Consider the following 128,030-nt stretch of genomic DNA (forward strand, 5'->3'; position numbering starts at 1 on the left):
CCTACAGATTTCCATAGTGGTAGGTGCTTTGTTAGAATTTGGTACTTCTTTACTGAAATGTAATTTGAAATTCGTAGTATTATTTGACTCCTAGTAATAACAAAGACATGAGTCATACATTGATTTTATTTTTGCTTTTTGTTTTTTCCCCTTTGTTGATGTTAATTTTTTTTTTTTTTTTTAAGATGTTTGAAGTGGTTTGGATTTAGGAAGCCACCATTACCTTTCAGACTTAATGCTCTTTAAACAGGAAAACATTGGTTTTCAAAGGAATCTTTGTCATTTTAAGACCACCGAATGTGTTGATCATGTTTTCACTTATTTTCAGTGGGAGAAATGCCCCCTGGTGGAAGATTTTAGAAATCTTTTCCTACAGGAGACGATGCAAACCTCTCTTGGGAGAGAGGAGGCCCCTATGGAAAGAGAATTGTTTCTCTTTTAAAAAATAATTTTAATTTTAATTTTTAATTTTTAATTTTTATTTTAAAATTGTATTTTTTTAGGTTCGAGTGTACATGTGCAGGTTTGTTACATAGGTAAACTCATGCCGTGGGTGTTTGTTGTACGGATTATTTCATCACCCAGGTACTAAGCCCCAGTACCCAATAGTTATCTTTTCCGCTTCTCTCCCTCCTCCCACCCTCCGCCCTCCACCCTCAAGTAGACCCCAGTGTCTGTTGTTTCCGTCTTTGTGTAAAAACACTTGTCCTGTGGAAGTCATTTCAATTTTAATGCTGGTATTTTCTACCATTCCTTAGGGTTCAAGAACTCCTGCTCTCATCTATGAGAAGCTGGTCATTGGCATATTGTTAAGTATTTAGTACTTTTCTTTTAAGCATTAAAAATAGTCAAAGTTTTTACATTTTTTATGTTGGTAGAGATTATTTGTCTGAGCTGCCTTCTCTTCACCTTTACAGGTAAGAAGAGCTTTGGTTCTTACAGGTGGCTGCTAACTAGGGAATCACAAAATCAGGAGATTGTCTTTCCAATGAAGTAACCACATACTGATTCCTTCTTGGAGTGGCTGTTTGGTGTCTCCATTAGGGGTTTCTTAAGGCTTTTATTACTCAATTTCCAATATTTGCCTTTTTTTTTTTCCCTAAAGGAATCTTCAAAACAACTGAAAGTAGTATAGGCAAAGACTTCTTGAACAAGTTGCTAAAACTATTAATCATACAAGAAAATAAGCTTGTATGTTAGACAATATTAAACCTACAAACTTTTGCTTATGAAAAGACAGCATTAGGAAAATGAAGAAGCAAGCTACAGCATAGAAGATACTTGCAAAACCTACAACTGATAAGTGACTTGTGTATGTATATAACAACTTCTACAAACTGATAAGACAAAGAGGACAGCCCACTAGAAATATGTGCAAAAGACTTGAAAAGATATTTCATAAAAGGATATGCAGATGGCCAAAAAATAAGAAAAACTGTTCAGCTTAATTAGTCATTAGGGAAATGCACATTAAAAGCACAATGAGAGACATAACACATCAACAAGAATGACTAAAGTGAAGCAAAGCAACCCAGAAGATACCCAGGTGTTGGCAAGGATGTTGAACACCAGAAATCTCATGCGCTTTGGATGAGTTAAACATATGTCTTCTTATGACCCAGACATTCCATTCTATGTGTACAACAAACAGAAATGCATACATATGAACCTCAAAAGACATATGGTATAATGTCCATAGTAACACCATTTGTAATAGCTCCAAATTGGAAACCACCCAAGTTCCCATCAAGAGTGCATGGGTAAGTGAATTGTGGTTTAAATTCATACTGTGGAATACTATACCGTAGTGGAACTAAACAGTCCACAATTATATGTAACAATATGGAATGAATCTCACAAATATAAAGTTATCCTTCAATAAAAAGTAAAAGCAAAACAAGGAAACCAAGGGACAAAAGTAGCTGGGTGAAAACTAGAAGCTGATGCTCAGATGGGAGGTATTCCTGTGGCTTTGTGTTTGTAACAAGATCCTCCACATTCAAGACAGGTTGGCAAGGACTTCCAGTCCTAGTTGGGCCCCCAGCCCACTGAAGGGGCCAACAGGACCACCTGGCCAGCCTCTGAGCTGTGGTTCTGGGGCAAACAGGAGGGGGAAAGCCTTGGCCTGGATAAAATCTAAAAACAAAGACAGGGTCTCCTCACCATCAGAAGTTCTAGTTTTGAGAATTTCTTTGTTTTTAATTAAATTTTAATTACCCAGGCAATATAGAAATATAGTTTCTTGTAAATTTAAAACATACGATGTCTTGGGTTTGCCTTAAAATAATATAGGGCTGGAAAGTGGGTAGGGCCATGGTTGAAACAAGATTGACCATGAATTGATGATTGTTGAAGCTGGGTAGTGGATACCTGGGACCTTGTTATGCTATTCTATTTTTGCATGTGCTTGAAATTTTCCATGATACAAAGTAAACACACAAGCATATAATTACTGCAAAGGCTAATGCCACTATAGATCGCCAAGCCTCAGCTACTAGCGCCTGCTCCTCTCTTCCTCCACTGCCCACTCAGTGGATAACTTGAGTGTTGTCTTGGGAGGAAACAGATGGCACATTCTAACTAGGATAATTTTACTATAAGGACAAGATTGTAAAGTTGTGGGCAGGGGAATCCACAAAGCATAGTGCGGCACTCCAGGGCTTGCTACGGCAGAAAGACTTTCTCACCTTAGGCCCAAAGAACAAGAACCTGGAAGAGGAGAGTGTGGGTACCTTGAAAGGAGCTATAATCTTTGGCTGAGGGAAGCGGCCAGTTTTTGGAGACCTCCTGGTGGGAGGACTGGGAAAATAATTACTTTTGCACCAACCTAATAAGTATTCCAACCTCATTCTCTCCCCTTCCTTTGGTCTCCTGCTGGTGCTGCAAGGCAGCCCACTGATGCAGTTCATATAGAGCCGCCTCCTGGGGCCCGGAGGGTAGAGCGTGGCCCTGCAGGGGCAAGTGGAAGATATCTGATAGAGGGTGGGTCTTGCCAGATGTTTTTCTGTGCATTTACGTATGTGTCTATGAATCCAGAGACAGTATGTGGTTTTCATTGCTTATTTGATATCCATGGGATCATAGAGCATGCTTCATTCACAACTGTGGCTCTTACTCCTCAGTACCCCAGTGTTCTTCCTGTGCCAGTACATCAAGATCAGCCTTGTTCTGTTCTTGTGGCTGTTGCTATTCCACAGTGTGAACATGCTATAATTCATTTTGCCGTTCCCTCTTGGCAGAACTTAAGTTGCTTCCTTCTTGAGAACTTGTTCTCTTCCCTCTGGGAGCTCTCTTGCCATCTTGGGAACATCTGGGAAGGAGGTTGCCATATGCAATATATCGTTTGCTCCCATGGAGTCTCTTGCATGGTTGAAAGCTTTTTTTTTATTGTATATATTCTTTATCTGTCCAAACAGCCCTGATTTTTGGCAGCTGGGACTGGTAGGAAGAGAGTCAGGTGGCGAAGACAATGGGGACTAGATCAGGCATTGGAAGACTTGGGTTTGAGTTTGAGCTTTGCCACATTGTCACTTGTGACCTTGGGCAAGTCCCTTCACCTCTCTGAACCCCAATTTTTCACCTGCAAACTGAAGATGATACTCATGCTTTCTCTGCTTACCTCCCTGGATCCTTGTAAGGGTACCCTGAGACAAAGGATGAGAAAGTGCTTTGTGAAAATCTGCACAGATGCAGATATTCCCTCTACGCTCTGACTTTAAGTCTGGCCAGGAGACGAAGACTTTTTTTTGTTGTTGTTTTTCTTTTTGCATGCTCCCAGCATAATCAAAGAAGTTGTTTGTTTGGTTTTGTTTTTTTGCTCTGAGTCAGAAGCCAGTAACAGTTTCAAAGTGCAAGGCTGCTGCTCCTCTCCTTCAAGCCCCTCTCTGCAGTGATGACAATGGGAGTGTTGCCAGGAAGCATACTGTCTCCCTGCCCCACCACCCCTGTGCCCTGACCCCCAGCTGTGGCCAGGCTCAGTTTCCTCGAGTGACAGGGCTACCCCAGGCTAAGGACAATCTGACTCTGAACTTTTGGGCAATCTTTTCCATGGGGTAATTTGCTATAGGATTGCTCGTTTTTCCTGGAAGACCGAGTGGCTCTTAGGAGTGGATTTTTTTGTCCACACTTAGAAGACCAGCAAATGGTCTTTCCCTCTTCTGTACTCTGGATCAGAGAGGCAGTGTGTGCCAATGTCACCACCCCACAGACAAGATGACCAGCTAGGGAAGGGGTCTGTGTTCCTCACTTCTTCTGAATTCTCAGAACTCACCTTCTCCAAGAAGCTTCCTCTTGTAATGAACCACAGCTGATGTTTCTTGAGCACTTGCTCTCTTCCAGGCATCATGCTAAGTGTTCTCCATGTACCATTTTGTTTAGTCCTCACCATAATCTTATTACTGTCATCTCCATTTTGTAGGTGAGAAAACCTAGGCCCAGAGGGTTTAAGCCACTTGACCGAGGTCACACAGGCAATTAGCCTGTGGTCACAAAGGCAATTAGCATTCAAACCCCAGGCTCTCTCGAGGTGGCCTATGTCCTTGGACACTAAGTTCTATGCCCTCCCGGCTCACCCTGCCCTTCCCGATGTCACTCTGCCCTTGGTTGGGTTTTCTGTGTGATTTGACTCATAATATTTCCTACCCACATGTGCCTTATGCCCTAAAAGATAGTGAATGCATTTTCTGCTCTTTTCTCCCTCCCCAGAGTGACTGGGAAGGAGTTATGTATACAGCAGGAGCTCAGTGAATGCCAATTTCTTGTGAAAATCTCACTGGGGGTGCTGTTGGCAGGCCCAGCATACCAGGAAGGCAGCATTGGCCCTTTATGGAAGTTATCAGGAAGATGAATAAGGCTTGAAACGCGAGCCCCTGGCAGGCTGACTCAGACCCCACAGAGTGGCTGGCCCTGGCCTTTGAAGAGCTGAGAGCTGTTTACATCCTACTAATGGACCTCGCTGGCTGCAAGCAGTCAATGTGGCTGTATAAATACTCCAGCCTGGGGCCATGGAGTGAGTGAGGACATGAATGCGAGGAGAAATCCTCTCCTCAGCCTCATCTCCTCCTCAGTGAGGGATCCCTGGGCAGGAGAATCCATGGGGACAGGAGGACTCTAGTTTAGCAGGAAGCCCCACACGGCAGGCCTGTGCGTGGTAACAGAATGGTGTCGAGTTGATGATGTGGTATGTAGACGTTTCTCCCCACGTGAAGTTCTTTGCATAAATAAATGGTGACCAGCTGTTAGTCTTCCTATTAGCATGAACATCCATCACAGCTTGTTTCAAATCTAAGTCTGGGAGGGAGAAGCTTAGACTCCCATGAAAGGCAAATGTTACAATGGTAATCCAGCCCAGTCTGGCACACATCTGCTTAGAGAAACTCGCAAACTGGAAATGTTGGCTGGGATCTATATGGGGGGTTGGGCATGGGGTCTGATGTTCTCTGTAAGTGTCCCTACCCAGGGAGCTGCATTTTTGTCAGCAGGGAAGACGTGATGAGATCAGGCTCCCACTGGGGCCTGTCAACATGGTGCTGATGGCTGCTGTCCTCTCCAGGGTGCCCTTCCCTATCTCCCACCAGTGACCCTGGCCCACAGCAGACCTTGAGAAGGTACAGGTAGGCTGGGAAGGGAAAGGTCTCCTCCCTTAGGGCTCAGACCCTGGCCTGCATGTTGTGGTCATGGACCACAGGCTGTTTGAGATGCCCTGCTTCAGGGGTAGCTAGTGATAAGGCAGAATGTCACCATCGGTCCTATGGTGAGTTTTCTGGTGCCATTCTCTGTCTGTCCCACTAGTCTCTGAGAGGGAGGCAGGAGCCTGTCCTGCCTGCCCCATCCACAGCTCCCCAACCAGGGAACCCCATCACTCTCTTTATTCATTGTGGATGATGGTAATTATTTTTGATATCTCTCCCTGGGAACTCAGTCATTCACCCACCCATTCTACAAACATTTATTTTGTACCTGTAGTGTACCAGGTACTAGGAATACATGGGTGAGCAGGACAGACATGGCGCCCACTTTACTGGAGCTGTTTCATTAGAGCGGGGAGGATAGTCAGATAAAGCACAAAGAGACTAAAAGACAATGGCAAGTTGTGAAGAGTGCTATTAAACAAATGGGATAGAGGGACCTAGTCTGGATAGAGTGGCTTCTCTTGGGAGGTAACTCTTGAGCTGAGGCCTAAAGACTGGGATGGAACCCAGTAAGTGAGGAGCCATGCAGATGAGGGACTAGCATGTTGCAGAGGCTCTGGGGTAGGGGCAGAGCTTGATTTCCTTGTGGAATTAAAAACCATCAGTGTGGCTAGAGTGTGGTGAGTGAGGGCCAGCTAAGAGCAGCTCCTGGTGGAATTGTAGGCTGTGTGCCAGTCTTGTGGTTGGAGGAGCTTTGCAGGGGCTGATAAGGCCAGCAGGGTTTTATGGAGTATAGGGGTGGGTGTACCCTGAGTGAATCGCTTTATGTGCATTGGTATAAAAGCATTTTTGGGGGGCCTAGTGCTTGCCAGACAGGGTGTTGAGGCAGATTAAATTTAGCTTGAATTTTCTCTTGAAAGCAAAGAGCCCACAGAGGTCTTTAATTTGGGGTGACATGGTGAGGCATGGAGGCAGAGCGGCAGTGGTACTGGTTTCTGTGAGTTCTCTGCAAAATGGTTTCCCAGATACTGACACACTCTTCTCTCTGCCTGTCAGCCTGGGGCCCGGGCTTATATGAGTGCTTGCTGCGGATGTGACCAGTGGTCTGCACACAGTAGGTGCACAGTACACTGGGATTCCATGCAGTGCGAACTAAGGAGACCCTGTCCTTGGGAGGAGGCCTCAGCCCAAATTGCAGATGGGGAAGGGGAAAACAGCACTTCCTCAAGCTATAGAGCATTTGGGTGCTTACTGCTTCCCCTGTCTGCAGATGGAGAAACTGAGACCTGGAGAGAAAGTCACAAAGTTCATGACTAGCTGATAATTGTGTTTTCCATTTTGTGTTAGAAAAGTACTAAAGAAATAGATAGCTCAAATAGCTACTGTTAGTGCTGTTAAGATGCCTGGGCATTCCTAAGAGTACCCAGCAGCTGTGTCCTGGAGGACCCTCTGTGTATCCAGTGCCCTTTATTCCTAAGGAATGAAGTCATCTCTGGTCCGAGAGGCTCTGCACCCTTATATTTTAGGAGGGATGATTTCTATTCTTAGTCGTCTTGCTTTCCCTGCAGAGTGATAGAGTATTTACAGCTATTACCCACACTTGCTTCTGTTTAGCCCTGTAAAGAACATCATCAGCACTTACTTCGCATTAGGATTTGAGCTTTAAATGAAAGACAGCAGGGTGTGGTGGGAAGGCTGTGGCCCCAGCAGTCACATTGCCTGGGTTCTAGCTGTTTAAATTTGGAGAAGTGACTTGACTTTTCTGAGCCTCCTGTCTCCAGGGAGACAGGAGGGGCAGATGGCGATTCTTGCAGTTGTGACTGTAGCTTGCGTGGCAGATGCCAGTTCTTAATCACCTTCCACACACAGCTTAGTGGTTCTCCAACCTACAGTGTATGTGAGAATCACCCAGAGGGCTTGTGAAGCAGGGATTGCTGAGACCCACCCCGAGAAGTTCTGATTGAGTAGGTCTAAGGTGAAAAGTTTGCATTTTTACCAAGTTCCCAGGTGATGCTGCTGGTCCTGAACTACACTTTGTGCAGGGCTGCACACACTCACTGAATTCATCTCAGCAGCCCCTTAGTGTTGTATTGTTATTTTCCCTTTGTGGAGGAGGAAATGAAAACTTAGAGAATTAGGAAACTTGCCCAGGGTCGCACAGCTGCTAGGTGGTGAAGCTAGAATCCCAGTCCAGGTCTGTGCTGTCCAAAGCCATTGCCTTCACCTCTAGCTCTAGCATGGTGCTGCCTGCTGGGATGAGGTGCTCAGTGAAGGCTGGCTGCAGTTCCTTTGCCTCTCTAGACCAACAACGTGCTTGGGCCTTTATCCAAGATTACAGTTGACACCAAATGGTTTTCATTATTGTTTTGTGATAAGGCAGACCAAATAATACTCAGAAAACTTAGATGAGAAAATCCAGGGTTGAAAGGATGGTAATTGGAGAGATGCCGATTCACTGGTCATAGGCCCTCAAGGCTAGAGGTGGTGGCTTCCTCCAGCCTCCATGCAGTGTCCTGCGATGTCCACAGTGTGAGGGGTCTTCCGGCTGGAAGGCTTCCAGTGGTGGGTAGCTCACTCCCCTCTCTGACACTGGGACAAGGAGGAAGGACTTGCTTTTTAAAGTGGAGGTTGGTTTGATGGAGCCAGCCCAGGCCCCCCGAGAGAAGTCACAGCCTTCTGTCTTGCAGTGCCTCTTTCCCCAAGTGGGTGGGGAACCTGGTGGCTCAAAGGGCCAGCCATCAGCACTGTGAGCGCCACAACCCTGCGCAGTCAGTGTGCGCACCATCTCAGGAGGCCTGAGCTCCAGGGCAGCAGCAGGAACCTTCCAGCTGGGCCTGATGGGAAGTGGGGGACTGAGACAAGTGCAGGGCGGGGAGGGCACCTCTGGCCGGGGAACTGGAAGGAGCAGAGAGGCGGGCAGGGGACAGAAACGCAGGCGGCATGCTCACAGTGCATTGTTTGGCCTCTTTCTGTAAACCCTCGCCTCACTCCCTGACCACGTTTTCCCTGTGGAAACTGATTTTCTACTCTGGTCAGACTTTTGGCAGCCTTGAATACCAAGTGTTCTAGAAGGAGGAGCCCCCATCCCCCAGCCTCAGCCTGAGCTTGAGGTTCCTGTGGGGGCATGTTGCCTTCCTTTCTGAATTCTTGGTGCAAACGTTTCTGGAACTTTCCATGTGAGTTCTCTGGAAGCCAGTTTACCACAGAGACTTCAGCCAGGCAACCCCATCTTCAGCCCCCACCGCCACCCCCACTTTTTTTTTTTTTTTTGCTGGCAAGAAGGAGTAAATTTAGGGAGGGCCGTTGTCTGTGTTCCAGCTCCCCCAGCCCTGAGCAGGCCTCACTTAAGCTGGTACCTTCATCTCAGTGAGCTCAGCCCTAAACTCTCTGGGTCTTAGCTGGATTAAGGGCCTAGGTTGTTGCTGAGGAGGAAGGAGGTACCTCTGTAATTGCTGTTTAAATCTGCCTAACAATAGCCACATGTGGAGCCCGATTTGAGGGTTATTAAATATGAGCGCCCTTCTTCCCCCAAACATGCCTTTGTTTGCATAGCTGGGCAACATGGGGAAGGGGAGAGACAAAAAGCTATAGAGTCAAAGGGGGGCTTCAGAGGCCCTGTTTCCAGGAAGCAATGGGTCCTTGGGTAGGTCACATTCTGGGGGGCACCAGAACTTGTCACCCGCCGAGCCCTCTCTGCCTGTAACCTCTGAGGTCCCAGGCAGAGGCAGCTGCTTCCGCGAAACTTGTGGGGGCCTCACCCCAGTGCCTGATCCTGTGTTCGAAGGTCTCATCCCCCTGCAGCAGCCCCCCGCAGTCTTATGGGTGACGCAGAGAGAAGGGTGGGTGCTGTGGAGGGAGCCCTCCAACGTGGCCCCTCTGCAGCAATTTGGGGACAGATGGGCATGTGCTGCTCAGTGTGTCTCTGGTACCCGTGTCCTACAATATGGGTGAGGGGGAAGAAAAGCGCGTTTGGAAGGCCTGCTGTTGGCTCCTGGCTCTTTTCTCGTGGGGTGTAGGGAAGGCCGGGGAGCTCAGTTTCCCTGCTCTGCATCCTGAGACCTGTGAGCAACTTTGAGTTGCACAAACTCATTTGGATCATTGCTCTTTTGGAGACGTGCTGGGCACGTGTGTGTGTGTCTGTGTGACAGAGAACTGGGTCCGGTGAAGTCCTGGAGTGAGCGTGGAGCTGCCTCTCAAGGGGGTGTGATCCCTGGGAGGATGCAGCTAGCTACCTAGGTTCCTGTGTGGCTCTCTTGTTTGGGTGCTGTGCTACTGGCTGCAGCTGTGGGGCCTCCTGATGCGAAGGTCAAGCAGCAGCAGCTGGCTCCAGGGCCCTGGGAGCAGGACAGCAGGTGTCGGCTGTCTCTCCTGGGAGGACTTACCCACTGGCCACCACAGCCACTCTCGGTGAGCCCCAGGGCAGACCCGCTTCCCTTTGGAGGGTCCTCACCTGTCACTCCCCAGACACGGTGGCTTTGTCAACCATGGAGAGTAGAATTAAAATCCTGCAGAAAGTTGTCTTTATAGGTGACAGATTCCTTGATTTTTGCTTTAAAGTATAAATTTATGCTAATTTGTAAGCTAGATTATTAAAGTTAAAATCTAGAAAAAGAACCTAAAGAATAAATGATGAAGACAAGAACCGACAGAGAAATTACATTTGTACCATATGATAGATGAAGAATATACAAGAGTTCTTACAAATCGGTAGAACTTTCTTGTTTGTGATGATGTGGGGGTAGGAACCCTCATGTAATACAGGTGAAAATGGCCACGGCATCTCTGAAAGGTGCTTTGGCAAAATGTATTAGATATATTTAAACTATACACAAAGCTTTATCTTTTGTCTCTTTCTACAAAGATGTGTTTCTTACAGACTCTTCTCCCAGGTTTTTTTCTTTTTGCTGATGAGCAGTTGAATTTTCCTTCTGTGGGATGTGGTTGTGTGTTGTAAGTTTTATTATATTTATAATTTGTATTGAAATGCTGCTACAGATTTTTTCTACCCTGCCCATAGCCCACATTATTAACATTTCTAAGAGTACATTAGTACCAGGCTCTTCTCAAATAGAATTAAATGCTAGAGTAGGGAGGGGGTTGGAGGAGAAGGGAGAGGAAGAAGTGTGGGCTTTGGTATTAGGTAAGGGTTCGAATCCTAGCAGTGTACCTTTCTTCCTGTGTGGTTTTGGGTAAGTTACCTAACCTCTCTGAGCCTTAGTGTTGTATCTTTCATCTGGGACTAGAGTTCACCAAGGGCTATTATTGCGATAATCAAATGAAGGAGCGTGGATGAAGCCCCTGAGCACTGTGCCTGGGAATACTTGGTGAATGGAGCTATTGTTACCGGGTGTATAGAGTTCCTTTGACTATGACTTAGTGGCCTGGGTGCAGGGAGCCTCTCGGTTCAGTTCCTCAGGTCCAGTCCCCTACCTCTTGGCAGCACTGGATTCTGGGCATCCCCAGAGATAGCCATCTGTCTTACCCTGTCTCAGAAACCCCAGGGGAAGGGAAGCCTAGACTCCTGCTTACCCAAGCCTTTCAGCGTGCCACCCTCAGAGCCAGGGACTTCTCCTGAGTGTCTACACTTAAACCCCATTGCCAGATTTGAGGCTTCCTTCCTCTGTTTCCTCAGGGAGAGAAGACAGATTTCCCTCATGCAGGAAGACGTCTGACTCTGTGGCAAGTAGCTCTATCTTGCAATCTCCCTGTGAAATTGCCTCATAAGAAGAGTTAAAAGGAGGAACTAAAGGAGGCTGTGGAGAGAGACATGTGCCCCGTAACATCCTGAAGGACCATAGGGCTGGATATGCCTGCATCTTCCTGTGGGACTCCAGTACTTCGCCGGCCCCTCCATGTCTCCCTCTGCATGGCTGTCTCAAAGGGATCTGAGACAGCCATGGTCATGGCTGCACTCCTGACCCTTTCACCCAGCATAGCACAGTCACCTTGCCCCTCTTCCAGGGTGTCCATCTCAGGGGCCACCTGGGAGGCATCCCTGACATGCCCTCTCTTTAGCCCTCATGTCCAATCCATCCTGAAGCCTTGTCAGTTTTATGTCCGACAGCTCCTTAGTCCCTCCACCTCTGTCCATCATCGCTGCTGCCACCTCGGTCCAGTCACTTTTACCTCTCACCTGGACAGCACATCCTAGCTGGCCACCTGCTATCACCTTGCTCTTACCTTGCTCTTCTGCAGTCCTCTCTCCACTCAACACCCAGAACCATCTGTTCAAAACCCAAGACTGATCATGGCTCTCACTTTCTTAAACCTCCAATGGCTTCCCATTGTTCTTTGAATGAAGACCAGACTGCTTAGCATGACCTATGAGCCCTCGTCTGTTATCACTCTGCCCCTTGCTCTCTGCTGCCCAGGCACTTTTTGCTTTCCTTTCTCAGTTCCTCAAACATGCCATGTTTTCTCCCATCCCAGGGCCTTGACACATGCCCTGGCCTCTTCCCGGACCTCTTTCTGCTCTACCCCTTGTTGTCTGGTTAACTGTCGCTGATCCTTTAGATCTCAACTCCTGCAAAGCCTCCCCTCAGGCTAGGTCAGGTGTCTTTATCAGGAGCTCTTCTGGAACTGAGTTCCTTTCCTTCAGGATCCTTAGGTGCCTTTGCAGTTAGATGTTCATTAGTGTGGCTATCTGATTGATATTTGTCTTGATCTTTGCCTCCCCCTCCACCCCCCCCCACCCCCACCCCCATGCTCTGGGAAAGCAGGAATTGTGTTGGATTTGCTGTCCATTTCACCTATGCCTAGCATAATGCCTGGCACACAGCAGATGCTGCATCTGCACCTGTGCAATGAGCATTGCCCTCTGGGGTTCAACAAGGACCAGAGCTTTTCCAGCCCCCACTTTGGGGATTATCACGGAGCCCATGCCCACTTTCCCTGGCATCCTTTCTGTGGTCAAACATGCCCCCCACCCCCCATGATCTTTGGGGTTGGGTTTGGAGTTTGGAACAGCCATGAGCCAAGGATCTGGTGCTTTATGCAGGGCAGTTGTCAAGTCCCAACTTAATGAGTAGCTCTGAGCTTCTGAATGGCTGGGTGTACTCAGAGCCTTTGTAAATGGGATTATACTCAAATTCTAGAAGGGCTTTTGCTATTTATAAGAACTCTGGGATAAAGAGAAAACAATCCTTTGGTAAAACAAATAATTACCAGCAAATAATTGCCAGCTAATTTGTCCCTTTTGTGACTTCAGTTTATTATAGGTACTAAAAGAGCTTTGCCAGCCACCTATTAGAGAAATGAGTGACGTTTGCTGGCTAAAAAGTCTTTGTGTGAGTAAGCTTAAGGGGTCTGGTGGTAATGATGTCTTATTGGTCAGCTAGCTCTCCCTTCCAAGTCTCTGAAGTGATGTAAAGACCATTAATAAATTGTCACTGTTTACTACCACCCGCTTCCCCCCACCCTGGCCAGGGTATTGGACAGCCAGTTCTTTTTCCACATTCCCCTTCCTCCCTGTTCCAGCTAAATAATACCCTCTGGCAGCCCTAACTTGTCAGTATTGTTGGGTGACAGTGGCAATTTGACTGGCAGGTGGTCTATGGGAAGAGTGGCCTGAGTTTTCCTCCCAGCTTTGTCACTGGCTTGCTATGTGAGCTGGAGTGTCACTTCACCTAGCTGACCTCAGTTTCCCCTACCTGATGCATCTCTTCCAAATGTGTATGGCCTGCTCTAAGATAGTGGATTAAAGTGCTTTGAAAAGTCCAACATAATTCAAATCCAGGGAACCCTGAAGATTGAAATCTACCAGTTGGCACATTGCTAACTTTCCAGTGTTACAACTTTTGAGCACTTGGTCTTCTGCTCCAATGTGACCACCTTGCATAGGTTCACCTTATGTCCCTGGGCTTCAGTTTCTACACCTGTGAAATAAGATGGGCTGATTCTGGGTTGGTGAGTAGGAGAACTAGATGCTGTCATTTTTCTCTTCTCCCACAATTAAGGCAGCCATCGCTAGTGAACTCCAGGGATGCAGTCCTCCTCAGCAGAGCCCCCTGGAGAGCCAGCCAGGGTTGCACCTGGGGCCAAGCTGTTTGCCAGTTGTGGGGAGTAAATCTTCACAAATCATTGGGAGGTGCAGTTGAGAATCAAGGCCCAGTGACGCTAAGTGACTCGCCTGCCACTTGAGGAGTGAGCACCTCTCTGGATGCTGTTGGGGGAGGCAAGACGTGTTGCCCATCTCAAGTGATGGGCAAGTTTGGGACACATGAGAGGGGCCCAACTCAGGGCCAACGTGGGCCCGTTCCTATGTGTGTTTCAGGGGCATCACCTTTCCTCCTGCCCACCTCAAAGGTGGCTTTTGACTTTGTCCTCTAACAGAGGTAGCTGGGTTTGTGTCTTTTGACTTCCTGCCTCCTCTTCTGGGGTGAACAAGGCAGACCCCAAGAAGAATCTTGCCAGTCCCTGCAGGAGCGGATTAGTGGCCATGTCCCTTTCTGGGGTCGGGAACCTGAACCTCTTTCCTGGAACAGGTATTTGGGGCTGGGTGCCCTAGGAAGTGCTGTCTTTTTGAAGTAAGCTGGTTTCTCATATTTCGAGGTGCTCTTCCTCCCAGAGTACCTTAGGCAGAGGGTTATTTGGGTGTGTGGGGGGGTGAGTTATGGGGCAAACGTGCTGCTTCCCTTTGTGCATTAGGAAGTGCAGGTGAGTGGGCTGGAGCTCTCCTGTCCTCCTTCCTGTGTTGGATCCTCTGCTGCGAGGGGTTGCTGGGGGTTGAGTGGGGAAGGATGGGGCCTGAGGAGCTGGGAGGGCAGGGTGATGTGCTGGGCTTGGGCTTCTGAGGGCAGCAGGCCCACCTGAAGCCCCCAGCTGTGTACAGTGGGGCTGGGCTTGGGGGCAGGGGCCTGCCTCCCGGTTCAGGACTCAATGGCTCGAGTTCCCACGAGAGAGGCAAAGGTCTTCTTTTGGTCTCTGTCCCTCTCTCATCCCATTCTCTATTTTATTTACATTTTGCTTAGGACATTTCATGAAGACATTATACAGCCAAATTCCCAATGTGACCTCCAAACATCAAACGTGTACTCCCCAGCCCCTCCCCAGGTGTTTCCCTGGTGGCCACAGGCCCCTGTTTGTGAATTCTGGGCATCTCCAATAGGCACTTTCCTCTGACCTGGTTACACTGTTTAACAAATTCATTTGGGCGTGAGCTCAGAGATGAGGATTGGAGAGGAGAAAGAATTGTCTTTTCTTCTTAACTGTCCCCAGGACGCCCTGAGCAAACTTGGAGGATTCTCACTAATCTAATGCCTGTCAGAAAAGGAATGATAAAACAATTCAGGCTTTAGAAGCCAAATCCCCTTCCTGCACTCATACTATTTCTATATCTCTGCCTTACCGTTTTTCTCCTTTGCAATGAAACCGAGCTGCGGTTTCTCAGTGAGGGTTTCAGTGAATAAGGATTTCATATTTCACTCTTCCATTTTTCATATTTAAATTTGCTTTACTCTCCAGTTTGACTTTCCACTGACCCTTGAAGAATTGGCATATTTCAAGGAGGGGGAAAATATCTCATTATAGGAAATGAGAAAAATGGAGCAGAGTTTTAAAACTTTTAATGACTAAAACACAGTGTTCCCAGTCGGTATTGTATTGGGGTTGAAGTCACTGTTTGGTTACAAGTCTTTTAGGTCTAAACGGGGTTGATGACATCTGTTTAATTTTAGATGTCTGGAATACATTCGGAAAATAATGAAATCCAAATGTATGACCAAATTAGAGAACAATTTTATCTGCGACAAAGAAGTTTTTAAAATAAGAGCAAATATTTCGACCAAACAAAGCTTTAAAAGACCCATCAAATCTTTGTTCATCTCGCCTTGTCTTTTCCCAGTGGGTCTCCATGGTTGAGAGAACATTGATTTTCTTGGTGTGTGCCTCAGACATTATTATGTAATTTTATACCCATTTTCCCATCCTTTCTCTGGGCATGCGTTCTGCTCTGTGCCATCAGCACTGGAGAGACCACGTTCAGGGAACTGAGGACCCTTTATGGGAAAGCTCCTTTGATGAAGCAAAGGGCTCTTGTCACAACACTCGAGGGCCACCTATCACCTGTTTCAAAGTGGCCCAAGCAACCGTGGGAAAAGTCCTGGGAAGATAAAAAAAAAAAAAAAAAAGTGCCAAGGCTTTGCTAATGGGGCATGGTGCTACCCATGGACATCAGGAGAAAGCAGGAGTATTCCCAACTCTTATCGTGGCTGTGTGACCTGGCAGTCCTTGACCCTCTCTGGGCCTCGCTTGCCCAATCTGTATGAAGAGCTCAGGCACTCAGGGATCCTGAGAGGCTGGCAGGGGTTGGCTTCTCTCCAGGAAGATTCTGATGTGGTGCTGAGGCACTGCTATTGGGACGTGCATTAAGCAGTTCCTCCCATACTCCCTGGAAGCCCAGCATCTGGGATCATGTGAGACTCTGGTCACATGGGTCTCCTTTATTGTCCCTACCCCAGGAAGTGCAACAAGGGTAGTGTCAGCAGACAGACATTCTCAGAGTCCACTCCACTCCAGACCAGGTCCAGTGTTCAGCCATATCCTCCATCCTTGGTGGGACTTTCATGTACAGACAGAAAGTGAATTATGGGCAAGGCCTTGCCGGATGCCTTAAAACACTTGGCTACTAGGCAAGGTAATTCCATCCCTCCAGGGTATTTGAGCCTTCTAAATGTTTGTAGACTCTTATCCTGCCCTGTCCCATCCCTCCAGTACTGGCTGAAGCCTTTCCCCGAGAACCAGCCCCTTCTGTGTTGAGGTGCCCCACCCCCACTCAGTGCTGTTTGGTCAGGCTCAGTTGTCCCAGTCAGCTTCCTGAACCACTGTCCCACGGAGAATGTCTGCACATTTCACTTGAGGCTTGGGCTTGTTCGCCAGATGTCCCAGAAGTGGAAAAAGGTATCCTAAGCGCTTGCCCTTGACTAGTGACCACAGATAAGCCTGGAGATGGGGATGATACACTTGTGATGCCCAGGCTATGCCTGGGTAAAGCTTGGTCTTGGCAGGGTCTCTAGCCTGGGCTGACCTCTACAGAAATGAGCGGGCTGAGCGGCTGGCTGCATGAATAGAGGGATGGAAAATGCTAAGGGGTGCCCAGGCCCACCCAGAACTCTGGGCTGGGGTCTGTGTATTTTGTTAGCCCCTTGCCTGTGCCATCTGGCCCCTTCTTGGTGCCCCACCCAGCTGGGGGCGCGTCATTGGCTGTGCTCTAGGAAGGATTGAAGGATCATCTGATTGCTGTGATATTTGGCAGGTATGTTTCAGAACAATCATGGGGGCTTCCAGAGGATCCCGGAGGCCCCGTGGTCAAGGGCCATGGACTCTGTTTTCTCATGGTCAATGGGTTGAGGTTAGCAAGGAGAGGGCAGAGTGGTACATCCAACAACTGGTAGTTGGTGAAGAACTGTGGTTCTGTGGTTCTATGGGAAGCTAGGGTGGAGTTTCATTTAGGCCTGGGAGGTGGTGGGTGGAGATCATGGAGCACTGAGTTGGCAGTCAGCAGACATGGACCTTGCCTCTGAAGCTCCACGTGACCTTGGGTGAGCCAGAAGCCTCGCTGGGCCTCAGTTCACAATCTTTAAGATGTGGAGAGGAATACTAACCTGAGAGGCTTGCAGTGAAGCCCAGATAATAACATGGATTTGAAAACAATGGTAAAGACAGCACATTGTGAAGGAGTTTTAATTTTGTTTTTACCAATAGAGATATAAAAGGGGTAGTAATGATAACAGCCAGTCCATTTCTGTTGCTTTTTTCACCCATTTAGGACAGAGGAGTTGAAAGAACATGGAGTTAGGGGTCAGGCTGTTGGATTTCTCGTTTCTCCTTCATAACTCTTGTGTGGCCATGGGCAAGTTCTGCCTGTCTTTGGTTCTTAGTGTCCCTGCCTATCAAGAGGGAGGGACCAGCAACCCCACCCCCCTTTCTCCCCTGGGCTACTCACATGCCAGTGGGGTGGTGTGAGCAAGCTCTTTTACAGACTGGGAAGCACTTGGGAGTTGCATTGATGGTGTTGGGCTGGCAGTGATGGTGTTGGTTGCTGGGAAGGGTGTTCAGGCCAAGATATCTTGGTGCCAGATTGACTCCAAGGGCCATGCATACCTTGCAGACTGTTCCAAGCTGGATATTTTCCTGTGGCCCAGGTATAACCTGCCAGGCAACGAGGCTGTAGGGTTCAGTCTCTAATTCTTTGGCTGGCAGTCAAGGGCTGGGTCGACGAAAGGTTTGTCAATGTGGCTGTAATTAGAGCTCTTACTTTTTGGATATTAAGTGTAGCTTAATGTTATAACTATGGTACAACTGACCCAGCATCTAGGGCTGGGTCTAGCTACTTGGTAGGCTGAGGACATAAAGATGCACAGTCACATTTACTAAATACATATCAGAAGGAACCCTGGGGCCAGGCTTGGTGTGCTGAGTTTTAACTGGCATTGTCCCTCTGGAAGGGGCCTTCCATCCCATTGTCCAGATCATGTTCCATGGGCTGGGCCTAGGGGATGGTGCCCAGATCTGGCGCTGGCACTCAGGGTGTGTGGGCCATCTGTCTTCTCAGTGCCTTGTGTGTCAAGGGAGGAATCAGTGCCCTGCCTGCCACCCTATGTGGGAGGAGCTTGGGTTCAGCATAAGGGGGTTCCATTATTTGTAATGTCACCTTATCATGAACTGACTCAAGACCCTGTCATTTGACTGAGAAGGAATGCAGGGCAGAGGAGGTATGGCTGTTTGAACCTGTTGGTGGGATTAGCAGAGATAGTGTTGAGTTCTTAGTCTTGAGATCTGTTGGCTCCACTTGGCCCTGGTTCAGGAGGAACATGTGTGGAACCCTTGTTCTCCCCGAGGCCTGCTCCCAGACCCTACAATGGCTCTATAGTATCCACAACATCTCGATTTCATTGAGCAGGTGCTGTGTGCCAGGTCCTCCTTACATGATTATTTCCTTCAAATCATCACAATAACCCAAGAGGAAGGTGCTGTTCCTAGCTCCATTTTCCAGATGAGTAAACTGAGGATCAGAGAATTGAAGAGACTTCTACATAGTCCCCTGGCCATAAATGGGGGAGCCAGAATGTGGGCCCTGCCTGTCTGACTGCAGAGCGGGTATTCCCAAGCTCAAGGCTGCCTGCCTGGCAGTCCCCTGGCTGAGGGGGGAGGTGTGATCCAGGGCCACACGCAGGTCTGAAGGGGTTTTGCCTGGTCAGTGGGAAGGTAGAAGTGGCAGCTGAGGCTGGGAGATCAAAGATGGCCACTAAGATTTCCACTCTCTTCACCCCCAACCCCAAGCCCTCACATTATTCAGAACACTCAATCTTCACCATGTTGAGCCTCGTGGGAAAGACCAGGGTCTTGCGGGAGGTAGGTGGGTTGGGGAGGAGGGATGCAGAGATGGGAGGAAGCAGACGTTCATGCCATGGTGACTGAATGTCAGATCTAAGCCAAGCACTGTGCTAGATGCTGGGGCCATAGCCGTGAGCATGACAGACAAGATCTGTGCCCTCCTGGGGCTTCTATTCTGGTGAGACGCAGACAGCACACACACATATAAACAAACACGAAAATTGTCAGGTGTGAGAAGCATCCTGTAGAGCGTTAAACCTGGGTGATGTGATGGGTGGTCAGGCTGGCTTCCCCAAGGAGTGACATCTCAATGGAGATCTGCATGGCAAGGAGTCAGCTGTGAGACAATCAGGAGAGAGCATTACAAGGAGACAAAGAAGCAAGTGCAAGAGCCCTGGGGGTGGAACAAGCTTGGTGTGTTCAAGGAGAGAATGGACCATGAAATCCAGCTGGGCGTGGAATCCAGAAGGGAGTGGCACATGGTGACATTGATGAGACAGGCAGGGTTCAGATCTTCCAGGGCTGTCCTGGCCAATGTCTGGGAGTTTGGATGTCATCCAAGTACAATGGGGTGGCGATGGCAGTGACACGATTAGATTTGTGTTTAAAAAGACCCCTTTGTTGAATGAACAATGAATTGTAGGGAGCAAAGGTGAAGACAGAGAGGTCATAGGAGGCTATTGTGGAGTCTAGGTGCAAATGATGATGGTGTAGGCTGATGTGGGGCAGTGGGGAGGGAGAGAAGGGATGGATCCAGGTGTGTTTTGGAGGTAGAGTCAGTAGGACTTTGATGGATCGCCACTCTATCCATCCAATTACTCAAGCCAAGAGCTATTCCTGACTTCCCCCTTTCTTTCACCCCAACAGCTGTTTGCTGAGATGGAGGAGAAGAGGAAGTGCAGGTTTGGGGCAGTGGGCAGTGAAGATCAGTCTGATTTGAGAGGCCTATTAGACATGCAAATGCTGATGTCAAGTTGGTTGTGCTGAGTCTGAGAGGAGAGGCAGGGGTTAGAGAAAGACCTGTTGCAACATGTCATGGCAGTGGCACAGGACTAGGTGATGCCTAAAGCCACAGGACTAGATGAAATGGATGGAGAGAGGAGACAAGTGAAGAGGTCTCAGAGGAGTAAGCCCTCAGGCAATGCAGAACTTGGATGTGGAGGAACCAGTAGGGGAGCCTGTGAACGGACAGCCAGGGAGCTGTGCAGTGTTATGGGAGACAGGATAAAGGACATGTTCATGGGAAAGACTGTTGAGAGTTGGCTTGGACCTCAGTGAGAGCCATTTTGGTGGAGTGGTGGAGACGAGGACTGATTCGGGAGGGTGGAGAAGAGATGTCAGATCTACACAGCTCTCAAGGGGTTTTTGCCAAAATAGGAAGCATGGAAATAGGGTGGCAGCTTGAGAGGGATGTGGGGGTCAAGGCAAGGTTTTTTAAGATTAGGGAGAAATCACAGCAAAATTGTAGGCTGATCCAGGGGACAGGGGAAATGTAGTGATCCAAAGAGAGTGGGGACACGGACAGGAGTGATGACTGAGAGGGTGTGGGAGGTGGGTTAGGGCGTGCAAAGTTAGGGGCCAGCTTGAATAGGAACAGGGATGCCGTCTTCAGGCCTGGTCACTGGAGGGAAGGCAGAGAGGAGAGGATTTGGTGGAAGGACCCTAAGGCTCTTAGGGTCTCTGCCTAAATATCTGTCCTCAGACCAGACCTCTCTCCTGATCCTCCTGCCCATCTGCCTCCTGACATCTCTGGCCAGGTGCCTGTGAGCACACATGTCCTTTCCCACCTGTGCAGCTCATTTGACCCACTTCTGCTGTCTTCACTGATTCAGCCCATTCTTCCCCAGCCTGCCTCTTGTACCCTTCCTCCAAGGAGACTTCCTAGGTTACTTCTACCCACAGGGCTTTCTTTCTAGCTGAGGTGCTGGAGCCTGTGGGAGGGAGGCTGCCTTGTCACATCTTTTGTGCTACTGTTATGAAGTTCTCTGCAGCTGGGGAGCATGTTGTGAGTTTGTGGAGTGAGCGAGAAGTTGGGGGCCTGGGCTCTGGAGTCTCACTGACCTTGGTTCAAGTCCGAGGTCCTTACTAGTTGTGTGACCTTTGACAGCTTAAAAAAACAAAAACTTCTCTGAGCCTCAGCTTCCTCGTCTGTAAAGTAGGACAGGATTTATCTCTCTGGCTTTTGGTGGGGGTTTAATGAGATCATGCATATCCATTGGATTGGACACATTAGCTATTGAGTGCTAGCTCAGTACATCTCATGAGTCTCATCATTATCCAATGTTATTCTGTCCCTTCCATTTCTTCAATGGGATCTTAGGGAGTCACGTGAGTTTTCCATGCCTCAGTGTCCTCATGTGAAATATAGGGATAATAATACTCTCCTTAGAGGGCTGCTGAATTTTATGAGTTGAGGTGTGGAAACAGCACGTAGTAGGTGTTTAAGAAACAGCCTGCTGCTGACAATGATGAAAATACTAGTTACTGCTTGCATTCCTGTTTCCCACACAGAACGCTGAACTCCTGGAACTGTGGAGCCACCTCTGCTCTGTGTGGCAAAGGTGACCCCCCCGTCCTCTCTGGTTAGCCTCTTCGCACATTTACTTCTCGCAGTTTCCCACGGACCCATTCATCTCTGGCTGTAAGGTTACAAGGCTTTGGAAATTAATTTTAAAAATCACACTGTCTGACCTTTTAAACTTCATTTCAAATCCCCTTAGCGCCTTAATGACGCTCAGGCTATTTCGGGCCCCTTGGAGAAGTGTGGCTGACAGTGGCTTTTTAATTTACAAGAAAACATAGGAACACACATGGGCCCAAATATGTATCTGTATAATGAAGAATAAAAAGCATAATCCCCTAAGTGGGCTGTGTTAGTGAGCATCAGGTTTAATAGGGGATTAGGAGGTGGAATTAAAGTTGCCCAGGGGGTACACAGGGAGACTTCAAACACCTTTTGGAAAACAAATTAACGTGGTTTTCAAAAACCGTTTTCCAAGGGCGGCAGAGGGTTTTCCTTGGGCTTCCCTGCTTTCTTTTGAAATGTATTTTTAACACTTGTATAAACACTTTGGGCCCGTGACATGGGGCTTCCTGTGCTCCCTTCGTTAGCTGGTGTCTCTGGGAGAAGAATTCGGCTCATTATCTGGGTGTTTTGATCTTCGTGGTCACCGCTGCTGCTGCGCCCGGCCCGGGGCCACCCTTTTTCTTTCCTGTTGCCTAATGGTATGGAACCAGTTGGTTTGTGGCTCAGCCTGCTTCCACATCTTCCTGCCAAGCCTGGCCTCCCAGAGGGGCTCTCAGTTTTCTAGAGAACTGGAGTTCTTGGGCAGGGGCAGTGGTGGCAGCTGGGTGGCTGGGGTCTGGCCCTGTCTTAGGCTCAACTGAGAAATTGGCAAAATCGGCCTTTGTACCCAGCCTCCCCGGCCCCTTCACTTATTTCCCCTTCCCCTCTCTTCAGGTGCATCTGGAGTGGAATGTGAGGCCTCTGTAGGTACTGAGTTCGCCATCCCTGGAGGTGTTCAAGCAATGTCCTGGTGGAGGTTTTAAGGGCCTCTGTGAGCAGCTGTGGACCTGGATGTTCATTAGAGTTTTTTGTAAACCTGAAATTCTGTAATTTACACTTTACAAGTGGAGTCTGAGCAGGACCATGCTGGCCCTTGATAGCAACAAGGATCCCTGTGATAGAAGACACAGTGCTGGGCTCCAAGCAGACCTTCAGGAACCCCTGTTCTACTGTCCTTGCTGGAGACAGAAGAGACACAGGCTTTTCTCTTTGGGAGGCTCCAGGCTTAGGCTCACCTACAGCATTTCCTTTACAGATTTGATCCTGTAGAGACTTGGGACAAAAACTCCAAATTATGTCTATCCAAGTTCCCTTTTAAAGTCCACTTTCTTCCTGTGTAAAAAGGGGGTAATAAATAATAATAGCTAACACCTATTAGGCACTTGTGTGTCAGACACAGCTTGAAGTACTTAATCACTTATTTCATAACTTCTTAGGAAAAGGTACTATTTTTCTCCCCATTTTACAGAGGAGGAAACTGAGGCCCAAGGAGGTCAGCCAACTTGCTGAAGGCTACACAGCAAGTAAGTCGTGAATAATAACATCTGCCAGTTGCTGGGGATCTGCTGAGCTCTTCACAGGAAGGTGGAGGTGCCCCCTTGACCACCCTGGGTTCTGCTGCAGTCCAGCCCTCCTAAGAGGTAGAAATGACATTAGTCCCTTCCAGCCTTGTCCCTCTTCAGCTGCCCAGGGCTGGCAGGAGCCAAGCAGTGAGAGTGGCATTTCCCATCCCAAATACAGCAGAGCTCCTGTGGCCTGGCCAGATTCTGGACCCTTACCTTTGCAAGTAGGCTGTTGGTTGGAGGTGAGCTTTGTGAGGCTGATTCATGCCGAGTTCACATAAGGCCACATGTCCCACATGCTGTATCTCCCTCCTGCCACTGTCAGGCAGGTGCCTGCAGGTGCGTGAGGCCAGAAGGAGGGAGCGCCTCTATCCTAGGAAGGAGTTTTTTCTGTTATTTTCTTGTCTGTCTAGTCCATGGGTAAGGGCATGAGCGGTCCTGGTAGCTTTGTCAGCCCTGTAATCCTGCTTCTCATGAAGCTGCATGTAAATCCTGTCCCCCTCTCTTCGCCCCTGCCCCTCACCTGCCAGCTGTCTGCTCTGCTCTCGCAAGGGACTCTGATCTCATGTCACAGAGCTACAGTCACCAGGGATAGGCTGCCAGGAGGGAATAGGACATTTCTGCTGGGTTCGCAGATCTGGCTTCACAAAGGAGGTGGAATTCAGGCTGAACCTTGAGGCATGAAAGAATTTTTGCTAGTAGAGAAGGGGCTGACGTTGTCTGATCACATCCCTGGAAAGCACTGTGCTGAACTTGCAATAGCTATGCTTCTATTTCATGTTCATGAAGGCCTGTGTCGCTATCTGCCTATTATAGGTGAGGGAACAGAGAGCGCAAGCAACTTGTCCAATGTTCCATAGCTAGATCTGAACCCAGGCTGGAAGCACCCTCATGTTCTCTCCCCTCTGGCAGCAGCGGGGAAGCATGAGCTTCCCAAGGAGGCTTGGGGAGACCTGGTGTGTTGGCTGAACAGCTGGGAGGGAGAGGGTGGGAGAGAGGATAACGGGACTTGAGACTGGGATTGGTGGTGGTGGACGGGGCTAGGGTGATATGTGCCCAGAGCATCAAAGACCTCATTTAGTGGTGTGTTGGTAAGCATTTAACAACCAGCTGCTCTTCAGGAAAAAAAGTAGAAAAGTCTCTGATGTGAGGCATTTGCCAATTTCCATGGTGTAAATATTCCCACCATGGCTGATTTCAAGTTATCAGTGTGATGTCACTGAATACTAGGTTCTTGTGAGCTAGCAGGAGCTGGCTTTGGCACTCCACTGGCCTCATCTCTCAGGTTCTGGTGCTTGCAGTTTATTTGGGAAACAGCAGAGAGGTAACAGGAGGAGAGTTGACATTGTCAAGCCTTTGTTTGAAAATGCAACTCTCAGGGTTATCAAGTCTTGGGAAAAGAGGATGGAGAACATGGCCAATTAGAAGGCCACTGCTGACTCTTGGAAGCAGTAGGGCTTGGGGGCAGGCAGGGGTGGGAAGGGTCCTTGGAAGAGATGGGCCAGATCCCATCATATTCAGTGAAGTGAAAATCTTTCCCTCTGTCCAGGACCTCAGGAATCTCTTGCTCTAAACATGCATTTCTCAGTGAGTCTTCTCAGAGGCAGTGAGACCTCAGCACTCCCTCCTCCTTTCCCCTCTAAGGTCAAGTTGGCCCTAGAGCAATTTTACAGGAGAGTGCTTGGCTTCCTTTTGTGCATCCATCCAGTCCAGTTATTTAAAACCAATGACAATGACATATATTTCCCAAGAAATGACCTGGGAATATTCATTTGGGAAAAAAAAGATTTTCTTGGAAAGAAACCCAGCTGGGGAATTCAGGATAAAAGGCTCATCAGCCTTTGTGCTCAGCTGTGACAGAGGCCTGCTGAGCTTCAGGGACATCTATGGGACTGGAGAGCATGCAGTGGGAGCCTCCTGCCCTGATCCTGTATGGATAAGGGGGCACCAAGGCCAGAGTGTGGCCAGACAGAGATCCGGGCTGGCCCAGAACCAGCAACCCAGGCTTCCTGGGGGAAGATGGTTTTAGCTGGATGTTGGTGTATGGGCAGAAGCTGGAAGGGCAGGGATCTCTGGGGGTCTGAGAGTGGCTTCATGGCTGCCATTTGCCTCTTTGCTCTCAGATCCATTCTTGCCCTTCCCCTGCTTGGCTCTGTATCCCAAGGGCTGGCCTTGCAAACCACAGTTCCCAGGCTTCCTTGAAAACTGACTCTGGCCAAGTTTGGCCAATGAGAGGCACTGACAGAAGATTGGAGGGCAGGGGGAAGAGAGAGGAAAGGGTATGTCTCCTCCAAGCTCTGGCTTTGGTGGTGTCTCTGCAGCAGTTGTGTCTTCTCTGTGTCTCTAGCCATCATTCATCAGCCTCTTTCTGTGGCCTCAGCTCCCCCAGATTGAAGAGGCCCTTAGGTGACCTTAGCTCCTCCTGGGTGGCCCTGGTTTCTGGGCTCTGGAAGCACCTCCTCCTGCTGCTGTTCCTCCAGAGGGCTCTGGTGTTGCTCATCTCTGTTTGCCTCACTGCTCCCTGCTTGTCTTTGTAGCTCTTGCAACTTTGTAACTAGTTCACTGTGTTGATTTATGGGGAATGGGCTCTGGACTTGTTTTCCTGCAGAGATCCTGCTGTCATTCTTGCCTAGCCCCTCCTCCCTCATCCTGCCCTGCTCTGCCTTGCCCAGGATGGAGGCCCGCTGACCTCTAGGCCAGGTCCCCATTCTGTGGCTTCGTGGAAGCCTGTATCTTAGTGGAAAGAAAGGGTGAGGCCAGAGTTCAGTCTTGTGAAGGGAAACACTTGCCCAGGGTTATGCACCAGGCACCAGAGGTCTCAGGTTTGATAGGCCTCCAGGCCCCAGGTGTGGCTGCAGAAGGGTTTGGGTTTAGCAACATGCCTGTGAAGGGGTCCCTGAGATCCTTCCTCAGAACTCCAGGGCTTCCAGGAACAAAGCTGGGAAACCACCAGTCTAGTCTCAGCTTCTATTTTATGCATGTAGAAACTGAGGCCAGAGAGGAACAGGGACTTTCCCAAAGTCAAACTGGCTCTGAGCAGACTGGCAGAGCAGGAACTCAGGCTCCAGTCCTCTAGCCCAGCGCCTTGAGGCTCAGCCTCTGGATTCTCGGTAGCTTTGGGAAGCACAGGGGCATGGGGCAAATAAAGGTGTGTGGTCAGGAGAAGGCACCCAGCCCTGCTGACAGGCCCGCTTGCTGTCAGCAGAGGCCTCAACTGAACTAGTGTTGCCTCGGACCGCCCTCCTCAGGAATCCCTGCATCCAGATGCCTGCTTCGGGGTTGGCAGAGACCCATCCAATGCCCAGGTGCGCCTAGCATCCAGCCTCCAAGTGCAGGGCGTGAGTGTGGAGACGTGCCCTAGATGGGGCTTGAGAGAAAACCCTGAGCCCACTCCAGCAGCACCCTCCAACACCCTTACAGAGAAGGGCCAAGTTGCATAAGAGCTGTGTGGCTGCGGCTGTGTTTGTGATCCTTTGTACAGAACTGAGAGGGCTGCGTGCTCATGGGAGAGGGATGACTCAGCAATGCTGTTGCTAAGGTAGGCCAAGATGGCGAGCCAAGGGGCCAGGGCAGGGGCAGCGTGTGCAGAGCCCTCTGGGAGCATCCCAGTGTGGAGCAGAGAGTGCCCACAATTCCCTCTTCGGGCCAGTGGCCTGCTTGTGTACCCATTGAGTCTTCTCCCACATCATGTTGCCCCTGCCCCAGCTGATAAGCTCTCTTCACAGTTCTGCATGCTCACCAGCTCCAGGCAGCAGCCTTGGGTTTGCACACATTTGAAGTCTTTGGGGCATGGAGGGGTGTTTCAGGCAGAAGGTAAATCTCAGGCAAAGCGAGGATCCAGGATAGTGTGCCAATGGGTATTCCCATTGGAGTGAGAGATGGTATCCCCACAGGAGAAAGTCCCATAAAAGACCTCTAGAAAGGACAAGTCATTACCTAATCACACAAGGCCTTCAGTGACTGGCTTGCCCACGCTTGAGTCTGAAAATCAGGGGCCATTGAAGGTTTTGGAGTAGGTGAGTGCTGGTGCCAGAGATGTGCTCCAGGAAGGTGGAGAGGGAGTGCACAGGGCATGTGAGTGGAGCTAGAGGCCAGGGTAGGCCAGGCAGGGTGGGGCCACGCAGTTACTAACACAGCATGGAAGAGGGCTGGCCCAGGACAGTGGCCACAGAGGGCAGAGTCAGAGGTGGTCAGTCTCTCTCCCTGGGCCTCCAGGGTCAGAGGGAGGTGCTGCTTCCCCACTGCAGGAGGGTGTGGCTCAGGAGCATGGAGTGGCAGTGAAGAATACCTGCAGACTGGCACCATGGGCCCATCAGGCTGAGCCTCAGTCATCTCATCTGCTAATTGGGAATAATATCATATACTTCCTAGGACCGTTGGGAGGGTTGAATGTCTGTAGAAGCCCAAACACAGCTCCCAGTTCCAGCAGGTGCTTAGGAACTACAGGCAGAGGAGGCCCCTGATTCACAGACTAGGTAATGATTCCTCTCAAGGGTCCAAGCCAATACCCAGCCTTTCAAGTCTTCCTCCACATAGTCCTTTCCAAGGCCTCTTCACAACCTTTCTGTGGCCCCATTGGGTCAAGGTGGGTGACTGCCAGGGCCCTTCCCCACCCTCGGGGCACCTTCACCTTACTGTGCCATGACTTCAGTGAGCAGGAACCAGCCTGCCCTTTTTACCCACTGGTTACCGAGGGGTCCAAGTCAGATTTGCCCCACCCATCCCGCCCAGCATCCTGGCTTGGGGAGACAGAGGGGGAGATTTGCTGTGAGGTGGGCAACCTGACCAGACTGCATGCACTTGCCACTTCTATGTCCCCCTCCCTTTAATGATTGTCAGGAAGGGTTCTCAGAGAAAGGCTTTTTAGTGAGGAGATAGGAAAAGAAGGTAGCAGTTAACCAAAATGTGTTTCTGGGAGGAGCCCTGGGTTCTCTTCCATCAAGAGAGGGGCTAGGAGGAGTTTGAGACTGGCCTGGCCAACATGGTGAAACCCTGTCTCTACTAAAAATACAAAAATTAGCCAGGCATGGTGGCACGTGCCTGTCGTCCCAGCCACTCAGGAGGCTGGGGCATGAGAATAGCTTGAACCCGGGAGGTGGAGGTTGCAGTGAGCCAAGATTGTGCCACTGCACTCCAGCCTGGACAACAAAGCAACACTCTGCCTCAAAAAAAAATAAAAAATAAAAAAAAATAAAATGGCAGGGCTAGGGCCAGGCACAGTGGCTCACGCCAGTAATCCCAGCACTTTGGGAGGCTGAGGTGGGCAGGTGGCTTGAGCCCAGGAGTTCAAGACCAGCCTGGGCAACATAGAGAGACCCCCTTCTCTACAAAAAATTAGCTGGACATGGTAGCATGCACCTGTTGTTCCAGCTACTCAGGAGGCTGAGGTGGGAGGATCACTTTATCCCAGGAGGCCGAGGCTGTGGTAAGCTGTGATTGTGATTGTGCCACTGCACTCCAGCCTGCGTAACAGCAAGACCCCGTCTCAAAAAAAAAAAAAAAAAAAAAAAGGCTGGGCTAGGTTGTAGGCGAGCTCGGCTAAACCCCTCTTCTTCTTGAGACCCCAGACTCCTTTCTGGGGTTCTTGAGCTGAAACTAGGGTCCTGCTGGGAGGCATCCTGAGGGCCACTGACAACATGGAAGAGCACAGAAGCGTCCCTGAGGGCAGGTGAGGGGCAGGTGGGCATGGAGCCAGGCCTCAGGTGCCCTTGGCAGGGCGGCTCCGTCCCTGGGAGGTGAGAGCCGCTGCTGCTGGCTGCTGTGCCAGCCCAGGGTCTGTTCCCTGTTGCTGCTGGGTCCCGGCTGGCCTGCCGCCTGCCCACAGCTTGCTTGGGCTGCCAGGCCTTTGTCTTCATGAGTTCCTGGCTTCGCCCCTGATTTGGGTGGTGAATACAGATGACTGACACAGAGCAATGCTTTCTCGACACACAGGGCACTCCCTCCTCCTCTTGGAGACCGGAGAGTGTGTGCCAGGACAGAGGCTGTGCCTGGCGTGCGGGAGAGAGTGAGCCACAGGAGGGTAAGGGCTAGTCCTCAGGCCACATGGAGAGCAGCATGAGCTGTTTTTTCTAGATTCTGTAAGAACTCTTCCTGCTGAGTGAAAACCTCTCTCCTGCTGAGAGAGAAAAGGCTGGGGAGAGTTGTTTCCTCCCTGGACAGTTCCTGCACTGTCCTCAGAAGCTGGGGAGATGGAAGGTGGGAGAAGGAGAGTTGGTTTTGCTTAAGACTGGGGAGCTGAGTCTTAGGAGAATCCACCAAATCCTGTGGTTTTGCTGGGGACCTGCTGGCTGGCAGGAGATTGGACAAGATGACCCCTTAGCCAACTGAACCTGGCGTCTGCCTCCAGGGCAGCTGATCTTGTCACCTCCCCCCCCCCCGCCACGAGGACAGGTGCCAGTTCCGGATGAGCATTTGGGCAGGATGCCGAGGCTGGCGCCATTTGAGAGCATGACCTCTGCCAGCAGCCCCCCAGGTGCGAGGCTCGGGACTTAGAAGTTACCATGAAGCAGAATCATGGCACTCTTGTCCATATTGGCAGGGGAAATAAAACTCAAATTGAAGAGAGTGGATGTAATGTTCTCAAGTGTAAGTTTTTCTTCCATAAATTTTTAATTAAACCTTTGGCACCCATTATGCCTTCATCCCTGGAAAGCTCTGGCAGATGCCAGAATTGTAGAAACATTTTCAACACGTGTGAATCCAGTGAGACGATTCACAGCTCTGCGGGGGCGCAGCTGTGGATTGGAACTTGAACAGTTTGTGGTGGCTTACCAATTGCATTTTCAGGTGGTAAGATTGTGCCTGGTCTGTGTGCTGGAATTTGGCACGTCAGTGCTTTGCTGCACTGCTCAGAAGGACCTGGTGACAAGTGTCCAGGCCCTGGAATAGGTGAAGACATCAGTGGCTTGGAGCCCTGTTTTTCAGTTCTCAAAAGTCTGTGTTTTCATTTTGATAAAAATCTGTTAAAATTCATACAATCTCATCAAGATTATCTGAGAACTCACCTCGTGACTTGGATTTACGGCACCACTGAAGAGACCCTTTACATGTCTTCATAATGGTGTTTGTTTGATTGCTCATGTTTGCACCAAGGGAAGGCTGAACACTGCTGAGGTCCACGGTACAAAGGAAGTTCAGTTTGCTTGCATTTGTTTGGATAAAGTGAAGGTGTAACAAAGCTCATGCCAGTGGGCAGGACGGAGGCCAGGCACCCATTAGCTGGTGGCCAGGGTCACGTTCATATGGCAAACAGATTCTGGCTTACCATGTGGCAACTTGCTAGAGTTCATTGGCAATAAATGTGCTGGGAAATATGTGAGGAAGAGATTGCTGGAATTAGAATTAGGAAGAAATCAACTAAGTGTCTATTTAAGGCAGATTTTAGTAGCACCATAGGCTAATGTGGCTTCAAGTGAACAGGACAGCTTTATAGAGTTATCAGGTAATCCCTCATTAAAACTGATGCCTCAGGGTTGTGTGCAGGGTTTTGGTTTTGTATCAAGGCTGGTTAACCCGAACTTACAAACAAAGCCTTAGAGTTATTAATGCTACTTTGTCTGTTTGCATACATCTGTTTGCAGGCATTCACTCTCTGCGTTGGTATTAATTAAATTGAAATACAGAAACAGAACTGGCCCCAGGCCACATCTTTCTGCTATTAAACCCATTCTTGGCAATTTAACTTCAGCAAAACACATCATCTAATTTTATTGGTAGTTTTGTTTGTATTTTATTTCCAAATTTGCTTTGACTTTTTATGTGTTCAAGGGTGATAAATACAAGGAGTGGATTGCACTAATTTTTGTTTCTATATACATATCCATTCATTTACCCGGGATATTGCCTGAGCTCCTGCTGCGTGACAGGCATGTTCTAGGCAGGGAGGATGCAGCAGTGAGTAAAGATGAAGAAAGCTTTGCCCTCATAGAGTCTACCATCTAGAGGCAGAAATAGCCCCCAAAACAAAAAGAACCCTGAACAAACCAAAACCTCACAAACAAATTAGTAGATATACAACAAAATATTCGGTGGAGATGAAGGAAAAGTTAGCTGGGTAAGAAGATGGAGCAAAAGAGGCATTCCCCTTAGGTGAGGTGGTCTGGGTGGGCCTGTCTGAAGAGGTGATATTTACTCAGAGACCTGTGTGAAACAAGGGAGTGGAGCATACCAGTTGGGGAAGGGGGTTTTAGCTTAGGAAGCAGCAAGTGCAAAGACCCCTGAGACGGGCATGTGATCAGTGCATGTTGTATGTTTCAATTATGTGGAGAATGAAGATTTTATATTCATCAGCACATGGGGGTTTGGGAGCCTGCAGCAAGAGGTGGAGTAGCTAGCCTAGTGTGGGGGCCTAGGAGGACCCCAGATCCAGACAGAGGAGAAGCCTGGGGGGCAGAAGGCTTCCCTCAGACTTGTGAGCTGACAGGTCGGCATAGCACCTTGGCTGAGGGAGGGCAGAGGGAGGAGCCGGGTGGCACCCCTCCCCACCCCTGCGGCCTGTTCCCCCCACAACATGGGCGCATAGAGCGGTGGTTCTCAACCTTGAGCAGAATCACCTAGAGGGCTTGTTAAAACACGGACTGCTGAGCTCCACCCCAAGATTTCTGATTCAGGAGGCCTGGGGTGGGGCATGAGAATGCAGTTCTCCAAGGTTCCCAGATGATGCTGATGTTGCTGGTCCAGGGACCACACCTTGAGAGCACTGATCGAGAGCAAACGCAGACCATGCCGGGATTTGCCAAGAATGACTGTGGAGAGAAAGTGAGGCACAAAGCCTTCACTAAAGGTGCCCCCAGGGGTTTGACTAGGTGTGCAGTGTCCCTTGCTGAACACCAGTGCGTGTATGTGTGACAGGTGTTGCCCGTGCATCTCAGTCCATGGTCACTACTGTCAGGGGCCTCCTCCCAGGGGAGGAGGACCCCTGTGGGAGGGGAACATTGGACAGCTGCTTGTGATGCAAAGGAAAGATATTTTCTTTTGGTAAAAAGTGAAGTGGGAGCCCTTATAAACCCCAATCAGCCCAAAGTTGGAAAGAATAATGTTATTATCATGAAGCTCGGGCTGGATGGAGTTGGGGTGCAGCTCTGGCACAGGGTCCCGGGCAGTCGGCACTTGGTAAATACGGACTGACACTGAGAAGCGGTGGCTCTGATGTTACCACCTAGAGATTGCATTTGTGCCCTGTGAATCTGGGGTCCAGCGGCTCTTATGTCCTGCCCTTTCTTTCTCTCTCTCTCTCTCTCTCTCTCTCTCGTCCTCTGACTCAGCAGGCTTTAGCCTTGTCTCCTAGCTGGGGCATGTGTGAAGTCCTTTGCAAGTGATTGGGGACTCTGGAAACATGAGGTGGTGATATCCAGGGTGAACTCCTGACACATGGCTTGATTTTCCCAAGTCAAGACCCTCTGCTTTTCCCAGGGGTCTACCTTGGGTGTGGGTTTGAGCATGGGGGGTGGAAGGAGGAGAGGGAGGCAGTGGGCTGTGCTCTGCCTGGAAGCACGCAGGAAGCTGATGGGAAACAGCTGAGCCAATAGCTCTGCGCGCACACACACACACACACACACACACACACACACACACACACACACACACACACACACACACACACACACACACACACACACACACACACACACACACACAATCCTGGCTTCCGAAGAAGCTGCAGAAAATTGATTTTTTGCAGCTTCAGTGGTCATCCTGAAGGATTTGGGGGATGGAAACGGGGCCCATTTCTCATCTCTGTTCTGTGCTGATGGGTCAGGTGTTCCTTAGGCCCGGGTCAGTACCCCTGGCTCCTCCTTGTCTCCCCACCACTCTGTGCAGAGAGGAAGGGGCCGAGGGCTGGTCTTCCTCAGCTTACCCCTAGTGTCCAGCTGCTTTCTGCCTGTTGCCTGCCCTTTGGGCCCGCTGCCATGGATGGGAGAGGTGCGCATGTTCGTGCAGCCAAGCTGGGATTATGGCATTTGCACAGGGATGTAGCTGTGGGTCTGTGTGTCTGGGTTGTTGGGGGACAGGCTGGGGTGGGTGCCCTTTAGAGCTTGGCCTCTGCATGACTGCCTAGTCCCTCAGTGAATGCTGCAATTGGCTACTAGGGAGACATTAGCCAGCTAGGTAGGTCTGCTGTAACCATCCCCCTTTGTCCGAGCAGGCTTGCTAGGGGCCAGGGCCGTGTCTGGGAACAAGGGCTGGCCCTCTGGCATGTTTCCCCTACATGTGTGGAGAGTGGACTTAGCCCAGGCCCAAGGGATCTGAAGATTCCCACAGCCAGGGAGGAAGCTGCAGCTACAGACGGACGGTTCCCGGAACTCCTGTTGGCTTTGGATGATTTCATGGAAAACTTGGCCAGGGTGCTGTGAGGCAGAGCTGTGACCTCTCAGCTCAGCAGCCAACACGAGGAGTTCCTTCACCTTGTAGAGACATGCAGTGTGGGCCGCCACAACCCTCCCCTGGCCCTGTGTCAGCCCTGCCCTGTGGAGCCAGCTGGGTCCCTCTGGTCCCCAGCCTGTGCCTGGCTGTCAGGAGGGATGCATTCTGTCCTGCTGGGCTGACGTGAAACCCCATGAGCTCAGGCCAAGAGAGCCCCACTCTTTGTCCACATAGGGAGGTAGGGATTAGAGACAGGAGTCTGGACTGCTGTGGTCGCTTTTGTTGAGGCTTGGAATTTGGAAAGGAATCGTCTTTCCTGGTGGTCCTCACTGATGTGGCATATCAGAGTCTCTTTCCCCAAGTAGCGCGCCTTGCATCACTCGAATGTTTCCATCTTGCTTGACTTATTGGAAGGAGCCACAAGTGAACACCCTGCCAAAAAAGATCAAGTTCATCGGGGGTTTTGATGCTGAAATCCCTGAAAAGTGGCAAGCATTTCTTTTTCCTCATCTTGTTTATAGTGGCAGCTTCTGTGCTCACACCTGGTGACCCTGGTGCTTATGCTTGGGGTCACAATGGGGATGTGAGGAGGGAGGAGGATGGAAGAAAAGGAGGACATTGGACAGTTGACCGTGATGCAAAGGAAAGATATTTTCTTTTGGTAAAAGGTGAAATGGGAGCCCTTATAAACCCTGATCAGCCCAAAGTTGGAAAGAATAATGTTATGATCATGAAAGTGTTATGGATATGGTTCTTTTCCCCCAGATTTGGCCTGATCAGGGATTCTATGTGCTGGAATTTCATGTATCACCTATTAATGCAATAATGTTATTAATAATTATAAATTAAAGAGCAGCTGACTTAGTAGGTTGTTATTTGCAAACACCGTGCCAAACACTTTATTATCCATTATTTCATTTAATTACCTCAAGAACCCTATGGGTAATTACTATTGCCTTTTGAAAGTGAGGGAAACAGAAGCTGAGAAATGAAATAACTCGTCTGAACTCCACTGAGAGGCAGAGCGGGGAGGCCAATGGTAGGGGCTCTGGACTCAGACCCCGGATTTACCCTAAGAATACCACTTTCTGGGTGCCAGGTACTCCTGCCTGGGACAGATAAGCAGGGAGTTGCATGTTTTTGTTGTAATGATGATGAGAATGGTGATGGAGAGGTGATAAAGGGCAAAGGCCCTGGAGCCAGCCTCCTGAGTCCAAATCGCCATAGCACCGCTTAGCAGCTGGGTGACCTTGGGCAGGTGCCTCAGTTTCCTCATCCGTGCAATGGGATAGCAGCTGTACTTGCTCAGGGGTTGTTGTGAGGATTAAATAGCTAATCCACGTGAAGGGCCTTAAAAGGGTACATCAGTAGGTGTTGGTGGTGATTATTGTCATCCTCTATGTGTTCTCCCAGGTCCACACTTTGCTATCCAGGAGGCCCTATGGGTTAGTGTGGTGAAGCTGGCACATGATGGATGTTGAATAGATATTCACTGGATGAGGGAATGCAATTTACCAGGTGCCCTAGAGGCCCTTGGCAATAATTAATCTTCCTTAAAAGGATCTTCCCCACAACTTCCTGCCTGAGACTGACCTGCAGGTGGGAGCTTGCCTCTCATCCACAGTGGCCAGCAGGCTTTCCTGGATCTTCTTGGCAGGAGGGTCACAGTCCTGGTGGATCCCGGTGGATCCCGGTGGCTGCTGGAGGCACAGGTTTCTTGAGAGGCAGGTGATGGCAGACCCGAGCCCTCCAGGCTGCGAGGAGGGGGATGGTAGGAAAGCTATCCTTCTGTGAATAAGGGGGCTGTTCCGCATCAATGTGTAAGCCATGGAGCTGGAGCCCTCCCCCCAGCCTCATGGGAAGGGGCTTGCAGAGAGCCCAGCCAGCCAGCGCAGGAGGCTGCAGGGCCTGTCAAGGTTAACAGATAGTCCTTGGCTCTCCCCTAGGAAGTAATTCAACTTCTCCCCTGACTTAGGCCACATTGTTTCAAAGCATGTGGTATAAACTACTGACCACTGGGGAATTGCTTGAATTAACAAACTCATTTTTCCCGAGACCTGAGGTTGAACTTGACTGAAGAGTTCAGGGCTCTTTTGTAGAAATCCAATAGATCAGGAGAACTCATGTTACACCATGTTTTCAACCTTGATCAAATGCACATTTTGCATGATATGGCCTTCTCCATGCCTGCACTCTTCCAGCTGCACCAGATTGCTTGGAACTGTGGCAAACAGGCCGGTAGCTGGCACTGGAGCCTGAGAGAGCCGGCCTCCTGCCTGGGTTGGAAGGAGCTTCAGAACGACTCCTCCTTCCTCTTCTCTCACTCCTGCCTCTCCCATACCTACTTTCGGAGTGCCTTATACTAAGAAAGAAGGGATATGAAGGGTTAGCTTGAATCATGCCGGTTCCCCTCCCTGCTCCACTCACTCTCCTGCATGTCTGGCTTCTGCCAATGAATACCTTCTGAGCCTGTCTCCACTCCACTGGTGCACCCTCCACAGGGCCCACGAGAGATGCAAAAGAGCAACAGCAAGCCAGTTGTTCTCCCACCTCCAGCCCTGCCCACACAGCCCACAGCCAGGCCTAACCTAGAGCAGAGCTCAGTGGAAGCCCAGGGACAGCTCCACACCTTAGAGGACACAGGCCTCTCTCCCGCAGGCCAGGAGCTCCCCAAAAAGGTTCCACATTTGATATAGGCTGAAAACCACAGGGGACAGTGGATATCTAGGGCATGAGGAAGATGGGACTCAGATAACGAGTGTAGGCTTCCTGGAGGAGGCTGGGTGGCATTTGGAAGCCCACAAGAGAAGAGAACAGGTTTTGCCAGGCTGATATGGAACTGGAAGACAGCAGTGCTCCCCACACTCTGTCCTCTGCCATCTACACACTGGGGATTCCATTTTGGTGAAGCAGGCAAGGGGGTATGTGGCCCAGGTTAATCCTGCCTAGCATCCTGAGCACCCAGCGAGCTTATAAACCTGTGCACGGACAGCTCCACTCCAATCAATTGCCCTTGGATGGGGTCTAGATATCTGCAGTTAGAAGTTTCCCAGAGGGTTAGGATGCTGGGCCATGCTCCAGAGAGCCCTCCCTACTGCACTAGTTGGCTCTCTTTAGCCTGTCTCCATTCCTGGAGAGCCTCTTTGGGGTTCAAAGACCTCCATCAATGGAGACACATTTGATGGATTCTCCCTGGCTTTCAGTGCCCCCATGGCCCAGTTCAGCTCAGGCCATGGGAGGTAAATTCTGGATCATGGTACCTCTGGGTCCCAGGGGCAGGAGATGGGGGCTCAGCCACTCCCTATGCCAACCTGTCTCCATCTAATGGTGGACGGCTCTCTCCATCTCCTCTGCATGGGTTTCTTTATTCCTTGGCTCCTGTCTCTTCAACCTAGAAAGAACCAGAGGCTGCCAGCTTTTGGAAGCATCATGATGTTTTGGCTTTATCTGCTGCTGCACTGCAGTTCTCCTGGAATTTCCTCACTCAATCAGGGAATATGATTGGCCCAACTCAAAGGTCCGTGATAGCCCATAGATTGGTGCCACAGGTAGCAGATGGGAGAGGAAACATACAAAACATGTTGTCAGTGGGCCAGGGGTGGGGCAGGCGGGTGGTGGCCATGATCAATACAGATCTCTGTTGAGGCAGAATCTTCTGAGAAGCTGAAGCCTGGCGGAGGTATCTCCATCAGGGAGAGCTGGCCAGATAGTCATGTGCAGGCAGGGAAACAGAGCTAGAAAACTTGGAGATTCATGAACTGGAGTCCTCATTTCCATTTCAAGCATGAAGTCAGAGACTATGTGGGTGCAGAGGGGCTCTTGGGCCTTCTCACGGCCATAGATATGGTTCCTTCTTTGTGCATCCCAGAGCTTAGGGTGCTAGGAGAGTAATGGCAGGTTTGGAGATTACTCAGCTGTCTTGGTCTTCTTGTTTTAAGGAATTTTCATGACAGAGTTTCTTAATCTGAGCACCGCTGTGAAGCTTCAGGGGCCTAGGAATCGTTTGACATTGGATGAGTGTTGTGCTGTGTGAGCTTTTCTGGGGAGAGGGGTCCATGCCTCTATTAGCTTCTTCCAGGTGCCCCTGGCCCCAGGCATGTGACAAGGCACTGCTTTCTGGAACATTTGAGTTGCACTGGTTTCTTGTGTCCTCAACCACAGTGAGATCTGTGGAGCAAATGGCCTTGCTTGGTTTCATCAAAGGAATGTAGAGGTGTCTTCAGAGTCTTTGTCCTCCCTGGTCACTTTCCTGGTGGCTGCTGTTGCTATAGGCAAGTTCTGGGGGAGGTTGCCATCAGAAAAGGGTGTGCAAGACAAGTGCATAGGGGCTGTGTTTTATGCATGTGCTAACAGAAGAGTCTCTTGTCTTTGCCTGTTTTGGTGTTGCACTTGGCTTAGAAGAGCACAGAAACTTGGGCCCAGAAGTGTTTCTGCCTTCCTCTCCCTGTGCTTCCACAAGAGTACCCCTGGGGTCAGGGGAGCCACGAGAGCCTCCTGGAGTGTGTGACTGCAGGGTAAAGAACCTCCTTTAGTTTCGTGGCCCTTGGAAGCAGTGGGTGTGGAATGACTCAAGCTGGCATAGGCTCATATCCAGAATATTCCCCTTGTGGCTTCCTGCCTAGGTCAAGGCCAAGCTTCCTGGGCCTTAAGGGGCTCTTTTAAGAGATCAGACCCAGCGGTGAATGCCTGCTTCACCCTCTCCTGAGCAGCTGTCATACAAGGTATTAGTTACGTGCCAAAAATGTTCTGACGGAGACACGCCAATGGCCTTGGTTGGAATGCCGGAAAACATTCATCCCAGTGGTGGCTGTGGTGCTGACAGTGGGTACTGTCACCCTCCTGCAGTCTGGGCTTCATGTGGACATGTGTGCACTATTTATGTAGCTAATAGGCTTCCTTACTGAGGGCAACGTTTACATGCCATAAAAAGTCCATTAGCTGAATTTAAGCTTCTCCAGAGATCGTGGGTCCTAATCTGTACTTGGCATTTGATGTGGAGGGAATTGAAAATCTCAAGGACCCTTTCTGCTGGGCTGTTGCTGGGATCGAAGAGAGAGCTTCGCTGAAGGTGTGAATAGGTGAATGGATGTATTAGGTGAGCGAGTGAGAGAACGATATCATTGGGGCCAACTGCTTGTCTCACAAGGCTGTGAATAGAAGTGAGGCTATTTTTGGATAGGTATTCAGTAAACAGCCTTTTATTTTTAATGCCAAGTGGCACAAAGTTAGCCATGGTAACAAGACAGTTTTGTTATTTTTGAAGATTAAAGTGTTTAAAAATACCATTCCCCGTTTTTAAATCAATGGTTCGAAAGCTTTTTTGTTTTTACTCTTCAGCTAAAGACTTTGCCAGGCTGAGAAGCAGTACCTATTGACCTTTTCCCGGTTGTACATCCTAAGCCTGAGTTTAAGATTGTTTCTGCACTCAGGCAGTGAGTGTCCTTTGGCCCATCTGAAAGTGGGCCAGTTCTGCTGGCTCGTCTCCTTTCTGGGAAGTTCACCCAAGTCCCTGAGCCAAGACGAACGGAAGGTTTGTCTGAGTCAATATCTCTACTGCATGCCTGGACCCAGCAGAGCTTATGTTGGGTTAGTAGTCCACCCTTCAAGGCCTCACTTGAGGACCCCCCGGTCCAGCAAACAGCACAGTGTGAGATGATGGGGGGCCATGAAATGACACCCTAGATTATGAGAGGCAGAGAAGTGCTGTGTGAAAAAAAAACAAAACAAAACAGAAGCTTTAGAACCAGTAGATCCTGAGCTTGAATCCTGGCTCTGCCACTCACTAGCTGTATGAGCCTCTTCAAGTGCTATGACTCTCCCGAGCCTCAATATGCTCACCTATCAGATGGGGATGATGATATGCATGCTACATGGGTGGTTCTGAGTGCTTCATATGATAATGAGCGTTAAGTGCCATGTAAAGCATAGATACATGAGAGCAAGATCCTAACAGTCTGACTTTGGATCTTGCACTACCGCTCACACAACCCTGAAGCTCAGAGAGATCGAGTGACTTGCTCAGTTTTCTGTATACATGGGCATGCCTTCCCTTCCCTTCTAGTCACATCGTGCATCACAGGCGGTGGATGAGCCTGTCAGTGGTAATGATGGATCCTGTGATCAGTCCTCTCCTCTTGCCAGCCGGGCCAGAGGGAACACCCCATGGGCCGTGGGTGCTGACCAGCTCCTGTCTGCACACTGGGGCTGTAATGATTTCAAGACCATCCCCCTCACCTCAGGTTTGGGGAATTTGGAGCAGAAGGGATGTAGAGAGCATTCCCTTGCCATGGCAGTCCCAGGGGTCCGCCCCAGCCTTCTGATCACTAGCAGGCCTCAGGACTAGCCAGGCTGTGGAGCTCGGCCTGACCCTGACCTTGGGCCCTGAACTCCACTGGTGCCCTGCTTGTCATGCACAGCCCCGTCAGAGCCGGCTCCCTGGGCTAAGGGGCTGCCCTGTGCTCCTCTGAGTCCCCGGCCGAGCGCACCGAATTATGTAATGCTGCTGAGCCAACATTTACGCGTCGCAGCCAATTTGCCGGCCTAGAGTTACACTGTGCAGATGCTCTGCCTTACGGCTTGCTTTTGTCTCGGAGGCCGTAAGCAGATAGCATAACCCCGCTTACCATTAGACATTTCGCAAATCATCTAGGCTCGAGCGTGCTGCAGCCAGACAGTTCATTTATGCTGCGAAGGGTATGATTTGTAAAGTAATAAATTTCCCATCTTTCTGCCAGCAATAAAGTACAGCAAGCCGGCGAGGCCAAAGCCCTCCAAAAATATACTGGCTCCCAGCGAGACCTGGAAGAGAGCTCTTTCTGGTTCTGCTTCTCTCTGTTCCTGAATTCGTTGAATTCTGGGAAGTCAGGTTTGGGCCATAAATCCCCCTACCATCTGGGTGACCCTGAGACCCAGCACAGATGTGTTACTAGCATGGGTAATTGACCCCTACCATGACACAGTTGTCCCTTCCGGGTCCCTCTTGGTTCTGGCATTAGAATAAGGCCTTGCTGGACCTCATTCAGACTGGGATGGAAAGTTGTTGACTGTCTCACCCTTATTTGTGGCTATGTGTCTGTGCTTGGGACCCAGGCAAGGCTCTTTCTCCTGTGAAGTTAGTGGCCTACAGTGATGGGTGTGTGTGTGCTGGTGGGAGTTCCTCTCGGTCTCCCGTGATGGCCTGCAAGGGCAAGTGTTTGGTCAGCCCTAAAGGGTCCTCTGTTGTGAAGGTGGCTGCTCTGAGCAGAAGGTCAAGGACAGGCTCAGAATGAGCCTTAGGAGTCTGGGTCCCAATTTCCTTGTTGGAGGAGGCTCAGTGGGTGGTGGGCACTTGCCACCAGCAGATGCTTCCTTAGAAGCAGGAGTTGTCAAGGAGCCCCTGGAGTTTCAGCCCAAAGTGGCAGCTGTGGTCTGGGACCCTGATGGGTAAACAGGTGGCTTGGAGTCCCCAGTTTTGGCCAGGCCCTTTCTTCTTGCCCCCTTCTTCTGTTTAGAGGGGCCGGGCTCTGTCTCTGACCTCTGTCGCAGATGATGGTGAAGCCTCACGCAGCTCCCACTCTCTGCTTGTGGGAGCTATCACTGTTTCCTCTGCAGGAAAGATGGGCCTGAAAATGGCAAAAAGTCTCACATTTAGCTCTGATGGTTTCCTCTGGCCCTCACCTTCTCAATCTTCATATGTTCTCTCTTTTTTTCCTCTTTCTTCTCCTTCTTTTCCACATCTGCCTCCACTTGTTCCACCTTTGATATTTGCTAAAATTTTGTTCCATTTAAAAATTATATAATGTTTGGGGACTAGATAAAAGTAGGAAAAGCAAGTTACAGTGAAATGGCTCAAACACAGTCACTGTGTCTGTTGTGTTCTATTGTTTCTAGGCTGAGGGTTTCCAATTGGGCTGTGGAGGCTCCAGAAAGGGACATCCCCCTTCACTTAGGGCAGCCCTGCTATCACCTGTGGACACAGGGCGTCTTCTAGAGTTCTTTGTCCTAAGTGGGATGGGTAGATAGTCTCCTCCCTACTGTCGTGAGGAGAGTCTGCTTTTTATAAAGTTGCTCCCAGCATCAGAGGCCAGCCCCAGTGGTGGGAAGGAAGGAAGGGAGAGGCCCAGGAATGTCCCTGCCCTGACTTAGCTCCCACAGCCTCTTTGATTCTGCTGTCTACACCCCAGCTCCTCTACCTGACAGTCTCACCCTTCATCTCTTCCAGGTCTTGGCTCAGGCCCCTCACTTAGCTCCAGCATTCACTGCGTGTTGATCTCAGTTTGCTCAGGGGTGTGGGGGAGTTGATAGTTCCTGCCTGATAGGATTGTGAGGATTAAAGGAGATGATCTGGCATGCAGAAGATTTCAGCAAATGTTGGCCAACAATGCAGGTTCAACGTATGCATCGGGCACAGGGCCACCTTATTGCTCAATCCGAGGGTGCCCACACATGTCAGTGTATGTGACCTTCCCTGACCCTATTGGGCAGTGCACAGCCTTTGCCCTGTATGTGGCAGCTCTGCAGGTGGTGTTTCCAGTCCTGGGACTGGAAAATTAGGGTCCGGGAGAGAAGTTTGTTTTTGGAGAGGTAGGGGAGTCCAGTTTGGGGGTTAAAGTGGAAGACTCAATTCTTTTGCTCTGGGAGAGTGAGCAGGGGTGGCAGGGTAGGGTGACTCAGGCCACAGGGAAGAAGCTGCTTATTGCAGTCTTTAGCTCTTTGGAGAAAGATGAGGACCAGAAGCTGAAAGTGTGGTCAGGACCTGTTGGCCAAAAGACCAGAGGAGAAAGGCTGCAGAGAAAGAAAAGTTGCCATGGGTTACCAGGAAGGAAGACCTGAAACTGGTGCTGAGGCTCTAGGGAGCAGTTGTCCCAGGAAGGAAACACTGGACCAAACTGCCCTCTCCTGCCACAGCTGCAGGGGTGTCCAGAGTTCAGGTCTGGGTGCAAAGGGGAGGGTAGGTGGGGACTGGCAGAGGATTCCCTGAACTCTGTAAGACATCACGGGTCATTCTCTCTCCAGTGAAAGGGCAAATGCTTGTTGAGCAGGTACAATGCACTAGGGACTGTGTGAGGGACTTGATGTGTATTAGCTCTTTTAATCCTTAGGACAGCCCTGTGAGCAGGCATTAGAATGGGGAAACTGAGACTCAGAGATGTTACATGACTTGTCCAAGTTTTCCTAGCTAGGAAGGAAATAAAAATAGGATCCCAACTACTTCAAACACTTCCCTCTAGACTGTAAGCAATGCGGGGGCAGAGAATGGCTAGTCCTGCTCTCTGCTGGCTCCTCTAGTGTATTTGTCAAGGTGCCTGGCATACAGCAGGACTGCGTGAGTGTGTGGTTGAGCCCAGGTCTGCGTGTTTCTGAGCCCATGCAAGGTCTTTGAAGGTTCCCCTGAGCTCTTCTTTCTGTCCTGTGGCAGCCCCCTTGCCTTCCCTGGAAAGTACTGCTTGTTGGTGGGGGGAGGTCTCAGGTTGACAACACCCTGCCGCCAGCTCGCTAGCCCCTTTAGGCCCCGAAGAAACTATTGAGTCATGCATTTTGCTTGGGTTTTGGTGATTCGTGATTCATGCTTGTAAGGAAGGCAAGGGAGTGACTCATGCTGATTTAATAAGCCCAGGAATATTCCTGAGAAGTGGCTGATAAAGTGCCGGCTGGCAGCCCACTCCCCTGTGGCTGCCAGCGCCAAGTGCTCAGAAATCACCAGGTTAAACAAGTCTGCAGAAAATTCAATCTTCCCGGCATGATTTTCCTTATTTGAGCTAATAGCATGAGGCGCCTTTCTCCTGGCACTGCGAAGTGCGCCGGCGGCCTTGCCGTCTTCCCTGGGGGCGTGGGGGAGAAGGAGAGCAAATGCCTTACGTTTAGCAGATGCGCTAGGAACTGCTAGGACCTCCCAGGGTTTACCTTGTGTCCTTGGAACCAGCAGCTCCGCCCCAAGGGAAGCCAGCCCTGTGTCCTAGTGCCGGAATGATGGGGTAATGCCAGTGAGCCGCCCCTTCTCCACAGGGTACTGAGAACGAGGCCAGACAGCAGCTGTCCTGGCCTCTTGGCCGTGTCAGGACTAACACACCTGGGTTGGGCCCACTGGGGTCAGGTTACTCACGGTAAACAAGTGCAGGTGGAGAGAGGTGGCCCAGAGGAGCAGGCCAAGGTAGCAGGAGATGGGTCATTTCAAATGGCTCGCCAGCAGCCCAGGGGATCCCTGACATCTAGCAGGTATTGACATTGGGATTAACCCTGTGGGTCGATGGTTCCGTGCTGATTCCTCATGTGCCTCTGTGTCAGATTGCTCAGGCAAGAGGGCTGGAGGAAAAAATCAGAGATGCACCCAACTTGGTCAGTATCTGTGCAGGGATCCTGTTATGGTTGGCAGTGCCTTGATTTGAAGCTCTGATTCCTTTCAGAAGCTTCTGAAGTTCAAAGGAGCAGGTGGGGGTGGATAGGTCATTGGGAAAGGGCAGACCCTGTTCAAAAGTAAGATACTTCCTAAATCTGGTCTCCTTTCTGTAAGTTCTTTGGTGTCCCTCCCCATATGTGTTGAGCCCCATGTGGCATGTTAAGCTCAGTGCTGGGACCAGCCAGGGGAACAAGGGTTCTGCCTTCATGAGTCTGAGACCTGTTTAGAGTGCAGCCTCTCCTCCCACTTTCCTCTCCTCTCCCCTCCTCCTATGCATCTATCCATCCAAAAAAATGCTATTGTGATAACACACATAAAGCATTTAGCATTATGATCAGCTCCATAATTGCTAGTTTTTATTTCATAATTAATATTATTAGGTCAGATGTGGTGGCTCACACCTGTAATACCAGCACTTTGGGAGGCCGAGGTGGGAGGATCACCTGAGGTCAGGAGTTCAAGACCAGCCTGGCCAACATGGCAAAACCCCATCTCTATTAAAAATAGAAAAATTAGCCGGGCGTGGTGGTGCACGCCTGTAATCTCAGCTACTCTAGAGGCTGGGCACGAGAATCGCTTGTGCCCGGGAGGCAGAGGCTGCAGTGAGCTGAGATCATGCCACTATACTCTAGCCTGGGCGACAGAGCAGACTTTGTCTCAAAAAATAAATAAATAAATAATGTTTATTGCTATTATTTAACATCTCTTGCATGCCAGGCAAAAAAAAGGTGAATACTGGTGCAAATTGGTGAGTGTGTTACATGACAACTAGAAATCCTAGAGCTGGTCCAGCCTCACCCCTCATGCTGCAGATGGGGATACTGAGGCCTAGAAAGAAATGAAGAGATTGATGGGAGTCTCATAGGGAGAGCATGGCTAGGCCAAGCCTGGAACTCAGGGCTCCTTCTACCATGGCATGCAGCTGTCATGCTGGGATGGGGTGGTCCGAGGAGGCTTCCTGGAGGAGGTGGGTTTTGAGATGAGCCTCGGGATGAGAGTAGGAATGAGATCAGCAGGAGAGGAGGAGCGAGAAAGGGCAGAGCACAGTGACCCAGGATGGTGTGGAGGAGGGAGCCACACGGGGAGAAAGGTCAGGAGAGACTGGGTGGGGGGCACCAGAGCCATCTCTGTAGCATCTTTTGAGGGGTGCTGCAGAGCCCTCACTGCTCCCACATCCCGCACTCTGCCACTGCCATCAGGTACTTCCTCCGGGCATGTGCAGATCAAATGGTGGCCCTGGGGCCTGAGGCTCCGTCTGCTTGCCTGCCTCAGCGCTCACGCTCAGTGGGGACCCATGGGTCCAGGCTGGAAGTCACAGGCCAGGCGTCCATGCTGAATGCATCTCTCCTGGGAGAGCAAACCCATTCAGTCATAATTTGCCATTAACCCCTTATATTAGTTTCCTAGGCCTGCTGCAACAAATTGCCACACACCAGGTGGCTTAAAACAACAGAAATTTATTCTCTCAGAGTTCTGGAGGCCAGAAGTTCAAAACCCAGGTGTTGGCAGGGTTGACTCCTTTGGGAGGATGTGAGGGGGATCTGTCCTGCTTCTTGCTCATGGCTTCTGGAGGCTGCTGGCAGTCCTTGGCACGCTGTGGCTTGTGACTATGTAACTCTAGTTTCTGCCTCTGTCTTCATGTGGCCTCTTCCTCTGTGACATCTCTTCTTCTTATAAAGGCACTTGTCATCAGGTTTAGGAACAACCTGGTTGAGTCAGCCTGGTCTTCATCCTGAGATCTTTAACTTAATTATATCTGCAAAGACTTATTTTTCCAAATAAGTTCATGCTCATGGGTCCTGGGTGGACGTATCCTTGGTGGTGGGGGGGGCGGTGGGGCACCATTTTCGCCACACCCCTGGAGCAGTGTGACAGTGTGGCCTTGGGAGATGAGTCACAAGGGAACTTTTGTTGAGATAAGAGGATAAGTCTGGGTGAGACATTGCACTGGGGATCCTGGGCAAATTCCCAGAAGTGTTTGGGCCTTGGCCGTAGAGGTTTTTCTGAGACTGAAGACTCAGGGCCCAGCTCTGAAGTGATGATCAGGGCTTGTTGATAGGCACCGCCGTGTTGGGGATGGACCTCTGTGTCCATGGTCCACTTGGGGCTTATCCAGGGCAGTGCTATCCAGCAGAACCTTCTGTGGTGATAGAAATATTCTTTAGATCTGAGCTGTGCGACACGGTGGCTCCTATTCCTGTGTGTCTATTGAGCTTTTGAAATACCCACTCTGGCTCGTGCAACTGAAGGACTAGATTTTTTACTTCTATTGAATTTTAATTTTAATTTTAACTTAGATAGGCCTACGGGACTAGTGGCTTCTGTATTGAGCATCACAGCTCCACCATGTCTTGATTTCACCCCTTCTCGTCATCTGTTTTTCATTTCACTATCAAAAATGTAATTTAACACAAGAACTGAAATTGTTCTTTTGTTTTTTTTATGTACGTAATGCTTAAAGTTTTAACTTTTGGCTTAGAGACAGAGGCCAGATGGAGTTGACTGGTTTTAGGCCCAGTACAAGAAAGCATGGCCTCCTCTTGCAGTGAAATGGAAAAGAGGAGTGTTTTCCTGTGGACAGTGCTGTGGCTCACAATTGCCTGGTAGTTAAGCAGGAGAAGCAGTTGGAGAGGCTGCAGTAAAATCTACAGTCACTGGCAGCAAGGAGGTTGCTGCAAGGTTTCTTAGAGCCAGAAAGAAGGGATGAGAACCCATGTCCACATCCCTGGGCCTTGTTTGGAAGTCTATGAGTTTGGGGTTCTTTGCTCTTTATCATGGTTTCTGGGAAGCCACAGGTGAAATTTGGGTCTCATAAAGCAATTTTCTCCCAAATTACTCCTCGTATTCCTGCTTCCACAGATGGATAGTGTATACTGTCTTGCTTTAGAGTGAGGATATTTATTTTGCACACTGTTTAGACATGATCTTAAACAACACTTCATTTATTTACACGTTGGCATGTTTTTGACCCTTCTGGATGAAAAATAAAGTGTTTGCCTGAGAGCAGAAAATCTCCAATGAGGCAGCTCTTCATAGGGTGATGGAATCTTCATGGGCTTAAACTATATGAGCTTTAAGCTCAAGCTCATCTCCTTTTCCTTGCTTCTTCCTGGCAAACCAGACACAATAGCATCAAGACTCAAAGCGCCTGCCTCTGTGCTTATGCTCCATGGGCACCCATGTGTCCAGGCTAGAAGTCACAGGCCAGGAAGAGGAGGAGGTTCTGGGCCTCAGACTCTGCTAATGCAGGCAGATCAGGCCTGTTTTAGATGGGGATTTGTAGAGGTGTCTACTGCTCGGGGTCATGCTAGCACTGCGCTGTGTACATGTAAGACACAAATTAGGGATTTAGAGGCGCGGAGGCTGCTGAGTGTTGCTAGGCAACCTTTCAGCTGGGCCTGGCGGTAACACAATCTCTGGGAGCAGCCCGGTAGGAAGGCCTCCTAAGGACAAAACTGAACTTTAGAAACAGCGTCTTCTGCAACTGCACCTGCCTCGCTTGCCTCGGGAAAGGGTGGGGACAGGTCAGCAGAGCCATGCTGTTATATAAGCTACTTTGGGGAATTGTGCATCCGTGGATTCTTTATGTGTTATGTCTTCTTTACCTTATGTATTTATTTATATCCCACCTTGTACAAAAGAGGATCTGTGGTCGCTTTCAGAAACACAGATGTTGCAGCAGGACAAACATTAAATAAGAAGAACCTGGGGCAAATGGAAAGGAAGGGTAAGAAAATAGGAATGTGGTTGGTCACTCAGCAAGGATATTGAGGATTTACCATGTGCTTGGCTCTGTAGATACAGCAGTGAACAGAAAAACAGCCATGGTTCCTGCCCTCCTGGAGCTTACAGTCTGATAGGAAAGGTGCAGCGGTAGGGTGGGGGAAGGAGGAAGAAAGGCCACCATGGATCCAGTGCTTTTGTTGGGGGTAGGCTGCAAATTAGACTGTGAGTCTCCTGGCGGCCAAAGCAAGAGGTGACTACAATTATGAGGGACTGGGTATGTTATCAGTGTTGTGTTGGTAACAGTACAGCAACAGTAGCTTCATCCTACTGTCCTGGGTGTGCAGATCATGACACAGGTGCCACCAGGCCCTGTGCAGAGATGCTCCCTTCTTTCCTGCTTCGCTGTCAGCCTCCCTTTGGCACCAGCCTCCTGGTTGGGTTCATGTCATCCAGGACATCCTGGTGGCCATCCCTTAAGTGAAGGGCTTGTGTGCTCTTGGGCCCAGCCAGTCCCAGAACTCTTCCCTGCAACCTTCCACTCATGTCCTAGGCCAGACTGTTCTCTCCTTCTAGAATGCCACTTATCTCTGTTGTCTCTGTCTTCTCTCCTTGCCCATTTAGGGCCCTTTATAGTTTCTAATGTGCCCTTTACTGATAGCATTTTATTTGCTTCTTCCAGTGATATGGTTTGATTCTGTGTCCCCACCTAAATCTCATCTCGAATTGTAATCCCCATGTGTTAAGGGAGGGACCTGTAATCCCCACATGTCCAGGGGAGAAGTGATTGGATTATGGGGTCAGTTTCCCCCATACCATTCTCATGATAGTGAATTCTCATGAGATCTGATGATTTTATAAATGGTAGTTTTCCCTGCACTCTCACATGCTTTCTCTCCCCTGCCGCCATGTAAGACATGCCTGCTTCCCCTTCCACCATGATTGTAAGTTTCTGGAGGCCTCCCCAGCCATGCAGAACTGTGAGTTAATTAAACCTCTTTTTTTTTTAAAAAAAAAAAATAAATTACCCAGTCTTGGGTAGTGTCTTTATAGCAGTGTAAGAGCAGACTAATACATCCAGCAACCCGGTGAGCTATCTGTGATCTTAGTCATTTACAGCAAAAGGAAGCAGAGGCACAGCCTGGCCTGGGTTTGCCTGAGGTTCCACAGCTTCCTGACCCCACTTGACTCCTATCTTTGGCTTCATCAGATTTGGCATATATGACTTTGCTTCTATAGTGGGCGTGCAGCTTGCTTGTAGACTCTGGAAGAGCCTAATCCTTCTGCTTCTGGCATCTCTCTGCGAGGCAGGCCGGAATTTCATTACCCCTTCCGTGATCAAGCCAGGGTCATCCCTTCATCCCATGGATATGAGTATCTGAGGTCTCGTTCTCCCAAGGCAGTCCTTTTGTTTGTCTGTCTGTCTGTTCATTTGTTCATTCAACGAATATGTCTCGAGCATGCCAGGCACTGTGTACTAATCACCCACCATCCTTGCCCTCAAGGAGCTCACGGTTTAATTGAAGAAGGATCAACACATGTGAGATGACAGTGCAGAGTAAAGGAAGTGTGAGTGTGAGTTAGGATATTAGTCAACAGCAGCACTGGGTGCTTAGGGTGACAGGAGGTCTGGGACCAAGACATATGGAATGGTTGTAAGATCTGGACAAATTTAGCCTAGTTGTGTTTTTATTTCTGCTGCTGTTGATTAACACTCTAACTCACACTCACACCTTCTTTATGCTGCACTCTAATCTCACATGTGCTGATCCTTCTTCTAATTGGGCAAAGTTCACTTTAAAGTGCAAGGACATCGAATGCCATATACCCTTGTATGAGTTACCCATAGAAGCAAGAAAGGCCTTACCTCCTGTGTTTTTGGAAGCATACTTCTATTAATGCACCCTTAATTTGCAGCAGCCTGGTGTTATAAGAGACAGCCTTGGATAGGTATGCCTGCATTGTAAGCCTCTCATACAAGAGGAGACTTCTTGAGCACTTGGAGACATAGGGCCCTCTTTTCCCTGAGGATTGTTGAAGGAATCTTATTTAAGAACATGAGGGCAAGTGCCTTGTGCATGTCCCATTAATGAATGCTGCCCGCTCTCAGGTTACATAGCAGTGGTCTTGGATGGATTTCAATGTTTTGATCCCTCTTTAAAGAAAGCAACCGCAGCTATCCCAATTATGAATTTGGAAATACCCTTGTGCAGCTGTTGGGGTGGGAGTCGATTGGGCCATTGTGTTATCATTCCACGCATCTCCCAGAGATAGAGACCTGCATAAGTAAAACCATATTTCTGTTCTTTATGATCCAAGGTACCAATCCCAGGACTATCGGGCAGACTCAGGAAGCAGCACATGGGGAGCATTCTCAGACTTGGTAAGTAGCTGGCCCGCTGATAGAGGAGATTAAGGTGCTTTTGATCTCTTCTCCCCTAATGACAATGTCTCTAGTTTAAAAAATGACTCGGGGAAGTCTTTCTTTGGACAGTCAAGAGGCTGCTTCAAAAAGAGCTCGCCCTATTTCTAGACCATGTGTCTGGGAAATTACGCTGCTGAATTGTAAGTGGAGTTAGATGAATTTTTCCTTCTGCCCCCTTAAAATCATGACTTCGTCCTTTACATGCATTAGCTGATGACCCACAGTGCACCAAGGCTCTCCACTTGCTCCTGGAGTCAGGCCACCTGTCGAGGCTCCAGCCCCTCAGAGGTTGGCTCTGGACGGTCACATCTGTCTGCATTTGCCCAAGGAGTTGTCTATATGCTTTAGGGTATTGCTTTGCTGCCATACTCTGCAACCTCCATCCAATCTTGGCCCTCCGCCTGTTATTCTGAGCAGGTAGCGTGGGGAGAGGGACCTCCTGAAGGCAGCAGAATGATGTAAAGGCATTCTGGTGAGATTAAGTCTGGAAACAGCAATTCCTTGTGCAAGATGTGTGAGGGAAAAAAAATATGTGAATGTTGCTTTGGCCCTGAATGCATGGAGAGCTATATGAATTAGTAGAACTCAGATGTCAAATCATCAATGAAAGAGTATCTGGCTTAAGTAAACATTTAACACCTCACTCATATCTTCATGACATGGAGATTAAGAGTGTGAACCTTAATGTAGACTGCTTGGGTTCAAGTCCCAGTGTCTCCAGTTACTAGCTGTGTAGTCTTGGGCAAGTCATTTAATTTCTCTGAGCATCAATTTCCTCATGTAGAAAATAGCATCTAGCTCATTGAATTTTGAGAAATGAAATAATGGATAAATAAAATACCTGCTTTATCTGCTGTGTGCCCTACCAAATTTTGTTGTTGCTTTGTAATTATAATTATTCTAATGTTATTCTAATCCTTGATTGATTGTTCACGAGCTTTTCACCTTACTTACTGTGACTAAGCTCCACATGCAAGGAGCTATGGGACAAAGAGGGAAGGATGAGATTTCATTTCAATTTCATTAGAGAAGAATAAATGCACAAAAAGTAAAAGTGTGTTTTAAAGCATATAAATTTATACCAAAAGAGAGAGATTATTATTAATATTCATATTTAGTGAGAGTTTCCACATAGAATATAAAAATGCAAGAGAATGTTGCTTCCACCCTAACAGTAAAACAAACTGGACAGCTTATAAAATCACATACTTTTAAGTCTGCCCTGAGGACACAAGGTAACCTAATGAACTAAAATCAAAAGAGTAGCAGCCCCTCCGAGGATATTACCCTGGGCAGAGCAGCAGCAGGAGGAGGTAACCATCAGAGACAGTAAGAAGAAAACAACTGAAATTGTAACCATGTTTTAAGAGCCAAGTATGGGCTAGCCTAACGGTTTAGAAATTATTGTAAGCTGCAGACACAAGGGCTGTCTCACTCTTGTCCTTTGGCTTCCACTGAGAGCTGACACAAAAAAATTGGGGGCAGAGTAAAAGGATAGACAACTCTCTGTGGTGCAGGACCTGCCTAAGTCTGCAGCAAGAGAACTAATAAAAACCCTCCCATGCTCGTGACTTTTTGTGAGTAAGAGGCAGAGGTTATCTGCCACTGGAAGTTCTGGGAGGTGCATGCCTGAGGTAGAGGTACACAAGGCCTGTCCAACACTAAGGCTAGGGCAGGGAAACCAAGAGAAACCCTCATGGACCATGCATGGGCAAGAGTCAGTGGTTATCTGCTGCTGAGAAAGGGGCAGAAAACCAGGTCTTACTCAGGATCTTGCACTTGAGTATAAGGCAGCTGTTATCTGCTACTGGGTGAGGGCCAGAAACCTGCCGAAGCTCACGGTTCTTCACTGAGTGCGAGATAATGTCACGTGGGGGAGAGAGAGGAGAGCTAAGAGTGATCCTCTCTAAGGCCCAGGTATGTAGGGCTGCCTAAATAAATCCTTCTGAATGCTGGGCCTTGCATTAGGCATCAGATGGTCGTATAACAGTAGGAGAGGGGCAGGAATGTTGAGAGACCTCTTCTACAGTGCAGAGCCTGCTGCAGTCTAAGGTGGTACAGGAGAATTGAGAGAAACTCTTTATTATACCAGGCTTCATGCTAAGTAGGGGACAGCAATAGTCCACCAGTAAGAGAATCTGAAGATTGTAGTGCATTGAATGTAACTAAAACAATAGCAAAGTCCAAACCCAGCTCAAATACAGATTAGATACTAATCCAGCTTCCTGCATTAACAGACTGATAGAGGAAGACAATTCTCCATTTTTTGGTGTATTTGCCTCATTGCTACTATTTTTTACATACAATGTGTTGCATTCAATATAAACTTACCAAACACATACACACCCCCAAACAAACAAATGAACGATGATATGATCTCTTGTCGAGACACAACATAGTCAATAGAACCAGATCAAAGTTGGCCCAAATGTTGCAATTATCAGACAGGGACTGTAAAGTAGCTAAGATAAATATGCTAAAGGATCCAGTGGGGAAAGGCGACATGGGGATTTTCAGCAGAGGTATGAAAACTAAATTAAAAAAGATCTAAATAAAAATGCTAAAAAATAGAAAACATGATGTCAGACATGAAAAATGCTGTCAATGAAATTATTAGAAGATTGGACACAAGAGAAAAAAACTTAAAGACACATCAATAGAAATGATCCAATCTGAGACAAAAAGAAAAAAGAATAAAAAATAGTATCTGAGTTCTATGGTATAATATCAAATGTCTTATATATAATTAGAGTCCTAGAAGAAGAAGGTGAGAGAGAACATGAAAGAAGAAATATTCAAAGATAAAAGAATAAAACATTTTCTAAAACTAAAGAGTAAATATATGCCTTACCAAGAAGCTTAGAGAATCCCAAGCAGATTCGGTCAAATTGCTGAAAACAAAGGATAAAGTATGTCAGTTTCAGCATGCTGCAGGAAAAAACAAAAGATCTTGTTAGCCTATAATTCTATATCCAATAAAAATATCATTCAAAAATAAAAGTGAATTGAAAATATTTTCAAGCAGACAAAACCGGAAAGAAGCCATCTCCAGGAGATGCTAAAAGGAGTTCCGTAGGCTGAAAGAAAATGATTTGTAATGGAAACCTGGTCCTACAGGAAGAACTTGCATGAATGGAAAACATCAGAAAGAGTGAATAGGTCTATAAATAAAAAGTAGCTTTAAAACTTTTTAAAGATAATTGGCCATTTAAAGTAAAAATAACAAAGGAACATGAATATTAATAGTATTTTAGAGTGAAAATGATTACATAAAGGGGCGGGAGGATTGTTCTTAAAGTGCTCATGAAGTAATGGAGTATTTGTTTGAAAGGAAACTATGATGAATTAAAGATAAAGATTGCAGTCACTAGAGAAATCACTAAAAATAATTCAGAGGCATGACTAAAATGTCAATAGAGGAGCTAAAATGAAATACTAAAAATACGTTTCATCCTAAAAATAATAGGAACATAAAAACAAAGAGCATAGAAGATAAAAACCAAACCAAAATTTGGTTTAAAATCAAAATAGATGAATAATTGCATTAAATATAAAGGGACTGACCTTCCCAATTAAAAGGCAGAAATTGTCAGACTGGATAAAAATGCAAGACTCAACTATAGAAATACACTTTAAATATAAAGACACAAACAGGTCGAAAGTAAAGTATTTGAAAAAGATAACCTGCAAATACTGTGCGTAAGAAAACAGGTGAAACTAATATCAGGTGAAGTAGACTTCAAATTGATAAAAAGATATAAGAAACATAATGCTATTAAGGGCTTAATTAATCAAGAAGACATAAAAATCCCCAAAGTTTTTGTACCTAATATCAAAGTTCCAAAATACATAAAGCAAAAATGGATAAAATTAAAGGAAACTATACATATCCAATCATAGCTGAAGAATTTAATATACCCTCTTTCAGTAATTAATAGGCTGAAAAATTAGTTGAGTGTATGGAAGATTTGAACAACACTGCTGATAACCTGATCTGATTGACATTTTTAGATTACTCCACCCAACAGAAGCAAAACAGACATATTTCTCTAAGGCATGTGAAGCATTTCTCAAAAGAGATCATGAACTGGATCATAAAACAAGTCTCAATAAACTTCTTAGGCTGAATTTCTAAGTATATTCTCTGAACACAATGAAATGTAAATTGGAAATCAATAAAAATAAGATACCTAGAAAAATTATTTGAATGTTTGGAAATTAAACAACCCATGACTAAATAAACCACAAGTCACACAAGAAATCATGAAGGAATTTAGAAAATATTTTAAATTTACTGATAATGAAAATATTTTGATAATGAAAATCAAAATTTGATAACAATGAAAATCAAAATCTTTGGCATACACAAAATTTAAAGGGAAATGTACAGCTTTAAATGCTCATATTAGAAAATAAGAAAGGTATAAAATCAATGACCTTTGCTTCCACCTTAAAAAGCTAAAAGAGATGAGTTAACTAAACCATAATCAGAGTAGAAAGCAATAAAATAGGAGACAAATAATCAAGAAAATCAGCAAAAACTGAAATTGGTTTGCTAAAAAGATTAATAAAATTGATAAACACCTAGGAAAACTGATGAAGATAAAAGGTCAGAATATACAAATTACCAATATGAAGAATAAAAGAAGGGACATCACTAAATAGCCTACAGACCTTAAAAGGATAATGTAGTCACATTATAAATAACTTTATAACAATTAATTCAACGATTTGGATGAAAGGGACAAATTCCTTGAAAAACATAACTTAAAAAATGGACCCAAGAAGAAATAGGAAATATAAACCCTATAGTCATTACATAAATTGAGTTTGTAGTTTAAAAAACTTCCCACAAACAGAAATCTAGGCCCAGCTAGTTTTCTCAGGCAAATTATTTCAAATATTTAAGGAAGAAATAATATCAATTCTACACCAAGTCTTTCAGAAAATAGAATATTAGAGAATACTTTCCAACTCATTCTATGAGGCTAGAATTACCTTGATACCAAAATCATACAAGGAAATTATAGAAAAGAAAGTTATAAACCAAAGTTTCTCATTATCATAACTAAATCTTTGATAAAAATCCTTAACAAAATATTAACAAATAAAATCCCATAATATAAAGAAAAAGATAAAGTAGGGTTTATTTCAGGAATGTAAGGTTGTGTAACATTTAAAAAATCAATATAATTTACCACATTAACTTATTAAAGGAGAAAAATTATAAGGTCATTTTGATGTAGGAAAAGCAATTGACAAATCCCAACATCTCTTCTAGATAAGAACTCTCAGCAAACTAGGAATGAAGAGACTTTTTTCAATCTGCCAAATAACATCTACAAAAAACCTATGGCTGACATACCTATTGGTGATTGAATGCCTTCCTCCACAGATTGGAGACAAGGCAAGGATGTCTCTCTTACAACTTTTATTCGGCATTTAACTTGGAGTCTTAGACAAAGCAATAATATAAGAAAAAGAAATAAAGGATATATAGATTGGGAAGGAAGATGTAGAATTGTCTTACAAGTGACATGATTTTGTACAGAGAAATTCCTAAGGAATTCTTAACTTAAAAAAAAATTATTTTAATTTTTGTGGGTACATAGTAGGTGTATATATTTATGGGGTACATGAGATGTTTTGATACAGGCATACAATGCATGATAATCATATCATATAAAATGGGGTATCCATCCCCTTGAGCATTTATCCTTTGTGTTACAAACAATCTAATTATACTCTTTTAGTTATTTTAAAATGTACAGTTAAATTATTGACTATAGTCACCCTGTTGTGTTATCCAACACTAGGTCTTATTCATTCTAACTATTTTTTGTGCCCATTAACCATCTTCATCTCCCCCTACCCTCCCACTACTCTTCTTAGCCTCTGTTAACCATCTTTGTACTTTCTAACTCCATGAATTCAATTGTTTTTATTTTTTGATCCCACAAATAAGTGAAAACATTCAATGTGTGTCTTTCTGTGCCTGGCTTATTTCAGTTAGTGTAATGATTTCCAGTTCCATCCATGTCATGTTGTTGCAAATGACAGAATCTCATTCTTTTTTTTTATAACTGAATAGTACTTCATCGTGTATCTGTACCACATTTTCTTTATCTACTCATCTGTCGATGGACACTTAGGTTACTTCCAAATTTTGGCTATAGTGAACAGTGCTGCAACAAACATGGGAATGCAAATATCTATTTGATATACTGATTTACTTTCTTTCGGGTATATATACCCAGCAGTGGGATTGCTGGATCATATGGTAGTTCTATTTTTAGTTTTCTCGAGGAACCTCCAAACTGTTCTCCATAGTGGTTGTACTAATTTACATTCCCACCAACAGTGTATAACAGTTGCCTTTTCTCTACATCCTTGCCAGCATTTGTTACTGCCTGTCTTTTGGATATAAGCCATTTTAACTAGGGTGAGATGCTATCTCATTGTAGTGTCGATTTGCATTTCTCTCATGATCAGTGATGTTGAACACTTTTTCATATGACTGTTTGCCATGTGTATGTCTTCTTTTGAGAAGTGTCTATTCAGATCTTTTGCCCATTTTAAAATCAGATTATTAGAATTTTTCCTATAGAGTTGTTTGAGCTGCCTATATATTCTGGCTATTAATCCCTTGTCAGAGAGTAGTTTGCAAGTATTTTCTCCCATTCTGTGGGTTGTCTCCTCACTTTGTTGATTGTTTCCTTTGCTGTGCAGAAGATTTTTAACTTTATATGATCCCATTTGTCCATTTTTACTTTGGTTGCCTGTGCTTGTGGTGTATTACTCAAGAAATTTTTGCTCTGACCAATGTCCTGAGGAGTTTCCCTGATGTTTTCTTGTAGTAGTTCCATAGTTTGAGGTTTTAAATTTAAGTCTTTAATCTATTTTGATTTTATTTTTGTATATGGCAAAAGATAGGGGTCTAGTTTCATTCTTCTGCATATGGATATGCAATTTTCCCAGCACCATTTATTGAAAAGACTGTCTTCCCCGTTTATGTTCTTGACACCTTTGTCAAAAATGAGTTCTCTGTGGGTGTGTGGATTTGTTTCTGGGTTCTCTATTCTGTTCCATTGGTTTATTTGTCTGTTTTTATGTCAGTACCATGCTGTTTTAGTTATGATAGCTCTGTGGAATAATTTGAAGTCAGGTAACATGATTCCTCTAGTTTTTATTCTTTTTGCTCAGGATAGTTTTGTGATTCCGTATATGTTTTAGGATTGTTTTTTCTATTTCTGTAAAGAACGTCATTGGTATTTTGATAGAGATTGCATTGAATCTGTAGATTGCTTTGGGTTTCCTAAGGAATTAAAAAAATAAGTAGAACTAATAATTTATTTTTGCAGTGTTGCAGGATATAATTAAATTATAATTCCATATGTTAGCAATGAACAATTAATTAACAATGAAAATGTTAAAATAGTAATTGTAGCGTAAAAATTCAACTACTTAAGGATAAATTTAATGAAAGATACAAAAGACTGGAAACTATGTAACGTTGATGAGAGAAATTAAAGACCTAAATAAATTAAGAGATATATCATGTTTATGAATTAGAAGACTTAACATTAAGATGTCACTTCTCCCAAACTGACCAATCCTAAATAAAATCCCAGCAAGCTTTTATCTTGGACAAAATAATTTTAAAATTTATATGAAAAGGCAAAGGACCTTGGATAGCCAAAACAATATTGAAAAAGTAGAGCAAATTTGGAATATTTACCCTACTTGACTACAAGACTGACTACATAACTACACTAATCAACACAATGTGGCATAGATGAAAGGATGGGTTAAAAGGTAAATGGAACAAAATAAAGTCCATGCATAGACCCAAGATATATGGGAAAGTGACTTTTGACAAGGGTGCCAAGGAAATTCAGTAGTGAAGGAAAATCTTTTCAACAAATGGTACAGAAACAACTAGATATTAATTTGAAAAAAAATCTTTGTTCTTACCTCTAATAATATAGAAAAATCGGTTCAATGTGGGTCATTGATCTAAATGCAAACACTAAAGTGATAAAATTACTAGAAAAAAACAGAGTATTTTTGTAACCTTGAGGTAGCAAAGACTTCTTAAAGAAATCATGGAAAGTACAGGCCATAAAAGCAAAACTTGATTAATTGGGTTTCAACAAAATTAAATCTTTCTGCTTATCAAAGACACTGTTAAAACAAATGAATAGGCAAGCCACAGATTTGCCAACACACGTCTGACAAAAGACTTCCATTTGGGATACACAGAGAATTCCTGTAACTCAACAATAAAAAGACAAACAATGTAATTAAAAATGGCAAAACAATTTGGATAGAAATATCATTAAAGAAGATATACAAGTGGCCAATACACACATGAAAAAGTTTTAAACACCAACTACTAGATATCAGGGAAATGCAAATTAAAATTATAGTTAGTTACCACTAGATATCAACTAGAAGTTGGTTAAAGTGAAAAAAACTGATGACACTAAAAGTGGGAGAGAATGTGGAGGAACTGGAACTCATGCACTGTTGGTGAGAGTGTCAAATGGTATAACCAATTTGGAAAACTAATACTTCCTTTAAAAGTTAAAAATACACTTACCTATAGCCAGCATTTCTATTCCTAGGTATTTACATGAGAGAAATGAAAATATATTTCCACAAAAATCCTTGTATAAGAATGTTCATAGCAGTTTCATTCATAAAAATCGAAAACTGGCAAACGGCCCAGTTGTCCATGAGTGAGGAATGGATAAACACACTGTGGTTTAGTCATGCAACAGGGTACCAAGCAGTGTAATAGAATGAACGACTAATACCATCATGGGTGAATCTCAGACATATGATGAGTGACGTAAGCTGCGTATGAAAAGGCGCATACTATGGGATCCATTTATAAGAAAATCCAAAATAGGAAAAACTAACCTACGATGACAGAAATAAAACCAGTGGTTGATTCTGGGGGTAGGAGATTGTCTGGGAATTGTGAGAAAAGTCATGTGTCTTTACGTGTATTCATCAAAACTGTTTGAACAGAACACTTAAGACCTGAGCACTGCACTTTATATAAATTATACTTTAATTAAAAAATGTGAGATAAAAGTCATTTCTTTCACTGGACTTCAAATCACAATTAACAAATTTGAAGTTGCTACACTTAATATAACCGATGATGTAACTATCATAGTATGATGGACAAGTGCTAGGATAAAACTATTAGAAGCCTAATTTGAAATATTGAATGAAGGCTACATGCTTTAAATAAATCTATTCTCCAGAAGCGCCCGTTCTTGAACCAAAATCTGCCCATTCAGCCTAAGCTTTCAGGGAAGTCAGGGCAGGTAAGGATTGGGCCCCTGCCCGCCTCGTGGCACATGGGCAGGGTGTCCCTCTTGGCTGTGGGGCAGCAGTCACAGCTGAAGCCACAGATACAAGCCTCAATGGTATCTGTTAATTATCTGCTTCTAAATCTGGAGTTTATGAAATGCTCTTCACTAGACTTCAAAAGCTGGGAGTCATCCTGGTTATCTATTCAAGAGCCCAGCTTATCCCTCTCTCTCCGTCTGTGACATCAAAGACTTAGTTTCATTGCAAAATCGTCTGGCACGATGGCGTCAGGTCAGCTCCCCTTTGAAAGGGTTTGGAACACAGTGATGAGTCAGAGCTCCTCCGAGGAGCACCTGACCCACCCGCTGTCCTCCACATGGGCTCGGCCCAGGGAGACCTGGCCAGAGGCCTCGCTGATGTGGACGTGGGGTTCATTTGGCTTGGCTCTGCTAGGATTTGGAGCAAAGCTCTCCTGCTTGCCTATAGGGAGAAAACCTCTCAATCTAGGCCTGGGAGGGTAGGGTTTATTTGCTTGCTTTTTAAATTTTATTTATTTATTTATTTTTGGTCACTGGTAATAATTTTTGGGGGTGGTGGGGGGGATGAAACTATACGCCTTTCTTAAACTGCCGGAGCATGACCAGGAAGGGTCAGCTTTGATTCTGGTCTCTCTTTTCACCCTTTTATTTGAATGCTATGAGGACATTTCCCTATCAGGTTGTTAGGTGAGAATCTATTTCTGTTTTTTTCTGCTTTCCTTGTTTTCCTTGCTAGAATACATTTTGTTCTCCTAAAGTAATACAAATATTAATGTGTATACAGGTTTTTTGAACTAAGGATATTAGTTGAATTTATTTGCTGACAAAAATAATGAAAGGTTGCTTCCCAATTGTTTCTGTACTCCCTGGTAATTTTGGAAGTTAAAATGCTGTGTTGTTACTTCCCAGGCTAACAATTCTCATCTCACTAAATCATGCCACAGATGCGAAGTTTCAGTTTAATTTGAATCCTGGTACTGTGCTTATGGAGGTAAATGAAGACCCTGGCTTTGTAAATTTTCTTTGTTTTTCCACTTTTATTTTTAAGTGTAGCTAGATACAAAGTTTACGTCCATTTAGCTGACCTTTTCAATAGTAAGAGCTATTTTATAAGGCAGCAGAAGTGAAAGTTATCAGTGCGGCTGGGTAATGTAAAGTATTTATGAATGAACGTGCAAAAAACAATCTGGGGGTGTAAAATGTGGGGCTGGGCTCGAGCAGACCCGCTTGTGACTTGAGCCCTTCTTTGCAGTAAAGCATAATTCATGCTGCTGTTAGCCCTTAAAACAGGAAATAATATACCCATTTAACTTAATCACAATTTATATTACATGTGCATATTTCTAAACAAATGTTGTAGATGGAGAGTTTGGTAGCAATAATATTTATGAATTACACTTTTAGTTAGCAAAGGAAATGTGTGACCTCTTACATTTGGTTTGACATTTGAATTTGGTGTTCAGTGTATTTGACAGGAGTGATGGATTCTCATTAGCTCAATGTATAAACAGGAAATGCTTCCTCGGTGAATAGTTATTAATGTAGGACATCCCTGAATTTGAATTTTCAGTTGCTTATTCTGGTCCAGACTGTGACATTTATTTAATTTCTTTCTTAAAAAAAAAAGGAATGCATGGCATTAATTTTGTTTATAGCAAACCTGAACAACATATGAATGTCAAGCTCTGAAAAACAGAAAATTGTTCACAAGTGGGGTGGCAGGCGAGGCTGTTGAAGGCTCAGATGAAGGGAGCAGCCCTGGCCGCAGACAGCCCCCGTGTGGACTCGCAGTTGCTTGCCTTAATTTCTAACTAAGATAACCTACAAGAATTAGAACATGACGTGGGGGCAGATTTGAGTAAGCTCATACTTAACCTTTACCCACAGCAGGATTAAAGCAGTTCGTGCAAAACGGGATCAGAGCAAATTTGCAATGCGGCTTGAGACAGCAATTTTATTTTGAGTTTTCTGCACTAACTTGGTACTCTGTGACAATACCAAAAACACAGGATTCAGGGTGTGGGAAAGCAAGAAGCATCTGACTTCTAATGGGAATGAGGAGAAACCAGGCCAGTTGGCTGCCGTCTGCCATGGGCCCTGGCCTGTCCCCAGCCCCTTCTGGGTAAAGCTTAGAATCTAATTAGAAGTCAGTTAGAAACCCGGAAAGTGAAGCTGGCAGGCCCTTAATCTGAATTTCAGGTCTTCAGAGAAGGAAAGTAGCGTTTTTATTGTTGGAGGTCAAAGTTTAAATTTAGTTTATATCAGATTACCAAAATATGCTTTCGGTAAGGTTAGATTCTCATGCTTGGAGAGAGTGGGTCTGTAATGAAAGCAAACAGGGCGAGAAATAATCCCATTACAGATGAACTCTTCACTTGAACCTCAAACATTTGGGAACCATAATAACACCATCTCGGCAGGAAGATAAAGGCTGGACAGGCAGGAGCTGGGAAGGAACCTCCCGACCACCCGGTTGAACATGATCCCTTCCCACCCTGGCACGCCTGGGCCTGGCTTGATCTTAGAGCACTTAGGTAAATGACTTATTTATTAATTAGATTTTCTTTCTGCCTCGTCTGCTAAAATTGAAGCCCTGAAAGGTAGGGATTTTTGTCTGTTTTCTTCACTGCTACCTCCTCACCCTGAAGATCACAGCCTAGCTCATAGGAAGCACTCGCTAAATATTTGTTGAATGAATGAAGGGATCTTGGTACCTCTGAGAAGAAAGCAAACATTTTTAAAACCAAAGATTTTGAAATAAAGGGAGAGAGCCAGTACTTTGGTGTTCTGGGAGAAGCAGTGAGTGCCTCGGAGGGAAGAAGGAGCCATCACTCTCGTGCATTCTGGGAGGGAAGCCACAGTCTCAGATTGGGGATTGCCAGCTCGGAGTCCATGAGCAGATTTTCCTTGCATGGGGCTTAATGCTGAGTGGACACTCAACACTCTGGTTTTGAGCTAGAATTTTTAAGGGGGTGGGTTGGACGAGCCCTCTATTGTGTGCCTGGGAGCTCCTGTCTGGCTCTCCTGCACCCTCTTAGGACAGTGAAGGGGCGGAGGCTGAGCAGGATGAAGTGAATACCTCCAGTTGTGAACTGGAGATGGGGAGGGAGCTGGGGGCATGATTCTCCTGGATATTCACATGCGCTGTAGCAAGGAGGCCTGTCCACTTCCTGGTTAGGAATGAACAGTCTGAAGGCTGAGAGACGGGACTGGCAGGAAGGGATGAGTCTCACTTCATGGCTGGCCTTGCTGTTCCTGAGCAGTCTAAGATCAAAACCCCACCAATCCATTCCTGGGCTTGAAACAAATAAACTGCCATGCTTTTCACTAAGGATGTGCTTGTGGGAAAACTGCCCTCTTTCCTCATTCCTCCTTTAGAAATCACATGTGAAACAGACTGCTTGCTTGTGCCTCCGGTGAAAATAATTCGCAAACTCTCCCCTTTCCTCCTTCCTCATTGAGAATAACGTACAGCCTGCCCTTTTCCATAGTTCAAATACTCTCTTAAGAATATTGCTGTGGGTCACTATTTTCTTTTGGTCCCTAAAAACAAAACATTGTTTATCAGTCTTGTAACCCCCAGATTCCACCTCTTACTTCCCAGACCCTCGTGGTAGTATCCCTCTGCCAGAGACCAGAGAGAAAAGTCAGAGGTTTCAGCTGCAAAGATCAACTCTCTCAACAAACATTAATTCAGTGTGTGTTCCCTGAGCACCCACTCTGGCTGGGCATTGGACGTAGAAGAGTGAGAAGACAGATGTGGTTGCTGCTCTCCGGGAACTTTAATACCTGGGATGATAGCAACTGACTGTGTGTTTTGATGGGGGTGAGTTGACCTGGAGTTGGGGGTGGCTGTGGGAACTGACCGTGGCTGGGCCCCAGTGTGAATACTGTTCTTGTAACCCTAGAAGTGAGTCTTTCAGGCTTGTGCTTCCCTGGTGGGGCTCCCAGACATGCAGAGAGCCTGCCTTTGGCTCAGCATTTCGGGTCAGAGGGCGGTCTGGTTGTGAATCATTCCCTAGAGAACCAGTCCCTTAAAGGGAAACTAAAATGAGTCCCTTGCAGAGGCGGTTTTCAGACTGATGTGCAAACTCTTTTTACCAGTGCCACCTTCTGAAGAGTAGGAAGTTTTCCAGGCAGAGCTTGGGAAGCATTATTCAGCACCTACTGTGTGCCAGGCCCTTCCTTAGGCCCTTGGCTTCTCCTTACCTCATTCAGATCCAGAGATCTTTTGTTTATGCCGTCATTATCTTTTGCACGGCCCTAATCCCCCATTTATCCATGTCCTCCCGTTCTCAAGGCCTTAGAAGCCTCTACCACGAAGCCCTCATATCTGAGGCTCATATCTTGTCTGCCCCTGCACCCTATGGATTTTAAAAATTGTTCTCTCAAAGCATCATGTATTTGGTCTCCCTTACTTCTCTGTGAACTCCTGTGTGTAGAAGCTGTGCCACTTCTCTGGCTGCTCCTTAGTGGCTATTGACAAGTGTACACCATAGTATTTATTAATAGTAAGCATGCCTTGAGGTTCTGCAACCACTTCCCCTCTACCAATAAACTTTGTATTTTGGTGTGACTGAAAAGTTTCCTACTTAAAATATTATGAAACTAATATATGTTTGCTATAAAAAGCCAAACCCAGCATAAAGATGGATAAGGAAAAAATCAATATTTTGTGAGTCCCCCTTTTCAATCCCATCCCCCTGAAGTTACAGTGTCAACAGTAAATGGTGATTACCTCTATGCCTTTCTTCATGCAAAAACTTAAATAAAAATATAGGTGCATACTTAGAGATTTTACCTTTTTCTTCTTTTAAAAAAATAAAAATTTGCTCCTGTTAAACATTACATTCTTACATTGCTTTTTAATGAATGCCACATCATGGTATTACATTAGCTAGTAAACTTGCTGAAAAAACATCTCTCCTATCAGTAAGGGGCATGGGCAAATTCAAACCTTCAGATACATACGAATAACTTTTGAAAAATATGAAGAGATATAAAAGAACAATAAGAAAAAGAGATAAACTCGCTAATAAAGCAGATGTTAAAGGAGAATGTGTTATATGAAGAATTAAAAATGAAAAAAATCCATCATTTTTCTATGTTAGTAAATGTAAATATTCTTTTTTTCCAATAGCTGCATATTTATATTCGATAGCACAGACATACTTTTTTCAACATTTTAACTGGTAGACATTCATTTTTAATTTTTGGCCCTAACAAGCAAAGCTGCAATAAGCATTCTTATAGGTATGGCCTATAGGACATATTCCTAAAAGTGAGACTACAGGTATTTTAAATTTTACCGGATGCTGGCTGGGTGCGGTGGCTCACACCTGTAATCCTAGCACTCTGGGAGGCCCAGGCAGATGGATCACTTGGGGTCAGGAGTTCAAAACCAGCCTGGCCAACATGGTGAAACCCAGTCTCTACTAAAAATACAAAAAAAAAAAAAAAAAAGCCAGGTGTGGTGGCAGGCACCTGTAATCCCAGCTACTCGGGAGGCTGAGGCAGGAGAATTGCTTGAACCCGGGAGGCGGAGGTGGCAGTGAGCCGAGATTGTGCCACTATACTCTAGCCTGGGTGACAGAGTGAGACTCTATCTAAAAAAAAAAAAAAAAAATGCCACATACCTTTCCTAAAGGTTGTAGCAGTTCATCACATTTAGTGATGAATGAGACCTCATATTCCCCATACCCTTACTAGCACTGGGCATTACCAATCTATTTTAATTTTGTCCATCTGGTGGTTCACATTTGTTTTGATTTATATTTTCCTACCTACCAGTGGAGTTTCACGTCTTATCATTGTTGGCAACTTGCATTTTATCTTCTTTAAATTGCCATTTCATGTTTTTTGTCTATTTTTCTGCTATTCTTTACTTTTTCTTATTAATTTGTAGGAGTCCTTTATTATGACAGTATATAAACCCTTTGCCATATGTATTGCAAATATTTTCTCCCATCTATTGTTTTCATTTTATCTATGACAAATCTGGCTTCCTAAAAATGTAAAACGACTTATATTGTCTAAATATTAAAACATTCTCTTTCTTCATGATTTTTTAAAAATGACTTATGAAGCCCTTCCTACGCTGGCTTTACATATACATTCTTTTAAATTTATTCAAATATTTTTAATAGTTTTTCTTTTCATTTAGATCATGAATCTACCAGGAAGTTATTTATGTACATGGAATGTGGAAGGGCCTGGCTTTATTTAATAGATGGTGTTGGACTGACCATTCATAGGGGAGGAAAAATACAAAACAAAACATCCTTTTCCCACTGACTACGCCTGTGTCCTATAAGGAGTTATTCTGCCCTTCTGATCTATTGGGTTCCCAGGCCTTGCTTTCAAAACTTTGGGGTGGGAGGCAGCACCCACTGTCCCAACAGTGTCCCAGGCAACAACACGGGCACTGGCTCCCTGCTGAGGCAAATCTCTTTTTGCTTGATATTTAACCGTCAGAGGGAAAAGGGGAGGGTTTGGATTACACATTTTCAAAGTCAGATCTATTCAAAGTTCTCAAAGCAGAAAATACCCCTTCTTTTAGCTTGAAAAATAAAAACAACCCAAATTTTGAATTATGACAACCCCAACTGGCGCACGAAATCACTGACTTCTTCTGTGCTGGTGACCACAGAGCCCAGTGTAAGAGGTCCTGGTCACCGGCACCCTTGTCCTCAGGAGGCTCGGGGGTGGTGTCGCCTGGCTTTCTTTTCAGTGTCTACTCTCGGGCTGAGATTTTCCTTAGGCCAAGTTTCAGCCTGGAGCAAATTTTTTATGGCTGTGAGCGAATCCCCTAGCAAGCCCTGGTTTATACAGAAACGCTGACACAGTGCTAGCTCTGGTGATTCAACTGGGGCGGCTGGGCTATTTATGGCTCCCTGATGCCAATAGGGGATAATTCTCATTTAATAGATTCAGTTTCTGTTGGGACAAGGATCCCACTTTTTCCCCCCACCCAGTGGGGCAGTGGAACATCTTCCCCAACAGCCAAGTGATGGGGAGGCTGCCTGTGGGGAGGGCCTGCCTTGGAAGCAGCCGAGCTGCAGTAAGTTACAACCAAGGTGGGCTTTTCAGCCTGGGATTGCTGGAGCCTTAGGAACAAATAAATATTTTCATCTCCTATTTTGTCTCTGGGCAATGGGCCCAAAAACTGCCTTGATTCTTCTCAGTGAAACCTGGGAGAAAGCTGAGGATGACTTAATTCCCTCTTCCCTCTTCCCCTTTCTGCACTTATTTCTTTGTATTGAGGACCTGGAGCAGGGGTCCAGAGCAGCCACTGTTTCTGGGCATGGCCAGGCAGGTTTGGACTCCAGGGCCTCTGGGAGGCGGGCAGTGAGCATGGCAGATGTCCCCCTCGCCAAGACCTCCCCCTCGCCAAGATCTCCTCTTGCCTATGCTCATGTGGTCAGCCTCTAGACAGGGGGCTAAAGGGGCAACAGATGGCTTTGGGGGCTGGCAGGAGGTAGGCAGCTTTTGGTTTGGGCTTCATTTCCACTGTCAGCCTTCCCTTATGCAGCCTTCCCTTGGAAGAGCAAAGCACCTTATTTCTATTACTCTCCACTTTTTTCTCTACCTGAGGGGAGGCGGAGGAGCCAGACTTTAAAAAAAAAAAAAATTGTCGACTGGACACAGTGGCTCACGCCTGTGATCCCAGCACTTTGGGAGGCCAAGGCAGGAGGATCACTTGAGGTCAGGAGTTCGAGATCAGCCTAGCCAACATGGTGAAACCCCATCTCTACTAGAAATACAAAAATTAGCCACATATGGTGGCGTATGCCTGTTATTCCAGCTACTTGGGAGGCTGAGGCAGGAGGATCGCTTGAACCCGGGAAGCGGAGGTTGCAGTGAGCCAAGATTGCGCCACTGCACTCCAGCCTGGGCGACAGAGTGAGACTCCATCTCAAAAAATAAACAATTGTGGCAAAATATTCATAACATAAAATTTACCATTTTTAAGTGTATAGTTCAGTGGGATTAAGCACATTCACATTAAATATTCACATTGTTTTGCAACCATCACCAGCATCCATTTCTATAACACTTTCATCTTACTAAACTGAAACCCTGTACCCACTAGATGATAACTCCCTATTCCCTAGGGGGCAGATTTTTGTCACTAAAGGATGAGGGGCTTTGGAACCTGAACTCTGATGGGTCTGGGCATGTGGTGGGGAATTGGGAGTGGATGCTATGGATATCATGTGGCTGAGGTCCTTTCTTCATTCATTCTTTCCTGGTGCACTCCGGCAAGGAAAGTTCTCTCTGCTACCAAGGGCCCTATAAAGATGGCTCTCAGGGGTCCTGAGAAGCAGCCATCCCTATACAGGAGCACACCCTATGCACCATGTAAAGCCTTTCCCAGTGACATTTGGAGGACCAGATAGGAAAATTTCATTAGCCCCATTTGGCAGGTGAAAACACTGAGGTCTATATGAGGGTAAGTGACTTGCCCAGTTACCAAGTTGCAGAGCTGGAACTTGAACCAAGTCCGCTTTGGCTCCAGAGTCCATGCTGTTAACCACTTCTGTGCATTTATTGAGCAGCTCTGGGGTTCCCAGAGTGATTTCCAGACCAGCAGGGCCATCCCAGGAGTACCAAGCATCACTCCTAACTTGACAAGGCATCTGGATCGACCCCACCTAATGCGGGGCCTTTGAAGCCAGTGATGTCAAAAGTGGGGCAGCTTTGTCTTTTACCAGCTTTTATGGGGCCTGTCGGGGAATGGAAGCACTTAGGGATGGCAGGCAGATAAAGGATGGGCTGGCCTGCCTTGATAAGGTGGCCCGAGGTGGGGGTGGGCCGGGGGGACACTGAAGCCGCCAGGGCTGTGGTTTCTGCATGGGAGTAAGTGTGATTTCTGGCAGAGCCGGAGGAGCTGTGAAGACAGGCTGGCGGCCGTGGGATTTAGTGGTTTAGCTTTGTTGAAATCCCCAACTTCAAGGACTTCCCCTGGTGACTGTTTTTGTCAGGCCAATTAAGAGCGAGCTCAGCCGAGCTCTGGGAAGGGAGGAGGGAGAGAAAGGGTGGGCGAGGGATGCCCAGCGCGGCTGGGAGATGGCAGGAAGGAGCTGTTGTTGCTCCCAGTGGACAAGGGCCCACAAGTGAACAACAAGACAGGTGGTGCGGAGGATCTGGCATGAGGACTGTGCCACCTCCTCACAGCTTTTCTTTCTGGGCTCTCCCTTCTCAGGGGTCCTGCCAGGCTTGAGAATTCACCTGGGGATGGGAGCGTGGTGGGGCTGGAGCTGCAGGGAGTTGGGGCAGGCCTTGGACATTGGTCATCTGGCCTCTCCAGCAGGGCTTGGCTGCAGACTAGAACTTGTCTTGTCAGGGATCCCGGGCTTGGAATGAGGAAAGGGGGCTGGGCCCACGTGGGAGTGGCAGGGAGACTGAGGGCCACTCCCCAGGGAAAGGGCTCCTCAGGGCTTTCGGCACTCTGAGGGCTCCATAATGCAGGTCCCTGTGGTGATATGAGACCAGTGCCTGACTACAGCGTAGGTTCCGGAAAAGTAAGAGGTCTTACCAACTAATCTAATCCTCCCCAAACCCTTGTAGTGTGAGGTGGATACACTTACTGTCCTCGTGTTACAGCTGGGGAAACCTAGACTCAGAGAGGTTGAATAACTTGTCCAATGGCATATGGATAGTAAGCGTATTTAAACCCATGTCTGACTCCAGAGCCAGGCTCTTCAGCACAGGTCACAGAACTGGCAGGAATGCCTGCCTAAAGGAGCTGGGCCTGAGAGAGGGGGCCCAACTCACTGTGGCCTCACTGCAGTTCCCTCAAGGTCAGGGGCTGCCTCGGCCAGACAGGAGAGGAAAGGGCACACCCGGTGGCACCTATGCCCACTAAGCCATTTGAGGGGACAGGTCTCTTCTAGGCTAGGGAGGCTGCCCTTGAGGGCCCTACTGCCAGGCACATGGTGCTGGGGACAGAAGACAGGAAGCCTGGGCAGGCAAGCCCTCATAGAGAGTCCGTACTTACACCCCAAGGAGCTTAATAACAAGACTAGGCTGGTCCTGCCGCGGCTAACAGAACCAGGAGCAAAGTCATGCCCAGCTGAGGGACCCCAAGGGCCATGGGTGGGAACTGGGACCCTTGTCCAGGGGGGAGGGCTGGAGCTGAGTCTGGAAGGATGAACAGGATGTGAGGGATTTGCCCTCAGGAGAGGAGAGCATTGCTGCTGGGCAGAAAAGCCCAGTGGTGTGTTTGGGTTAAAGTCCTGGTTCTGTTACCCTGAGCAACTTGCTTAACCTCTCTGTGCCTTTCCTCACCTATAAGGACAATAATAGTGCATGTTGCATATGGTTGTTTTGAAGAGCAGATGAGTTACTGCAGGTAGAAAGCTGGGTCTGTACTCAGTGAACTAGGAGGTAACCGTGTGCTGGCTTTGGACTGCTGTTATTCTCAGCTGAGAAACATGAATGGCCACAATCTTGGGGGCATGGGAGGGGAAAGGGGACCAGTGACTTGAATTGTGAGTTGGGAGAGCCACCCTTATCCTCCTGACCTGTTTCCCTGGACCTCCAGCCCTTTTACCTGGGGTTTCCCCAGAGAGACACGTCAAGTGTTGTCCAGTAAAATATTTCCTGGAGTTGGTGGTGTTCCTCCACCTGGACTGAAAGCTGAAGCTTGGCAGAGCCATCTTTCAAAAATGGTGGAGAGCTCACTGCATTCAACAAACATTCTTTGATTTTTCCCTTTCTGTGCAAGACACTGGGCTACGCTTTGGGGAGAAGCAGCTGACCGGCTGAGTCCTTGCCCTGAAGGAGCTTGTGGTCAAGTGAGAAGTCAGGTAAATTCCCTCATTCACGCTGTCACTCCGCCACCATTTGCTGCATGCCTACTTCGTGTCAGAGACCTTCCTAGAAACTGAGAACACAGCAGAGGACAGGAGAGTTGGCTCCCACCCTTAGAGCCCACATGCTAGACTGGTGGTTTGCATCTCCAAGGTGGCATCAAGCTGCACCAGGTTTGAAGTGACCAACCTGACCTTCAGTCCCTACTTCCTGCCAAGCATTGGGAAGCAGACAGTAGACAGTGTGGGAGTGGTTAATAGCTGGGTCTCTAGAATGGGACAGACCTAGTTTTGTATCCTTGCTCTGCTGTTTACTGGCTGTGGGACCTTAGGCAAGTTACTTTACTTCTCTAGACCTGTTCTTTGTCTATAAAATGGGGGTAATGATACCTTCCTTATGGGGTTATGGTAAAGATTAAATGAGATGATGTATGAAAAACATTTAGAACACAGCTCAGCACACTAGAAGCACCTACTAAATGTACACCTGTTAGCCCTGCTGTTGTGGTTACTGCTCTCTTGCTTTTAGGTGCTTCCATGAGACTGGGAGGACTCTCCCCTGTTTCTTATAGGACTTAATATTTAAGAAAGCATTTAATGGCTGGGCGCGGTGGCTCATGCCTGTAATCCTAGCACTTTGAGAGGCCAAGGCGAGTGGATCACAAGGTCAGGAGATCGAGACCATCCTGGCAAACATGGTGAAACCCTGTCTCTACTAAAAATACAAAAAAATTAGCCGGGCGTGGTGGCGGGTGCCTGTAGTCCTAGCTACTCGGGAGGCTGAGGCAGGAGAATGGTGTGAACCCGGGAGGTGCAGCTTGCAGTGAGCCGAGATCGGGCCACTGCACTCTATCCTGGGTGACAGAGAGAGACTCGGTCTCAAAAAAAAAAAAAGCATTTAATAAGTCAGGCGTGTAATTCTTCAAAGTTGACTAATTTCCTGAGTTTATATGTAACCTTTAAAAATCAGAAAAAAAAGGATAACTCAATGGAAAGTTGGGTAAAGACTTGAGCAGGAAGTTCACGGAAAAAGAAGTATTTATAATCAAGCGAAAAGCTTATAAGCAAATGAAAAGAAACTTACATTTTAAAAAATGCCTATTAACACAGCAAGATAGCATTTAACTAGCAGGCTGATGAAAATTTAAAAATTTGGTAATGCATTTTGTTGGAAAGGATGTGGGGAAACAGGCATGGTCAGTCAGGGCAGGGAGTGTAAATTGGTGTAAGACTTTTGGAGGAAAGTTGGGCAATTTCTATTAAAAATGTACCATCCTTTTGATTTAGCAATTTTATATGTAGGAATTCATCTTATGGATATAGTCGTGTTCATAAATGAGTGCAGTGATATCAATTTAAGAACATCCATCATGTCACTGTTTATTACAGCAAAAAAAAAAAAAAAAAAAGAACTGTAAATGTCCACGGAGAGAGGACTGATTAAACCAAGTACATCTATGCAATGGAATACCCTGAAGCTGTTATAAAGAACATGAAGGGCCTATAATGTATTGAAGATCTTAACATATTATCAAGACATGTCAAGTACAGAAACAGAAAGGTACAGAGCATTATGTAGAGAATACTCCCATTGGTATTAAATGAAAGGTATATGTTCATACATATGTTTATATGTCTAGATTATACCCTCGTTGAATGCATAAGAAACTATTCACAGTGATTGCCTTTAGACAGAGGTCTTGGGAGCCTGGCAGGGAGAGATACTTCTTATTCTACTTATGCATAGTGTCAGAATTTCTTATTATATGCCTGAATTACTTTTATAATTATAAAGAAAGAAGTCAAACCATGTGAACTACACATTAGTAGTTAAGAAATAAAATGCTGTTCCAAGTTTTGTGGGTGTGCTTGGACTGATAGTGTTTTTCCTCTAAGATCCTACTAAGAACTATTTAAGAAATGGCTTTCAGGCATAGTCACCTATTTAGAAGGTTCAAGCATAAAATGGGGTCTTGCCGTGCTTGGACCAATGTGAAACAGAAGGGGTTGGGTCTGAGCTTGCCAGTGTCCAGGGAATCCCGTTCTTCCCAGGGCTTGAAGAATAGGCAGTGGGTTGTATGTTCTCAAGTCCCCCTGTTGAATTAGGATACACAGCTGCTGGGGTGAGGGCTGAGATCTCTCTGCACCCTCAGAACCAACCCTACCCCTGTGCTGGTGTTCTCCAGGGGAGAGACCCTGGGGTCAGGTTATCCTGGGGAAAGTCTGACTAAAATGAATCTTCCAAATGGGTGTGCAAATCTGCATTTCCTGTGAGGGCCATCCAGACAGTTTTCAAGTGTATGGAATTTGAGGAACAATGTATGCTTTCTGTGCCGGAATCTTTGGGAACTAGCGGAGTCCCCTGTCAGGAGTGCAGTCAGAGAGGTGGAAGCTTCTGGAAGAAGCCGCCTATGCAGCTGGCCTGTGGCTTCTCGTCAGGCACAGCAGCCATGCCTTTTTTGCTCTCATTCCCCACCCTGCTTCCCTTTCTCCTCCTCCTTTTTTTCACATAAGAGTTTTTTTTTTAATTAGTTTTTGTTTTACATTTAATTTCAAAATAAAAGTTACCTTTGCACATAGTTTAGAGGGTAAAATAGTTCTAGCATGCTTGTTGCAAACACACACATGCAAGCACACAAAGTCCTGGACTTCTCCATCACCCCTCCGCAACAATTTTCTACTATCTAGAGGCATCTACTTTTAGTAATTTAGCTAATTTTTAAAATATTTATCTCTAAATGACATACTTATATTTCTGCTACTTAAATTTTCCATTTTCAGCATTGTGTATTGACTCCTCACTGGAGAAGAAGAAGAGTTAGCTGTTTTCCCCACTGCCTGTCAACACCCCTGCTTCCCATCTGCCATCTTTCCAAACAGTTATAGTGTAATTTTATTAGATCAATATTCAGTGATTATACTACTTTGACCCTGAAAATGCTGTTCACAGCTGAGCTGTGATGACTTGTACTTTCCTGATCCATGTTTCTTCCCTGGAGTTAATCTTTTTCCCCCTCTGCTTAGTTTTTTATGTATGTGTCACCAATCCAATGCCAAACTCTCCCCAAGTTGAATACAATTTGTCTCAAAATTATATCCACAATTCTGGTTCTACCAATTTCATCTTTTTGAGGACATCTCTCCTGGAACCTTTGGAGCTAGACTGGGTGCTTCCTAGGTCTGCTCTTCGGCTGTTGTTTGAGGACTACTCTTCATTAATATCTTGGTAATTCCTCAGGTTTGCTTTCCTACTAATCTTGTTTCCTGGGTTCCATGTTCTCTTCTTTCTTAAGTTGCTTCATCATTTTGATGAAGCACATTTTTTTTTTCATTAACTTACAAAGAGGTAAGCAATGTTTTTGAGACCTTGCATGTCTGAGAATGTATTTATTGTATCCTCATTATTATTATTATTATTATCTTTTTGAGACGGAGTCTTGCTCTGTCACCCAGGCTGGAGTGCAGTGGCACAACCTCGGCTCATTGCAACCTCTGCCTCCTGGGTTCAAACGATTCTCCTGCCTCAGCCTCCTGAGTAGCTGGGACTACAGGTGGGTGCATGCTACCACGCCTGGCTAATTTTTTGTGTCTTTAGTCGAGACATGGTTTCACCGTGTTAGCCAGGTTGGTCTCGATATCCAGACCTCATGATCTGCCCACCTCAGCCTCCCAAAGTGCTGGGATTACAGGCATGAGCCACCGCACCCAGCCTGTATCCTCATTCTTTTTTTTTATTATTATACTTTAAGTTCTCATTGTTAATTGATGGTTTGGCTGGGTATAGAATTCTAGGTTGGAGATACTTTTCTCTCAGAACATTGGTGGACTTGTGCCATTGTCTTCAAGCTTCCAGGATTGCTGAGAAGGCTATTGTATGAAAACTGTTTCTTTCTCTCTTACTATAGGAGTTTTTCTTTGTCCTCGTTATTTTGAAATTTCAGAAGGTTCCTTGATTTGGATCTATTTTTGCTCATTGTGTGAGGCATTTAGTAGGTCTTTTCAATCTGGAAACTCATATCCTTCAATTTCGGTTATTACTTGTGAAAATTATTTCCTTGATGATTTTCTCTCCCATTTTTCTCCTATGTTCCACCTTCCTCCTTGACCCTGAACTCCTAGTATTTGAATATTAGATCTATTGAATTTTTTCTCCCATATTCTTATTTTTCTCTTGTTTTTCATCTTTTTGTCTTCTCTGTTTTCTAAGCCATTTCTTTAAATCTTTGAGGTTTTTATTGCATTTATTTCTACCATCATTAAAAATATTTCTAAGAATTCTTTTCTGTTTTCTAAATGTTCCTTTTTAAAATAGCATCTTGTTTCATAGATGTAATATTCTCTAATACTAAGAATTTTATCAAAGTTTTCTCCTCCTTACCTATTTGTTTTGTACACTATATTTTCTACCAGGTACTTTCCTCAAATGCCTAGTGATTCTTGGTTGTTGCTCATATTTAAGAGTGGAGGTAACTACAAAGCTGACCTGAAAGCTCCAGGTACTTGGGTGGGGCTGTTTGAATCATAAACTTCATGTAGTGTCATCTAGCTGGGCTGTTTTTGTAGAAAATCCTCTATGTTGGTATCTTTTTGGTCTTTTCTCTGAGACTAATCAGATTGCTTGGAGAAATCTTCTCCAGTCTTCTGCCTGGAGGACATATATCTGACTACCAGCATTCTGGGAGCTTAGCAGGCGAAGGCTCATCATCTCCTTATTCAATATGCATATTAGTCCTTTGGGGCTGCCATAACAAAATACCACAGACTGTGTGGCTTAAACAACAGAAATTTATTTTCTCACAGTTTTGGAGGCTGGAAGTCCAAGATCAAGGGGCCAGCAGAGTTGGTTTCTGGTGAGGCCTCTCTTCCTGGCTTGTAGACGGCAGCCTTCTCACTATGTCCTCCATGGCTTTTCCTCTGTGCCTGTCCACAGAGAGAGAAAGCTTGCACTCTCATGTCTTCCTCTCCTATAAGTAGACTAGTCCTATCAGGGCCCAATCTTTATGACCTCATTTAACCTTAATTACCTCCTTAAAGGCCCTATCTTTAAATATGGTCACACTGGAGATAAGGGCTTCAACATATGGATATTGGTGGGGGGACACAATTCAGTCCATAACAGTATGTGAAACTTCATTTAATCTTTCTGTTTTCATTCTGATACATCCACCTTTAACAGTGCTTGGTGATCTTAATATTATTTCATCCTCTCCAGAAAATAATCTTATGGTCTTCTGCAGGAGTGGTGAAGAGGCTGTCACCTGGCTAGACGGAATGACGATAGGTATCTGAAGGTTTGGCAGTTTCCTAAACCGATTGTAAACCAATCCTCCTCTTTTTAGATGCACATTTCGTCTTCACTTCCAGAGATAATATTGTGGCCATTTCCTGACTAGTTGATTTTTGGCTTTCGTTACTGTTGATTTAGCACTAAATTGTTTAGATCAGCTAAATTGGTTACCACTTGTCCAGCTTCCAAAATGTTCTTCTTGTTGTATTCTTTCCTGTTCTCATTGTTCATGGGGATTATACCATAACAAAATTCTTTTGACTGTTAATTAAGTGGTGGTTTCTCGAGGGAGTACAGGTAAATGTATGTTTAATTCCCCATCTTTGACCGGAAGCTATATATCATCTTCTGTTGAAAGCAAATAGAAGCCCACTGGACGAGTTAGCTTTGATTCCAAGTCCATTTTTCCCTCAACTCTGGTGTTTTCACAAAATGTCTCTATCTTATTCAAATAAGTTTGATTTTGCTGCACGATGCATTGACTGGCTTTTGAAGATGAGTGGTCTGATACCACTTGACCAAAAAATAGGGAGCGCACTCTGAGCTTATCACATGGATGCAAACCTCTTAATAAACTCAGAAAATGGTTTGTGTTTTCAGTTGAACAAAGCCTCCATATTTTCCTGAGTGCCATTTCCCTACACTTTAAAACTTGATATATTTCCAGGGGAATCTAATCCATATGTTTCTTTCTTTCTTTTTGCTTTTAATACATCATAATATTGCTTCAAAAAGCACTGTTTAAGTCAATAGTCTTTATTAGCTTTTTTTAAAGCAAGCCTTTTACCTTAGCTTTTATTTAGAACCACATTTTTTGAAAATTTTGCAGCCACAAAGTTGAGCTGAGCCCACAAAGATCTGAGTTACATTTGAAATTTTGAGTTTTGTTGGGTTCTAATTAGGGCAAAGCCATGTTCTCGAAAACCAGATTCTCAGCTGAGCAAATCTGCACCCAGAATCCACTCCACAAAGTATCTTATTTTGTGATATTTTTGGCCAATAACCAAAACAGATATTTATTTAGGACCTGCAGCACACCTATCATTGCGGCTCACTATATGGTCTGGAAGACAAGAATAGAAGCACCAACCTAGTTAGGGAGACTAGGGAAGAAGGGAAGGGTGTATCCCTTCTTCACTACACACTGTGTGCCAGATAGTGGACTAGCCACTTTGCCATTATTGTCTGATTTAAACCTAAGAATAAGCATTATTTTATCTATGTCGAATCCTTATAAGTCCTCAGGGTAAATGTAAGTATTATCCCCATTTACATAAAAATAGTACTGAGGCTCTGGAAAGTTACTAAACTTGCCCAAGATTGTGCACTAATAAGGGATAGAGACTGGTTTGGAACACAGGCAGGATCCCAACATATATAAACAGAATCCTGAGAAGAGGGAAATGATCAGGTACTTGGCATGGATGGCTATCGATAGTGTTTGTAGAATTAGTGCAATGGGCCCCATGGTGCATACTGTAAAGGGGTGAGAGGAGATTTATGAGGGCTGTCATCCCAAGAGAAGATGCTCTAGAGGAGACTATCATTCCAAATCTGTCTCATTCCCCACTGCTGCCACTGCGTCCAAGTCGCTGCTGTCTCTGCCCTGGGTAACTGCTGCAGCCTGCTGACTGCTCTCTGCCCATACTCCCTCTAGCCTGACTGTCTATTCTCATGCAGCAGCCAGCATGATCACTTTTTAAAAAAATCTGAAGCAAAATTTACCTTCAGGGAAATGCATATAGCTTAAATATGTAACCTGATGAATTTTGACAAATATACACACCTATGACCAACACCAGAGCCAAGACATAGAGCACTTTCATTACCACTGAAAGTCCCTCGTGTCCCTTCCAGTCAGTCCCACCTACTTCTAATAGGCAACTATTCTTATTTCTAGCACTATAGGTTAGCTTAGTCTACTCTTAAGTTTTATGTAAGTGAAGTCACACAGTATGTACTCATTTGTGTCTGGTTTCTTCATTCAGCATCATATTTTGAGATGCATCCATACAGTCACATGCATCAGTATTTCATTATTTAAGTTGTTGAACAGTATTTTCATTGTATAAAAATACCAGTTTGTTTACTGATTTTCTTTTTGAAGGAGGTTAGGTTGTTAACAGTCTGAGGCTATTATGAGTGAAGCTGATACAAACATTCTTGAACAAGATTTTAAAAAATTCAGCTTTCATATTAGATATGGGGGTGCACGTGCAGGTTTGTTATATAGGTATATTGTGCGATGCTAAGTTTTGGGGCATGGATCCTAATATGGTTTGGCTGTGTTCCCACCCAAATCTCATCTTGAACTGTGGCTCCCACAATTCCCCTGTGTTGTGGGCGGGACCCAGTGGGAGGTAACTGAATCATGGGGGCAGGTCTTTCCAGTGTTATGGTAGTGAATAAGTCTCATGAGATCTGACGGTTTTTTAAAGGGGCATTTGCCTGCACAAGTTTTCTTCTCTTGTGTGCTGCCATGTGAGATGTGCCTTTCACCTTCTGCCATGATTGTGAGGCCTCCCCAGCCACGTGGAACAGTGAGTCCGTTAAACCTTTTTCTTTTGTAAATTGCCCAGTCTTGGGTATGTCTTTATCAGCAGCATGAACACGGACTAATACAGATCCCATCACCCAGTTAGTGAACATAGTGCCCAATAGGTAGTTTTTCAACCCACATTCCCCTCCCTCCCCGCCCACTCAAGTAGTCCACAGTGACTATTGTTCCCATGTTTATGTCCATGTGTGCTCAATGTTTAGCTCCAACTTATAAATGAGAACATATGGTATTTGGTTTTCTGTTCCTGCATTAATTTGCTTAGGAATATTGTCTCCAGCTGCATCAATGTTGCTGCAAAGGACATGATTTCATTCTTTGTTGTGGCTGCATAGTACTCCATGGTGTATACTTACCACATTTTATTTATTCAATCCAGTTGATGGGTACCTAGGCTGATTCCATTTCTTTGCTATTGTGAACAGTGCTGCGATGAACATGTGAGTGCATGTATCTTTTTGGTAGAATGATTTATTTTCCTTTGGATATATACCCAGGAATGGGATTGCTGGATCAAATGGTAGCTATTTTAAGTTGTTTGAGAGATCTCCAAACTGCTTTCCACAGTGGCAGAACTAATTTACATTCCCACCAGCAGTGTATAAGCATTCCCTTTTCTCTGCAGCCTCACCAGCATGTTTGTTATTTTTTGACTTTTTAATAATAGCCACTTTGACTGGTGTGAGATGTATCTCATTGTGGTTTTGATTTGCATTTCTCCGGTGACTAGTGATGTTGAACTTTTTTTTATATGTTTATCGGCCCCATGTATGTCTTCTTTTGAGAAGTGTCAATTCATATCCTTTGCCCATTTTAAAAATGGGGATTATTTGTTCTTTTGCTTGATTGATTTAAGTTCCTTATAGATTCTGGAGATTAGACCTTTGTCAAATGCATAGTTTGCAGATATTTTCTTCCATCCTATAGAGTGTCTGTTTACTCTGTTGATAGTTTCTTTTGCCGTGCAGAAGCTGTTAAGTTCAATTAGGTCCCACTTGTCAATTTTTGTTTTTGTTGCAATTGCTTCTGAGGACTCAGCCAAAAATTATTTGCCAAAAAAAATGTCAAGAAGGGTATTTCCTAGATTTTCTGCTAGGATTCTTATAGTTTGAGGTCTTACATTTAAATCTTTAATTCATCTTGAGTTAATTTTTAAATATGATGAAAGGTAGGGATCCAGTTTTATTCTTCTGTATATGGCTAGCCAGCTATCCCTGCACCATTGATTGAATAAGGATTCCCTTCCCCGTTGCTTATTTTTTCAGCTTTGTTGAAGATCAGATGGTTGTAGGTTTATGGCTTCATTTCTGAGTTTTCTGTTCTGATCTGTTGATCTATGTGCCTTTTTTTTTTTTGGTACCAGAACCGTGCTGCTTTGGTTACTGTAGCTTTATAGTATAGTATTCGAAGTTTGGGTAGTGTGATGCTTCCAGCTTTGTTCTTTTTGCTTAGGATTGCTTTGGCTATTTGGGTTCTTTTTTTTCTTTGGTTCTTTATGAATTTTAGAATAGTTTTCTAGTTCTGCAAAAAATGACATTGGTAGTTTGGTAGAAATGGTGTTGAATATGTAGATTGCTTTGGGCAGTATGGTCATTTTAATGATATTGATTCTTCTAATCCATGAACATAAAATATTTTTTCACTTATTTATGTCATCTCTGATTTCTTTCAGCATTATTCTGTAGTTCTCCTTGTAGAGAGCTTTCACCTCCTTGGTTAGCTGTATTCCTAGGTATCTTATTCTTTTTGTGGCTATTGTAAGTGGGATTGTGTTCTTGATTTGACTCTCAGCTTGACCATTATTGGTGTATAGAAATGCTACTGATTTTTCTGTATTGATTTTGTATCTGGAAACTACTAAAGTCGTTTATCAGTTCTAGGAGACTTTTAGTGGAATCTTTAGGGTTTTCTAGGTATAGTATAATATCATCTGTGAATAGAGATAGTTTGATTTCCCCTCTTCCTATTTGGGTGCCTTTTTATTTCTTTCTCTTGCCTGATTGCCCTGGCTAGGACTTCCAGTACTATATTGAATAGGAGTGGTGAGAGTGGGCATCCTTGTCTTGTTTCAGTTCTCAAGGGGAATGCTCCCAGCTTTTGCCCATTCAGTATGATATTGGCTTCGGGTTTGTAGTAGATGGCTCTTATTATTTTGAGGTATGTTCCTTCAATACTTAGTCTGTTGAGGGCTTTTATCATGAAGGGATGTTGGATTTTTATCAAAAGCTTTTTATGCATCTCTTCAGATGATTATATGGTTTTTAATTCTGTTTATGTGGTGAATCACATTTATTGATTTGCATATGTTTAGTCAATCTTGCATTCCAGGAATGCAGTCTACTTGATCATGGTGAATTAACTTTTTGATGTGCTGCTGGATACAGTTTGCTAGTATTTTGTTAAGAATTTTTGCATCTATGTTCACTAGGAATATTGGCCTGAAGTTTTCTTTTTTGGTTATGTCTCTGCCTGGTATCAGGCTGATGCTCGCTTTATAGAGTTGGTTAGGGAGGAGCCTCTCCTCCTTGATTTTTTTTGGGAACAGTTTCAGTTGGATCGGTACCAGTTCTTCTTTGTATGTCTGGTAGAATTTGGCTGTGAATCCTTCCAGTCCAGGGCATTTTTTTGGTTGATAGGTGATATGATTTGGATGTTTGTCCCCTCCAAATCTCCTGCTGAAATGTCTTTCCCAGTGTTGGAGGTGGAGCCTGGTGGGAGGTGATTGGATCATGGGGACGGATCCCTCCTGAATGGCTTAGCACCATCCCCTTGGTGATAAGTGAGATCTCATTCAGTTCACGTGAGATCTGGTTGTTTAAATGTCTGGGACCTCCTTCTGCTTATTCCCTCACTCTTGCTGTCACTATGTGACATGCCTGCTGCCCTTTTGCCTTCTGTCATGATTATAAGTTTCCTGAGGCCCTTGCCAGAAGCAGATGCTGGCACTATACTTCCTGAATTGCCTGCAGAACCATGAGCCAATTAAACCCCTTTTCTTTATAAATTACCCGGTCTTAGGTATTTCGTCATAGCAATGTGAAAACAGACTGACACAGTAGGTTTTTTAAATTACTGATTTAATTTCAGAACTTGATATTTGTCTTTTCAGGGTTTCAATCTCCTCTTGATTCAATCTCAGGAGATTCTGCGTTTCCAGGATTTTATCCATTTCCTCTGGAGTTTTTAATTCATGTGCATAGAGTTGTTTATAGTAGTCTCTGGGGATCTTTTGTATTTCTGTGGGAACAATTGTAACGTCATCTTTGTCCTTTCTGATCATACTTATTTGGGTCTTTTCTTTCTTTGTTAATCTAGCTAGCGGTTTACCAGTCTTATTGTTTCAGAAAACCAACTCTTGGTTTCATTGATCTTTTGTATGGATTTTTGTGTCTTAATTATATTCAATTTTTCTGAACAAGAGTGTTTTTGCAGACATATGTTTTTATTCTTTTGAGTAATAGAGTAGAATTGTGTGTCATAGATAGATATATATTTCCTGTTTTTAAGGAAATGTCAGTTTTCCAAAATGGTTTCACTATTTTACATTTCTACCTGCAGTACATGAGAATGTTGTTTACTGCTCTTCCATGATAATATCAATGTGTAAAATGAAAAAGACTAACAACCCAGCACTGGAGAAGAAGAAAAGCTGACACAACTGGTTATTGATATGGGTAAAAATGAATTTTGACCCTATCATCGATTTCAAATTCATTTTCCTTCCATATCTATATTCAATTGTTCATCACTATTTTAAAAACTGTCTAGCATTATTTCTTTAAAATAATGCTTTCTTCTATCAGTTGAATAGTTTTGGCTCTTTTGCCAAAAATCAGACAGGTGTGAGTCTATTTTTGGATTATCTATTCTATTCCAATGATATATTTGATTATCTTTATGCCAACATTATGCTGTATTAATTATTGTAGTTTTATAAGTCTTAAAATGAGCTATGTTAGTTCTTCAAATTTGTACCTGAATTTGCATTTTTATTATATATATTTAAGATGTGCCACATGGCGTTGTGATATACATAGTGAAATGGTTATTTTAGTCAAGAAAATTAACATATCTGTCATTTCACATGAGATCATGCAGTATTTTCCTGCATGAAAAATAGGTGAGATCTTCAGTATTTTTCTGTATCTGTGTTATTTCACGTAGCACAATATCCTCCAGGTTCACCCATGTTATGACAAATAGCAGAATCTTCTTTTTTTTCTGTCAATGCCCATTTAGGTTGTTTCTCAAGTCTTTGCTATTGTGAATAATGCTGCAGTGAACATGGGAGTGCAGATACCTTTACAAAGTGGGGATTTCATTTGTTTTGGGTATATATCCAAAAGAGGGATTGCTGGGTTATATGGCAGTTCTATTTTTAATTTCTTTAGGAATCTCCGTACTGTTTCCCAGAATAGCTGCACCAATCTACATTCCCACCATCAGTGGACAAGGGTTCCCCTTTTCCCACACTCTTGCCAACACTTATCAGTTATCTTTTTGGTAATAGCCATTCTAACAGGTATAAGGTGATATCTTATGGTGGCTTTGATTTGCATTTCCCTGATGATTAGTGATGTTGAGCACCTTTTCGTATGTTTTTTGACCATTTTTATGTTTTCTTTGGAGAAATGTGTATTTGAGTCATTTGCTTATTTTTAAATTGGGTCATTTTTCTGCTATTGAGTTGTGTGAGTTCTTTATATATTTTGGATATTAGCCTTTTATTAGGTATATAGTTTGAAAATATTTTCTCCTAATATGTGGGCTGCTTTTTCATTTTTTACATCATTTCCTATGCTGTACAGAAGTTTTTAATTTGCTATAGTCACATTTATTTTTGGTCTTGAAGCCTGAGATTTTGGTCTGACTTCTCAAAAAATAATGGCCAAGATCAAGGAGTTTTCCCCTATGTTTTCTTCTAGGAGTTTTTTGGTTTTAGGTCTCCTGTTTAGGCCATTTATACAGTTTGAGTTAATTTTTGTGTATGATGTAAGATAAGAGTCCAATTTAACTTTTTTTGCATGTAGATATTCAGTTTTCCCAGCACCATTTATCAAAGAGACTTCAATAAATAAATAATTCTCTTTCTATTGCGTCTTCTTGGTGTCCGTGTCAAAAATTAGTTGAACGTATATGTTCGGATTTATTTCTGTACTCTGTTCCATTGGTCTATATGTCCATTTTTATGCTGATACCATACTGTTTTGATGATTAGCATTATAATATAATTTGAAATCAGGAAGTGTGATGCTTCCAACTTTGTTTTCATTTTGCAAAATTGTTTTGGCTATTCAGGGTCTTTTGTGGTTCCATATGAATTTTAGAATTTTTTTTTTATTTCTGTAAATAATACCATTGGAATTTTGGCAGGAGTTGCATTGCATCTGTACGTTGCTTTGCATAGTATAGGAATTTTACTAATATTCTTCCAATCCATGAACATACACTATCTTTCCACTTATTTGTGTATTCTTCAGTTTCTTTTATCAGTTTTAGAATTTTTAGTGTACACTTCTTTTACCTCCTTAGTTAAATTTATTCCTTTTTGATGCTATCATAAATGTTTTTTTTCTTGATTTCTTTTTTGGATAGATTATTATTGGTATACAGAAATGCAATTAATTTTTGTGTGTTAATTTTGTGTCTTGCAATTTTACGGAATTTGTTACTTCTAATAGTTTTGTGGAATCTTTGGAGTTGTCTACATAAAGGATCATGACATCTGCAAATAGGGTTAATTTTACCCCTTTCTTTCCAATTTGTGTGCCTTTTATTTCTTTTTCTTGTCTGATTGCTCTTGCTGGTACTTCCAGTATTATGTTGAGTGGGTGTGGCAAGAGTAGGTATTCTTTTTTAATACTGATTTTTAGAGTAAAACTTTTCAGTTTTTCCTTATTGATTATGATATCAGCTGTGGGCTTTTCATAAATGGCCTTTACTATGTTGAGAAAATTTCCTTCTCTACCTAAATTGTTGAGAGATTTTATCAATAAAGGATGTCAAACTTCGTCAAGTGCTTTTTCTGCATCAGTTGACATGATTATGTGGGTTTTTTAATCTCTCATTTTGTTAATGCAGTGCATCACATTGGTTGATTTATATACTTTGATAATGATATATAATCTTTTTGACATGTTCAATTTGCTTCACTAGTATTTTATTGAGGATTTTTACATATATGTTCATCAGAGATATTGGTCTATAGTTTTCTTTTCTTATGGTGTCTTTGTCTGGCTTTCATATCAGTGTGATACTGGCCTTATAAAATATGTTCGGAAGCATTCCCTCTAGTTCTGTGTTTTGGAAAACTTTAAGAATTTTTCATAGGATTCAGCCATGAAGCCATCTGGCTCTAGACTTCCTTTATTGGGAGGTTTTTAATTACTATATCAATCTCTTTATTTATTATTGTTTGGTTCAGGCTTTCTATTTCTTCCTGATTATTGATCTTAGTAGGCTGTATTTGGAATTTATTCATAAATCTATCCTCTAGGTTATCCAATTTGTTGGCATATAATTGTTCATAATAGTCTGTTAGGATCCTTTTTATTTCTGGGGTATCCATTATAATGTCTCCATTTTTATTTCTAATTTTATTTATTTATTTGAATCTTCTCTCTTTTTTTCTTAATCTAGCTAAAGGTTTGTTGATTTTGCTTATTTTTTTCAAAAAAAGATTCTTAGTTTTGTTGATTTATTTCTGTAGTTTTTCTATTCTCTATTTCTGTTCTGATTTTAAAATTTTTCTTTCTTCTTACTTTAGGTTTAGTTTGTTCTTCTGTTTCTAAGTCCTTGAGGCACATAATGTTAGGCTATTTATGTGAGATCTTTCTTCTTTTTTGATGTAGGTGTTTATTGCTATAAAGTTCCTTCTTAGAACTGCCTTCGCTGCATCTCATAGGTTTTGGTACATTGTGTTTCCTTGTCATTTGTTTCAATATATTTTTAAATTTCCCTTTTGATTTCCTTTTTGACCCATCGATTGTTTAGGAGTGTGTTGTTTAATTTTGACATTTTTGTGAGTTTTCTAAGATTCCTCCTGTCATTGAGTTCTAGTTTCATACCATTGTGGTCAGAAAAAATACCTGATATGATTTCAGTCATCTTAAGTTTGTTGAGACTTATTTTGTGTCCTAACATATAATTTATCCTGGGAAGTGTTCCACCTGTATTTTAAAAGAATGCATACTATGCTGCCGTTGAAGGGAGTACTCTGCATAGGTCTGTTTGGCCCAGTTGGTATCGAAATTTCTTTTGTGTGAAGACTGTTTTGGCAAATTTAGGTCCTTTGAATTTCCAAATAACTTTTTCAAATCAGTTCGTCAGTTTCTACAAGAGAGCTTGCTAGCATTTTGATTGAGATTGATGGTGTTAATTCTCTAGATCAATTAGAAGAGAATGAACACCATAGCTATGTTGAGTCTTCCAATCCATTAATATGGTATAACTCCCCACTTATTTAAAGCTTCTTTAATTTCTCTCATAATATGGTGTAATTTTCAGTGTAGAGGTCTTGCACATCTTTTATTAAATTTATTCCTAAGTATTTTGTGTTTATGATGTTATTGAAAATAGTATTGTGCTTTTCCCCAATTTTTCACTGTGGTTAGATATACATAATAAAGTATTCTGTTTTAAATATCATTTATTGTTTGGTACTAGAATATAACAATACAATTGATTTTTGTATTTTGATTTTTATTCTTGACTTTGTGAAGTTCTCTTATTTCTAGTAGTGTGTATTTTTTTTGTATATTCTTTACAATTTACCCTATAAACAATCATATCCTCAGGAGAGAGGCAGTTTTATTTCTTTCTTATCTTTATGCCTCATTTATTTATTTAGTTTTGGTTTGTTTATCTAGTTTTATTGCACTGAAAATAATCCTCCAGTATAATGTTGAATGGAATTAGTGAGACTACGTATCCTTTTCTTGTTCTCTATCTTAGGGAGGAAAGCTTTCAATTTTTCACCATTAAATATATTAGTACTATTAGTTGTAGTTTTTCATGAGCCCTTTGTCAGAGGCAGTCTCTAAGATAGTCCCCAAAGATACCACCTCCTGTTATTCACACCCTACAACTTCCTTTAGTGTAGGCTGGACTTGTTGACTTGCCTCAATTAATAGAATACAGCAGAAGTGATTGGCTATCACTTTAATGTTTAGGTTATAAAAAGACTGTGGCTTCCATCTTGGGGCTCACCCTCTCTTGCTAGCTTGCTGTGAGAGAAACCAACTCGTCCATGTTGTGAGCTGCCTATGGAGAGGCCCACAGGGCAAATAACTGAGGGAGGCTTCTAGCCAACAGGAAAGAACGGAGGTCCTCAGCCCAACAGCCTGTGAGGAACTGACTCCTGCCAACAGCCATGTGAGAAACTGACTCCTGCCAGCAGCCCTGTGAATGAAGTTGGAAATGTATCCCCTGCCATTTAAATCTTCAGAGGAGACTGATTGTAGCCCAGGCTAACAGTCTGATGGCAGTCTTGTGAGATACTGGAGCCTGAGGTACCTAGTTAAGCCACACCCAGATTCCTGACCCTGGAAATTGTGAAATTATAAATTTTTGTTGTTCCTTTTCTTTCCTTGTTTGCTGAGAGTTGTCATCTTCAACTGGCACTGAATTTTGTCAGTTTGTGTCCATTGAGATGATTATATATATTTTTATCCTTTATTCTGTTAATGTGGTAAATTATATTTATTTTCAAATAAGCAACATATGTCCATTTTATCCTTTTTATATATTGTTGGGTTCAATTTGCTAACATTCTCTTAAGGGTTTTTGCACCTGTGTTTAAGACAGATATTGGTGTGTGGTTTTCATTTTATTATTGAAATATAATTCACATACCATAAAATCCACCATTTAAAGTTAACGTACAAATCAGTGGTTTTTAGTATATTCATAAGGTTGTTCAACCATGACTACTCTCCAGTTCCAGAACATTTTTATCACTCCCAAAAGAAACCTCATACCCATTAGCAGTCACTTGTCATTCTTTACTTCTCCAAGCCTGTGGCAGCTACTAATCTACTTTCTGTCTCTGAATTTTCCTATTCTGGATGTTTCATATAAATGGGATCATTATGCAGCCTTTTTTTTTTTTTTTTTTTTTGAGATGGAGTCTCACTCTGTTCCCCACACTGGAGTGCCATGGCATGATCTCAGCTCACTGCAAACTCCACCTCCTGGGTTCAAGTGATTCTCCTGCCTCAGCCTCCGGAGTAGCTGGTACTACAGGCATGTGCCACTATGCCTGGCTAATTTTTGTATTTTTAGTAGAGACGGGGTTTCACCATGTTGGCCAGGCTAGTCTTGAACTCCTGACCTCAGGTGATCTGCCTGCCTCGGCCTCCCAAAGCGCTGGGATTACAGGCGTGAGCCACTGCGCCCAGCCGCATTATGCAGCTTTTTGTATCTGGTTTCCTTCATTTAGCGTACAATTTTTGAGACTCATCCATGTGTTAGCATGCAATAGTACTTTATGCCTTTTTATGGCTGAATAATATTCCCTGGTATATCAGTATACCACATTTTATCTGTTTACCAGCTGTAGACATTTGGATTGTTTCTATTTTTTGGCTATTATGAATAATGCTGCTATGAACATTCTTGTACACACTTTTGTGTGGACACGTATTTTCAGTTCTATAGGGGATGTACCTAGGTGTGGAATTATTGGGCCATATGGTAAGTCTGTTTAACATTTTAAGGAACTGCAAAATTGTTTCCTACAGTGGCTACATTGTTGTATATTCCCACTAGATGTGTACCAGAGCTTCAATTTCTGTACGTTCTTGCCAACACTTGCTATTATCTATCTTTTTGATTGTAGCCATCCTAATGCATATGAAGTGGTATCTCATTGTGGCCTTATTTTCATTTCTTTCATGGCTAATGATGTTGAGCCTATTTTCATGGGCATATTGGCTGTTTGAATATCTTCTCTAGAGGACTGTCAATTCAGATTCTTTGCCCCCTCCTTTTTTTTAAAAAATGGGTTACTTATCACTTCATTATTGAGTTTTAATAGTTCTTTATGTAGTCTAGATATAGTCTAGATACAAGTCCCTTGTCAGGTATATGATGTGCAAAAATTTTCTCCCATTCTGTGGGTTGTCTTTCCTCTTTCTTGATGCTGTCTTTTGAAGCATACAATTTTTAAATTTTGATGATGTCCAGTTTATTTTTTCTTTTGTTTCTGTTGAAATCATATCTAAGAAACCACTGCCTAATCCTAGGTTGGAAAGATTTTTGCCTAAATTTTCTTCTGAGGGATTTACAGTCTTTGATCTTACATTTAGGTTTTTGATCCATTTCCAGTTGTTTTGCATATGGTGTGAGGTAGGAATCCAGATTCGTTCTTTTGCTTGTCAATATTCTGTTATCCCAGCACCATTTGTGGAAAAGACTACTCTTTCTCCTGTTGAATTGTCTTGACACTTTAGTTATCAATTGGCCATAGATGTATGGGATTTTTTTAATGGACTGTCAATTCTATCCTATTGACCTATGTATCTATCCTTTTGCCAGTACTGCACTTTCTTGATTACTGTAGAAAATATGAATTTTAGAGTTAGCTTGTCAGTTGAGTACCTTGTAGAAAATATTGAAATTGGGAAGTGGGAGTCTTCCAACTTTGTTATTCTTTTTCAGGATTGTTTAGGATATTTCAGTCCCTTGCATTTCTATGTAATTTTCAGGATTAGCTTGTCAATATCTGCTGAAGGCAGATGGAATTTTGATAGGGTCTACATTTAATCAATTTAGGGAGTGTTGCCATTTTAACAATATTAAGTCTTCCAACTCATGAACATTGAATGCTTTTACATTTGTTTAGCTTTTCCTTAGCTTCTTTCAATAATGTTTTATAGTTTGTGGTTTTCTTGCATTGCTTTTATTTTTTATTTTGTTTTTGTATCAGGATAATGCTGGTTTCAAAAAATGAGCTGAAAATTGTTTCTTCTTTCCCCGTTTTCTGAAGTACTAGTGTAGGATTGGTAGTCTTTCTTTCCTTAAAAGAAATATTGAGATATAATTCACATACCATAAAGTTCATCATTTTAAAGTTAATGTACAAATCAGTGGTTCTTAGCATATTTATAGGATTATACAACCATCACTATTATCTAATTCCAGAATGTTTTAATGACTCCAGAAAAAAATCCCATACTCATTAGCAGTCACTCCCCGTTCTTTAGGGAAGAATTCTCCAGTAAAGCCATCTGGGCCTGAAATGTTGGGAATAGTTTAAATTATGAATTTGATGTTTTTTAAAGGATATGAACAACTATATACCAAAAGTCAGTTTTACTGTATATGAATTTAAAACATAAAATTAGAAAAGATACAGGCCTTTCAGATTTTTATCTTTCTTTTTGAGTAAGTTCTGGTAATAAGTATCTTTTAAGGAACTTTTATATTTCTTTTTAATTGTCAAAATTGTCGGTACAAAGTTGTTTGCAATAGTCCCTTATTATTTTTAATGTCTGTGAACATTTTTTAAAATTGTTATGGGTACATAGTAGGTGCACACAGTAGGTGAATATTTTAATGTCTATCTTCTGTTATTTCTGGTATTAATTTGTGTCTTTTTTTCTTTTTATTATTATTATTATTATTGTTATTATACTTTAGGCTCTATGGTACATGTGCGCAACGTGCAGGTAAGTTACATATGTATACATGTGCCATGCTGGTGCACTGCACCCAGCAACTCGTCATCTAGCGTTAGGTATATCTCCCAATGCTATCCCTCCCCCCTCCCCCCACCCCACAACAGTCCCCGAAGTGTGATGTTCCCCTTCCTGTGTCCGTGTGTTCTCATTGTTCAATTCCCACCTATGAGTGAGAATATGCGGTGTTTGGTTTTTTGTTCTTGCGATAGTTTACTGAGAATGATGATTTCCAATTTCATCCATGTCCCTACAAAGGACGTGAACTCATCATTTTTTATGGCTGCATAGTATTCCATGGTGTATATGTGCCACATTTTCTTAATCCAGTCTATCATTGTTGGACATTTGGGTTGGTTCCAAGTCTTTGCTATTGTGAATAATGCCGCAATAAACATACGTGTGCATGTGTCTTTATAGCAGCATGATTTATAGTCCTTTGGGTATATACCCAGTAATGGGATGGCTGGGTCAAATGGAATTTCTAGTTCTAGATCCCTGAGGAATCGCCACACTGACTTCCACAAGGGTTGAACTAGTTTACAGTCCCACCAACAGTGTAAAAGTGTTCCTATTTCTCCACATCCTCTCCAGCACCTGTTGTTTCCTGACTTTTTAATGATTGCCATTCTAACTGGTGTGAGATGGTATCTCATTGTGGTTTTGATTTGCATTTCTCTGATGGCCAGTGATGGTGAGCATTTTTTCATGTGTTTTTTGACTGCATAAATGTCTTCTTTTGAGAAGTGTCTGTTCATGTCGTTCGCCCACTTTTTGATGGGGTTGTTTGCTTTTTTCTTGTAAATTTGTTGGAGTTCATTGTAGAGTCTGGATATTAGCCCTTTGTCAGATGAGTAGGTTGCGAAAATTTTCTCCCATTTTGTAGGTTGCCTGTTCACTCTGATGGTAGTTTCCTTTGCTGTGCAGAAGCTCTTTAGTTTAATTAGATCCCATTTGTCAATTTTGGCTTTTGTTGACATTGCTTTTGGTGTTTTAGACATGAAGTCCTTGCCCATGCCTATGTCCTGAATGGTATTGCATAGGTTTTCTTCTAGGGTTTTTATGGTTTTAGGTCTAACATTTAAGTCTTTAATCCATCTTGAATTGATTTTTGTATAAGGTGTAAGGAAGGGATCCAGTTTCAGCTTTCTACATATGGCTAGCCAGTTTTCCCAGCACCATTTATTAAATAGGGAATCCTTTCCCCATTTCTTGTTTTTCTCAGGTTTGTCAAAGATCAGATAGTTGTAGATATGTGGCATTATTTCCGACGGCTCTGTTCTGTTCCATTGATCTATATCTCTGTTTTGGTACCAGTACCATGCTGTTTTGGTTACTGTAGCCTTGTAGTATAGTTTGAAGTCAGGTAGTGTGATGCCTCCAGCTTTGTTCTTTTGGCTTAGGATTGACTTGGCGGTGCAGGCTCTTTTTTGGTTCCATATGAACTTTAAAGTAGTTTTTTCCAATTCTGTGAAGAAAGTCATTGGTAACTTGATGGGGATGGCATTGAATCTGTAAATTACCTTGGGAAGGATGGCCATTTTCATGATATTGATTCTTCCTACCCATGAGCATGGAATGTTCTTCCATTTGTTTGTATCCTCTTTTATTTCCTTGAGCAGTGGTTTGTAGTTCTCCTTGAAGAGGTCCTTCACATCACTTGTAAGTTGGATTCCTAGGTATTTTATTCTCTTTGAAGCAATTGTGAATGGGAGTTCACTCATGATTTGGCTCTCTGTTTGTCTGTTATTGATGTATAAGAATGCTTGTGATTTTTGTACATTGATTTTGTATCCTGAGACTTTGCTGAAGTTGCTTATCAGCTTAAGGAGATTTTGGGCTGAGATAATGGGGTTTTCTAGATATACTATCATGTCATCTGCAAACAGGGACAATTTGACTTCCTCTTTTCCTAATTGAATACCCTTGATTTCCTTCTCTTGCCTAATTGCCCTGGCCAGAACTTCCAACACTATGTTGAATAGAAGTGGTGAGAGAGGGCATCCCTGTCTTGTGCCAGTTTTCAAAGGGAATGCTTCCAGTTTTTGCCCATTCAGTATGATATTGGCTGTGGGTTTGTCATAAATAGCTCTTATTATTTTGAGATACGACCCATCAATACCTAATTTATTGAGCGTTTTTAGCATGAAGGGTTGTTGAATTTTGTCAAAGGCCTTTTCTGCATCTATTGAGATAATCATGTGGTTTTTGACTTTGGTTCTGTTTATATGCTGGATTACATTTATTGATTTGCGTATATTGAACCAGCCTTGCATCCCAGGGATGAAGCCCACTTGATCATGGTGGATAAGCTTTTTGATGTGCTGCTGGATTCTGTTTGCCAGTATTTTATTGAGGATTTTTGCATCAATGTTCATCAAGGATATTGGTCTAAAATTCTCTTTTTTTGTTGTGTCTCTGCCAGGCTTTGGTATCAGGATGATGCTGGGCTCATAAAATGAGTTAGGGAGGATTCCCTCTTTTTCTATTGATTGGAATAGTTTCAGAAGGAATGGTACCAGCTCCTCCTTGTACCTCTGGTAGAATTCAGCTGTGAACCCATCTGGTCCTGGACTTTTTTTGGTTGGTAAGCTATTGATTATTGCCACAATTTCAGCTCCTGTTATTGGTCTATTCAGAGATTCAACTTCTTCCTGGTTTAGTCTTGGGAGGGTGTATGTGTTGAGGAATTTATCCATTTCTTCTAGATTTTCTAATTTATTTGCGTAGAGGTGTTTGTAATATTCTCTGATGGTAGTTTGTATTTCTGTGGGATCAGTGGTGATATCCCCTTTATCATTTTTTATTGCATCTATTTGATTCTTCTCTCTTTTTTTCTTTATTAATCTTGCTAGCGGTCTATCAATTTTGTTGATCCTTTCAAAAAACCAGCTCCTGGATTCATTAATTTTTTGAAGGGTTTTTTGTGTCTCTATTTCCTTCAGTTCTGCTCTGATTTTAGTTATTTCTTGCCTTCTGCTAGCTTTTGAATGTGTTTGCTCTTGCTTTTCTAGTTCTTTTAATTGTGATGTTAGGGTGTCAATTTTGGATCTTTCCTGCTTTCTCTTGTGGGCATTTAGTGCTATAAATTTCCCTCTACACACTGCTTTGAATGCATCCCAGAGATTCTGGTATGTTGTGTCTTGGTTCTCGTTGGTTTCAAAGAACATCTTTATTTCTGCCTTCATTTCGTTGTGTACCCAGTAGTCATTCAGGAGCAGGTTGTTCAGTTTCCATGTAGTTGAGCGGTTTTGAGTGAGATTCTTAATCCTGAGTTCTAGCTTGATAGCACTGTGATCTGAGAGATAGTTTGTTATAATTTCTGTTCTTTTACATTTATTGAGGAGAGCTTTACTTCCAAGTATATGGTCAATTTTGGAATAGGTGTGGTGTGGTGCTGAAAAAAATGTATATTCTGTTGATTTGGGGTGGAGAGTTCTGTAGATGTCTATTAGGTCTGCTTGGTGCAGAGCTGAGTTCAATTCCTGAGTATCCTTGTTGATTTTCTGTTTCGTTGATCTGTCTAATGTTGACAGTGGGGTGTTAAAGTCTCCCATTATTAATGTGTGGGAGTCTAAGTCTCTTTGTAGGTCACTCAGGACTTGCTTTATGAATCTGGGTGCTCCTGTATTGGGTGCATATATATTTAGGATAGTTAGCTCTTCTTGTTGAATTAATCCCTTTACCATTATGTAATGGCCTTCTTTGTCTCTTTTGATCTTTGTTGGTTTAAAGTCTGTTTTATCAGAGACTAGGATTGCAACCCCTGCCTTTTTTTGTTTTCCATTTGCTTGGTAGATCTTCCTCCATCCTTTTATTTTGAGCCTATGTGTGTCTCTGCACGTGAGATGGGTTTCCTGAATACAGCACACTGATGGGTCTTGAGTCTTTATCCAATTTGCCAGTCTGTGTCTTTTAATTGGAGCATTTAGTCCATTTACATTTAAAGTTAATATTGTTATGTGTGAATCTGATCCTGTCATTATGATGTTAGCTGGTTATTTTGCTCGTTAGTTGATGCAGTCTCTTCCTAGTCTCGATGGTCTTTACATTTTGGTATGATTTTGCAGTGGCTGGTACCGGTTGTGTCTTTCCATGTTTAGCGCTTCCTTTAGGAGCTCTTTTAGGGCAGGCCTGGTGGTGACAAAATCTCTCAGCATTTGCTTGTCTGTAAAGTATTTTATTTCTCCTTCACTTATGAAGCTTAGTTTGGCAGGATATGAAATTCTGGGTTGAAAATTCTTTTCTTTAAGAATGTTGAATATTGGCCTCCACTCTCTTCTGGCTTGTAGGGTTTCTGCTGAGAGATCCGCTGTTAGTCTGATGGGCTTCCCTTTGATGGTAACCCGACCTTTCTCTCTGGCTGCCCTTAACATTTTTTCCTTCATTTCAACTTTGGTGAATCTGACAATTATGTGTCTTGGAGTTGCTCTTCTCTAAGAGTCTAGTCTAATTCTGATTTTTAAAAGATTATCCACTTTTAGTTTCATTGGCTTTCCTCTATTGTTTATTCATTTTCCAGTCCATTGATCTCTGCAGTTGTTTTCTTCCTTTTAATTATTTTGAATTTACTTTGCTCTTATTTTTCTGGCTTCCTAAGGTAGAGTCTCAATCTTTATTTTAGATCATTTGTGTTTCCCGATGTAAGTATTTAAAGTTACAAATATCCCTTTAAGTATGACGTTAGCACTCTTACACAAATTTAGGTATGATGCACTTTTCATTGGGTTTAAAAATATTTTCTCATTTTGTTGTATTTTGAAATACTGTCATTTAGTTTATTCATATTTAGAATTATATTTTTTTAATGAATTAACCCCTTTATCATTATGAAATTGCCTTTTTATCTGATATTATTCCTTCTTTTAGGTCTACTTTGTCTCAGTAATAAAGTCACTTCAGATTTCTCATGATTCAGTTTTGCCTGGTATATCTTTTATGTATTTTAATGCATTTTTACTTTAATATATCTATGTCTTATTTTAAAGTAGGTTTCTTATAGAGAATACATAGTTTTGATGGGTTTTTCCCCCTATACTGAGAGCCTCTGCCTTTTATTGGACTGTTTGGAATTACATTTAATGTAATTATCAATATAATTGGATTGGGTTTAAGTCTACTATCTTGCTGTTTCTTTTTCTATTTGTTTTTACTGTCTTTGTTAAAAGTATCTTTCTGTCTTTTGGGAATAATTGAATTTTTTATGATATATTTTCATTCATGGTTTATTAGGTGCATCTTCATTTCATTTTAGTTTTTAGTTTTTAGTAGTTGCTTTAAGTTTTAAGATATGCATCTTTAATTTTATATACTTCATTTATAATGTAAGAACTATACAACAGTACAGTTCCATTTACTCCCTTCTATTCCTTGTGCTATTTTTAAATTATGTTTTACTTATATATATGTCATTATCTCGTATATATTCATGTGTGTGTGTGTATGAGAGAGGGTGCATTAAAGAGCAAAATCCCTCTTAAAGGAAGTTCTAGACCTTTTAATTTTGTTAATAACTTAGACTTACAGGAAAGTTGTAAAATTAGCATGGAGAGTTCCTTCACTGAGTTTCGCTTAATATTAAGTAACATCTTGCATAACCGTAGTATAATTATTAAAATTAAGATGTTAACATTGATACAGTACTGCTAACTCAATGACAGACTTTATTCCGGTTTCCCCAGTGTTTCTAGTATGTCCTTTTCCTGTTCCAGGAGCCAATTCAGGTTCCCACATTGTGCTTTGTTGTCATGTCTCCTTAGTCTCCACTAATCTCTGATAGTTCCTTATCTTTACTGTTTTTCATGATCTTGACACCTTGAAGAGTTATTTTGTAGACTGTCTCTAAGCTGGACCTAATGTTTCCTCATGACTAGACCGACATTTGTGCATTTTAGGCCAAGATCCTCCAGAAGTGATGGGCGTTTTCAGTTTATCCTATGGCGAGGGGCACATAGTGTCATTAAGTCTTAATACTGTGGTGGTGTTGACATGGATCACCTAGTTCAGGTGGTGGTGGCCAGGACCCTCCACTGGAGGTTACTACTTTCCCTCTGTAATCCATAAATACTTTGAAAGAGATATTTTGAGGTGATGCAAATATCTCATCTCTGCTCAAAATTTCTCTCACTCGTTTAAACTTCCATCTTGTATCTTGTTTGCAACAGTTACTATAGTTTTCTAATGGTGATTGTCTCTTTCCCTATTCCTTCTGCTCATATTAATTGCAATTTTTCTTATAAAGAAGAGCTATCCCTTTGCCCTTATTTACTTATATCAGTATTGACCCATGTCTATTTATTTTATTCTGTAGGTTATTCTATTTTGCGTTTTGTTGTTCCAAGTGTTTCAGCTTTGGCCAGGGGGAGTTCTTCAATGCTGGTTCCCATGCCCTGCATGCATGTCCTCATTCTGTTTTGAGGACTTCTTTATATTCTGGCACCATGAGATGCTCCAGGTTCCTTCTGCATTTACTCTGTTCCAGCCCTGGAATAAAACACTGAATCAAGGAGCCCTGATTTTGTTGTTGTTGTTGTTATTGTTTTAAATTAGAGAATGGTATTTAGAAACTAAGATCTGGGCAGTAGATGTCCCGTTGCTGCTGGGATGTCATTGCTTCTAGGTTTTATCAGTGCACAGAACTTGGAAATATGTATGTATATTAACACTTGCATATGTTCATTTCTGTTTGTTTTTACCTAAGAGAATATATTTTAAAAATTGTTAGTTAATATCGATGCCTCTAATTTTACTATCACAGCGTTCATTCTAGCCTTCTGCATTTGCTTATTTGTAATTGCTTTCTCAGAGTATGAGAAACCTAGAGTTTATTATTTCCAGTTACATTTATTTATTTGTTCAACTCTAGCACACAGAATGTTGTTTCAAAATCGCTAACTCATACTCTGTATGAGTTGCTTACATGTTACGTGACTCTCATAGTTCGTAACTGAGAAACTAAGTTCACAGACTACAATGTAGTATTTTGAGTACAGTTCTTCTTCTCTTTAGCTTTACAGTATATTAATACAGTTGGCTAACAATGAATTGCATTGATTGACTTTCAGATACTGATTCAGCCTTGCATTCCTAGGATAAATCCCACTCAGTTGTTATTTTTTTTTTTTAATGTATTGCTGGATTTGACTTGTTAGTGTTGTTTTGAGGATTTTTGTATCTGTGTTCAGGAGAAATATTGGTTTATAGTTTCTTTTCTTGTAATGTGCTTCTCTGCTTTGGGTATTAGAGTTACGCTAGCCTCATGAAAAAAGTTAAAAGTCTTCCACGCTTTTCTATGTTCTGGATGAGATTTGTGCAGTTGGTATTATTTCTTCCTTAAATGTTAGGTTGAAATGACCAGTGAAACCATCTGGGCCTGGAGTTTTATTTATTGGAATGTTTCAAACTATCTGTAATAGACAAAGGACTATTCTGATTACCTACTTTTTCTTGGGTGAGTGTCTTTCAAGGAATTGGTTCATTTTATTTAAATTGTCTAACTTACGGATACAGAGCTGTTTGTAGTATTTATTAATTATTAATGTGTAAAGTCTATAGTTTACTCTCTCTCTTTTTTAATATTAGTGTTTTGCATGGAGCATTTGCTAAGCACTAAGCACTTCACATGCATGTCTCATTGAATGACTGAGCAGGACCAAGATTTCTATTTAATTTTATTGCAGAGAAGACTGAGGTCCAGGCAATTAGTGACTGGGGTGGGTCTAGAGCCCAGGCTCAGTCCAGGGTTCTCTCCACTGTCTCCTCAGAATCTGCCCTGTGGACATTCAGGTGCCTGTTAGGGGTGTGAGCCCAGCCACCTCCCAGAGGCCTCCTAGTTCCCTCCAGGGACCTACTAAGCCTTGTCCCCTCCTCCTCACCCCCACCTCCCTCCATCTCAGGCACAGGTAGATTCACAGCAAAGGTCTCTGTGACACACACATTTCCTGGGTGGTGACCTTGCCCCCAGTCTGGGAGTACAGGGTGTGGATTAATGTATCTGTCACTCCCACTGGTTACCACCCAGGGAGGTGTTATGATGGGCATTTTGACACGACTGATTCAGGGATGCCGTTCAGAAGCAGGGCATGTTGACTTGGCTGTTTTGACACTGGGACATTTTGACACCTAAAGAAAAACATTTACAAATATATTAAAATTTCAGCTTACAAGGCTTGTTTCATTACTGAAAGATGGGAACAATAGATGTCCTTGACTCCACCCCCACCCCTGAATAGGAAACTGTAAGAATGGGAGAGGCCCTGGGTTCAGGTAGGGGTGAGGAGGATGTGCTGAAACTTCTTAAAACTGTATTTCTTGGTGATAGGCAGACATTAGGACTTGGCCGATTTATTTTTGGATGCTTTATCTAAAAGTCCTATATCTTACGAGAGACGCCTCTTCACTGCAGGCCTCCTTACACTCCAAGGGAATCCAGAGGTCAAGCCTGGGGTGCAGGCACTGGTGGGACCCAAGGCTGGGATGGCCCATGACCCAGTAGAGAGAAGCGCCCCAGGCCACCACGGCACCTGCTTCATTCCTCTTGCTGTTCCCCCTCCTGCCCCAGTCTCATGAACTTTCCCACAAGGGACTTTCTTGGCATCAGGAGTGCTGTGGGAACATGAACCCCATGCTCTTTCTTAAAGCTGCTGCTTTGGTTTTCATTGCTCAGCTTTGGCTTTCTTCAGTGAATGTGTTACATTAGTAAAAGCAGGAGCTCAGACTTGGAGGCTGTCTCAGAGCCCAGCTTTATTAACAGGAGATGCTGTCTACTGAACACATGAGTTTCAAGTCAGGTAGGCAAGGGCATAGCCTGGCCTCTACCACTTATTGATCAAGTTAGCTTTTCTGAACCATGGTGCTATGGACTGAATTGTATCCTTCCAAAATTCCTCTGTTGAAGCCCCAATCTCCAGTGTGATGGTATTTGGAGATGGGGCCTTTGGCAGGTGATTAGATTTAGATGAGGTCATGAGAATGGGACCCTCACGATGGGCTCAGTGCATTTATAAGAAGAGAGACTGGAGGGCGCATTGCCTCCTTCTCCCTCTCACCCCTCACCCTCCCTTGTTCTCCCCCATGTGAAGACACAGCAAGAAGCAGGCCTCACCCAAACCTGATCATACTTGGCACCCTGATCCTAAACTTTTCAGAACTGTTTGAAAATAAATATCTGTTGTTAAAGCCACCCAGTCTCTGGTATTTTGTTATGGCAGCCGGAGCAGACTAAGATACTTGGTTCCCTCATCTGTAAAACAGAGGTTATAAGATCTATCTTGGAGACTTTAAAGAATTTGAACTGAATATAGACAAGTGACTAGCAGCGTGAATACACTAGGCATTTCTTTTCGTTAATGTCATTACAATAATCATCGTGATAATTATAAACAATTTTATTTCAGGGAATGGGATGTTCTGTTGAAGTGAATTTTTGAGACAATAAGTTTAATTTCTTAGGCAAAGAGTTCTAAAAACACATTTCTAGACCAAATAATCTTCATCACATACATCTCTGCTTTTTAAAATAGTAAGAAGATAGTATTCATAGTACATAACATTAATAAGAATATGGTTTTATGAAAGTTTTTTTTAATGAATTTATACTATGCATGCACACATGAGTGTATTGAAATGTGTGGTAAAATGTATTTCTAATGATATGTGATGTTAAATGTCGTTTCATATGCTTGTTTGCCATCTGAATGTCTCCCTTGGTGAGGTATCTGTTCAGATCTTTTACCCATTTAAACAATTGGTTGGTTGTTTTCTTCTTGAGTTTCAAGGGTGTTTGGTATATTTTGTTTACAAATTATTCATCAGATATGTGTTTTGCAAATATTTTCCACAGTCTGTGGCTTGCCGTTTCATTCTCTTAACCGTGTCTTTTGTAGAGCAGAAGTTCTTAATTTTAATGAAGTTTGACTTATCAGATTTTCTTTTCATGGATTGTGCTTTTGGTGTCATATCCAAGGACTCATTGCCAGAACTGAATAGGCCTCTATTTGTCAAAATAATTGAATATGTTATCTAAAAGCTCCTTATAAAGAGAATTCCAGGCCCAGATGGCTTCACTGGTGAATTCTATCAAGAATTTAAGGGATGAAAAATAGGAAACTTACCCTAATTCAAAAAATAGTGAAAGGGTAAGAATAAGAATAAACTTATTTATGAGGACAGCATCACCTTGATAGCAAAACCTGACAAAGATGTACAAGAAAACTTGAGATCAACATCTCTCATGAACATAGACATAAAAATCCTTAATATAACTTTATCATATCTAGCAATGTGTAAAAAGGATAATATACTGTGATTGAGTAGTGTTTATACTAGGAATGCAAAGTTGATTTCATATTTGAAAATCAATAAATGTAAATCACATTAACAGAATTAAAGGGAAAAAACCATATGATTATCTCAGACAGAAAAAGCAATTGACAAAATTCTATACTCGTTACTATAATAAAATCTCTCAGCAAATTAGAAGCAGAGGGGACTTCCTCAACCTGATAAACAGCATCTACAGAAAACCTCCAGCTTACCTCACACCTAATAGTGAAATAGTAAACACTGTCTATCCCTCTACATTAGATGCAAGGTAAGGTTATCTACCCTCATCGCTTCTGTTCAATGTTGAACTAGAGATTGCAACCAGTAAAATCAGTCAAGGAAAAGAAGTGTGGCATACGCAGGTAGAATGGAAGAATTCAACTGTCTTCATTCATGAACAATATGATTACGTGTGTAGAAAATCCTAAGGAATCTATGAAAAAGCAAGTAGCACTAATAAGTGAGCTTAGCAAATTCAGAGGACAAAAGGTCAATTTACAAAAATCAGATTTTTCCTGAATGCTAGCAATAAACAATTAGAAAACATAATTCAATAGACAACTCTACTTACAATAGCATTTAAAAACTACATAAGAGGCTGGCAGTGGCTCATGCCTGTAATCCCAGCACTTTGGGAGGCTGAGGCGGGTGGATCACCTGAGGTCAGGAGTTCCAGACCAGCCTGACCAACGTGGTGAAACCCTGTCTCTAATAAAAATACAAAAAAAAAAAAATTAGCTGGGTGTGGTGGCAGGCGCCTGTAATCCTAACTACTCAGGAGGCTGAGGCACGAGAATTGCTTGAACCCAGGAGGCAGAGGTTGCAGTGACCTGAGATCGCGCCATTGCACTCCAGCCTGGGCAACAAGGGTAAAACTCCACCTCAAAAAAAAAAAAAAAAAAAAAAAAAAAAACACTACATAAGGAATAAGTTTAATAGATGATATATTAGATCTTTACCCCTAAAACTACAAAGCATTCCTGAGAAAAAGCGACTTAAAAGGTATTGAGCAGTATACCAGGCTCATGGTTGGAATGCTCAGTATAGTTGAGATGTCAGTTCTCCTTAAATTGACCTGTAGACTCAATGCAATCCACATCTGTCACAGCATATTTTTAAATAGAAATTGACCAAAATGTTGATTCTGAAATTTACATGAAAACACAATAAGATATCCAAAGCAATATTGAAAAAGAATAATAAAGTTAGAGAACTTAAACTACCTGACTTCAAAACCTAGATTGCTATAAATGTACAGCAATCTTCAGTGGGATACTGATGTAAGGACAGAATATAAATCAAAAGAATGGAACAGAGGGTCCAGAAATAGAGCCACATATACAGTCACATGATTTGCAGCAGAGGCTCTAAGGGAATGAATATTCGCTTCAACAGTTGTACTGGAAAAACTGGCTAGCTATATAGAAAAGAAGAGGCAGCTTGATTTTACTACTTTACATCATATACAAAGATTAACTCAAATGAATCATGGACTTTAATGTAAAGGCTAAAATGTAAAAGCTTCTGGAAGAACCAATAGGAGAAACTCTTCACAACGCTGGAATAGGCTAAAGTTTTTTTGAGAAGAAAGAAGTCACTAATCATAAAGATGTCACACTATCATAAAAAAAATCATAATCTTTTCTTTGAGAAGAAAGAAGTCACATAATCAAAAAAAATTAACTGTCTTAATAAAAAAGACAGTTAATCAGGCAAATGACAGATTGGGATAAAATATTCACAAAACATATATCTGGTGAAGGACTTTTAGTCAAAATATGTAAAGAACTCTTAAAACAGCGGAAGAAAAAAATCCATTGTTAAAACAGACAAGGTATTTGGATAGACATTTCACATAAGGACGTATATGAACGGATGATAATCATATGACTGTAGATTTAGCATCTTTATTTAGCAGGGAGATGCAATAACATCCACTGAATGGCTAAAATTTTAATGATTGACAGTGCCAAGTGTTGTTGACAAAGGCATGGAGCAACTAGAATGCTCATACCTTGCATTGTGTGAGGATGCAAAATTATACAGACAAAATGGAAAAGAGTTTGGCTGTGTATTTTATTTTAGTTTAGTTTATTTGGCTGTGTTTTATAAAGTTAAACATGTTTACCAAGCCCAGCAATTAAGCTCCTTATTTATCCAAGAATGATGGAAGCAATCTGCAAACAGTCCAGTGAGCGTCCACTGGTGAGTGAATAAACAAATTGTAACGGATTCATACTATGAAATGCCAGTTGGCAATAAAAAGGAACAAAATATTCATACACGCAACAAAGTGGACGAATCTCAAAAAAACAATAAGCTAAGTAAAAATGACTACATATTGTACGATTCCTTTTATATGAATTTCAAGTAAAGGCAAAACTACAGTTACAAAAAGCAGATCAGTGGTGGCTGAGGATCCAGGTTCAGAGGAGGGGATCAGCTGCAGAGAGGCTTAGGGGAACTTTCTTGGGCGAAATAGATGTTTTCTAGCTTGCTTGTGGTTACACAACTATATACAATTACCAAAGTTAATCAGACTGAGTCCTTGAAACAGGTGAAATGTTATTCACTGTAATTTATACCTCACTAAATCTGCAGAATAAGAATATATTTCACATGGTAAAAAACCTGACAATTCCAAATGCTAGTGAGGACATGGAGTCACTGGAACTGTTGTATTTTGGTGGGTCAGTAAAATTGTACAGCCTCTCTGGGAAACGGGCTGGCAGTTTGTTTTAAAGTTAAACACACACTTAGCGTATTCCAATCCTTGGTATTTATTCAAGAAAAATGGAAACATATGTTCACCAAAAGACTTTTATATAAATATTAATAGCTTTATTCACAAGAGTCAAAAACCAGAGACAACCCAACTGTTCATCAGTAAGCGAATGGACAAACTGTGGTACATTCATACAATGAAATACTACTTGGCAATAAAATACAATAAGCTACTGATGTACATGACCTCGTAGACAGATCTCAAGGACATGCTGAGGAGGACAGTACAGTACCGTACATAGAGCACAGGAGTGTGCCCTTACCTAAGGGTTCGCTTTCCCAGGCCAACCAGCATGGAAAATGGGTGGGTACGATACAGTGAGGTATATTGAGAGAGAGAAGGACCACCATGTTCGCATAACTTTTACTAACAGTATACTGTTATAATTGTTCTATTAATTTCTTACTGAGCCTAATTTATAAATTAAACTTTATCGCAGGTATATACGTATAGGAAAAAGATAGTATTTATAGGGTTTGGTGCTATCTGTGGTTTCAGGCATCCACTGGGGGTCTTGGAATGTATCCTAAGTAAGGGGACTACTGTAGACCTTGCAAAATTTCATATATATGTCATTTCAGAAAAAACAAAACTATTGGCTGGGGGAGGGGATTTGACTGCAAAGGAACATGAGGGAATATTTTAGGGAGCTATGTTCTAGATCTTGCCTGTGCTAGGTTGGTCTTGTCAATATACCACAACCTGTACACTCAAAATGGGTACATTTTACTTTAAGTAAATTGTGCCCCAATAAAGTTAAAAAAAAACATGCCAAACAAACCCTTCAGTGGACAGAAAGTTTCACTAAGTAACAAGAATCAGGGTCTAATTTGGAAATTCTGATTTTAGACCCTCCTACTCTCATTGTAGGTATTCTCACTTAAAAATGGAAAATATAAATCAATTTTCAAAAGTTTCTTTTTAAGGTGAAGTCAAAAAGTAAAGTCACATTCATTAGGACTTTTAATTTCTACCATCTTAATATGAATTTTGTATCTCCCCAGGGATTCTCTAGCTTGGTTCTTTGTACTAAACAATTATTGTGAGATTGGGAATTGCATTTTTATCCCAGTTTCTGAAAAGGTAAGGTTGTCCTTCTGTCTTCTGGAAATATGACCAGGGGTTAGATTTTCATCCAGGGTGAATAAGTCCCTTGTTTATCAGTCCATGTCTATTGCAGCCACAAGAAACTTGAGACTTATTTAGATAATTTCCATGGGGAAAAAAATCCCTTATTTCAATTATCTAGTGGTGGTCATTGAAAAATTATTTTGCGTTATCTAGAGAATTGATTCACTGACCCACTTTGGTGTGGGGGCTTGTAGATGTGCTTTGTTCCCACATGGACACTTGTTGAGGGAAGGGGACAGATACTTACGGAGTGCCAGTGATGCGCCAGGCACAGGGCTCAGTACTTTATGAACATAATCACGTTTAATTTTACCCGCAGAAGAGGCCTCACTGGTAGCTCCCGTTTTCTCCATGTTTTACCTGTGGCTGAGGGTCAGATTGGGTAAGCAATGTGGTGTTTAAGTTGTGAAATAGGATTCAAACCTGGGATCTTACCCACCCCCAAACCCATGATCTTTCTGCTACATCTCACTATAGGAAGTAAATTGTGACCCAACTATGGCCAAGGAAATAGTCCCCGTCTTGTCAGATCTGAAATGCCATCTTGCTTGTGTTTGCCCATGGCAGATTGCCTGCATGTTTCCGTGGTTTACAAGCCACCGAGGACCATGCGAGGGAGCAGGCCACCACCACATCACCAAGAACAGCAGCCAGCAGGACTTGTCTCTGAAGTTCCTGAGAGTCTGGGCTGATCTGTTTCCCTGATAATTTTGCAGAGTGTGTGCCTCCCAAACTCTTGGCCCACCTGGAAGATCCCACAGTTTTCTTGTGAAAAGACCAACAAACCGTTCTCAGGGTTTCAGGAGCTTGTGTTACCCCCTCCTCTATCAAGCACATTTTACACTGGATTGAATTTCTCTCTTTATGGAGGAACTCAGTGCTATGCTCAAAAATACCACCAGAGTCATGAATATTAAGAACACATTTTTCTTTCATTTTTTCTTTCTTGTGTCCCAGAGTTGGTCTCAGGCAGCAAACCCAGGCAGGTGTGTAATCCTGCACAGATCACCCTGGTTCCGTGGGCTCCCCAGTGGGGAAGGGTGAGCTGGGCTGGGTGGTGCCTGTGTTGCTTAGGTAGACGAAATGCTTTTGTGCATGTTTGGAGGCTGGGGGAAAGGTTCACGGCCAGGTCACTGCGCCAGCATTCTTTCCTTGGCCACAGCCGCAGCGGTGGGCCCCCAGCAGGAGAAGCGCGGGCAGGCGGGGTGCAGGTCTTGGGAGGCTGAGCAGCAGCTGCTGTGTTTGGTTTCCCTTTGGTCCCGGGGATTTAGATAAAAGGGCTGCTTTTATTGATTGGGGAGATTGAGGGAGGGAGGAGGCTCTAAGAAGTCAGCCTTTGCCTTTTGTTTTTTTAAGCAAACATTTATTGAGCATTTACTGTGTGCCAGGCACCGTGCTAAATGCTTTTCATGCATTATCAGGTTCAATCCTCATGGCAGCCCTGCTGTTTTAGTCTCCGTTTGACCCAGGAGGAGACCAAAGCTCAGAAAGGTTAAGTAATCTGCCCAAGGTCACACAGCTTGTAAAAGGTAAAGAGCCTGGAGCCCTCTGCAGCCTGAACTGCTGTGATGCCCCATTACTGCTGTTCTCTTTCTGCCTGCGTGCTCCATCCACCTGTTCCTCTGCCCCCAGAATGGTCTCTGGAGAACTCAGCCCTGCTCTGCATCTTCAGTGGCATCTCCTTTCCCATGGTGCACAGTTTACCTGTGATCTGAGCCCGGCATGTCCTTCCCCCAGGAGTCCCACTGAGTTGTGCCTTTTCCTCCCTCACATCTTGCCTTCTCCTGGGATACCTGTGCCCCAGACCTCCTACCTGTCTCTCAAAGCAGAACCCAGAGGCCCCACTTCTAGGGAACAACCCCCCAAAATTACATCTCAGCTACCAGCCCCTCCCGGCCCTCAGCATGCTAAGCCTGGGTTGGATGGGTTTCCAGAGGGCAGGAGTTGGATCTTGGCTGTCTGCCCACCCCTGCTGCCCACGTAGGGGCTGGCATGCACACTGAATTGCATGGAAACACCTACCTTTGTGTCCCCTTTGTCCTTAGCACCCAGAGTTCCTCATGGTCATGTCCTGCCTGGTATCATGCCAGTGTCAGGACTATCCCAGACCCCTTCCCCAGTTGGCATGGGCCTCATCCCTAAGGGAGGGCTGGCCTTAGTGGCCATTCTCTGCCTGATAATAAAGTCACAGGAAGAAATTGGCCCATTATTTGAGATGAATGTGTTGCCCTCTGGCCCAGTGGGCAGGTGTCTTCCAAAGTGGGTAGGCTGGCTGCCTGAGGCAGTAGAAAAAAGGACCCAAGGGACTGCAATCCCAAAAGTGGAATGGGGCCAGGTCCTGGGCTGAGGGTCTAGCTGGAGTAAGATACAAGAATGGTTGTGGGGCGGCAAGGAGGGTGGCGGACATGGATCTGCTCAGGGCACAGTGAGAGGGTGGGGAGGGTGTTGCTGGGCAGCACAGGTGTTACCTGGCCAACAGGAAACCAGAAGTGCAGGGATTATCCAACCCGAGATCACAAGGACAGACATGCATGGGATGTCATTTGCTGAAATGAATTAGGACCCCAGCTGGCTGTTCAGGTTGCAAACGAATCTCGAAGTGGTATTATTGGGGGATCAGTGTTACTCACTCTAGTTAATGAGCTGATAATGCTTCCATGGAAACCCTTTTGCTAAGAGCTAAGGGGAAATCTGTGTTATTTCCTTGATGAAATATTCCTGGGCCTCAGTTTCCTCATCTGTGGAATGAGGCCCATGTGCCACAGCCCTCTTGTTAGCAGACACTGCTCAGTGTTGCAGAGCCACACAGGTGGTGCCTGAGGTAGAGAGGCTTCCCTAGCCCTGTGCTGTGGGCAGTGTTGAGGGGCTGCCTGGCATGCACCATCTCGGATCAGCACTCCAAGGACAGTCAAACGTAACTTTCCTGCCTTGTTGCTATCAGACAGTTACATTTCATTGATAAGTTACGTCAATTCTGAGTTTCAACAAAAGTTTCTGGGTGGGGCCTCTACTCTTAAGGAGTTGAGTCTCTTGCCATGGAAAGAGGTTAACCTACAGTTAGGGTGCAGGTTGGTTCATTTAATTTCTGTCTATCCTGGGAGAGCAGGGTAGGGGTGGGTGGCTAGTATCTTGTTTGTAAAATGAAGCTGATGTGTCTCAGACAGGGTAGGTGACTGTCCCAGGGTCACAGGTGACTGGTGGAGGTATGTGGAAGTCAGGTGTGGCCCACTTGAGTGCTCCTGCCATGGACTGCCCTCTGCTGGCCTCATCGGTGCTGGGCATGGGCTGGGCTGTGACTGGTCCGTCCGTCCGTCCATCCATCCATCCATCCATCCATCCATCCATCCATCCATCCATCCATCCATCTCTTCCCTGCCTTCTCTGCCTTCCCTGCCTGCAAGCTGTCCCAGAGCACATGGATTACAGAATGTACCAACGGGGCTTCCCTGCAGCCAGCCCTGTGGGGACCCACGGATTGTGGCCAGGATGACCCTTTTATTCTTGACCTGATGGTCCCCATGTGTGACAGTATCCTTGCCCTCTCTTTGGACATCACACTCTGGAAGGCTGTCAGTGCAGGCAGCTAGGGACAGCCTTGCCTTTGTTTATAGGTTAGTTCCCAATCATGGTGGTTTAGATAAAAACAAAAGAGAATGATGCCCTTTGGCCTTCCTGCTGGCTGCCAGGTGTGTGTGGCTTGCAGAGCATTTCTACACCTATGGTGGTGTTGAGGACTGCTTTGCTGACAGATATAGGAGAGTCATCTGGAACAATGGCCAGGGCTTGTGTCACACTGACCACAACAGTGTGAACACCAAGGAGGCAGGATGTGAGGGCGGGCAAGGGTTGAGGCCTCAGCGTCAAACAGACCAGCGCCGACTCCAGACTGTACTGTTTTCTTCTTGTGTGACCTTGAGCAAGTTGCTTAGGCGCAGTGCCTTTACCTGTGAAATAGGGGTGGTGATGACGATGATGACGATGACAAAGACGACAGGCACTCACAATGTGGAGCACGTAAGCCCAACCAGGGACCTGGATCGTGCAGGGAAAGCAGCCCCTACATGGTGCAAGTGGTGGTCAGGATTCTAGTGTTGCCCTGGTAGCAGTGGGTCCTCCCAGCTCTCTCCCTCCAGCAGCCTGGGAGGCCGATGATGCTGACCCCACAGGACAGGTTCCTCCACTAGGCAGGCCCTGCATCTGCCCAGAGCCTCTTCTGCGCGGGAGACACATGGAGATTGTGTTAAAGCCTCGGCGTCCATTGTTCAATCAATCAGGCTAATCTGCCTGCCCCTCGATAAGGGGGAGGGATCGGGTTTCAGGGAGATTTTCCCTGGATTACTTCTAGTAGCCGCTCAGTCTAGACAGGCCTCTCAGTTACAGGGGTGCAGACAAAGGCGAGGAGCGGGAATGCCTGGCCACGAGGTGGCCCAGGGCCCTGCTGGACGCCTCTTCTCCCTCCTTCCCTCCTTCCACTGCCCTCCTCTCTCCTGGGGGGCCAGGGCAGGGAAGACACCAACCTACTGACCTGGGGGCCCTGGTCAATCCAGGTGAAGGTGCCGAGCCCTGATGGTGTGCCCAGGCTGGACACTGAGGAGCGATCATAATACATTGAGCTGATGTCTAGGGAACGCTTCACCCTGTGTCTGGTATGGCGAAGAGACCCACGTGGGCTTTATCCTTCTCAATTCCTGTGGCGCTCTCATGAGGAAGCCACTCATGATGTGTGCATTTAAAGATGAGAACAGTTAGGTGCAGGGAACGTGGGGTGGGGATTGGCTGGTGAAAGGATTGTCCCAGTGCTGAGGGGACAGGCAGGGAGGTGTATGTTGACCTCCACCATCTCTGGAATTGAGGTGGAGGCCAAAACATTTCTGATGTGTCAGTCTTCAGCCCACTTTTCCTGCCACAAGAGGACCCTGAAGGCTCTGAAGCCTTGGGCGGTGTGGCCTGCATGGCCTGCCTACACATCTCTGTGCTGGGTTCCTAGCCTGGCTTTGCTACTCCCTTGCCCTGTGATCTAGGCAAGTCACTTCTGGACATCAGTGTGCTCATCTGTAAAATGGGCATGACATTTACCCTGTCTGGCAATAGGAGCCCTGTGTGAGTCACCAGAGAGAACGTGTGGGAAATAAGTAGTTTTGGAAACCATGAAGTGCTGTGCCAGTGCTAGTTACCAGTTCCTAGTGTGCTGTCTGCCAGCCCTGGCCAGGGCTGAATGAATGAATGTGAATAACCTTCCTTCTAAAATAGGGTTGGGGTGTCTCATCTGTTCCCTTTCTCCATATCCCCAACTTGTCCTAACCCTGGGGAATGTGAGGAGCAGCCCTGGAGGCCAGGGGATCTCAACGGTCTCACTCCAAGGCCACAGGGGAGAGCTGCATATGTGGCCCGTCTCTCCAGGTTTTCTGGAAGATGAGTGGGGGATGTTCCCTGGCCCTCACTGGCATCTGAGGTCATGCAGGTGCAGCCCTTGCCACTCAGCTATTCCAGTGTCCAGGCGGGCTGTCAGTGCAGGACAGGCTTGAATGCAGGGACTGCCTTCTCAGGCTTTTGGAACAGCCTGGAGAGGGGCCTTGAGAAAACATCCTTTAGGGCTGGAATGTGAACTTTGGTCATGTATACGTGTGCATGAGAGAGAGGACAAGGAGACAGAGGAGACACACATGGCTCTTCATTTTCCGACTCATCTGTCCTGGGTTTTAAACAGGATCTAGTATAATTCCACATTACTTTCTTGTTCTCCTCTGTGCCCTGTACAAAGTGAAACACTTGATTCAAGAGAATGAGGCATCGCTCATTTAATGGATTAGCTTTTCCCAGAGCAGCAAACCCAAAAACCATCAGAGAACAAAAAATGATAATAGCAATAGTAAAACTGACAAGTTCGTGAGACCCTGAGGCATTGCTCCTCTGTACCCAGTGTCTTCTATCTCCAAGTCTTCTTTGTTTCAGGGGCGTCAAACCAGAAATTAACCTTGTACATGAACCTGGGGAGGGCAGAGGCTGCACAGAGATGGCCTTGGGTGGTGGCTGAAATGGTTCTGCACACCCCTTCTCTTGTATTATACACTTATTTAGCCTGTACACTGTGCTCTTTGGATCAGAGGGGGCTTAGCAGGGAATGGGCAGGAGGAGGGGGTCTCTTTATCAGTGGACACAGGAGCAGCATGAGAAGTTCATAGAATTTTGAGACCTGACTCCACCTGCCAGCTGTGTGTCTTAGGCAAGTCAGTTAACCTCTCTGAGTCTCTGCTTCCTCATCTGTGAAATGTGAGAGGGACAGGACTGAAGCTGTAAGGCCATTGTGAAGATTTGTCTAAGATGGCAGGCCTGAGAGGGCTTTGTGGGGGGAGGCGAGCCCTTCGGAAAGACTGAGCATGGGAGCTGTTGGCAGAGCTGTGAATCTGCAGGCAAAGCCTTTACTGTGGGCTCTGTGGGTGTTTGACTTGCCTGTTTAATCGGCCTTGGGTACCTTGACTCATTTCCATTTTTATAAATGCATTGAAAATGCCACTGGGCCCAGAACAAATGCCAATTTAACCTAAGCATAGCTTACTCTTTGTAATGGTGAGTCTTGAATCTCCACCAAGCCAGGCATGGCTGCTTCCAGCAAGAGAAGCAGGATTATAATAAAATCAGTATGTTTTCATGGACATTAAGTGTGTTATTAGCATCTTTGAATTGGATGAAAGCTAATCTTTTCCACATTCAATGAACAAACATAAATGATGTCAGTGAGAGAGAGGAGGAAACCATGCCCATGGGCAGAAACCAGTGATATTCAATGAAGAGGAGCAAATGGAAGCAGCTCTGCCACCTCCTTGCTGTAGAACCGCGAGTGAATCACTTGACACCTCTGGTCCTCAGTTTCCTTAATCTGTCAAACGAGAGCATTCTTGGTTTATCTATCCACTGGGCTGAAGACCTTGTGAAAGTATATACTGAAAAGATGTTTAAAAAGTATAAATCGTATACAATTGTATAGGGTTGTTATTGATGGAAGGACATGGTGGTGTATGGATAGTCATTGGCAACAGATGACTTGTAAAATTCTGTAGTTAGATTTTAGGTGTCTGAAGTCAATGAGTGAGTTGAAAAATATGCCAGTCAAGACAGCTGTTTACATTTCTAGGAACTCATACTCTGTGGTTTCTCCAATTATACATCTTTCTACTTAAATAGAACAGGATATTAAAAAATTTAACCTGTTCTTGTTGCCCTTACCATTAAAAACATTGTCAACAGTTGAGAGCTCTTAGGGTCAAGCACTGACTATGTACTTTGACTGTATTATCTAATCCTCATCACAAACCTAGGAGGCAGATCCTATAATTGCCAGTACTATTTTATAGTGAGGAAACAGTCTCACAGAAGTGGGGCAACTTGCCCAGGGTCATACAGCTAATAAGACACGGGCAGGTGACTGAACCCTTGAAATCTGTTGCCCTCCAGTATGGCCAGTAAGTCAACAACAGACATTTGACCTTTCCCCACTTCCTCCCTCTTTTCCTCCTCTTTTCTTTAGATAATTTAATCAAAAAGTCGTTGGGTTCTGGTATGGTGGAATGAGAAGTTTGAAAAATCCTCTCCCCCAAAAGCAATGATAAAACTGGAGAAAATCAGTAAAAATCACCTGAAAGGCTCTAGAAACTGAGCAAGATCATACATTTCATACAAATATAAAATGGCACAACCACTTTGAAAAACAGCTTGGCTGATTCTTACAAAGTTAAACATAAATTTACTATCCAACCAGTATACACTTTTAGGTATCTACCTGTATTGGTTTTCTATTGTTGCTGTAACAAATTACCACAAACTTAGTGGTTTAAAACAATGCAAATTTATTATCTTACACTTTTGGAGGTTAGAGTCCAACAGGATCTCACTGGGCTAAAATCAAGGTGTTGGCAGGGCTACGTTCCTTTCTCTAGGCTTTAGGGAGAATATTTTTCCTTCCCTTTTCCAGCTTTCAGAGCTTGCCCACAATTCCTCGACTCATAACCTTCTTCATCTTCAAAGCCAGCAGCAGCAGATTGAGTCCGTCTCACATTGTTTCACTCTGACCTCCTCTTCTGGCTCTTCCACTTTTAAGGACTCTTGTGATTATACAAGGCCTGCCCAGATAATCCAGGATAATCTTGCTTTCTTAAGGTCAGCTGATTAGCAACCTGGACATCTCTGGGAGCCCATTCTTCTGCCTACAGCACTACTCAAGATAAATGAAAATATGTGCCTACACAAAGACTTGTACATAAATGTTCATAGTGGCATTATACACAGTAGCCCCAAACTTGCAATAATCCAAATCCAGTCTATCGATTGGTAAATGGCTAAACAAAGTGTGATATATCCATGAAATGAAATATAAGGTAGCAATGAGAATGAACTACTTATACATGTTACAACATGGATGAACTTCAAAAACATTATGCTGAGTGAAGTCAGTCATATGCAAAAAAGGCATATAATTCCCTTTACATAAAATTTCTAGAAGAGGCAGATCAGGGTTACCTGGGGATGGGAACTGGCTGCACATGGACACTGGGAAGTTTGTTGAGGATGATGGAAGTACCTAAAACTGAATTGTGGTGGAGATTACACAACTCTATAAATTCACTTGAAAATCTTTGAATCATATACTAAAAAGTGAGTTAATTTTATGGTAATTTATAATTTGTTAAAATTATTTTTAAAAAGAAAAGCATTTATGCAAGCCAAACAGGGAATAGGGCCTGGCAGAGGTTGAATGCCATGTGAGGAAAGTAACTGAGTGGGTGGCAGCCTGATGGGTCCAAGAACTTGGTTACATTTAGGGGGATTGACCAGATAAGTAAATATACTGAGGGTAACAGACCAGTTCTCTCATTGTTAGAAAACAAGAGTTACAGATACGGAAGTGGGAAAGTCAGAAATGAACCCAGTGTTATTGGAGGTATTGATGTAAACTCACGGTTTTCAATGTAGGTATAGAAATAAATATAGATGTAAATGTATGATATACATATACACACATATATATGCACACACATGTGTTGCTTAACTTCAGGGAGATGCTCTGAGAAATGTGTCATCAGGCAATTCCATCGCTGTGTGAACATCAGTGTGTACTCGCACAAACCTAGATAGTATGGCCTACTACCCAGGCTATATGGTATGGCCTGTAGCACTAGGAAAAAACCTGTGTAGCATGTTACTGCACGGAATGCTGCAGACAATTGTAACACAATGGTAAGTATTTCTGTATCTAAACATAGAAAAAGTACAGTAAAAATATGGTATTATGATATTATGGGACCACATTTATATATGTGGTCTGTCATTGACTAAAATATCATTATGTCACTCACACACACACACACACACACACACACACACACGTACTTCTGAGCTCTTTCAACAGAGCAGGCAGACCTAGAAGCAATGACACTTATATAACAAATAGCATACCTAGTTGCTTCGACGATGGTTTCTAATGTCATTTTCTGCTAAGGACACCAGGACTTTGGAGAAATGGTTGATTCCAGGACTGGGACAGGAAAAGTACAAGATAGGCCAGGAGCAACGCATTATGCCAGAGAGTAAAGAAGTGCTCAAAGAAGGATGCAGACATGTCAAAAGTACATGGAAACAGTTTGCAGGGGCTCCCGTTGGCCCAAACTGGGACATTTGAACATCAAAATGTACAATATGGTGATGGAGTAAAACCCATTAAACAGCAATCCATGAGCCCACACTTGGATAAATAAATGTGGATGAAGAGAAGCTCCTTTTCATTGTAGAATGCCAACTGATCAATGTGGAAGGAACGATGTGGTTAGAAAGGTCTCTATTTGGCAGTCATTGTAATAATCATTAATTCAGGCAAAATTAATTACAGTTGTTTCCAATTAAAAAGTTAAACATATTTGCATGCTATGATGTGCCAGGCCCTGTTGTGTGCTATAATTCAGAGCTTAGATATGTGGCACTGTCCCTGCCCGGAATGGTGGCGGGCCACGTTTTAAAAGTTGCTTTTCATCTGTTTGGATGGTCCTGTGTGCCTTTGCTCCCGTTGGCAGCTGTTGTGTTCTGCTGGTGTCGGTGTCCACCTGCAGGTGGTCCTGCTCACCTTCTCACCGCTGCTCCTGTCTGCACCCGCTTGCTAGGGGAAGCATCACTGGCTCTCACGGAGGTGTCTTGTGAGGAAGAGGAATGAGCTTTCAGTGCATGGAAGTTGTGACAGTTCTTTGGGCCATTCAAAGACCTTGTGGCCTGTTTCTTGGCCCCTAAAACATCCTGAAGAGGTAAGATTGCCTGAGTTGCATTCCATGTTGTCAACTTGTAACCACATTTGGTTTGGGGGGACTTTCAGTTTCTTTTCTTAGAGGACTTCTTCTGCATTAACTTCAGCAGGTTAATGTGAGAATTCACACCCTCTGGCCAACACAGGAGCCCAGGAGTTGACCAAGTGTAAATGGATGGGCCAAGGCTGTCCACAGAGTGAATTCTCCATAAGTAGCCACTTGTGAGGTGATTCCAGGGGTGCCATCCAGCAAAACACTAGCCAGATGCTTCTTCAATGAAAGTATGGAAACCCTTGGTTGTCACTGAGCTGAGTAATGGCCTCAGTCACACCTCTAGGCCCAGCAGCTTCTGCTCAGAGACAAATGCTGTTTCTTCACTTGCCAGTCCACACATTCCACAGCCTCTTCATTTGCATCTGGTATCCCTTGTTGGCTGGGCCATTGTAAAACCTGCAGCTGTGTCTGTCCTTTCTTCTCGGGGCCCAGGAGGAAGGTGGTTGTGGGAACAGATTCCTGAGACAACTGTTGTCTATGGAGACCCCATTGCCACTGACACCTTTGGGCCTATGGGACATGACAGATGGCCCTGGGCTGTGGGAAGCTGTCCCAGGAAGTTGGGTCCACCACCCACAAATAGATGTTCATCTTTCTGGAGTTGGGGATTTGGTTCCTGGGTTCATTTTTATGTGCTGTTTCTGTCAGCCACTCTCCTTAGAACAACCTTGGCCAGCTGGGGAATAAGAGAGAGATTATGCTGTGTCCACATTGAGAGGGTCATTCCAAGATGGATGAGTGGCTAGCTGGGGACTTTTTGAATAGGGCTGGGCATGCCTTTTCTTGGCAGGGCTTGGTTTTGGTTTGGACTGTGCGCGCTCTTGGGAAGGATACTGGGGGTGTGTAGTGCCAGGAGAGGCCCCAAATGCCAGCTATCATGTTGAAGGCAGTTTCTTCCAAGGCACATCTGTCAGGAGTCAAGGAGGGTCTGCTTACACAACCCATGCATCAGGGTCTTAGAGGGCTCTCCTTGCCTTCTTAGACCCTATCACATGACTTTGAGGAGCACCTGTTCTCTGTGTGCCCACCTGGGCCAGGCCCAGGAACATTCAGCCTCTGTGATAGGAAACACAGGCTGGGAGGTGGGTGCTGTGGCCTCAAGTCTCATGTCTGCCAAGAAAGTGGGACAACAGATGCAGACATTTCCTCTCTCCCTTTTTGAACCCAGTGTCCTCATCTCTCCTTGAGGGGGCCGGATTAGAGGCCTTCCAAGGTTTCTTCCAGATAACATAACACCCATAAAGCCACCTGCCTGGCAAATCTCCTCAATAAGGGGTGTAGGTGTTTGTCCCCATGTGCAGCCCCTCAGGCACGGAACTCATGCAGGCAGGAGATATGTTTCATCCTTCCTGGCAACCGTTCAGGTCTTCTCTTTGTCTTCAGAGCTGTACGGTTTCACTACAATATGTCTAAGTGTGATTTTTAAAAAAAAATTTATTTATTTATTTTTATTTTTATTTTACTTTTCCTACTTGGAATTTGTTGGCTTCCAAAACCCGAGGGTTAACAACTTTTACCAATTCTGGAAAAGTATCTGCCATCATCTCTTTAATTCTTCATCCTCCTCCTATTATCTTTGGGAAATCTGATGAGATACATAATAAACTTTTTCAGTCTATCTTACAGTAAATTTTTGAGAGGAATACAACCAAATACAACAAAAACATTACTTTTTGCTCACAGGTTCATGGGTTGGCCCTGGAGGCTCTGCTCCATCCAGAGCCACGTGGTTCAGGTCTGATCCACCTGGCTCTCCTTCCAGGACCCAGGCTGCAGGGGCACAGTTACCTGGGTGAATTCTCAGGCCTTATAGGGCCAAGACGAACCACAGAAGTACATTTAACTTCTGCACATATCATAGCCACTCACATTCCATTGGCTGAAGGAAGTCACGTGGCAAAGCTCCAAATAAGGGGGTGAGAAGTCCACTTCAGCCATGGAGTCAGTTGGGGATTATTTGCTGAGCAATAATACAATCTACCTCAGCCTGTCATCTTTATCACAAATATTCACTTCCCTCCCTCAAGCAAAATGCACTTACTTCCTCCCCAGATGGTTCAAAAATTTCCAATCCAATCACAGCATCAGGCTGGAAGTCTTGTCTCCATCAGTTCCTATTCACCCAGAGGCCCATGAACTAAAGAGACAAATATTTGCCCCCAATTCACCCACAAAAACCACAATATACAGTTGAAGAGCTGGGACAAAGTAACCACAACTATCCCATTTGAAAGGGGGACAAGCAGGAAGCACAGAACAGGTTCACAGCAGATTCTTCCTTTGGAGAAAATACTGTGAGGTCCTCCTACCCCAGGGTTAGACAATATTCCTGGATTAGGTCCTGCTTCTGCTTTCTGGGAACAGCTCCCAGATCCACTGGCTCCTGGTTTCACCCTCTGGGAGTTCCTTCCTTTCCACCATTTTCCTTGTCAACTTCCAGAAAAAAAAGCATTAAAAATATACCCTCCCTAGAGTAGCTGAGTACCTTTCTCAGCCTACCTTCTGCCAACAGAAAGTGGGAGTCCAAGGCTTTTTTTTGTATGAGTCAGTTGTTATTGGTTGCATTTTATAAGGTGCTACAAGAAAGAAATGAACTCAGTAAAGAACTGGCCGGTTTGCAGACAGAATTGACAGTCCTGAAGTTCTTAGACTTTTGCAGTTGCAGAATGGAACTGTTTCCTCACCAAATTCAGGGTGTAGCCATTAAGATATAGCCATAGGTCAAAGACGAAATTAAAGCACAGCCATTAAGACATTGTCTCAGAACAAAAATCAGATTGCAGATATGGCCGTCACACAACTTTGGTAAAACCTTAAAGCCTCTGATTAGATTAAGGTCATACCTGGTAGATTGATTTAACAGGACAAAATGGCTCCTATGGAAGCCTAAAGAGCCCAAAATACCTAGAATTAAGTTGAGCACATGTGAGAGACTGTGTGAGTGCATACACGATGGATGCCTCCAAAGAATGGTGGGTCTAGCTTTTGGCGTACTGAATTGGGCTTGGAAGATAATGGAGGTGACACAGTCATGGCTGCCGTGCTCATGCAACTCTGGCCTCAGCTGCAGCTTTTAGCACTGTGGATTTCCACACCTGTCCTTTTTTTTTTTTCTTTTTGAGCTGAGTCTTACATGTAAAGTTATGTTTATTATGTCTTATCCAGCATTTCTGGCTGTTATGGTGGGAGGGTGGTTTGCCACATTGCCAGGAGCAGGTCTCCGTTGCACAGCACCCTGACCTCACTCTCACTGGCATACAGTATGCACTGTTTCTCAAGAAGCCTCTAGGGCACAGCCCTGGACTCAGCCCAGGGGCCATCCAGAGGAAGAAAAGACCCAATTTCTCTTTATGGAGGCTATTGTCAGAGAGAGGACAGGACATATAAACAAAAGTTGCATGAATTACATCTTGCATGCAGGAGGGAAGCTCAGATGAAAGAACCTAGTAATTCATGCATTTTAAATGCATCTACTGTGTGCAAGACCCTATGTTAGTGTCTTGCCTATTCATATAATTGTAGTTAAACAGCAGCCTTTTGAAGTGTTTACAAATGAGGAAACTGAGTCTTAAAAATGGCAAGTGCTGTAGAAAAAGCCACAAGGTTAGTAGGTGGCTGAACTGAGAAGCCAGGTTTGCCTGGCTCTGAGGTCCACCCCCTCTTCACTGCCCTGTGCTTCTTCAGAAAACAAGGCATGGCAAGGCATAACAGGCCGGGCCAGGCTATGTGGGTGGCAGCGCAGACAGAACGACCCTTGGACAGGCAGACAACGCTGCACAGCCACGGCTCTGAGTGTGGCATGTGCAAGCTGACTGTGGATGTCAGCTGGGGTGGGCCTTGACAGAATTTCTCCTCTTCCCTTTTCATGACAGTAGTAGACACTCAAATGACACAAAGAGTAAATCTTTTAAAATGAGGGTGTGGGATGCAGTACACACGGGCAAAGGGCTGTGTGGTGTGGTTAGGACTGGAGGGGTACCGAGGCATTGTGGTCTTTAAGGTCAGGATCTGGAGCCACTGGTGACTGGAGTGTAGATGCAAAAGGTTGAGGGACAGGTGGGTGTGGGTGTTGGTGGCTATTTTGTTGAGTGACTCCCAAATGCTCACCAGCAAGATCTTTTGGGGCCCTGGGCTCCTCAGCTTTTGTTTTAAATCCGAATTCATTCCCAAGGATCCCCGTGGGTTTATCACATAGTTTGGACTTAAATCTTCTCCTGCACCAGCAGTGTCTGCTTATACCTTTTCCATGGAGAAAGCCCCATTTCCATCTTTATCCCCAAGCACTGCCGTCTGCCCCTATGCAGCCTGTTCCACTACTTGGTCACTTCTGTTGATACTAGGATGTCCCCATCACTGGAGGAAAGGCTCCAGCAATGTTAGTGGCAGAGGAGAAAAGGAAGCTGATCAGAGCAGCCTGACAACTGGTTTTACTTCCAGCCTCGGGGACTAGAGGGGCCCTTATCCTGTGTCAGCCTCACTTTCCCGGGCTGGCAGGGCCGGGTGCTCTGCTGGGGCCCTGGAATGGTCTGGTGGCCCAACTGCTGGATGCAGTGTGCTGAGTTAGATTCAGAAAGACTTTCTCAGTGCAGCAGATTTGAAACTGGGACCTCTGGATGGAATTCTGTTTCGATGGGGAAGTGCCAGGGCAGGGAGAGGAGTGTAGTGATTAAGAAAGTGGACTTTGCCTGGGTGTGGTGGCTCACACCTGTAATCCCAGCACTTGGGGAGGCTGAGGTGGGCGGATCGCCTTAGGTCAGGAGTTTAAGACCAGCCTGGCCAACATGGTGAAACCCCGTCTCTACTAAAAATACCAAAAAAATTAGCCGGGCATAGTGGCGGGTGCCTGTAATCCCAGCTGTTCAGGAGGCTGAGACAGGAGAATGGCTTGAACCTGGGAGGCAAAGGTTGCAGTGAGCCAAGATCACGGCATTGCACTGCAGCCTGGGCAACAAGAGCGAAACTCTGTCTCAAAAAAAAAAAAAAAAAAAAAAAAAGGTGGGAGAGAACTTCAGAGTCACACAGACCTGGATTCAAGCCCTGGTTCTGTCGCTTGCCCATATGAACTTGGGCAGGTCCCTTAAATGCTCAAAGCCTCAGCTTCCCTACCTGTGAGAATGAGGGTCATGGTTCTTCCCTTGTTGTGGTAGGGCCTGTAGCTCAGTGCTTGACACATGATAAGGAATTAACAAATGCTACCTGTCATTGTTGGTTTTGAAAGGCCTCCTAGAGTCCATGGTGCTGGGTTCTGTTGGCTCTGGTCTGAGTGATGGAGGGGAGCTCAGATGAAAGAACTAGTAATTCAGACTGTGAGTTACAGTCTGGCCAAGTGATGGCCCTCCAGCTTTGGGAGCAGGGGGCTTGAAGGGGGCAGGCCCCTTCCTATAACTTCTTCATATCCCTGGCAAGTGAGTCCCCTGCTCCCCACTCAGCTGGGGGTGGTCTGCCCTGGCCTGCCCATGTCCAAGTCCTCCTGGGAGGCTGTGGAGGCTGTGCTTATGTGCCTGTGCCTAAATGTGAGTTGGGTTGCAAGGGCCTTTCCTAAATGAAGGCTGTGGAGGAGGCTGATGCTGAGGACAGAAATCTAAAGAGAAGGCAGGCACTCTAGGGCCCCAGAAGGGCTTAGGAGAAAGCCTGCATGCCCCATGTGTGGAAAAGGGTAGATGTTCATTCTCTGGGCTGCACTGTGCCTGGGATTCTAGTCGTGTTGGGTCTTGTGGGCTCAGCCAGGGAGGAGAGTGGGCAATCCATCATTGATGCTTCATGTGGCTAATGAAGGCACCTGAGGCCCTAAGGAGGTCCCTGACAAGAAGGCTCAGAATGTCCACACCAACTGCATCCCATGCAAATTTTGTAGATTGATGCTTGACCTGCCAGCTGGGAATGACTACTCTAGTCTGTGCATATGAAGAACAGGTGGAGAGCAGCAGCAAGATTGTCTGTGGGAGGAACCCCCAGGGCAGGTGTGATAGGGCATCCGTCCCCTTCAGTGCCCGCAGTGGGGCAGATGCAGGGACCTGGAATTGAGGGGCAGAGGGAAGCCCAATGTATGGTCTTCTCACTATGCCCACTTTCTGGAAGGCATGGTCAGGTTTCTTGGCTACCCACGCTACGGTTCATCTGGGACAGGGCACCTCAAAATGCAAACGAAAAATGTTTCAAATATAATAGCAAATATGCAACGAGGATGCACTGTGTGCCAAAATCTCAGGATTTAAAAATGAAACAAGTGCCACCACTCACCATCCTGAAGGCTCACTGTTCATCCCCTGCTCTATTTTGCCATCTTCCCCCTCCTTGCGTTTTCATGGTAGGCCTGTGGGAGGAGACCATGAACACCCCCACTTCCCAGCTGAGGAAACTGCATCTGGAGAGCCCAGGCCCACTGCCCACGGTGGCACAGCCAAACAGCGGCAGAAGCAGGAGTGGACTTCAGAGCCAGCACTGCTGTGTCCCCTCGCTGCCCTGGAGAGAGCCCAGAGCCTACCCCACTGGACCACCTGTGGCTGTGCTGCACTCATATTTCACCCCCACCAGGAATTTGCAGTGTTGAGAACTCACTTGAAAAGCAGGAGGCTGGAGCCCGTGTTTGAGCTTTGTCAGGCGGGTGCTATGAAAGATTGGAGTGAGGCATGGCCACCTGCTGTGGGAAGACACAGGTTCAGAGGTACAGGGCCTGAGCCCTAACCCCTGCAAGGGAGAAGGGCCCAGCTGGCCTTGGGACTAATCCAGCCACAGGAGAGGGGCTCTGTGCTCCCTTGGCCAGCAGGTGCCCTCGCAGCCCCAGTCATCCTGAGGGCATGGGATGCTCCTTCCAAGGGTGGGCAATGCTGGGAGAATGGGGAAAGCAGAGCCTCATCTACTGGATTTCCTTCTCTCTGAGAACAGAGTGCATAGATCCCATTACCTTTCCTGATGACGACACTTCATCCATCTTTCTGGTGGTGTGAGGCGCACTTATGCCCCAAGGACCTATGAGGATGTCATCATCCTAAAGATGTCCACATCCTAATCCTCAGAATCTGTGCCTGTGATCCCTTCCATGGCAAAGGGACTTTGCAGATGTGATTAAGTGAAGGACCTTGAAGCGGGAGAGTATCCTGGACTTTCCAGCTGGGCCCAATGTCCTCCCCTTGATGGGGCGTCAGAGTCAGAGAAGGAAACATGATGACAGTGCAGTGAGAGAGGGAGACGTCTGAAGATGCTCCATGGCTGGCTTTGAAGATGGGGGCAGGGGCCATGAGCCAAAGAATGTGAACTGCCTCCAGAAGCTGAAAGAGGTGAGGAAACAGATTCTCCTAGAGCCTCCAGGAGAGCACAGCACTGCTGATGCCTTGATTTTTAGTAGAGAGGGGCCCATCGTGGACTTCTGACCTCCAGAGTGATGAGATATTTTGTGTTGTTTTAAGCCACGAATTTTGTGGCAATTTGTCACAGCAGCAGCAGGAAACTAGTACAGTCACGAAGACCCAAGGATAGGCTAGAGGAGAAAAACAGCAGAGCCCAGTCCTTGACACGCACCAGAGCTGCCTCCCTCCAGGCCCTGCTGCCGTACCCAGGCCACTGTTCCTAAGCGCTCTTTCTGTGGAGGCCCGGTCTCCCCTCTTGCTGCCAGCTGGCTGCCCAACTACCTGCAGCGCCTCAGCATCTGTCTCCTTTGGAATTACACCTGACAGCACATGGAGCAAACAGAGGGATACAGCTCACGGGGACAATGTCTGTGTCACCACCGTGGGAAGGTGCCCCTTCTTTCCTATGGAATCACCATTGTGAGCATCGTGACAGTGATTTCTCTCCATTTGGCTGCATTTCTCAACAATTTCTGGCCCCGTGGCTGTGCTCTGGAGAGCCGGGGCTCCCAGAAGGCTGACTGCCAGCCAGAAAACGGTTTCTGAGCAACATCAGGGAACAGGAAGGAGAATTCACTCTACTTTTGTCCCTGTATAGAAAGCCAAAACAGTGGTGGGATGTGTGAGCTTTTTTCAGAAATACCTTTTGGCTTTGGTGTACTCAGAGAGCCAGCACTAAACCAACACCTTCATCCGCAGCTTTAAGAAGAGAGCGTGTGATCGGCAACTGACTTTGTTGAGAGGAACTGTTAGGCTGTGGTGATGGACACAGGGGTGGGGTGGCCAGGGACAATCAACTTTGGTGTTCTGCTTTGTTAAGGGGCTCGGGAATCTTCCATGAACAGACCAGCCTTTGCTCATAGTGGGCCTCCTCCCAGAACCCGATGGATCCACACATCCCCAGACCTTTGAACAACTTAGAAAAACAAATCATCCTTAGAAAAACTCTTCATCCAGAGGAATTTAGCCCAGACAATTGCCATAGGATTTGGGCATTTCAAGGGTGTTATAAAAGAGGCACAGAAAGCCAAATGAGACTGTGATACCTATCTCCTGGTGCTGACAAGTGTCGGTGATGGGCTGTGGAGCAAGTCCCTCTGCACCCTGGGCCTCAGTTTCCCTACCTGCTCCACAGTTGTTCTCCATGGATCCATCCATTTCTGACTTGTACAATTGGTTAATTCCAGGCTGGAACATCATCCCAGTCCTAGCTTTATACATTAACACTGAGGACTTCTTGATGCATTCAGAGGTAAGCAGAAACTCTTTCATGAAGAGTCCCAAAAAATTCCACAAAAAGGCTCAGCAGACAGTCCTTAAAATTTGCAAAGAGATCTCAGTTTCACAAAGAATTCCGGACCAGGATGTGGCAGGGCGATGCCAGCTCTGTGAGGAGTCACTGGGCAGCCTTGACATCTGCCTGCAATGCTTCCCTCTCCACCCCTCCCTGGGTGCACGGTCAGTCAGAGACCTTCTGGCGGCCTGGCCTCTCAGGAGCCATGTCCAGTTGATCTGTATCAGATAAAAAATTGGCCCTAGACTCCTCTAAGCACCAAAAACATTGTAATACCACTCCTACCATCCCCACTATTGCCAACCCCAGGCAACCAACACTGAACTGTGACGCTGAAATTAAAATAATCACTTTGTAGATTTGATGATTGTAAGTTTATTGACACTGAATTTTTCTCACTTATCGAGGGATCTGCATTGCTTCTCAAGCCTGGAGTGTTTTGCATGACAGCATTTAAGGTTGTGGGCTTTAGAGTCTGAGAGGACTGGGACCCAAGCTCAGTTGTGTCTCTTTGTCCCTGTGTGACCTTCAGTAAGTCATTTAACCTTCTAAACCTCAACTCCTTCATTCTCAAGAAAGGGATAATGGCATTTCCTATTTCTTAATCACAGGTTTGTTAGAGTTCCACATGATCATTGACTGAGTATTTACTATGTGCTGGGCACATATACCGTGCCATTTAATCTATGCAACAGTCTCACGGTGGTTGTGTGTGTGTGTGTGGGGGGGGGGTAATTATTGTTCCTATTGCATAGATAAGTTATAGATTCAGAGAAGCGATGTGACATCCAAGGTCATAGTAGCAAGCGACAGAGCTGGGACTCAAAACCCAGGAACTGACTCTGATGTCTCCTTTCTGAACCAGAGCTAATACCCACCAAGTGCCCAATTGGTGGAGGCTGCTGTCAGCATCACTCATTTGTGCCTGGCACATAGCACATTGGTACTGAGCACAGTACCAATGACTGAACAGAAAGCTGTGTGCAGATGTATGCAAACCCAATCCTGGAGCGTGTGTTGGGTCTCAGTCATAAAATCTGGGTTCCCTTGACCTTGACAGGGTGGCAAGCGGGCAGACGATGTCCTTAGGGACTGTTCCAGGACAATGCTTGGCAGGAGAATGCCCTCTGGGGTGCCCTGAGTCTGGACCCTGGATCCTGGAGGCGGGCACAGCAGGGTTGCTTAGCTTTAAGGGGTAAGTTCAAAGCAAATAGGAAGCTCTCTTAAAAATGAAGGGCAGCATGAATGTCAGGGCCAAAGGAGGATGGTTGAGAATTCCTAGTAAAACTTTACAGCTTCCGTGTTTCCCCTCCTCTAAATCTTTCCATGAAAATCATGCATCTGGGGGGCCGTCTTGGCTGAACGAGGGCGGGAGCCACCCATTAGCCCAGCTGAAGGGGGGGCTTTCTGGCTTCATTAGTGCCCGCCCATGGCCCTAGTGGACAGACGGCCTATGAATTGGGGGGCCATGCTCCAGGCCCATGGGCGAGGAGAAGCAGCCACGGGTGCCCACCAGAGCTGGATGGCACTGACAGTGTCCTCCAGCCCTGCTGGACTGCAAGTGGGCAGCGGAAGCTCAGCTGCTGACCCTTTTATGCGTATTGACTTAGTGGAGTGCAAACATGTTAAAAGTTCACTTTCTCCTTTATAGGAGTCTATAAAAAGTCTCTTAAACTGGAGCCCTAGGGCTTCAGCGAGACAAACGTAGGATCAGGCTTTGGAGGGTGCAGTGCTTCCCTCAGCCTTCAGCTCAGAGGTGTGAGCCTATTTAAGATACAGCTGCGGCAGGCTCATGCCAGTGGGCAGAGGGGTCTGGATCTGAAGACTGCTCTGAGGCTGCCAGGCTGTTTCTGGTGAGTCCCTGCTGGAGGCTGACTGGCCCATGTGGCCCTCTGGGGTATGAGCGTGAGAGAGTTCCCGTGCCCGGGAATATTGGGCTGGGCCTGCCGGGCTGCCTGGCGTTTGGGGTTTCTAAACAAGCAGGTGTCTGTGGGAGAAATGTCCTGTGTGCAGTAGTCGGGCCAGATGAGCTCAGCAATCATCCTCCCTGGTGACTTGGGTCCTGGGGCGGCCTGCAGGGGTGAGGGAGGATGGCAGGCCTGGGGCAGAGAGGAGGGCACCTGGAGCTGTCCCTCTGGTGAACTTGTTTGGCCTTGGGAGCCATAGAGCCCACAGTGTGCACGCCTGTGGGACACACCCTGGAGAGGACGGCTGAGGGAGAGGTGATGAGCCTCATGGACAAGCCCTGAGAGGCAATCATGGGCTTTGGAAACGGCATTTGCTTACTAGGCCTCGGTTTCCACATCTGTCAAGTTGGAGGGTGGTCCCTACTCTGCATGCGAGTCTCTTGGGGTTGCCACGAGGATATAGTTAGAGGAGTTTGGGGATGGCAGGATAGGCGTTTTGTGGCCCAGAGCGATGAGCTCTGCAGAAGGCTACTGCAGGGTGACCAGGTGACCCCATGACCCCAGCAGGTGTTGAGATCAGAGCCTAACACTCATTAATTCACCCACTAGCTAATGGGTGGCCTAGTGGATGCAGGTGCAGGGCTTGCTCCAAGGGCCTGGCCATGGCCACCCTGTCCTGCTCTCCATGCCTTCATGTGTGCCACACCATAGCTTTGAGCAGGAGCATGTGGGCCATCACTGCTCACAGGCACGTGCGTATGCATCGGGACATCCACCTGACATCTGCGTCCCTCTCAGCTTTGCTGACCTGATCCGTGCAGGGGGCTGTGTCACTGAACGGGTTTTGCAAGTACAGCTGTGGCCTCAGTCCATCAGCTCTCACTCCCCAGGGTACCTGGTACCTGGCCTCAGGTGGCTGAAGCCAGGCAGTGAGCAAGTCCCTCTGGAAACTGGGGATGGTTGGTGGGACCAGACTAGCCCCATTGGCCCCTCGCAGGCCTGGCTAGGGCATGAAATTCCACACCAGCACCTGAGTGACCTTTAGCCCAGGTTCAAACAAGTCTGAGCTTTCCTGAGAGGAGGAGGTGTTCAAAGCTAAATGAAAGCCAGGAAGGGAAACACAGATGCCTTTTTAAAAGGACAGTCATCCCTCTGGGTGCACATTTATTCAAAACACAGGAAGAGGTTAGACAGGTTCTGTGCCTGACAGGAAGGCTGGCTTTGAAGTCAGAGCTGGTTTCCCGACACCACCTTGCTGGAGTTCCTTAGCTTGTCTGAGTCTGTAAGATAGAGATGTGTCACTAATGATAAAGTCTTTTGGAGGGAGTTGAATGTGATGTGAATGTCGGGCACCCAGCACTCTGCTGGGACATAGAAATGTTCAGTCCATGGGTGTTATGGTTTCTAGCATCACAATATCACTGTCATCATTATTACTAGCATAGAACCATTTACTTGGGGGAAATGCCTTGGTTGTGGCTTTTGCTCCATACATTGAATCAAATGATATGGAAAACATGGGGTGTCGCCCTGAAGGGCTCCATGGCTTAGTGTTCTAGAACAGAGCTAACCAGTGCAATTCCCTGCAATGCTGGAGAGGTCTATAATCATTGCTGTCCAACATGGTAGCCACTAACCACATGTGGCTGCCAAGCATTTGAAATGTAGCTAGTGTGAATGAGGAACTGAATTTTTAATTGTATTTAAATTTAGTTTAAATTTAAATACACGTGACTAGTGTCTACTGTATTAGACAGTGCAATTCTAGAATGTTCCTTCCAAGTGGATGTTGCCCAGCTCCCCTCTGAGCTGTGACAGCGCTGCATGGAGGGGCTGGCCGACGCCTCCATCACCCTCGGCCACATGCAGTTAAAGATGGGCTCTGATGGGGTGTGGTAGTGATCGCCACCTGGGCATGAGCTGGCTGCTCTGGAGCACGGACCGCAGCCAGAGCCTGGGTTTCAGATGTGGCAGTTACACAGCTTCCACCCTCCATGGTAATCAAAGTAAGAGTCGCAGTTCCCATCCACTAAGCATTTCCGGCTGATGCTGTGTGGCCAACTCAATTTTACAGAAGAAAACATGCCCTGAAGAGGGGTGGTGACTTGTCCCAGAGCGCACGCAATGGTGGCCTATCTCTTCCTGCCTCCAACCAGCTCCTCATATCAGAGTAAAGGACCAGCCAGGTTTCCTACTGAAGGAGAGCCAAGCGCAGAGGCTCAAGGTCACCGGTGCAGGTGCCCAGTTCTTCCCTCACCTGGCTCCCTCCCGGCTCCCCCCACCACCATACCCCACCCAGGCCACCTCTACGGGGCTCCCTGGATGGTGAGATGCCTCCCTGTATCCTGTATCTATTCCTGGCAATGCCCTTGACAGTGGGGTGGCCTGGGCTGTGAGTAGCTTCCCATGTTACAGCTGCGGGGATGGAGGCTCCGAGGGATGGAGCGACCTGCCTGAGATCCCACAGGGAGTTGGCCAATCTGCCTGCAGGGAGGCAAGGCCGTCTGGGGCCTTTCTGTTGCCGAGCCCAGTTCTCCCGCCAGGCAGGTCCTCCCTGCCTTGTTGGACTTCTTGTGGCACTCACTGGGTGGACGGCCACACCCGGGACACATCCCCCAAAACTGGCTTCAAGCTGTACGGTCCACAGAGGCTGGCCAGGGCCCGGAGTGGGGTGGTCCTGCTCAGAGGGCGGGTGGGTCGGCGGGAGGGAGGCTGACAGGCCTTAATGGGCACATTGTCCCTTTGCTGTGAGAGCGCCGTCCCGCCACTTCCTCACACGCGTCGTGCTGGATGAGCTCATGTCTGAGGCTGTGGGCGGCACGGGGCAGCCGAGCCGGGCTGCAGGGAGGCCGGTCCCAGAGAAGCCCGCGCGGGCTGGGGCAGGCGGAGCCGTGAGGCGGAACCTTGTAATGAGCGACGCCGGCTGGATTTACAGGGCTGCGCACGTGCGCCTGGCCTTCCTGCGAGGGCCTCCGCATGGGAACAAAAACAAGTCCTGGCCCGAGAATGGCGCGACTGAGTCTTAACAAGGGCGTGCTAATTACTGGAAGGCCCGGGCCGGGACCCCAGCCTGGGAGGAGCAGAACTTGGGCCCCGTTCTGTGTCCATTTGGGCTTTGCTGGGGTCCCTTGTCTTTTTACCCAGGAGGCCCAGGAGGAAGCCCAGACTCTCAGGGCATGCCCGGGCTCCTCCTCTCTCCAGCTCTGTGGTCTTGGACAAAGTGCTCAT

General features: G+C 44.9%; 1 long non-coding RNA gene across 2 annotated transcripts; it reads left to right on the forward strand.

The window, feature by feature from the left end:
* The first annotated feature begins 757 nt into the window (after positions 1 to 757).
* LOC129059711 (uncharacterized) lies at positions 758 to 113,673 on the forward strand. 2 transcript variants are annotated; one of them, XR_010140028.1, is made up of 4 exons: positions 758 to 808; positions 918 to 1,760; positions 49,870 to 49,933; positions 113,409 to 113,673. It is a non-coding gene; the product is annotated as an uncharacterized LOC129059711 (long non-coding RNA). The 2 variants fall into 2 exon arrangements; XR_008525747.2 differs by having other exon boundaries at positions 769 to 1,760.
* The last annotated feature ends 14,357 nt before the right edge of the window (positions 113,674 to 128,030 follow it).

Source organism: Pongo abelii, chromosome 4, assembly GCF_028885655.2.
Source record: "Pongo abelii isolate AG06213 chromosome 4, NHGRI_mPonAbe1-v2.0_pri, whole genome shotgun sequence".
Taxonomy (NCBI): Eukaryota; Metazoa; Chordata; class Mammalia; order Primates; family Hominidae; genus Pongo; species Pongo abelii.